The 144,179-nt window shown below is 40.9% G+C and overlaps 1 protein-coding gene across 5 annotated transcripts; it reads left to right on the top strand.

The window, feature by feature from the left end:
• The first annotated feature begins 45,531 nt into the window (after nt 1–45,531).
• YWHAZ (tyrosine 3-monooxygenase/tryptophan 5-monooxygenase activation protein zeta) lies at nt 45,532–80,509 on the top strand. Of its 5 annotated transcripts, none has more exons than XM_074316923.2 (6): nt 45,532–45,666; nt 49,605–49,909; nt 73,959–74,082; nt 74,601–74,764; nt 74,845–74,940; nt 78,499–80,509. In XM_074316923.2, the coding sequence occupies exons 2-6, from the start codon at nt 49,616–49,618 to the stop codon at nt 78,556–78,558; spliced, it is 738 nt and encodes a 245-aa protein (XP_074173024.1). In that variant the 5' UTR covers nt 45,532–45,666; nt 49,605–49,615; the 3' UTR covers nt 78,559–80,509. The 5 variants fall into 5 exon arrangements, with proteins under 5 accessions (XP_074173024.1, XP_074173023.1, XP_074173027.1 ...); XM_074316922.2 differs by lacking the exon at nt 45,532–45,666 and adding an exon at nt 46,408–46,547; XM_074316926.2 differs by lacking the exon at nt 45,532–45,666 and adding an exon at nt 46,655–46,790.
• Nucleotides 80,510–144,179: the final 63,670 nt, after the last annotated feature.

The raw sequence follows: 144,179 nt of genomic DNA on the forward strand, positions 1-144,179 counted from the left end.
CTGCCAAGCAGTGCTTCCCACAGCTCTGATTGAATCTAAATACTAAAAATCATTTGAGATATACTACTCCTGGGACGTACAGCAAAATATAATAAGTTTCTCAAAATGTGACCTAATTATAACTGTCCTTTTAAGTTTTATTTCCCACTGGGACTCAATGTCTGCAGTTAAAAATAATTCTTGAAATAGGTCCATGTTGCCAGAAAACTTTTCAGAGTCACTTAAATGTTATCCGTATTCCCAATTTATTTTTCTCCTCTGTTCTTGTGTGATAAAAGCCAGACAGCCAAGACAGGCAGGAGGCCAGGCCACACTTTAGGCAGTGGACATGCTGGGCCAGACTTCTCACAGATGAACCTTCCTGTGTGTCTGGACGAGGGGTCGTGTTACCACTGGTTCACTGACACCTCTTGCGTCAGTGACCCCATATCATTCCTGCTGTAGGCCCCCAGGTAAGCTTTGAATGTCCAACAGTCAGAACTCCCTCCCTTCTCTTCCCATGCTCCCGTGAATATCAGGTCATATGGTTTAAGCTTCATTCTCATTTGCTGCCCCAAATGATCTTTGAGACGCTCAGGCCTCAATCCTCCTGCATCTCCATTGTCCACAGTGTTCACTCTCTCCTTTTAGTTTCCATTTCCGTAAATCTCCTTTTAGAGGCAATCCTGTCTTTCTGAACAGAAAAAGCCCACTCTCTGGCTGGCCAGCATCCCTTGCTTTATTTGCACTGACTTGGATAGACCTGGCTCTTAATAGTGGGGTTGTCTAAGGATACTTTCAGAAGCTGTTGCTTTTTCAGCTTCTCCATTTAACTCTCTCTGAAAAGGAACAAAAGAGGAAGGTTCTTCAGATCTAAGGCCACATATCCTGAAGATTCAGCCCACATGTTCTAAAGTCAAACAGACCTGGTCTTGCATCCTAGCTCCACCACCTGTGTGGCTCAAGACACATGCTTGAACTCCCCAAGTCTCAGTTTCCTCATCTGTGAAATGGGGGTGATAAAGAAGTGACTTTATAAGGTTGTTGTGAGAATTAAAATGGATAAAGAACGCCAAGCAGTTAGCACGGGCCCTAGCGTGTGGTAAGCACTCAGTAGATATGAGCTATTATTATTAGAGCATTTGAGAAAATCACTTCTTCCAGCTAAGATAATGCCATTAGCACAGATAGAGAATGTTATTTCTGCTTGTCAGAGGGTGCCAGAAGGATTGAAGCCAAAGATGGCTAGAAATGAAATTACCTTAGTCATCTGGATGCTCTTCTCTCCTGATTGCAGCTCATATGAGAAGTAAACAGCTAAGAAAAGAGAGGCCACAGCCGGGATCGTACCCAGGAGGCCCTGGTAAGAACCCACAAGCAAAGACATGCCATTTCTAGGACGTTCCCTAACCTGAAAAGGAGAAGCTGAGCTTTAAAATGAGCAGATCCATTTTAATTTTTAATTTCAGATATGCACATTTATTCCATGCTAAATGGTCCCCTTGAGTCCTCACTGGGGTGAAGGTGACCAGTTAACCAGTGTTTGAAGCTGGATGTGAAATGCCACATCTGATGTTGAGAGCTTTATAAAACAATACAGAGAGTCAGTGAGAGCTCCCCACCCAGTTTTGGCAAAAAGCACTACAGGCTTCTACCCAGAGAGACTAGAAGAAATGAAACAAGAAAAGAACATTGCTGGCTGGGAGCAACAAAGAACAGACAGGCAAAAAATGAGAGCTGTGAGAAGCACTGCTTGGCAATGGTGGTGATGAGGACCAGGAGGCAGGAAGAGCGATCAGGAAAGGGAGTGAGAAACTGAACAGCACGCGTTACTGCTCACCTGCTGTTTCCACGCCATGCTAGGTGCTGTGAGGTCAGTCATAGCAGGGCCGGCACAAAGCGTCTGGCAGCATTTTTAGCTTATATACTACACGGAAAGGGATGATTTAATGCATGACTATAGAGCTCACATGTAAGACAAATGCAATGGGAGCATGAGGAGTTTCCATTAAATATGAATAAACAGGAGTTACTCTCAACCTGTGAGGAGTGGGCAAGTGGATACCCACGGCTTTCACCCTTTCTTTACTCTCCCAGAAGGTCCTCCAGGACAGAAATGCAGACCTTTACATCCCCTTGATGGCTTGCCTTGCTTCTCTGTCTGCTTCTTCACTCCCTCACCTAGGATCTCCTGCTGTATTCATTTCCTAGGCTGCCATAACAAATTACGGCTAATGTGTAGCTGAAAACGACAGAAATTTATTTCTCCCAGTTCTAGAGAACAGAATCCCACAATCAAGGTGGTGGCAGGATTGTGCTCACTGAAGATTCTAGGGGAGAATCCTCTCTTGCCTCTTCCAGTTTCTGGGGGCTCCAGGTGTTCTTTGGCTTGTGCTACACCACTCTGATCTCTTCCTCCATCTCCACATGGCTGTCTCCTCCTCTGTATCCATATTTTCTCCTCTCTGTCTCTTCTAAGGGCATTTGTCATTGGACTTAGGACTTACTTGGGAATGATTTCACATCATGAGATATTTAACTTAATCACATCTGCAAAGACTCTTTCCAAATTATGTCCCATTCACAAGTTGTGAGCGTTAGGACATGAACATACCTTTCTGAGGGCTGCTATTCAACCCACTACACCTGCCAAAAAAACAACTTACACTCATGTCGGCCTTTGCTTTTGGTAGAACCCAAACAAAGTGAGCAGCAAAAGAAATACAGGTCATCTAGTCCATGCCTCTACCCCCAGGCAGGTCTCAAAGAAAATGCACCAAATAGCCCATAAAGCTCATCAACCCTCAGTGCTTGTTGGACATTAAACCCCAGGGTTTAGCACACAGTGCCTGGCACATAGTAGAACTCAAAAAATATTTGCTGAATGAATAAGTTCTCACCATTAGAGTCTCAGGTAGAGAAATGAACTTTGAGGTTTTTTCTTAACTTTTTTTCAACAGCTTTATTGAGGCATAATTTACATACAACAAAATCTACCCACTGTAAGTGTACAATGTGCTTATTCGTAGCAAATGTATAGACTGGTGCAGTCATCACCGCAAATCAGTTTTAGAACATTTCCATCATCCCAAAAAGATCCCCCATCCTGGTTTGCAGTCAATCCTCTCCTTTATCCCCAGCCTTAGGCAACCACTGATTTGCTTTCTGTATATAGATTTTCCTTTTCTGGATGGTTCACATAAATGAAATTACTTTTGCTTCTAGCTTCTTTCATGTAGCCTCATGTGTTTGAGGTTGATCCACATTTTAGCATATATCAGTGGTTCATTCCTTATTGCTGAGTTGTATTCCATAGCATGGGTATGCTACATTTTGTTTATCCATTAACAATTGATGGACATTGAGTTGGTTCCAGTTTGGAACTATTTTGAATAATGTTGCTATAAACATTAATATACAAGTCTATGTGTAGTCATACATCTTCCTTTCTCTTGAGTAAATATCTAAGAGTAGTATCCAACTTTTTATTTTAAAAATGTTTAAATCTATAAGAAAGGTGAAGAATGGTACATTAACACATCCTTTACCTCAACTCTCAATTGGTAATATGCCATATTTGTTTATCTCTCTGTCTCTATAAAATGTTTTCTACGTACCATTTCATATAAATTTACAGATATCATAACAATTACCCCAAAATACTTCACCTCCTAATAACGCCTTTGTCCTACATAAGCACAATGCCATTATTACAACTAATACTTTTTTCCAACTTTATTTTGAATTTTTCAAAACTACAGAAAAGTTGAAAGAATAATAAAATGACAAGAACCTTGACTTTGCTACCATTTCCCATATTGTTGCTTTGACCCTTCTTTCTCAAATCTTCTCACTGTCACTGCTCCGAAAATATCTGTGTGAGGCCATTTTTGGCGCCCAGCCATGAAATATTCCTGACTTATCACACTCCTACTCCTCTATTGTTTCTTCCTGGAGTTTTCAGAGCTGGTTTCACAAGACTGCAAGGTACCTCTAGTATCTTGTCCTGAGGGATATTGCAAAAGTCTCAAACTTCCCTCACCTCCTTAAAGGCTTGGCTCAGATATCAACTTTTCAATGACACCTACCCTCTCCCACACTATTAAAAATTTCAACCCTTCTCCCCCCTCACCAGTACTCCCTAACCTCACTTACTCTGCTGTATTTTCCCCAAAGCACGTATCTCCTTCTAACCTAATGTACTCGTATAATTTATGTGTTTGTTATATTTATCAATTGCTTCCCCCACTAGAACATAAGCTCTATGAGGGCAGAGATGATTGTCTTTTTTGTTCACTGCTCAATTCCCAGGCCCTATTTTAGTGCTTGGCACACTGAGTGCTCGGTAAATACTCCTAGAAATATTGAATGGATGATGCATGTACAGCTGTGTGGGGGTGTGCTTCCTGCAGCCCATCAGGAAAAGCAGGAACGGCCTGACCCTGAGCCAATCATCCCCCCACAGGCAGCAGGTGTGGAAGAGGATCCTGCAGAGAACCACCAACCCTTTTAAAACTGCAAAATGAACACCCCCTCCCCCATCTTCTGTAGAATAGACCGGAACTTTCCAAATAGGAAGTCTCCCCACACTTTTCTGAAGAAAGATATTTTTTGCCTCAGAGAGCAGCCAGGAGCAAGTAACTCTCCAAGGACCACAAAGGCCTGGAACTCAGCCAGCTCTGGATTTCCTGCAGGAGACAAATGCCATGCCCACCACATCCTTAAAAGGCCCCCACACAACATGGCACCTGCCCCTGGCAGCCATATTGGACCACTCAGTCCATCGTCCATTCTTCCCCCAGTAACACACCTGACCTGAGGGGGAAAAAAAGCTGGATGATGTGCTCTGACAAACAAGCAAAGCCAGTTAGATTGTCCCTGTTGAGAGCCTGAAGCAGAAACTAGAGGGGGTCCTTCCAGCAGGGGGAGAGACACTGACAGGAAGCTGACACAGAGGTTTTGAGTCAGAGGTGGTGCCGGAAGGGCTGTGAGTGAGCAGAAGTAATGAGGAAGCACAGGTTAGCAGAAACTATGAGACACAGGAAAGTGCTTCAAAGAATAGCAAGAGGGTAAAGAATTCCAGAAACCCCTGCCTCGAAGGTCCCTCGAGCTGCCCTGGATTCAAGATGATATCTTCTTCCAGTCTCTGTGAGGCCGGGCTTGTCCTGTTTTCCAGAAGTCTCCATCACCCTCACTGCTTTGCAATTTTTTCACCACAAACCTCATCACTAAAATTACGTTGAGTGACATTTTATTTCTTGCAACCCAAAGAATCTAAGTAAAAATAGAAATACATGAGTGTTTACTGTGCAGCAGAGACTGTAGGGAAAGACAGAATTCCCGGAGATAGTGCCTCCACTCAAGGAGCTTTGTTATTTTCACCTATGCTTTTCTCCACAGCAGCACATCTTGTCATGCTCTACAGCCTTGCTACTCAAAGTGCAGCCCAAAACACACTTGCACAGACATTGCATGGGAGATTGGTTACAAAAGCAGAATCTGGGGACCCAACCCAGACCTACTCAACCCCAGGCAAACTGTAAGACCATTAAAGTTTGAGGAACACTGCTTCTCTCCAGCTAAGAGTCCCAACCCCATTGTCCCAATCACCTTTTCATTCCTGGGCTCCCATCTGCCACTGATTTGATAGCCAACATCAATAATTCTATGGATATTAAAGCTATTAGTAGAAGTCTCTGCCTGTAAAATGCAGGCTTCTTAACGTTGTTCCTTTGCCTGTATCCATCAGATGTCTTTTATTAGATTTGGTTTGCAATGGTATTATAAATGCTGATCTTTTTTTTTTTTCAGAAGTTCACCCTGTTTTGGTAAAATCCTGTTGAGTAAATCCAAGGACTGAGGGAATCTGTTCCTCGAACCTGTTCTTAACTGTAGATGATCCCTAATGAGCATTTTAACTACATTCTTTCAACATGCCATCATCCTTGAGAAGTATCTATAGTTTCAGGTTACAGCTTGTTTTCATCTCAAAACACGAGAGAAAGAAAAAACCTCACCAAGAGATGAAACACCAAGAAATAAAATGAGACCGTTTTTCTAGGAGAGATTCGCAATTCAGGTTTCTGAACCTCACGTCCTCAAGTGTCCACGGCCTGGGTCAGTTGCTGGGCTGGGGTGCCACGCCTTCAGGATCAGCTCTGCCCACCTACATTTGCAAGCCTGCCAGCAGCAGGTCCTCAGAAAGTGGATCTGGAACTGGACAAAGCTTTGTGTGCACCAACTTCCAATTCTTCCTTCCTATTCTCTTTCCAGCCCTCTGTTTTCTTTTGTGCCCTTTATTCAACTTTCCTTTCTACCAGTAAGATGTATTGAGGGCTAACAATGGGACACATACTGTGATGGGTACTGGAGATGCAGTAAAGAAGACAGATAGACACAGGCCCACCTTATGGAGTTTTCTAGCAGGGAGGCCTGCGAAACCAGTCATCAATTAAATCACTTCGATTATGAGTGCTACTGTATGTAAGAGAATTTCCGGGTGATGGGAGAGCGTATAAGAGGGGGCTTGACCCTGTCTGGGGCTGCCTTCAGAAAGTGATGTCTGAGCCAAGGCCCAAAGGATGAGTAGTGGTGAGCCAGGCAAAGAAAGAAGAGGGGTCTCCTTGTCTCCTGCTCGGCCTCGTTACCTGTCCCACCAGCCAACGGAGGACTCCTGCTCCCACTTGGCATCTCTGGCTGTTGACTCCATGCTGACCTTGCCCAATGCCTGGCATTGCTGGCAGCTCCAGGCTTGGACACTCCGTTCTTGTCTGTGTCTGACCTTGGCCTGGACCATTTTCCACTCCACTTCCCCCACATTGGTTCTGACAGCTCACAGGATCTCCACCCAGCTGGGGAGCAAGATATGTGATGGCATCACTTTCCTCCCAGTTTATTAGAAAGCACTTCTTTCCAAACAGTTAGTTTTTACTCTAAGGACAATAACGCAGGCTCAATGCAGGGTTTATGTTTGTTGTGTGGTCAGTGGCCGTGTAGGAAACCATTTGTAACACAGCTGCATCTTCTCAGTGCCAAGCACCCTGCTAGGTCTTGTTGGTGTGGTGAGCAGGAGAATCGTGCTTGCTGGGTCAAGTCACATTGCTTCTTGCTGAGGCGTTCATTCAGGCTGATCGCGAGTGGAGTGAGTGATGGTTCCCACATGCTTCTCTCCAGGTTATACAAGCAGCTGCTGGATTCCTCTGTCACTCTGAATACATGCATTTGTTTTGCTAAATGGACTACAGCTCCTTTTTACAGAATGTCACAGGCATATTTGGGGGTTTCTGTGGATAGGTGCTGCAGGAAGCACGATGCATTTGTTTATTAGGATATTATCCTGTTTTGAAAAACAGTTTGAAAGGGGAAAATGGCCTATGCAATGCGTTTTGCTTTTCTCATCAGGCCCTAAACTGTGAATATCTCCATTACCTTTAGTTTACAGAATCCCCATCTGGTTAGGTACTTTGATTTACGTTGGCTGTAATCCAGAAAGGCTGATTTGGTTTATTTTAAGGAGTTTTATTTTAAGAAACTTTTGACATTTAAGAATTTAATTAGAACAATCTGTACCCAGAAATTTTTTAATGCAGTCTAGGATTAGAAGGTGTTCTTCAGAGTGCTTAGGGTTTAAGAAGAAAGCAGGGCCTTCTACACCTGGCTAGTCGTCTTCGTCTTTCAGGAGTTCGTGCAAGATGTGGTGGCAGAATCCTCAGTTTGGGACTTCCATTAGTGATGAGAGTGGACAAAATTGCTACTTCTGAAAAAGACTATTCTGACCCTCAAACCCATCCCTTAAGCTCAACTCACCGAGCTCTGCTGAAGTGCACTGTCTACCATTGGCCAGTGACAGGGAGATGAAGGGCTTGTGGTCTCACCATTCAGCCCACTCTCATCAGGTAGTCAGGCCCTGGGATGGATTCAGGAAATTTGCTTCATTCCCTTGAAAAAAGTCAGGTTTTCCTGGTTCTGAGAGACAGAAAGAGACCAGGTTGGTTCAAAGTTCCTCCACCTCGAGAACTGAAGTCACAACTGAAAGTTCAAGTGCCTGGCAGGGTTTGACGCTCACAAGAAGTGTCCCAGCTTCCAGAGACTGGCCTGAATCTTTATGGATATTATGCACAGTCCCCAGAATTATTAGTATTTTGGTGAGCTACAGCAGACCCGCGACCCCCAATTGCTGCTCATTGAAGCAAAGTGCTTCCCAGCCTCCAAGAGGGTAACGAGAGAGGAAGAAACGAGGGTCCTTCATGTCCAGTGGATCCCATGAAATGGAAGAGGCTTACTCGTATGTTCACCAAGCCCTGCGTGCAAACCATACCTCTCTCTAGCCCCTGCTTCTCTCCCAAATTCCACCTTTGCTGACAGGCATTGACACTTGTGTGCACAATCAACGCTCGGACTCCGCAGGTTTCCCTAATTCTCCCACTTCCCTGCTTCTGCACATGGCGCCTCCATTCCCCATTCTCCTAGTCACCATCTTAGAATCAGTATTCGCCTCACTTTACTGCCATAAGACTCAATAATTAATTGTGTGTTCTTGATTTCTTAATCTCTCTGATCCTCAGTCTCGTCATCTACTTAAAAATACACATAATACATACACCTACCTCATAGGGTTTTTGTAAAGAGGCTTAGATGTCAAGAGTTTGAACTTTATTTGGGAAAACAAAGGGGGAGAAAAAAGTGTTAACATTTTTTGAGCACCTACTAAGTGTCAGGCTCTACTATATATTTCATGTTGAAACTTTAGGCTTAATCCTTCCCTTAGCTTTCACTTACAACTCCTGTTGTTCTCCTACTTATATCTTACTCCAGGCAAACTAGACTACTTATTCTTTTTTACTTGAACAAGCTTGAATGCTCTCATATTCGTTGTCTTCAATCATACTCTTCTTTCTACCTGGCATATCCCACCTGTCCAGGGTGAAATCCTACCATCTCTTAGGGTCCATCAGGGGTGTGCTGGTAACTATTAAACAACCAGCTCTGCAGACAGAAAGAGTCCTGATTTGTAGTGTTTGCCAATTTTTACAGTATAAATACTCCCACTATTGCCAATTTTAAGCTACCAACCTGCCATCAGCTGGCTCACAGAATTTCCAAAAATTTAGCTCTCAGTTCTCAGAGACCAGAGGGGGCTGACTCTTGCACACCACTGAGCCTACAGTGTCACCTTTCTTGATACCCCAATCTACAGTATGCCTTCCCTCCTCTGACCTCTGTTAGCAATTTGTACTCTCTCACGTGAAGTCTAGTGTATTATATTATGGTCATAATGAACCCCTGTTATCATGATCATTAATTTTTCAAGGACATGAACTGTGTCTTACTTACTTACTTACAATCATGTATTCACAGGGATGCCTGGAACACTAGTGATGTTTAATAAATATGTGCTGCATGGTGGAGATTTTCACTAGGGCTTGACACACAGTTGTGTGGGGGGATAACAGCGACATCATGTATGCAAAGCGCTTACAGAGTGCTTGGCCCAGAGACTGTTCAATTAGTGATAGCTAATGTGACTATCAACTGACTTCTGGAATGAAGGGAGCACGAATTTTAAGTTCTAACCGTTGTTCTCAGCAACTCCCCCCACCCCAAAATATTCACACATTTTAATCACTGGGGGAACTTTTACAAACCCTAATGCCTGGGGCAACTAATTGGACATCAGTATCATTTAATTTCCCCCAGTGATTCTGTTGTGCAGCAAGTATGAGAATCACTAGCCTATGTGCTTCCAATTCTCTCACTAGCTGATGAGTCAGGAGTGTCAAAAAGGAAATAGTACCAGCTATTCCTTTAAAAAAATCCTCCTGTTCACTAAACAATTCCAGTAAATAGGAGGAAAACTCACTTGCAGGGCTGCCTTATTTGGTCATCATGTGGGGTGGAGTCACCTGGGAGTGGAAAGGCCCGGAGTGAGTAATGCAGCCTTCTGTAGGGACAGGCGAGAAATACCTCTTCGTCAGCAAACTTCTGTAAGTGAAGTTTTTCAAGCTGGAGAATTTTCTAGGCATCTCATTTAAACTAGATTTGGCCCTTGTGATAATTCCTTGTGATAATTTAGTGCAGAGTAAACATAAGAAAATTTTATTTCAATGATCATGTATATAAGTGTGTTTATTCCAATTCTTTTTTTTTTAATTGGGTAACAGTGCGCTCCAAGTCAAGTCGTTGTCCTTCAATCTAATTGTGGAGGGCGCAGCTTAACTCCAAATCCAGTTGCCATTTTCAATCTAGTTACAGAGGGCGCAGCCCACCATCCCATGCAGGAATTGAACCGGCAACCTTGTTGTTAAGAGTTTGTGTTCTAACCAACTGAGCCATCTGGCCGCCCACTGGTAGCTCAGCAGCAGCGCATTGTCTTCAATCTAGTTGTGGAGGACGCAGCTCACTGGCCCATGTAGGAATCGAACCGGCAAACCCCTTGCCAAGAGCATACGCTCTAACCATCTGAGTTATCCGGCTGCCCCATCAATTCTTTTATCCTACTAGAATTTTGTTGTATTAAAATAACTGAGCTATTAAGGTTCAGAATTATTTTTATTCTCATATTTATGGTAATGAGGATGGACTTCAAGTAAAGACAATAATGCATTTTTATCTTTGAGAAGAAGGTATTGCTTTCCCCTTGAATTGGTGAAACTGAAACAGTGTGGAAACTAATTGGTCCAAAGTGACACAGGGGTATGTCAAATAAGAAGTAAAAGATTCCTGTCCTAACCACTTGACATACCTCATCTTTTATGGATAATTAGTTACTGTGGTTTTCTCATCTATCTGTCATGCAGGATGGCATGCGGGGTCTCAGCTCCCGCTCCCCACATAAGAACGCAGGACATGGTGAGGCCAAAAAGGAACATCCATGGAGCCATAGATAGGGGAGTCACACCACTATAGTCTCACTGGTGGCTGGGTTGGAGACACAGGAAGCAGGAGCCACACTATACACAATCCGCACTCCGCCCTGCTAACTGCAATCCGCACTTGCTAGCCCCCATTTTTCTTGCTAGCCCCCATTTTCTGCTAGTACAGCCACAGCAGTTATATTAGTGGCCAATGGTTACGGCTGGCGGCCAATTAGCTGCAGCTGATGGCCATCCAATCACAGTTGATGGCCATTTACTACCCGAGCCAGCACCTTTCCACGTGAGGCCGATAGCCTGGAAATTGCACTCCTGGCTCTGTCCCCACATTCACTTTAAAGAAGGGGGTTGAGGAGGAGAAAAGAGTGGTGTGTGTGTGTGTGTGTGTGTGACAAAGTCAAATTTTAGAGGTCTAATATGCTAACCTTCTTTGATGCCTCACTATGAATGAGTCTTTAAAAATGATTTTTAAATATATTTTTGAGGCATTAAAGAAAATGGATCCGGAAGTGTAAGGTAGCTAAAAGAAATGCTTCTAGTAACACTATTAGCTCTGTTGGACCACACCAAATGCTTCTGCAAAAATAATATTTATTCTACTCAGTCTAATTTAGAACTTTCTTATAGAAACTCGAGATTGTCCTTGAAATCAACATTTTTAGCTATGCTAGTCAGAAGATTATAATTATTTTTCTACTATGATATATGTATATGCATAGCAGATTGTTAAAGTATGTGTATTTGTGGGGACAGAGCCAGGAGTGCAATTTCCAGGCTCTCAGCCTCACGTGGAAAGGTGCTGGCTCGGGTAGTAAATGGCCATCAACTGTGATTGGATGGCCATCAGCTGTGGCTAGTTGGCCATCAGGTGTAACCAATGAGCCATTGGCCACTAACATAACTGCTGTGGCTGCGCTAAGAGAAAATGGGGGGCTAGCAAGAAGGCGGTGGCTGGTAAGCGCGGATTGCAGTTAGGACGGTAGGTTGCAGACAGTGTGACTCCTGCTTCCTGTGTCTCCAAACCAGCTGCCAGCAAGACTATAACGGCATGACACCTCACATGACAGTATTTTTATTTTACTCTAAAGTAAAATGAACTTTTAAAAGAAATCTTGACAGAAACTTTGACTTTTAGATCAAGGCTCTGTAATGCCACAACTGCTTCAAATTTACATCATCATCAGGACTCTGGCTGCTACGTGAATCACAACCTCAAAACCATGACTTGCTTTCTAGTACATTTTCTCTGTTATAAATGTATGGACATGTATGTGTGATACCAACTTACAGTGTATCAAATTTATTCCAAAATACCACCAACAGGGACCACTGAATGAATACCCCTATAGGTAGCTCTAAACTACTAATCAAGAAGTCTGCTGCAATCCTAAATCTCATAGTGATTTTGAGTCACCAGATAAAGTTACAGGTCTGGCTACAGAATCAAACTGACCAGAATATCTAGCAGATTGTACTTGTTACAAATCTAAAATGAGACAGTAGCAGTAGAAATGGAAAAGTTCCATTTTCAGGTCTTACACTTCATTCTTTGTTCTTTGCGCAGGATCCTACGACAATCTTTCAGCCAGACTGATTGTATGACTATGTAGAGAACATCTCAGACTGCCTTTTTCTTGAGAAAGGGAACTTGTACAAGTTCCCTGAGTTCTCTGAAATTTGGACCCTGCCCAGAATCACAGTCACCTAAAGCCTCATTGTGTTTCAGTAAGTAGTAAAAAGGATGATAAACCAATGTCCAGTTTGGTTGCAAGGATGAACTGAGACTAGGAGAAGAGGGAGGGGCTATTGTTACTGCTAAATTTGTCGTTAGGGGAGAGGGCTGTAGATGTGCCCAATTTTCTGAGTGCCTAAGTCAGGACTCTTTGGAAGTCTCATGAATTGTGGCTAAGGAAGGAAGTATTTAATATACCAAAAGAGCAATTTGCTTGCAAATATGCCCCATTTTAACACAAGGAATAACTAGATAGAAACTAGCCCAACATTTTTGGGTGTTCACCTATTATGGAAGATGTTAAGATGCAGAAGCTCAAGCATCCTTACAGCAAATAAAGGTGGGACACCCAATGTCCACAGGTAAGAGAAATAAGCTGCTTATCCATTAAGATTGGCTTCAACTGCGTAAAACAAACAACATTTGCTTAAGTAAGACAGAAATTTATTTGTTTGTTTGTTTTCTCATCCTGTAAAAGAACCACTGTAGGGCTGGTATGGTAATTGTAAGGTTTCAGGGACCCAGGCTCTGCCACCCTCTGCACATGGTTTCCACCTCACAGTTCAAGATGGCTGCTTGAGATCCACCCAACAGGAAGGAGGGAAGGAAGGAGGAGGGGGTAGAGGAGTTAAAAGCAAATATCAGCTGTTTTTTTGGCAAGTTTCCCCGAAACTGCCTCCTATTCGTATTACTGGGATATAACTGAATCAGTTGGCCATATATAACTGCAAGGGAGCTTGGGAAATGTGGTGTTTATAGCAGGTGGTCATGGCCCTGGTAAGAACTGTCAGTTCTGTTACAAGCAAGAAGAGAACAGATGTTGAGGTAGGAACCCAGCAGAGTCTACCACAACCTGAACAATGTCAGTTCTGATATTCAGGTTGAGAGGTTGCCATAGTTAGGTGGAAAGCCTAGAATTCACGAAGCCTGGATCCTGTTCTGACTTTAAATGACCTTAGTAATTTCATCTGTAAAATAGGTATGTCATGGCTAAAAATTAGATGTTGTAACACATGAGCATAAAGGATAACCACTTGTTTAAAGTATCTGCTGAATTAATCACCTGATTTAAAGCACATAACTTATGAAATTCAAACACGCCCATGGAAGAAAATAGAATGATAAAATCTTTAAGTTGAAAGGGATGTTCAACGACGCCTAGCTCAATCTCCCTTCCAATGTAGGAACTCTGTCACAGTAATCCTGACAGATGGTCCCCTGTCTTGCACTTAAACATGCCTAGAGTCGTTATTTTGCAGTTTCATTGATGGACAACTCTGATTGTCAGATAATTTATCTGGATGGTGATCTAACACCATCCTCCCTTGAACCCCTGTCTCCTGAAACAACAGAAAACAAAGCCATTCTCTACTCTTCATGATGGGGCTTCAATTATTGAAAGACAGCTCTTATGTCATCCCTTAGTCTTCTCCCCTTCAAGCTAAACATTCCTGATGGTTGCAACTGCTTCTTGAGTAGCTAGGTGTCCATCTCTCTCACCATCTGTGTATCTTTCTCTACATTCGTGTTTCTTTAACTCTGTTGACTATAACCCACAGAAACAAATCCATTTTCTATGTCATCAGTACATATACACATGTGTAACTGAAACAGAAGTTTCATAAAACAATATATAGCCTTATTAGCTGCCACAAACTCATGTATTTTCTAATTCTACTCTATTCTGTTGAACTCTATTGTGTTCTATCTTATTTTTTTAAGTTTGGTTGCTATCCATTAAATGGATTTCATACTCACTAATGAGTGGCAACCCATAGTTTGAAAATCACTACTCCAGATGCATTATGGCCTATAAATATTCTTAGAAAGTGGTGCGTTGGTAGGCAGATCTGAGTGAGCAAAAGGGACTTCTACTTCCTGAGTGCAGAACTCGTTGTCTTTATTTTAAGGTAATCTAAATGCACTAAAATTTAGAGTAACACCATCATACCATTGACTGAACATTTGAGTCAGTTAAAACTGACTTTCTCCATACGAACAGCTTCAAAACCTGCTTTCCCCCAACCTATGCTTGTGCAATTTATTTTTAAAAACCTAAATGCTGAGTTTTAATTTAATCACGTTCAATTCATCTTTTTTAGTTTCAACTTTTTTCAGTGGTTCAAAGCATGTTTTATAAGTGAACTTTCCATAGAATAATAAGATTTTTTTTAATGATAGTTTAGCTCTCAAAAGATGACTATTTACCAAAAGTCTCTGCCTCTGTTACAGCCATTCATGAACAAACAGTTGAAAAAGAAGCACAAGAGACCTATGGTGCTTGACAAGGTTGGATTTGAGATTGTTATTTTTCATATAGGTTTTCTACCTAAACTCAATTTAGATAATGTTTACCCATCACATGGCAAGAGAATGCCAGCATCCTTCAACTTCATGGACGTTCACTTTATGAAGAGCAAACATATATGGACTATACTGCAACAGCCTGGGAAAGTTCCCCCTGGAGAGAGGGACCCATGATACCAAGTCTTCTGACTAGGAAGTGAGGTAGGGCAAGTGTACAAGATTTTCATTCATTTATTTATTCACCTATTTACTCTACAGTTATTCGTTGTGCCCAACACTGAGGAACAAAAACAGAAAGTCCTAAATTAGGCTGTTGAGAGTATGGGGGGGGGGGGGCAGAGGAAATGCAAAGCAGGGAGGTCAAAGGCATAGCCTCCTCCTTAGGGAGGAGGCAGCCTAAACTAATCAGTCACTAAGCCTCACTGAGCTCAAGAAATGAGGCCTTAAGGGTTGGTAAGAGTTAACCAAATAGAGAGCCCCAGGCCGGAGGGATCAGAGGTGAGAAAAACATGAGTACTTAATGGATAACAAAGGACGAGAAACTCCTAGAGTTCTTCAAGAAGGACATAGTTTGGAACACATTGATTAAAAGGTATTTACTTGCCACATATCCGCTAAAACTGATGAGGAAACCAGAAGAGGTAGGCTCAGTCCGTGAAGGACACTCATTTGTCTCCTGAGGATCCCGCAGAGTTTAGGGGCAGCCTGAGAACATAGTGCAATTTCTACCTGTGGATTCTAAGTTCTTATTGGATCAATAGAAGCTAAAAGCTGTTAGCAAGAGGGAAAGAAGGAATGCAGAAGAGATGGAGTTAGCAAGAAAGGGAATGATTTTCTTTTGATCTTCACTCCAAATTTCAGACTCAGGCCAACAGGAAGAATTTTTTTTTTCCTTTATTTTTCTCCCCTTTTCTTTTTTTAAACTGGCAAGTTTGTTTCTTTGTTTGTGTAATTGGTAATTGCATTCTTCACAATCCAAACACTCAAAAGTTTCAAAAAAGATTGGTGGTCAAGTTTCCTTTCCTCCTCACCATTTGCCACCCAATTTCTCTCCCCAGAGACAACCAATGTTACCAGGTCATTTTTATATTTCCAGATATAGTCTATGCCTGTATAAGCAAAATGTATGCATATACCCCTGCATCTTGCTTTCTATTAGTCAAATGACAGCACGATATGCACACAGACAACAAATAATATTTTGTTTTTTCCTTTCACAGAACTGACCAAACCAAAAGGGGAAAAACATTTTTAAGTGGAAGAGAGGAAACTAGTTAGTCTTCAAAGAATAAGAAACCTAGTGAATATCAAGAACACAGCCAAAAAAATTAACAATTTATGTGTGTCTATTTTTTTCCTCAGTTTTATAATTTATATCTCAACTTCTCGGTAAGAAACAAGAATCTGTAGGGAAAAAAAGTTTAAAGGGCGATATTGTTGGGTCTTCCTTAAGATATTTACCAAAGTCCTTGAATTATAAAAAAGCTTGCAATCTTTTGCTGTCAAATATAAGAAGCACAATAAAAGAACACTGAGAAGAGTTATACTTTGTACTTAAAATATTATGCAAGCTTGAGAATTCAGAAGGCAACACATGACTCTTTATGCAACCTTCAGAAATATTAACAATCTGTACTGACAAACAGGGCCATCTAATTTTCTCTCTTATGCCATCAGATTGATGTGAAAACTAGGGAAAGAACGTTCAGGCTGAAATGAATAAAAAGAACATTATAAGTGAGTAACAAGATAATTAAAGCACGAAGCTTTCTACATCTTGAGATAATGGTAATGCTATGTGTAGTTTTAGCTAATTAATTGCTTAAGAACAATTTGCCTCAGTGACTATCCTACATTTGAATATGAAATACTTTCTGTTTTTGCTAGAAACTGAGAATAGAATTATCATGAAGCTTGTAAAACAAATAGCTTTTGGCCACCAAAAGTGTAATTACAAGTCAGAGGACCTAATGGGAATTAGTCCTACAGAGCCAATTTTCCTCTCCACACTATAGAATTCCTTGGGAGTCATAGAAAGAAGGCAAATCTCTCTTCCACTGAAACATTCCTCTTCAAAACCTTTCTCCTGCATGAGAAATTTCATTATATTTTGGACTCAACATGTTCTTAACCAAAAACAATACTGCCCAGCTTGAGGGATAATGCACCTTATTCATAAGACCTGACCCCTGATAACTTTTGGCAGTTTCTAAATTTCAAACCCACCCTCAAAGTGAAAGAATTTGTCAATCTGATAATGTTCAAAGAAAATGCCATAGAGTCAGAAATTAATTCCACAGGAGGAATTCCAGAAATATTGTGAGCTAAGTCATTAGTGTTAAAACTAATGTGTAGTGTGATATGATGTCACTCTCTCCCAACTTACCCTGAAGGGGATTTGCTCATTTAGATAGTTAAGTTCTGAGCGTCAAACCTTTACAGACTTATTGCAAAGGAAATCCAGTCTTCCAGGCTTAAAGAATGACAAGAAGCAAATCCAGCAACTATCTTGCAACTTGAAATTGATTTTGAAATTAGTTAATCTTCCAATTGAATTGTTGTATGTATAAAAATAATGCATAAGAACAAAAATGGAAGGAAATTTACCAGAACTTTAAAATGGATCAGGTTGTAGGAATCTTATCCGGTATGCCTTTAAAGTAGATTTCCTGCATTTTCCACAATGATTATGTAATGCGTTGGTCATCAAGATCAAAGAGAAAAGGTTTAAATTGAAAAAAATTCTTTTTCTATCTGTATATGTATTCCTTTCCCCCTGTGTGATGGGGCACCATCCTAAACATTTTGAGCTTGTTCAAGTTCCATTTTATCGTCCTGAATAGCAATTTCCCAGGTAGACTAGAAAACAAAATGAGAAATAAAAACTAAAATACAAATCACCTTTTTGTAGTATAGATTTCCCTCCCCCTTTACTGCAAAGCAATCTTAGTTCACTTTTACTCTCAACCTTTTTAAGGGCAAAGCGAAACCAGGCTTCTCTTTTGTGTCTTCCCTAAGGGGGAAATGGTAGATGGGGCGCCATTATCCCTTCAGTAACCTCCCCTCCCCCGCCCCTCTTCCCACAGGTAATTAAGCCTCCTTGTTTCATATACTGGGTATTTAGAGCTCTAAATGGTCCCATGCCTTTTACCCAGGGAAATCATTTCTGCACTTTTTAACCAGTCCTGCCAGCCAGGCAGGATAAACAGCCTTTTTTAGAAGTGGGCCTCAGGTTCTTTCCTCCAGTCCCCTAGCCCTCTCTCTGGGGCTTCAGAGAACTCCCTGGAGGAATTTTCTAGGCTGTAGGGACTGCTACTCCAGCCAGTCCTTCTGGGTCCAGACACTTGAAGAAAAGGACTCCTCTGCCAGGTAGAAAGGCATCTGTGTTTACATCAAGATGTATCCCGACCTTCTCCCGAGGTCTCTGTTAGGGAAGAGGTTCTCCAGATTCCTTCCTGCTTCTCCAACTCCAGTAGACCCAGTGCTGGAATGTGACTTTGAGAAGTTTCTGTTCCGGTTCCTGGAGAGGGAGTAGAACTGGATGGTCCCCAAATGCCTCCAAAGGGCTGTGATTCCAATTCCGGTTTATCCCAATATACTTCAGCGTATATGAGGACATGTGGGAGAACCTGCTCTCTGGCCTCATTAGTAAGGAGAGTTGTCCTTTTCCGGGGCTGCTTTGGTTTTTATCTGGAAAATGTGAATCTTGTAACAGTTTACTCATCTTGCTGGAAGACTTAGCCCCAAATTTGTAGCCGCCCTGTAGCAAATACCCAGGGCTTTATGGCATGTATTTTGTACATTAATCTCGCTCAACATACTTTACTACCTTTATTTTCCTTTTTGTCATTTTTATTACTTGTTTTTTGTAGTATTGTTCTTACTAGTTTTATCTTGCTATATTGTGTCTGTTTAAAACTTCTTCACATCTTTTTTGGAACAAAGTAGGATATAGATCAAGTCAAATCAATTTTTGAAATATATACGGGGTTGTGCATTTTCCTGTTTATTTCTGTCTTCTTATCACAGTTTCCCCCTAAATCCAAAAGTGGATACCAACTCCACCACTCTGATTATGCAAATATCTTCAACTACAAAAATGTGGTATAATTAAATCAAAAAGTGCCAGCGAGCAGGGATCCGTCCGGTAAGGCATAGGTTAGCAGCAGCAGGGGGCCTGGGCTGGGAGCCCCATTCCCAGCTCTGCTGCATACTAGGTGTTTGACCTTGGGCAGGGCCTTCTCTCAGATCTCAATTTCCTTGTTTACAAAATGAAGAGGTTGGACCAGGTCACCTTTAAAATCCCTTCCAGCTCTGAAATTCATTGACTCTCTGACCCATTGTGGGCACTTAATAAATAACAAACACACGTCCAGAGAACCTCAAAAATGACTTATGTTTGGACACTTTGATCAACAAATATTTACTTGGCATTCACCCAGAATGTACCTCCCATGAGGGGACAAATCAGAGCTGGCCCCCGGTGGATCCTGCGGAGGCAACAAGGAGAGACTTAGACACTTGTCTGTCCCCACCTCCTGCGGGTTCCAAGTTTTTACAAGATCACTAGAAGCTGAAACCCCTTGCCAGAATAAAGAACCAAAGGCACAGGGGGAAAAGGCGGCATTCGTGAGAAAGGGAGTTCATCTATTTTTAGAGAAATAAAAATTGTGTAGTCCTTTAGAGTACAGGGGGATAGAGAATTTTCCTTTTAATTCATTGAGGTTTAATTTTGATACTCTACAAGTCAAAAGTAACATATTTAAGAATATAAAAGATATTATCTGTAGTTTAGTTTTGCCACGAAATTATTGTGTTTGGTATTTTTTCCCTATAAAATTAATCATTGTTAATTATATATGTGCCGATTGATTTTTGTTCTAAATTGTTTGCATTTTTTAACACAGAGTTCTGAGCAGCTGATCGCATTTTTTAGGGTTTGCCAGTTTATGAGGAATGGAGCCAACTTGAGAATAAACACTACCAACACTATGAAAAAGCTTGTGTGTCCATTAAGTGTCCATAAATAAAAGTACCCACTCATTTTCAGAAAAAGTCTGAGAAAGGAAGAAAAAGCCTCGCCAAATATAATTTTGCCACACATAAACAACTTTCTCTTATCCCTCGTTTTCCTGAACTATTCCAGGAAGAGTCCTTATACCCATCGCTTCATTTTAATCATCAAAGAGGATCTGAGGATTTCTCTTGGGACACAGGTCTTTACTTTTCTAAAGGCCAAATCGTTGTGTCCTTTCGCATAAGTATCAACAGACAGGGACAGATTCCTGCTCATATTTTAGAGGGTAGACATGGGAGGCGTCAGAGCTGGAACTGGGCAAGGACCTGCTACCACTTGGAGGGAGGAACGTGGCTCACAGAATCCTAGACCAAACATCTGGCTAAAACCTGAAAAGTCTTTGCGTCCGGCAAAGTTTAAAACTGTATCTCCAACATCAATGGCCAAGTGTGCTTTGTAATTCCAACAAATTCAGGAACATTGTAATTTGTGCTCCTGCCTTCTAATTCAAGAGCTTTGCAGCACTCTGACAACTTCCTGTGTCTTAACTTAACAAGCATTTTGATTTGCTTCCTTCCATCCTTCCAAGTGGAAATGAAGTCTTTTTTAAAACTTGTGTTTATCAAGGTCATTGCTTGAGGGATAGCTGGCAAGGGGCCACTTGGCTTTAGAGGAGGCATCTGAGAGGTTAAAAAAGGCTGGAGTCACTTCCATTCTTTGAAGTTCCAGGTCTAATATTCTTTTAATGGAAACAATTCAAAATACGGTTAAAAAAAAAAAAAAAAAAAAAAAATGTGGCATTTTTTTTTCAATCCTTAGTTCTAACAAGTTGAAACTGTTAATGTGCACACACAAAAAATACAATGCAATAACTAATAATAGTATAATAAATAAAAAGTGCAACAAAATAAGGCTAGATAATTGCAGAATTTATTAAAATAATAATACATAATTCTTGGTGTGCCTTGTTATGAGACTCAAGTCAAAGTTGTATGAAGGTAAAAAAAAAAAAAAAAAGTTGTATGAAGGTCATTTTACTTTAATCCCATCAGGCATTTCTGTGACTGTGTGTTTAACTTCGTCTGAAGTAAAGGTGAAGCTCTTAAACGTAAACTTGAGGCCCTCGCCCAGGCCTACCCTGTCCCCTTAACTTTGGCTTGTGGCATGGACCTGGCTTTGAAGTCATGAAGTCCACTTGCAGACAACATCCTCATCAGGTACAATGATCCTTAAAACTAAGGAAATAAAAAGGGGTCACTCATGTGTGTTTTCTTAAATAGCCTCTTTATTTTTTAGAAAACCCTAAGGATAGGACCGATCACACCTTGTCTATCAATTTTCTAGGGTTGTAAACGACATTATTTTATCCGACACATTCTTTTCTTTCGAAGACAGCAGCTTGGATTTCCTGTAGCTCAGGAGAGCACCAACCTGATGATGTCACGAGGAAGCAAGTCGGGGCCATGGAAGAGCATCGCATCGCCATAATCTGCAACTCCTTCTCCTTTTTCTCTCCCCTGCTGTGTCCTTGTTTCCTGCAGAGTCAGCAAGCCCGAGTCACCTCTCCCTGTCTTTTGTGGGTCTTCCCACATTGAGAGCTAATATCTGCATTCCTCCCATTGTCTTCAACTCTCCATGAAACAAGCTAACCAAAAATTCATTGGGGTGTTGGTATCATGTAAGCCATGACCCCTCTATCCATTTGCTGTAAAATTTTGAAAGATAATGCTTGACTGATTGCTACTTAAACAATTCCCTTCCCTAGTTATATTCTCAGAACCTGTCTGCAGGGCAAACACTATACTGATCTTAATAATTAAAGCACTTCCTGCCAGGATGCATTTTCTGTGGTAGATTGTAAGTGTTCCAGAAAATATAGATTGGTCTAGTCATTACCCTTCCCCCACCCCCTGGATCAGTGATGAAGCCAGGAACGTTTTTCATTTGACAACTTCAAATATTTGATTTCTTGAGGCTAATGATTAGATGCTCCTTGCAATAATGCTTTAATAAAACAAAGGCAAAGAAGCGGCAGTAGGAGGTCTAGATCAAATACAAATGGAAGAGGTAAATAGACAGATGTAGGATACTATTCACTGTAAGTATTTTTAAATCACATATTAAATTGTTCTTTGGTTGAAGATACAGTTGGAAAGCTTTGTGACTCTCATCTTAAATTGTATTTATTATTTTTAAAATATGCCAACCCCAAATATCTCCCTTTTTTAATGTGGGGAGGAGGTCTTCAGAAAAAAATGTGGCAGACAACCATAGATGCCTCTCGGTCATATCCTCAGGTCTTCAGCCTCTGCAATGGCCCTCAAGTGAATACCACCAAGCAGCCAGATTTAATGAGAAGAGTACAAACAAAAAGTCAGAGGTTCAAATTCTGACTCCCACAATTATTAGCAGTGAGATCCAGAGTAACTTACTTCCACTTTGTGACTCTAATTACTCCTAGAGCTTTTGTGAGTATGAAAAGAAAATGCCTAGAATCCAGTTATAGCAGACAATGCTAATCCCTGTCCCACTGAGATGGTGAACGTTCTAGAGAAAGTGAGGAGCTTCTTTAAGTGTCTCAGGTTGATGTAACATCTTCAGGAGAGGCTATAGTAGTCCTGCCATGAGGAGGAGCCCCTGGCATTTGGTGATGTGCAGTAAGGAGCATTGTCAACTGTGCCCACCTATCCTCAGCTTCAGGTCCCTCAACCTGGCTGCCAACTGCCACTTACTTGCAGCCACCAGAGTTACAGTCATTGGACATCTCTCTGCCTCTCCTTTCCTCAGGATGGTGACGGGTCAAAAAGCAGAAATGATTGGTGTCACCATCTAGAAACAGACAAGAACCGTCACCCTGTCAGAGAGATACTAGATACATTCAAATGCTCATGAAGTGGTCTTTAAGGAGACCTCACCCTTTCTTTTGACTATTTTTGAGGAGTATTTTTATGTGAAATGAGCAAAGCTTTCCATATTGACCTAGCAAAATTTCACATTTGCCTATTTGTTTTCCACTGCTAACTTTCATGAGAGAGGGCCTGTTTTGACTGTATTCAGAAGCCACTATAACGTGCTCACATTCACTGTGCATCCTGACCCAGCTGTCGCATGAAAGGCTTGTTGATGAGGTATTCCTTTCCAAAGTTCATCTTTCTGATGTTTAGGACTGGGAAGACTACTTAGGATAGTTGTACTAGTGGGAGGAGACATAAGCTCTTAATAAACTTTCAGGGACAGTAACAATCAGTCAAAAATAGAAATAAATTGAGATTCTCTGTGTTAGGGTCAATACTGGATGCAATGCTTACCCTTCTTCCTGCTCCACAGTCTTCCTTCCAGTTTGCTGAACCTCATCCGAATTAGGGTTTATGGGTTTCTCCTATCATGGCTTTGGCTTTTTCCACCAATCATTCTCCTTTACATTCTTCTCTTGTTGTTTCTGCCTTGTTTCCTTTCATTGCTTTTTCTTGTCTCTTTTTCTAACACTGGCATTTCTTCTTGCCTTCTCATTTCTCATTTCTCATCTCTTCCAAAAAAGGAATAAGTTTCATCGCTGCTGACCAAGTCTGTCTATTTTTTGTTCTCTGCGGGCTCATGCTGAAGCTCTGTTCAAAACTGCCAGTGTACACTGGGTCCTGATAAAACCATAAAAAGTGGAGAACCCACCCCAAAAATAAACAGTCACTTCCTTCTTGGAAGGGCCATTAGTAGTACAACCGACACTTCTTTTTCAAAAGCTGTGAAAGGCAAACTACTTCCATACAAAATGAGTTCCATGAAACTGGCCTCCTGTGTTCCATCAACAAATATTTCTCGAGCCTCACAGGGCCGGGCAGTATGAAAGGTGATGAGTTTAAGACACCAAGACTGGCTTGGTGTCTATCCTTGAGAGGCACATAAGTAAACAAATAATAAAAAGACCCATCACTAACACCCTTTCTTCCACCAGTCCTATCCTCTTCCCTGCATTCTTTTTCTCCATATTATTTACCACCCTTTCATATGCCCTATATCTTCCCATTTTATCCTCAGTTTTCCCCCAAGTAAAATAAATGCAAGCTCCATGAGGAAGGGATTTCTGTGTTGAGTCACAGCTGAATCCCTAGTACCTGAACATTGCCAGGCATATGGAGGCTCAAACATATGCTCTGAATGAATGAAACACAAGATGATGTGGGCAAAATTAGAAATGTGGATGAAATGCTGATGAATTACAGGGATCCACAAGAAGCCAGGGTGTGTGTGTGTGTGTGTGTGTGTGTAAATCGAATTCAAAGAGAAATTTGATGGTTTTGGAGTGATGCAAGTAAAATATCAGAGGGTTCAGAAGAAGCTTGGTCATGTGGTATTAGGGTGGAGATGTGAAAGGAGGGAGAAATGTGATATTTTCCACCCTTCATGCTTATTAAAGTGCCCCATTGAGTTGTCTTAGAAATGCTTACATTTTATTTGGAGGGAGAGGAAATGGGGAGCGTTCTCAGTGCTTCCTTAGAACATAAAAGGAACCTAGGTCACAGCAAGTCAGAGGCAAGCAGGAGGGGCTTAAGAATTCATATGTGGGTAGACTGAGATTCTTTCCTGTTTCTGCTGTGTGACCTTGAGCATGTTACCTTACCTCTCTGAGCCCCACTTTCTCAGAATATAAGAATACAGACATTGTAGAGGCGTCTTGAGGATGAAATGAGAAAGTGAATGTAGACTGTTGAACAGCACCTGCCTGTTACGCCCACCATGAGAAAGGTAGCTAGTTACTCTTATAGCAAGGTTACAACAGCAAAAGACAGCTTATGCCCTAGTTCCTCCACATTGCTGAGGACTGGGAACACCACATTGCTAAGGGTACACATGTAGTTTTAGGTACATTCTAAACTAAAATCCCCAGGCCTTTATTCCTGTACAAAGTGGCACTGAACACAACATACATTTGGTGCCAATAAATACTAATATCCCCTCCCATTCCCAACATTTTCCAAACCTAGCAGGAAACTGAGGAGAGAGAGATCATGCTTCTCTCCTTTTTCTCCTGCCATGGAGGAGCCGTGATAATTTTCTTCCACTCAGAATATGGTTACCTGGGTGACTAAGTCATTATCCTGTTCCTCCCTCCTCTTCACACACACACACACACACACACACACACACACACACACACACACGCCTTCCTTACCCCCCATTACTTTTGCTGAAAAGCTTTTAGCAGAAAAAGTTAACAATTTTAAAAGCTGCTATAGCCATCTATTTAAGACATGTTTTCTTTCCTGAATGCATGCAAATATTTTTTAATATATCGAAGCAAACATCTTTTCTCTGCAGCAGAGGAAGGGAATAAGAAAGCACACATGAAAGAGAAAGAAGGAAGATGCTAGGAAGCAAGAAAGTCAGTGGGATCCACTAGGCTTAGCTGGACTTGCTGGGGGTTGAGTGGATTTGTAAGTGTGGGAATCAACCTCTGAAAGAAATGGGCTTCCATGGACAGACTTCCCTAGTTTCCCTGCTTGGCCAATGTGAGCACTAGGTGAAACTTTCGACCCATAAGATAAACCTGAAGACTCTAACTAGGTTCCTTTGCCTGTTTCACTTGAGTCCTTACTGTTACCACTTATAAAATTGAACCTGGTTATTGCTGTTTTTAATAAGAATTGTGTATGGAGTCTGACAATTAAGTTCACAAACTTGTTGCAACGATGTTGCTATCCTTTTTTTGATATGAGACAGATTATTCATTATGAATTTGTACCAACTGGACAAACAGTTAACCAAGTTTACTACTTGGAAGTGCTGAAAAGGCTGCATGAAAAAGTTAGATGATGTGACCTTTTCTCCAACAATTCATGGCTCTTGTATCATGACGATGCACCAGCTCACAGAGCACTGTCTCTGAGGGAGTTTTTAGCCAGTCAACAAATAACTGTATTGGAACACCCTCCCTTCTCACCTGATCTGCCCCCAGTGACTTCTTTCTTTACCCGAAGATAAAGGAAATGTTGAAAGGAAGACATTTTGATGACATTCAGGACATCAAGGGTAATATGACAATAGCTCTGATGGTCATTCCAGAAAAAGAGTTCCAAAATTGCTTTGAAGGGTGGGCTAGGCACTGGCGTCGGTGCATAGTTTCCCAAGGGGAGTACTTCAAAGGTAACCATAGTGATATTCAGCAATGAGGTACGTAGCACTTTTTCTAGATGAGTTCATGAACTTAATTGTCCAAACTCGTATGTGCCTTGCTACTTGGGTTTGGAGATTTTTACACATGGACACATCTGTAATCAACCATATCAAGACAGAGAACATTTTCAATTTTTCTGAAAGTATCTTATGCCCTTCCCAAGTGAAAACACTCCACCTCACACCAGGAAACCATTATTCTGACTTCTATCACCATCAATTAGTTTTCCTTATCCTTGAACTTCATGTAAATCGAATCACATAGTAGGTACGTTGGAGTCTGTCTTCCTTCACTCAGAAAAATGCCGATGAGATATCTGCAAGTTGGTGCATGTAACAGTAGTCTGTTCTTTTTTCATTACTATGTAGTATTCCATTGTGTGAATATATCACAATTATCTTTTCTTAGTTATTGGCATTTGTATTGTTTCCAATTTGGGACTATTATGAATAAAGATGCTTTGAACATTCATCTACATGTCTTTGATTGGACTTTTGCCCTCATTCTCTTGGGTATTGGCAGTGGACTTCATGGGTCATGAAGGAGACACACATTCGGTTGTTAGTAGATACTGCTGACAAGTTTTCAGAGTGTTTGTCCCGTTTCATACTCGCATCACTACTCTATATTCCTCCTTCGTTAAATGGATAAGGCATGACTTTTAGTTACGCAACAAAACGTTTCTTTTGTTACTCTGAAGTCTCAGTCCTCATGTCCAAATCAAATTTCCACCAGTTACCGTTAATAATAGTTTATACTTATTGATCCCTCTGCTTGAAACACTGCATTCCCATGGCCAGTTCCTTCTCGTCATTCAGATCCCAGCCCAGAGGAGGTCCCCTCCCCGCCCCAGTGAGGCCTTCCCTCACCACCCCACCTGATGAGCCCCTCTGCCTTCCCCGCTGGTCACACATTATTGCATCAGCCTGTTTTATTTCCGTTCTGGCGTTTACCCTGTTCATTCATCACTTTAGTTATTGTCTATCTCCTCTCACTAGTAGTGACGGCTGGGTATTATCTGTCATAAAGTTCACTACAGTATCCCCCATACCCAGAGCATGGTGCAGGACACAGCAGGGCCTTGTGCTAGCCCGCTCCCAAGATGACCTTCAGTGGTCTCCACCTTCTGGTCTGCCATCCCCTCACACACTGAAAAGAACTGACCTGTAAAACCAATAAATATTGCAGTGACCTTGTGTGATATTCAAGATTAGGGGAATACAAACATGTGGCTTCTGCCTTCCTCTCTCTCAGATTACCTGCCGTATGGGAAGCCATGTTGTGAGCACATTCAAGCAGCCTATGGAAAGGTCCATGTGGCAAGAAACTGAAGTCTTTGGCCAACAGCCTGCATCAACTTACCAGCCATGTGAGAGGCACCTTGGAAACAGCAACTCCAGCCCCAGTCAAGCCTTCTGATGACTACGTCTTGGCTGACATCTGGACTGCAACCTCAAGAGAAATCTTGAGCCAGAGACACTCAGCTAAACCCTTCCAAATTCCTGAGCCATAGAAACTGTGAAAACATTCACACTTGTTGTGGTTTTAAGCTGCTATGTTTTGACGAAATTTGTACACAGCACTATTTGACAAGTACCAGCACTCAGTAAATATTTGTTGAATAAATGAGTGAGTGAATTAGATTAAAAGCAACATAAAACATGGCCTCATACTATCTGCCTTAACCTGGTCGGTATATATGTGCCACAGGCCTCTCCTCTCTCCTGTAACTTTTAGCTGAAGATCCTAGAGCAGGGTTTCTCAACTTCGGCACTATTGTTATTTGGAGCCAGATAATTTCTTTGTTTTGGGGGTAGTCCTGTTCATTGCTGTAAGATGTTTAGCAGAATCCCTAGTCTCTATCCACTAGATGCCAGTAGCAACTCCTCCCTCCAATCTATTGTCACAACTTAAAATGCCCCCCCCCCCACATTGCCAAATGTGCCCTGGGGAGAAAAATGACCCCACTTAAGAACCTAAAGTTACTCTAAAATATTCACTGAAGAACACTTAGAAATACAACAGTGGTTGGGTTTAGAGCTGGTACAAAAATTTGATAATGTTTATAAAATACCTGATTTACAAAAATCCAATCAACGCATAACTTATTTTTTTAAAAAAACACTTAGTAAACCAAGTACACATAAACATAAAACTATCCTTTCTTATAAGTAAATGGCCCAATTAATACATATTCCTGCTAGATGTGAAAAAACAAACAAACCACACACAATACCATAACTAACTCAAGTCCAACCTCTGGATTTAAATACAATATTGAGGAGCTGATTTCTCCCATGAGTCTCCCTTTCCAAGAGGAACAGCAGTTAAATCACAGTAGATCAGTCCAAGAAATAAGTTTTCCTAGAATACATCTTTGCATTTCCTGTTCCCTCTAGCCCTTAAGCATTTTCAAGAGAGCTGTGTGCCTTGCTTGCTTACTTTGTTCAGGTATCTGCTTAAATATCTCATCAGAAAAGCCTTCCAAAACCAACCTCTAAAAATAACACCCTCCTCAATCTGGCATTCCTTATCCTGAATAGCACTTATCACCATCAGATATACTGTGCATTCCATTTTTCCTTGTTGTCTGCCTCTGCACCAAGAAAATGTCAGTTATAGAGGGCAGGGATTTTGTATTATTCTGTGCTGTATCCTTGTACCTGTCAGTGGTGCCCCGAACTAGGTGGGTGCTCAATAAATATTTGTTGAATGAGCAAATGAATGGAAGTGCCGTGCGGGTGGTGGGGGGTGGGCAAGGAGGGGTCAAGTGCCCGGGACAGGATGGGAGGGGGACTTTTCACTGCAATTTGTTTTTTTTTGAGTTTTGAATCGTGGGGAAATAATAGCTACTTAAAACAATTAAAAAGTAAAAGAAAAACATGGTCAGTTCCCTCCTTTTACTCAAGGGGGCAAATAATACCTGCTCCTCCATCTCAACATTACTTCATATGCATGTCATACTCAAAAGATTCCCCCCCATGTCTCATTTACCCTCAGTGTACAACTGGCTTATGTCGTTGTTATTGTTTGCACAAGATAAAAATGACAGATTGTTTGGATCCTCATTCCTCATTTTAAGTGCCTCTTGGCCTCTTTTAAATCATGCTTCAGTGTTTCTTCAGTTTTTTCAAGTATTTTCAGCCATATATGAGAAAAAAAAAAAGCTATCATTATGATGTGTCATCTACAATTATGAAGAACAACTATTTCAAGCACATTATATTTACGTAACTTGATTGCTACTTTCTGAGAAAAGAGAAGTGTAAATTCAAAACTTGTAAATCAAAGAATTTAATGTATCATGAAGACATTCTAAGATGATCCTCTGGTGAATATTTTTATTGTAAAAAATGAGTCTTTCAGGTATTCTTTTTATCCCTCAGATACTGTGATTTATAATAAGAAATACCGCGTTTCCCCGAAAATAAGAACCGGTCTTACTTTACTATAGTATAAGACCGGGTCTTTAATATAATATAATATAATATAATATAATATAATATAATATAATATAATACAATGTAATACCGGGTCTTATATTAATTTTTGCTCCAAAAGACGCATTAGAGCTGATTGTCTGGCTAGGTCTTATTTTCGGGGAAACACAGTACATATTTGGTCTTCATGGGTTTCTAGCAGAGCTCCTAAAACCATTGGAATTTCCTAAGTGATGAGAGTGACCAAGGTGACTTTTGTTATGTTAATGAGGTGACTTTTAGAAAGCACCTAAGGATGGGGGCTGGTTATCGGGAGAACCAACCTTGTAATTTGAGAGGTGGAATTGTTTTAATCCCATCCCCTTCACCTTCGGGGAGTGGAGAGGGGTAGGAAGTTGAATCAATGGCTAATGGCCAATGATTTAAGCAATCATGCTTATGTAATGAAGCCTCCATAAAAACCCAAAACGTTGGGATTTGGAGAGCTTCCGGGTTGGTGAACACATGAAGATTTGAGGAGAGTGGCACATCGGGAGAGGGCATGGAAGCTCTGCACCTTTTTCCCATTCCTTGCCCTCTGCATCTCTTTCCTCTAGCTGTTCCTGAGCTATATACTTTTATAATAGACTGGTGATCTAGTAAGTAAAATGTTTCTTGATCTGTAGTCAGAATCACAGGTGACAACCTGGCTTGCAACTGGAGTCAGAAGTGTATGTTGGTTGGAGGGGAGAGGGGGCAGTCTTGCAGGACTGAGCCCTTAACCTGTGGAATCTGATGCTATCTCTGGGTGTATATTGTCAGAATTGAGTTCAATTGTAGCATACTCAGCTCGTGTCAAGAGCATTGTTTGGTAGTGTGGGGAGAAAAAATCCACACCTCGGAATTGGGTGGAGAATGGTAATCCCTTATTCTATTCTGATCTATCCTTGTCCTATCCAAGCTGCACACAAGCATCACATCTGGCTTCTTGAGTGACTTGATTAAAAGTACAAAGGGTGGGGTTGCAGGTTAGTTCAGTTGGTTAGAGCATGGTGCTAATAACACTAAGCTTGCCAGTTCAATCCCTGCATGGGCCACTGTGAGCTGTGACCTCCTTAAAAATAAATAAGTAAATAAATAAGTAAGTAAGTAAGTAAATAAGTAAATAAATAAATAAATAAATAAATAATAAAATAAAATAAAAGTACAAAGGGCAGGGCAGAATCACACAGATCCTAAAATCCATCTGTCCACTCACTGCATTTGCAATGGCAGACAGGGTGGAAAATGGATAAAGAAAGCAGGAAATGAATGAAAGAACAGATAGCAGAACTGCTTTGTGGCAAAGCAAAAGTAGAAATTCACTGTACAGGTTACTCCATCTTTCTGGAGCAAAGGAGCAAAATGATGTAGAAAAATATGCAGAAAATAATCACTTTAAGCAACTTTGGATAGCCTGATAGCTTTTAGGAATGTCATAAAAGTGCAGCAGTCAGACCAGCCTGACATTCAAAATTAAGAGATGTGACAGCTTGAGCTGTGGGAAAAATAACCATGGAGGAGGCAAGCTGGGTATGTTCAGTGTTTACCAAAGTTGCCCAAACCAAGAGCTAAGGACAGTTAGTAGAGGTTCAGGGTCAATTCTTATCTTTTCACCCACTTTTACAAAGAAGAAATAACCAACCATCAGCATTGTCATTTTGAAATTCAAAGGACAGACTCTTTAAGAAATTGACATTCCTAGATCACCTGTGATGGCTGGATTTACTGCAAGGATATTGGGTAGCAAAGGACTTGTCGCCTCTCCAGGCAACAATGAGGTTTCTAGGTCCCAGTGCTCTCTGGACAGCGCAGTGCAGCCGGAGAGGAGAACAGTAGCTCGGTGTCCTTTAGGGCACAGTCTAAGCATATGCTATAACCTCTCCTAAATATTGAATGTTTGAGTCTTCCAAATTGCGTGTATTGAGTTGGTTTGTCCCCATTCAAAATGGGACAGTGTCACATCAGGCCACAGACAGCCTGTGTATGGCTGTCTTGGGCTATGGATCAATCCCCTGGCTGGTCCTGTCAGTTGCAGCTAAAGAGCATGGTTGGTCACTAAAGGAGAGGAAACAAGCGATGGCAACTTTTGCAGAAAATAGGCTACTTTCAGTAAAAGGTAGCTGTGGATTTGGAAGGAACCAAATTATGTCTATTGATGGCTTTGCCATCCTAGTTATGAGGGTTTTCTGTAACCTCTCTTCCGTATACCTGACCAATTACCAAGAGTTGTCAAGACTTCTCTAAAATGTCTGTCAGATTCTTCCATCTCTCCCCTCTCTGGGCAGATATGTGTTGCTCAGAAAGCCCTCTTCAAAAAATGACTCTGCCTAACTGCAGGGAGTCTGCCCAACAGCCTCCAGCTAGCAGCTCCTTCAGGATCTGCTCAGTTTTTCACGTCAAAGTCACACTTTTCTTAGGGGATCCCCAGCCAAAGGCTGAACAAACCGTGGTGCAAAGGCCTAGCCATTTCCCCTCAAGGCAAGACTCCTGCAACAGGCACTCTCTGTGACAGAGCTCCTCATGGGGCTGGCAGACTTTGTCAAGTCTGATCACTTCTGACTGCTATGCCTGCCCAATTCTGCTTCCTCCCTTTTCCTTTATAGCCCTTACCTCCCAATAAACCTTTTATACTTCCAACTCTTCCTCAGCATCTACTTTCTGGAGAACCTAATTTGCAACACTGAGTCTCTTCCCTTAACGCTGAGGGTATGTCAGATTGCAGTGCTAGACAATTCCACTGCCAGACAGTTGTGTAGTTTGAAAAACTCTCTCAGATCCTGCACTCATCCCAGTGATTCTGCTATTTCCCCTCTGGGAACAGTGGGAAATACCATTGAATTTCTACCTAGACAGGAGAGGTATAAAGGAACACACGAATGATGTGCTCAAAACTTGAATAGCCAGCCATCATGTGAAAAAAGAAAAAAAAAAAAAGAAAAGAAAAATAGGTACAAATCACCAGGTTTGGGTTCAATATTGGAATTTTATCCTTTTTTTTTTCTTTCTTCTGGTCTTTCTTTTATTCTTTCTCTCTCTCTTTTTTAACAATTGGAAATATTCAACAATAGAATTAGCTGCTGCCTGAGTTAGAAAACTCCTGTCACTGGGGCTATTCAAAAGCTGGATTCATTGAATGAGCAATTGGGCCAGATGAATTCTAAAGTCCAAGTTCTGCGATTCTAATGAGATCACAACATTCTTTACTTGCTGCAGGTGATACAAAGAAAACAACTGTCTTTGTCTATAAGAGTTCACAATCTAATTAGCAACCCCGTCTCAAACAGACCTTATTTAGTTGTTCTGTGTAAGTAAAACTGTTTACAATATTATCTATTCAATACCAAGTACTCTCCCAATGTGAAGTCCTAAAAGCATACTTAAAAATTAGAACTGAGCTCTACACACACACACACACACACACACACACACACACACACACACTTAAGCGGTGGTGGGGAGGCTCTTTACTACAAGTTTAGAATTCTTTGATGTTTAGATCATGGGAGAAAGAATTATCTACTTCCTTGAGCTTTTACCCAGGTAAAACCAGATTAAAAGGAAAAAGTGGAACCATTAAGAGGTGGTATCATGGGTAATTTTAATTTTTGAAACAGTAATCAAAATTATAGTTAGAAAATGAAAATTTAAAAGAGTTCAAAGGTGAAAAAGAAAAAATAAAAGGTTACAAGGATAATATTCAAACTTGTTCATTTCTTTTCAATATGTTCATTAAAAATCAGAGCTATGTTAACAAATACCAATATTCATTCTCTACACTAATCCATGGGAATTTTTAAATACTTTTTAATTGAATGGAACAACCAATAGGAACAAGTCAACTTCTAGATCTCAGACTCTACAGGTAAGAAAACCTAGATATGCTAAACAGATTGCATATTGTTCAAATTTGTATGTGTTACAATTCCAATAATTTAGATGAATAATATCTGCAATGATACCAGCAGATGTAGCTGAGGGTAGATTTAAAGCTTATCTAAGCTTTTAGATAAGGTAAAGCTTAGAATGCAAATAAAAATGAAGAGGGGAGACAGGAGACTATAGTGGTTAAAATATTAGTGTCAGAATCTGTCTTTGGTTTGAATTCAAGCTCTGCCTCTTACTAACTGAAGAATTTTGAACGAGTTCTTTCACCTTTGAGTGTCTCTGTTTCCTGCGAAATAAGCGTAAAGAAACCTACTTGTATTTATATGAGTTTTGTGAGAATTCATATGTAAAGCACTTAGCACACAGGTTGGCATATAGTAAGTGTCCAATTAATGAAAATCATTTACAACAAAATGTAACCTTAAAATAAAAACCTTACCACAATGATCACTTCTAATTTTTAAGTGGTTAATTTAAATTGTAAACTAGGAAGACTGAAATATGAGAATAATTGTTATTATTTATTGAATCTTTACTATGAGCCAACCATAGTGGCAGACACTTTATTTACATATCACTAATTTTCACATTATATCTGGTATTACAATCTTTATTCTATAAACGAAAAAACAGGATCAGAAGGTCAGAGAGGTTGCAAGTGACTCACTCTTTAACCCAATCTCTACTCACTGTGCAGTACAGCCTGTAAGAATTGTGATGTAATCAAATTAATCTGCAAATAAATTTAATATATTTTAAACATTGTAACCAATTGCTGACTTCCATATCATTCTTGTCAGATATCACTTTTGTTGGAATATTTCCAGTGACAGGAAGCTTATTTTTTTTGAGGCAGCGCATTTCACTGATGAACAGCTTGATGCTTACAGAATTCTCCTTTATTTTAGTGAAATTTGCATTAATAGTTGATTTACAGGTGAAAGTAAAAGAGCTGCCCTCCATTTCAGTATTTTAACACCTTTCACATTGTGATAAATCTGTAACCTTGGGTTGGCATCATAGGTCTTGAATGCCTGGGAGACCCTGGTCTCAAATCTACTACTGGTCATCAATTACTGGATTGAAGCGAAAAGGAAGATGGAAGATTCCACTGCCCTCCATCCCTCCTAATGTCACTATACTTCTGGATTTGGACATAATGCCATTCCTAGAAGAGGCATGCCACAGATATATATTTTGCAACACAGAGAGGCTTTTTAAAGTTAGAGGAAGGAATGACTTTTAGGAGGGGTCAGAAAATTACTAAGAAGAGTTATTCCCTAAAATGATAACACGCTGTCTTGAAGAATTTAAGTCCTTCACATTCCACTAGCAATATAACCACCAAAATATCATATTCACTTTAATTCACCAAAGGATAAGCAATAAGCACTATCGTTTTTTAGTTATCCTCTTGCATATCCTTCTATAAACAACTTAGTACTGTACAGGTAAATCCAAATATATACATCAAATAAATTAGAAAGTGGTTCTTACTTTTTTTTTTTTTTTAATGAGAAATGACTTTTGTTTTCTTCCATTTTTAGTACATGAGTTGCTGAAGCGAGCATGACTTGTTTTCTTAAAGACCCAAGATCCTTTGAAGCTGGGAAGAACCACTTCAGGATTTTTTTGAAGGTAAGCTCCCTCAAAATACTTATTTGGTGTTTTTTAAACACACAACTAATAAGACAAAAAAAAGTTGAAAATTAGGAAAAGATAGGAAGATATACAAACAGCAAGTAAGCACATGAAAAAATGTTCAACAAAGGGAAATACATTTTAAACCCGTAATGAGCTAGAAGAAACACCCACTAGAGTGGCTATATCAAAGAGACTGATAATATTAACTGTTGATAAGGACAGAGAACAACTGGAACTCTCATACATTGTTTGTGGGAATGCAAAGTAATACAGCTACTTTAGAAAACAGTTGGCAGTTTCTTATAAAATTAAACATATACATATAATCCTTCAATCCCACTCCTAGATATTTATCCAAAAGAAACAAAAGCATATGGCCACACAAAAACTGATATGTGAGTATTCATAGCAGCTTTATTCATAACAGCCAAAAGCAAAAACCAACCAAAAATCCAACAACGGGTAAATGGAAAAAGACATTGTGATACGTTCATATAATGGAATACTGTTCAGTCATAAAGAAGAATGGACTAAATAAACCCACACAAATATGCCCAACTGAATTTTGGCAAAAGTGCAAAAACAATTCAATGGAGGAAGGATAGTCTTTCCAAAAAATGGTACTAGAGCAATTGGACATCTATAAGAACAAAAAAAGAACCTCAACTTAGCGTCCTAGAATCCATGATAAGTATATAAAATAGGCAACAATTTTAACGCTACTTATACCACTGTTGGTTAGGGTTAGATTTGAGTGCAAATGACAAAAACCCAAAATTAGCAGGGGCTTAATTACTTAAAGTTGTAGTCATTAACAACAATGCAGTTCAGAGCTGGGCCTGCAGTTCCCAGGAGCTGTGAGAACCCCAGGCTCCTACCGCTTCACAGCTCCACTTTCCTTGGTATTCCACCTCATTCCAGGTTGGCTGTCCATGCCCTCACGATATCCACAGTCCTATCTGGCCAGCAGGAAAGGAAAGGGACAAAGCAGTGGGCATCCTTTCCCTTTATGGACACATGTTTCCATGAAACATGTCCTTAGATGTCTTGGCCATCACTTATTTACAAGGCCCACTTTACTGGGTGAGGAGTAAAAAATATGGTCTTTATTCCAGGTACCAGGTACCAGCAGACTATTGGAAATTCTATTAATATTACTAAGAAGAAAGAAAGAAGGTTTGTTGGAGAAAACTTGCAGGCTCTCCCACAGGCAACCTTCACATTTTCTTCTTCAAAGGTTCTCAAGCCTCTATCTTCTTGAAAAGTCTCAACAAGAAATATGAATTTTCTATAAAAATCTAAAATATACTATACTCACTAACTGATTTATCATTCATTCAATAAACATAAATGCTTTCTTTTTGAAGAAACTGCTAGGTGCTAAATTATTAGACTAAAGATACTTTAGGGAAAAAAGCCTTTATTATTAGTAGCAATAAAAAAACTTTATTATTGATCAGCAGTTTTTTTAAGTATACCTGGTTTTAAAAAAAAGTTCTGTAAAAATTAAATAAGTAAGAAAGAATTAAATTTTAGCTTTTAAAAAATATTAGGCTTTGTTTTTATATACAGTATATAATCCTTTGTTTATTCGGATTTTTTCATAAATAGATTTGAAGGTGATATTTGAATTTTAATAGCTCCTTTAAAAATCTGTCTTGAATCTGTCCCTTGAATCAAGGCAATATTTCAAAAATGACAATGTCCCATTTATTTTCAGTATTTATACATAATTGGGTTATCCAGGTCTTTTTTCTCTTCTTTCACTCCCTATCTCATTTCATCATTCACCAAATCTATATTAGTCTTTTGCAGAGATCTGAACATGAAGAAAATATACTTAGTTTTTCTTAGTAAAAAATATTTCCTAGTATTTCTGACCTTAAATAAATACTGAGAATGTGTTTATCAGTGAATTTCATTTATGCATGTTATTATTCATATATAGCAGTATTAATAATCCCGAAAATGGTATTCTCTTCTTTAAAAAAAATCCATTTATTTATTTATTATTCTTCCATCAACCAATCTTTACCAATTACCTACAAATATGTGGCTAATACATTTTTCTTTCCCCCCAGAATTTTACTCTATTGTGGTCCAGAAGTGTCTTTTTTGTTTCCATCTTTCCACTTTCCACACTTGTTACGTCTTGTATATAAGCAGCTAGTCAATAGACTAGTCAGGAATGAATGAAAGAATAAATGTGATCTTTCCAGTACCCAGACCCATTGATGGTGTCCTGTTTTCCTAAAGACAATTAAAACAATTCACGGTGATGTTAAGTGTTGCACTGACATCCCTGAATCCTCTGGTTCTGGCATTATTTATTTTCCCTTCTAGAAAGGCCCTTGAGATGTTTCAGCAAAGGAGAACAGTAGGTTATCATAACCAAAGCCTCGTCATAGAATGTGCTCTCCATTCTACGTCTCTATGCAGCAGACGTTAGTTACTTTCCCTGCGTTTAGCATTCTCTTCATTCTAGGTCAAGTACAACACCCACTTCACTGTGACCTCTGACTCTCAACATACTCTAATAAAACAATCAAGCCTTCTTTGACCATAATTCAGGGTTAATTGTTCTTTCTAAAGATTGACCTTCGTACTATTTATAATCCCTATGCTCTCATATCTACAGATGCTGTGTAGCAGATATATTTTAACTTATTTATGCTGCTTGCCTGCGTAAGCTATTGCTAGCTGCACTGGTGTGATAGGAAAGTCACAAAAGGAAGGTGACCTCATCTTATAAATTGCTTAGAAAGATCTTTTGACAAACTGTGGTTTAGAGAAACAGTTCAATATATGTGTCCTCTCCTTCTATTGGTCACTTAGCAATTGAAAATGTTCCTACAGTTTTTATTTATTCATTTTTTAATTGTCCAAGCTTGAAGCCTGCTGACTGTATTAGCCTGACTGAAAAATCAATGTTTAACAAAGAAGTGAGGCATTAACTGTATGAAAGTTAATCATGTCAAAAACACACATCTGACTTACCCAGAATAACCATCTCGTCCTATGGAGTGGGTTTGGTTTAAATTTCCTATCAGGTTGCTGAAATATTGAAATATTTCAGGGATTCCTGAGGATTTCACGGCTAAAAAAGTGCTTAGCCTAAACTCCTAAAAGTAATTTCAAGTTTAGGGCAATTGCCCCTGAGGTAGGACCAGAAAAACTAGAATACAGAAATTCTGCTCTTAGGTCCAGGAAACTTTTTATATCAGATCCCAGGAAAACTGCCAGAAATTCACACTGCCCTTGATTCCTTTTCCAGATGCCTGTTTTGCTAGAGGGGGAATTTTTTTTTCATGTCTTCTGATATATATGCATTCTTACTGTATTTTCAACCGTTAATGAATTCCAAATGTTCCTTTTGCTTATTCTTGGGTACTCAGGACTGAAACACAGGCCAGAAAGGGACAAATTTTTCTGACCTTTCCACTCCACGACTGTACTGATCACTTTTGAATTGTAAATGATGTACTTTTGAAACTGTGAGTTCCCAGCTGCCTTTACTTGCCTTAAGCATTGTCACGTGTCAGCAAACTACATAGGATGAATAGACATGATAGTACCTGCTCTTTTCTCATTTTTCTTTGTATATATGATTATCTCTTGTACGAAATGATTGCTGAATTCAGACAAAATTTCTGGTGTTATAAACCAGCACCTTCATTTCTGTGCCACTTCAACAAATAGACAGCGGATATTTCTCAAGCAAAATAGGTTATTTGGGAACAACAAAGAATTGCAGTTCAGAACATGCGGTCTAATGGTGAACCATGCGCAAACCTAAAGAAAAAAAACTAAACACGTTCTCTATGGACTTAGGAGGAGATGTTGTAAATGAAGAGTCCATTGGTGGAAACTGAAAGTTTGAAGTATATTAAGTTTTCATTGGCTGAGTTATGGAATTCTCCCATTGGCTGAACTGGTATTGGGCAAGGAAGAATTTTTTTCTTCCTCCTGCAGAGGTAATAAAGTAGTATTACTTCCTGTGAGAGATGCAAGCTGTATCTCTTCCTATTGGAGTCAGTAGTGTATGTTGAGTGACATGTGCATGAGATTTCTCTCTTCTAGCCTCCCGACTCCATTTTAAATGAGGTTTCTGTTTATAATTTTCACTCTTCCAAAAGTTATCCTAATGCTTAACACCAAATTAAAGTCTTTAGTTTTGTTTACAAAATGTAAAAATGTCGATTAAAAAATAAAATTGATCAAGAGAATGAAAAGACAAGCCACAGACTGGGAGACATTTGCAAAAGACGTATCTTACAAAAGACTGTTATCTAATAATATATGAAGAACTCTTAAAACTCAACAATGAGAAAATAAGCAAATTATAAAGTAGGACAACGACCTTAATAGACACTTCATCAAAGAAAATATGCAAATGGCAATAAGCACATGAAAAGATACTCCACATCATATGTCATCAGGGAAATGCAAATTTAAACAATGAGATACCACTACACACCTATTAGAATGGCCCAAATCCAGAACACTGACAATACCAAATGCTGGTGAGGGTGTGGAGCAATAGGAATTCTCATACATTGCTGGTGGGAATGTAAAATGGTCACTGTGGAAGACAGTATGGTGGTTTCTGACCAAACTAAACATACTCTTACCATACGATCCAGCAATGGCACTCCTTGGTATTTACCCAAAGGAGTTGAAAACATATATCTACAAAAACTTGTATGTGGATGTTTATAGCAGCTTTATTCATAATTTCCAAAACCTGGAAGCAGCCAAGACGTCTTTCAGTAGGTAAATGGATAAACTGTGACACATCTAGACAATGAAATGTTATTCAACACTAAAAAGAAATGAAACACCATGGAGGAAAACCATCAAAAAAAAAAGTGGAGGAACCTTAAACGCATATTGCTAGGTGAAAGAAGTCAATGTGAAAAGGTTACATACTGAATGATTTCAACTATACGGCTTTCTGGAAAAGGCTAAATTATGGAGACAGTAAAAAGATCAGTGGTTGTCACAAGTTAATGAGGAGAGATGAATAGTGGAGCAGAGGATTTTTAGGGCGATAAAACTATTCTGTATGATATTCTTTAATGGTCAAAAATGTCATTATACATTTGTCCAAACCCATAGAATGTACAACACCGACAGTGAACCCTAATGTAAACTTCGGACTTTGGGTGATAGTGATTTGTGAATGTATTTTTAACAAAATATACCACTCAACTTTAACAAATCAATTTTATCAGTTTTAATATATATACCACTCTGGTAGTAAATGTTGAAAATAGGGAAGGCCATACATAAGTGGGAGCAGGAGGTATATGGAAATCACTGTATCTTCCTCTCAATTTTGCTGTGAACCTCAAACTACTCTAAAAATAATAATAATATATATATACATATATGTATGTATACACACACCGGGGATGTCAAAAAAATGTTTACAAGTGGACACTTGAGTCAATGTTGCTCAAGCAGTAGTTAGCCATAATCAGAAGTGTCTAGACACTGATGGTAATCTCTTTGAGCACCTCTTGTAATTGCAGAAGTGAAATGTGACTTGTATTCATCTTTTGTTATTGGTTTATATTGAGTACTACAATTTCAACAGTTTTTTTTCCTTTCTTAAAATGTGTATACATTTTTGGGGGCACCCTCTGTATATAATATAATAATACATAATATATATAATTGACTGGGAACTTAAGGGTTAAGATGTTCAAATGACGCCAAGCTAAGATTTTTGCTGTAACCTTCCCTATCTTCCCATTCAAATATCATGGACGAAGTTTTGAAAACTAAGAGTCAACCATTTGCAAGAGTAATTTTCACTAACTGAAGTGCAGAGGACGCTAAACCAAGTAGCTTTCCCATGAATACTTTATACAAAGTTGGTAGGAAGAAGTTGAGCCTTCCAACTGTAATTCAATCAGATTTACAAATCCCAGGAGAGGGCACAACGGGAGTACAGTGGGCCAGGGAGGTTTGTGTGGCTCGTTACAAAACATGATGGATAGACTCCTGGAATAAGATAAAGCAGCAGGCGGAAGCATGCTGACAGCCCACAGTATTCAAGTTTGTAGTTTTTCCATTTATCACAACTGACTAAAGAAACACAGATAGCCTCTGATTCTTGACAACATAAATTCTTCTCATTGCAGACAACTGGACAATGAGTCAGGGGAAGATCCTGTCATGGCGGCTGCTCAACAGGTGATAAATGTAAACATCTGCTGGGCCTCAGAATTTGGGCAAGGGAGCGTGTACTTGCATGCTCCTACAACTTTAGACCTGTCAGTTTTCAGATGACAGAGAAACAGAGGAAATTTCATCCGTCAGTTGGCCAACTCTGAGTTTGGAAGGAACTTCTCTCATTGACGAGTAGTAGGAAAATAATCACCACAACATAAGAGCTACCAAAAATTCTATAGTACAAGGAAACAACACTATCTGAAGACTCCAAGGAAGAGCATATATCTGAAGATGGTTTACTATAGGAAAAGAAAACTTTAGAAAATGTGTGCTGTGTCCTTAATAGGATTCGCGGGTACGTTGTATCTATCAAACCATGACCTGTAAGTTAAGAATGTAAAGAAACTAAAAATTTCACCATGGAATAAATGCCATCAGAGGCAAGGAAGCAAAGTTGACTCGTTGATAATCAAATCAGTAATTTACAGGATGAAATGAGTTTTTTCAGGGAAACTTCCCCACTTCTCCTAGGACAGTTAGTGCTCATAGCTCAGATTTTGCAAAACAATTTGCTCACCTTTATTAGCTCTTACTTCACTGTGCTGCACCATAATTGCATTTGGTGTCTGTCTTTGTCCCTAGACTGGGATCCTCCAGGGAGGGGACCATGATCTATGAATTTTTATCCTCACAAGCAGCATAAGCTGACCAGTGGGCCCTCATTAAGCGCTTGATGAATGTATGAAATGAGAATTTAGTCAGTTTGGCTTCCTTGTTGGTTTACATTTTTGTTTTAATCAGCATGCAAAAAACGCAGTCTGTGACCAAAGTATCATAGAACATAGACTAGAGTCTGGAATGTGGGAATAGAGTTAAAAGGTATGGACTGAAAAGAATTTTTCTTTTTAGAAAAATAAGGCTAAAGTAGTAGACAAAGGAAATGAAGATGGGATCAAGTAAAATAGTAAACTTAAATTTTAGAATTAAGTGAGGACAAAGCTACTTTCCGTTCTAGAAGTCAACAGATTAGTTGAGATACTTCGACTTTTATCAGATCAGGTTCCCTGTTCTTCTCTCACTTCATTTCTTACCACCCCTCCCCATTTTTCTTTTCCATTTACTTTTTAAAAAAACACCTTTCCCGTGCTTTGGACTTGCCAGTGACATCTAAGGACCTTACAGTGCTAGGTGTCATAGCAGAAAAACCCTAAGTCGCAGTGGCTTAAAAATGGAAGTTATCCTTCAGTAAAGTCTAAAATGATTGAGGCCGGCTTTCACAGGCTTTCAGGGGCCCAGGCTCCTTTCATTTTATGGTCCCATCCTCCTGTAAAGCTTTGGAATGCTCTCCATTTAGCTGGTAGAAGAGGTCCATTCAGGGACCTTGTTTGAACCACAAGGTTCAAACAAGGAGGTTTCATGGACCCGGGCCACAAGTGGAGCACATCACTTTATTCATATCCCAGTAGTTAGCACTCAGTCACACGACCACTCCTGATTGCAAGGGAGACTGGGCAATGGAGTCCAGCTGTGGCTCTGATAAAAAATGGTTTTGATGAATAACTAGCCTGCCTCTGCCACTAACTCCAAGTAATGCCAACAATAGGTCATCATGATCTAGAGTACTATGTGTAGCCCAGTTAATCCTTGCAATAATCTGATGGAGTTGGGTGTTAGTACAGTATGTCCAATTTAGTAACCTAAATTGCTCAGAATGATTTGTACCCCATTTTGACTCTAAAAGCCCAAGGCATGATGCTATATTTCTTCAAGTAAATCATAATGTTGAAGAGCGATTATAACCTGAATTGTGATTAAAGTCAAAATATCATGTTAACTGCCACATCATCAATACAGTCCGTCCTTTGTGATGTTTTTCTAATTGGAATGATGGACTTATGCCAATTTACCTGAACTCTTTCCTGTTTTAATGTATAGCATTGATCTGCGTGATCGTTGCAGTCCCCAGTATAGGAATGGAGTGATATGCAGTCTCACTGCTTATGTCTCAGACTAACACAAATTTGCATTTCCAGAATGATCCTCTTTATACCTCACACTTCTAAAAGACATTTTAAATATAGTTTCATTTTATCTTCACAACCCTTTCAAAAGTAGAGACATCCAATATATCCATTTAAAAATGAATAATAGCTGAGCTACTTTGTGCAAAGAATGGTATTAAGCCTTGTATGTTGTATATTAATATATAGATATAATAAATATATTACTTCACTTAATCCTCAACACCACTTAATGTTTTATTACCAGTATTTTATTTTATTTATTTATTTTTAAAAAGATTTTTACTGGGGAAGGGAGACAGGACTTTATTGGGGAACAGTGTGTACTTAGAGGATTTTTTCCAAGTCAAGTTTTCCTTTCAATTGTCATTGTGGAGAGCGCAGCTCAGCTCCAGGTCCAGTTGCCATTGCCATTGTTAGTTGCAGGGGGCGCAGCCCACCATACCTTGCGGGAGTCAAGGAGTCAAACAGCACCCTTGTAGTTGAGAGCGCACTGGCCCACGTGGGAATCGAACCGGCACCTTTCAGTGTTAGGAGCACAGAGCTCCAACAGCCTGAGCCACGGGGGCATCCCCTATTACCAGTATTTTATTGATGTGAAAATCAAGGCACAGAAGGTTAAGCAACTTGACTGAGGCACCAGAGATGAGTGGTGAATAAAACAGGTCAGGCTACTAGTGAAAGTCTTGTAATTTTCCCAGAGTTCAACTTCATAGGTTCTGCTTATTCTTTGTTTTGCCTTTATCCTTGTCACATATTATTCCTATTCCTCAAAATACATATTACTTCATGGGGCTTTCATGACATTCTCTATTTTTATTTCATGACATTCTCTATTTTGCAACCTCATTCATTACACCATTAATCCATAAACATGTTGATTTGAGTATATAAAACCTAACAGCTCCTATAGTTTCACTAAACAATGCCTTGTTATTTAAAGCATGAAGCAAAAACCTAATTTAGCTGTTTCCTAAAGTAAACCCACTGCTTATGAAGAGAAATTCCTTAACGTCCTCTAAAATAAAAAGTATATATTCTATCTATACATATATTTGAGATATTAAAGAAACATCAATTCCCATTTTAAGAAAGTTTTAACTGAATATCTTCTATCAAATTTCTGGTGCCTAGCACAAAACCGAAGACTTAAAAAAAAAAAGAGAGAGAGCTTTAAAAATATTAGTCATTTTAAGTGAGTCACTCCCAAAAAGAAATTACTTGGGAGTCAAAGAAAGTTGAGTTTACTATCTCAGAAATTAAACCCCAACTTGTGTCAGTTCAGCTTACTATGAATCTGTGCTGATGTGGAAACTTGGGGGAAAATAAAAACCACTGAAATTTAACTGGTCACTGGAAACATCCTTCCTGGTTTGTACTTTATTATCTAAATGCTAACTGGAACTTCAGGCAAAAATGTAATTTGTAGAACAGTTTTGTGGCACAGACATTGTATCCATCAAACAGAACAAGGTGCTCAAAGATTGAGGACTCTGACAAATTCAAACCTCTGCAGAACTTGAGGCTGAAATCTTTTGCGAGGCTCCCTTGTGAGTTGGGCTTAAAGCAGGTCCCTAGTAGGTGCTCAATAAAGATATGTTGGAAAAAAATCAATGAGACCAAGATTGAATTTACACAAGAGTAGTGGAAGAGTTGAGTTTCTCACTGCTGACTCTCGATGACTTTTGCAATTGGTTTTGTAGGTCATCCAAGCACTAATCTTTTCTTAAGCTGTATCACAATTAGAGGGAGAAGGGGCAGAGCCATTTTACATTGTGACTGTATCTCTCTTAACTTCCTGAAGTTGACTGGGTGGAGGCCCTACAGTTGAAGGTTGGCAGGTTTGTGCGGCACCGGCACCCGGTCCTTCCGTCCTTCTCTTTCCCTCTTCCTGGCTCCTGATATGTCCTTGCCCTGCCAGCGGCCCACTCTCACTGACAGCTGGGTCATCCCAGGCCCTGGGAGCTACCACGTGCTTCAAACCTTACTTGGGGAGAAAAAAAAAGGATCTTTATGTTTTAAATCACTGCAGCATGAAATCTTCAAGTGAAAGCTTTATTTGGGTATTAAAATCTAACCTCCGAGGAACGAGTCAGTGTCTAAGGCCTTCATGATCACCCCAAACCCTACGGTCTTTTACTCTTGGGAGTTACAGGCTTTCTAAACGCGGCGGTAGCGCCTCCTTCAAAGCCTCACCTCCCTCTAGCTCCGAGCGCCCAACCCACCACACCCCCACTTCGCGCCCATCCATTGTCCCCTCGCAGCTGTCATTGCACGCCGATCCAGAGCTCCGGATTGGAAAGCCTTCCCGTCACTCAGCCCAGACTCTGGGGCCGGACGCCACACTCCCTATTCTGAGCCTTAAAAGGTCTAAGGCCACGTTCCGGGAGCAAACAGCAGGTAAAGCCGCAGCGGCGGAAGGGAGAGGCCCTTCTCGCCCAGGTCGGGCCGGCCAGGGGGTGGAGGGGGGGTGGGGGAGCGGCGGACCGGGGATAGCGCGCCTCTCCGCCCCTCCCTTACTGTCTGACCGCGTCCTGTCCTCCCCCCCCCCCGTCCCCCAGCCTCAAGTCCCGATTATAAAGCCCAAACCGCGGAGCCACTCTCGTAATCCCGCCCCCGGACCGCCTAGTGGGCAGTTACCACCGCGTAGCACGGCGGGCGGGGCGGGCCAGGCCGCAGGGAGGGGGTAGGGAGGAATGTGAAAGGTCCCGGATGTTGCTGAACCGGAGCCCCTTCGGGAATGACCGGCGCAGGCGCAGAAAGACCTCACGAAAAGCTAAGGTGGGGGTGGGGAAAATTTTCATTCTCGCACGTTTAGAAGAGTGAGCTGGCGGAGGTGGCAGGGAGTCAGAGGGGAAGGCGAAGTACGGGGGTAGTGGTGGGGAGGGAAAAAAAGGTGATTCCTGCCCAGGCGCCCTCGAGGCTAAAGTAGAGAAGTTGGAAGGTAAGCAGACTGGGGAACAGGGTTGGTAGCGGGAGCGAACGCGCGCTCCTCCGTTCGCCCTCTAGCGCGGGCGGGCAGGACGCGCGCGTTAGGGAGCGGCGGTTGCGCTGGGCCCCCAGAGCTGTGGGCACCAATCAACGGTTGCTATAGCAGCGTTTGACGTCATCGTGCGTCTGGTGCCCCTGCTGCCGGGGCTGGTGATTGGAGGAAACCCCGTGTCTGCGGAGCGGCTGTAGCCTGTGAGCAGCGAGATTCAGGGACAGAGTCTCAGCCTCGCCGCCGCCGCCCAGAGACTGCTGAGCCCCCGTCGGTCCGCCGCCACCCACTCCGGACACAGGTAAGGGATTCGGCCGCCGCCGCCTCGCCCCAGTCCTTCCTGTCCCAGACCAGTCTTCCGAAAGCGCGGGGGATGTCCCCGCTCCACATCCTTTCAGCCCTTTTCGCCCCGCGGTAGCGGCGCTGGGCTGAGGCGGAGTCTCTTCAGGCAAAGACGGGCGGCGGCTTCTCTTCCGCTGGACTCGGGCTGCTCGCGTCTGCCGCGGGCTACTTGCTTCCGGATCGACGCCTCGGCCGGGATAAGGTCCCGTTGCCGATCTCCGTACCCGGGGGTGGAAGGGGCGCCCACAAGCGAGATCCCTGGGGACCTGCCCGGTCGCCGGCCCTCTGGGGTGGTCGAGGCACCCCTGGCCGCGATCCGTTCCTATCGTCACCCCTGTCCCAAAGCCCCTTCCCCCTCGCCGTCCCGCTCCTTGCTTCCGCACTAGATAATGACTCGGCGGCTGGGGGCATTGCAGTGGCGCAGGTGAGGCCGCCCCCTCCCCGCGGTCCTCCCCTCCCCCGCCCTCGGCGCAGCCTCCGCGCCCCGCGCTGCGGCGGCGGCACCCAGCCCTCCCCCACCCGAACGGGAGGGCTGGGCCTGGGGCTCGGGCCGCGCGATTCGAGGCCGGCCCGGAGGCTCCCGCCAGGTAGACTAGGGAGAGGCCACGCTTCGCGCGCGGGTGAGCCGGCTCCGGGTGGGGCTCGCCTGAGACGAATTTCCTGGGTTCCGCGGGGTGGAGAGCTTGAATTTTCCGGGGTGTGGTGGGGGATGGGGTTGGCCTTTTCTTGTGGTGAGAGAGGGCTCCCACCGAGCCCAGGTAGGGGTAGAGAAGAGGATGGGCGAGACAGTGGGCCGGTGTCTCGCTCGCCTATCAAGCGGGCTAGAACCGGAGGGTCCCTGCGCTCGGTTTTGAGGCTCGCACCCTGCTCTGCGAGGCGGGGAAGCCAGCGCGTAACAGCCGGCGGTGGCTCGGCTCGCCTGGGTGTGGCTCTTGTCCCCCTCCCCCTCCTGCTGCAGCTGTCGGGCCGGTATAGACTAAATGAGTACCAGCGGTGTCCGGTGGCGGACTGGACGCCGGTGGGAGAGTGGGGTGTGTCCGCGTCCCGGCTGGTCGTGGTTCTGCTTCTGTGGGCAGCGCTGTCGTCTCTGCCCCCGGGGCGGGCAGTCCCTCGGCTCCCCTCGGCTCGGGAGGGGGCGCGCTGCTCCTCCCTCCTGCTCTGGTGGGGGGAATTAATACTCGGCAGTCGGTTGGGCTCCTTGACACAGATCCGCCATGACAAAGAGGGAGAGTCGGGGACTTGTGCGGAGGCACAAGCTTGGGCGGAGCCAGGAGGGAGTTAACAGCGCGGACGGAAGGATTTGCGCTCTAAAGTCACGGTCGGCGGGTTTACGATTCGCCCAACTCGACGTCTTACGTCGGTTAAGGGTTAAATGGGTGCGGCGAGCCTTCTCTGCAATATAGAGGCGAGGCCTTGGAACACTAGTTATTTATTCTATGAAAAACCGACTCCACTTGTAGTACCCGAGGGTTTGGGGAGAGAAACCTTTGTACCGGTTTTAGATAATTTTTCGTTAGAAGCAGCTTTAACCTGAGAGCGTTTTTGAGTATCTAGGGGAAAAATTAGTAATTTCGAGAACGGGCGGGTGGGGGGTTTAAAATTTGTAATTACAAATTTTAGTTTTCGAATTGAAATACTACACCTCACATCTAAGCTAGCTGATTACTAGTTTGAATACCGGGGACCTGTTAGAATTGTGTGTGTGTGTGTGTGTGTGTGTGTGTGTGTGTGTGAGAGAGAGAGAGAGAGAGAGATTTTCCTGGGAAGGAAATAAATATGATATTGGGGAGTCAGTTCCCATAGTGAATAACAGTGGCTCTTCCCTTCACCGTTTAATTGGGCACTTCAGGCTGTACATTTTCCTTTAAAATCGTTTCTTCTGTGGGATTATTGTATGTTTTAGTATCTTTCTTTGCTGTTTTAGCACCTTTCAAAAGGACATCTTTCAGGAACAGTATAACAGGAATAAGTTGAAAAATCTAGGCAGCTTTAAAATGAGAGAAAGAATAAGGCCAAAAGTCATGGTAAGGGCAGCTTGAGTGATAATATATTCAGTTAATTTTGACTACTAGAAACAGAATGAAGTAATTCTACATTTAAACTGGAATAATGACATCAGAAACACTGGTCACACTCGTATATACATTTTAGTTCTCACAGTAAGAGTTGAAGTTCCGGGACTCTACACTTGAAACCTATATAATTTAACTAACCAATGTCACCCCAGTAAATTTAATTTAAAAAAGAGTTGAAGTTGTAGGACTCACGGGCATATTTTTCAAGCATGTGTGCGTATAACAAGGTACAGATAAATGAGGCCTTAGGGTCAGTTCAGTTAGATACTGATCTTTGGTGGTTGTTTTATATTCAAAATATCCTAAAACAAACAATTTGGTCATTTCTCCCAGAAAATTGTCACTATGCTGTCAGCTGGCAAATGTTGCAGAGATCAGTGCATTTGGGGTTGGGGGCTAATACCAACTAAACTCCTAAAAAGAATAGGTATTAAGGAAGTAAAAAAGACACAAATTACACATTAAACTGACATGAATCATGATTCGGGAAGTATGAAAAGAATTGTAATGTTTTTCCTAAGTAGTGTTTTCACTAAAGAAAAGCTGTTTAGTATTTTATTATTTAGTGATATTGGAAACTGGAGTTGAAATTTTGGCCAAATAAGATAAGGGTTGGTTTTTAAGGTGGCTTCTTGACCACACTTTCTTTGACCTTATGTGAAATTAGGATCTTCTGAACAAAGATAAGGTAATGCAATTTTAATTTTGCTAAACTGACGTTAATGGCTTTAAATTTACCCTCTGAATGCTGAGAATGCCATTTTTTTCCTTTTCTGATCATCCTTTTATGAGGCTGCATTACATTCCTCATGTGGAAAATCTTCCATGGGCAATTAGGTTTGAGGTGTTAATATAGCTTTTTTACAAACAGTATAATTTTGAGTCTGTTTTGATGGAAAAAATATCTAAATGCTCCCTCCCCCCCTTTTTTTTTCCTGCAGAACATCCAGTCATGGATAAAAACGAGCTGGTTCAGAAGGCCAAACTGGCCGAGCAGGCTGAGCGATATGATGACATGGCAGCCTGCATGAAGTCTGTAACTGAGCAAGGAGCTGAATTATCCAATGAGGAGAGGAATCTTCTCTCAGTTGCTTATAAAAATGTTGTAGGGGCCCGTAGGTCATCTTGGAGGGTCGTCTCAAGTATTGAGCAAAAGACGGAAGGCGCTGAGAAAAAACAGCAGATGGCTCGAGAATACAGAGAGAAAATTGAGACTGAGCTAAGAGATATCTGCAATGATGTACTGGTGAGAATCAAACATTCAGTCTATCTTCATTATGATATAGGGTTCCTATAATGAATATCAATTATGTTACTCAATTTCTTCCTTGGTTTTTCTTTCCCTTTTAAAAATTGAGTGTTCTAAATTTTGAAGTCTTCAGGGTGTCATTGCTAAAAAATGTTAAAACAATTGTAGTTAAGTTTGTATAAAATAAATGCAATAATTTCAGTTAGTCTAAATAGACTAAAAATAGACTCTGGGAGTGTTTTTTGTATTACTTGAAAAGATTAATAGTATTACTGTTTCAATTATGGTTGGAATATTTGTAGTATTTCTAGAGCTCATTTTTTAAAAACATGCATATGTGGATACAGGAACCTTACATATCTTGTTTTTATGTAAGAGATGTAATAGGAAACTCATTATAGACATAGTACCTGTCCTTCCTTGGATTAGCCACTATAATGTTAATATAACGTGTCAGCCATGCAGGAAACACTGCCTTTACAGTTGCTTTTGCCTTTTCCTGCATTCAAGTGTTGAAGTTAATTTTGAACATTGACAACCAGAAAAAAAAGTTACGAATAACTCAAGCTTGATTTTCCAGGTTCAGTCAATAAATATATATACATATATATATATATATACATATATATATATACATATATATATATATATATATATATGTATATATATATATATATGTATATATATATATTATTTTTTTTTTAAGATTTTTTTTTATTGGGGGAGGGGTACAGGACTTTATTGAGGAACAGTGTGTACTTCCAGGACTTTTTCCCAAGTCAAGTTGTTGTCCTTTCAGTCTTAGTTGTGGAGGGCGCAGCTCAGCTCCAGGTCCAGTTGCCATTGCTAGTTGCAGGGGGCGCAGCCAACCATCCCTGGGAGTCGAACCGGCAACCTTGTGGTTGAGAGGACACATTCCAACCAACTGAGCCATCCGGGAGCTCAGCGGCAGTTCAGCTCAGCTCAAGGTGCCGTGTTCAATCTTAGTTGCCGGGGGCGCTGCCCACCATCCCTTGCGGGACTCGAGGAATTGAACTGGCAACCTTGTGGTTGAGAGCCTGTGTTCCAACCAACTGAGCCATTGGGGAGGCAGCTCAGCTCAAGGTGCCGTGTTCAATTTTAGTTGCCGGGGGCAGAGCCCACCATCCCTTGGGCTCGAGGAATTGAACTGGCAGCCTTGTGGTTGAGAGCCCACTGGCCCATGTGGGAATCGAACCGGCAGCCTTTGGAGTTAGGAGCATGGAGCTCTAACCTCCTAAGCCACCGGGCCAGCCCAAGAAATATTTTAAGTATTCAGTATCTACTGTGTTGAAACACTGCTTCTTTAAAAAGCTTTAAAGAATTAAACAGTACATTTTGGCCATTATTATTTTTTTAACAAATGATGGCTTTCTGATTCAGAAAAATTTGTGTCTGAGTATAAATTGGTAGAATATCCAACCATTTATCATATAGCATCCTATATATATTAATACTTTACCTTTTTAAGAAACCAGTGTTTGGAATAATATTTAAAGTGATTTTATTAGGTTGGTGCAGAAGTAATTGCGGTTTAACAGGTTAAAAATAATTGCAAAAACCGCAAATACTTTTGTACCAACCTAATACTAAATGATTACCCTTATATAGCAGGACTTTAGATTACACATTGGGTGTCGGTATGGTAGGGCTCTGGTATATAGGGAGATGCAGTATCTCAATTTCTCTGGACAGGTTACTGAATCTGGAACTCAGTATGGAAATCCAGGTGCACTACTTATTTGAATCTTGTTCATGGAAGAACTATAATGAGCAATATAGGCTTTTGTTAAAGTTTGGTGGTATGATTGTTTTTATGCTAGTTTTTAATTACTTATGGAATAGGTTCAATTCCTCAATTATGAGTATTTTTCTTAAATGATATTTTTTTCAGGCTGTCTCATTAAAGAACAATTTTTTTGAGCACTCAAGATTTACTTATTGTCTTCATTCCCTCACTTCTCCCCATATTTCACCATTCATTTTACAAATACAACTATTTAAAGATTTTTTTAAATTAGTTTGAGTTGTACAAAACAACATAATAGTTAGACATTTATACCCCTCACAGTGATAACCCCCCCATATACTCTGACATCGTATATAGCTGTTATAATACCATTGACTCTATTTCCTATGTTGTACTTTACATCCCGTGATATATATATGTGTATGTATATATATATATATATAGTGTGTGTGTGTGTATGTGTGTGTGTATATATAATTAACATGGAACATTATTCTTCAGCTCTTCAGGTGTATAGTGCAAAGTGGTCAGGCATCTACACAGTCTATGACGTGATCCCCCTGATAAGTCCAGGACCCATCTGGCACCTTATATGATCTTTACAACATTTTGATTGTATTCCCCATACTGTATTTCACATCCTCGTGACTATATTTTTCATTAACATGGGCTCACAAAGTCGTCTTGTGGTATTTGTCTTGAGTGCATTTTTATTGGTTTTATTTGAAATCTTTACATTGATAGCTGTTATTTCTAAGATGTGAAAGGAATACCATGATGAGGTTAAATGACAATGCTTTCCTTGTGATTTGCTTCTCTAATTGCGAAGGTGGGTAAGATATTTAAAATTCGAAAATAATCATGCTTTTTCACAGTAAGAAATGTGTTGGTTTCTTCCCCCTCCCCCTTTGATACTAATTAGTACCTATGTACCTGTTACTGAATTTTGTTGACTCTGGTGTTTTCCCCTCAATTATTATACCTGATAGAACAAATAATTTTTATTTTAGTTTCAAGGGGTTACAATTTATTATTTCCCTTAAGACAAAAGTCAACTTTAGGAATAAAGGGGTACGTGGTAACATTGACCCTCTACTAATCAGCTTATTTGTGATTCCAGGTAGGTATTGCATGTTTCCACACTGAAAGTATAAAAGCTTGGTGTGAAGATTTTCCCAGGAAAAGACTAGCAGTTTTTTTAAACTTTGTTTCTGTTATCAAGAAAAGTGTGTTGCATAGGATCAGTGGATGAGAATAAGTGATCTCTAAATAGCTTCTCTTTGTTGATATGATTATTAAGAGTGTTTGAATACTGGTCGTCCATGCTCTTCTTCAGAACAGCACTGGCTTCTTACCAAGTGTAACTGAAATTTCCACTTTGAAAGTTTTAATTCCTCTTCCATACAAAAGGCTCAGAATTCGAAACAAGCTTTTCCTTCCAGTCTTGGTCTTTTGAAGAGTAAAACTCTGTTAGTGATCTTTGCATGGCCTCTGCCTCCTAACATATAGTAGATACTCAAGTACTTGTTAAATAAATGAGCAAAAGGGCTTCTTTTGGAAAAGAGGATAATAGAACGAGGTCAGCAGCACTGCTAATTTTTCAGGGCTGTTTTTGTTTCTACTTGGGAAAATTTGATATTTACTGATACTATGGTTCTTTTACAAGCAGGCTTCTTGTCCTTATCATCTTTTCAAACAGGTTATGTTGACTCTGGAAACATCTTGCATAAAATCCTTTCCGCCCTTTCTACTAAATTGGAAGAATAAAATGTAGCAGAACTGATATTTCTCCTAGAGAAAAGCATCTTTGAACTTGATGATTTGTGAAAGTGTTTTAATTATATTTTAAGATCTTACGTGACAAAAATATAATCAATTATAACTTTGATTACTTATTTCTTCTGAACTTTGATTTTTTTTTTTTTTTGAGGAAAATAAACAGGTAATTATATTTCGGAATTAATATTCTTGGCTGGTGGCATCAGTGATGAATTAGAGTTAATTGTACTATTGAGCATCTGGCCAAGAAAGTATCCACTTCCCATAAAAAGGACCTAATCTGCAGAGTTCTAAGTTTTTCTGAAGAGCTCTTTATTCTGTTATTAAATGATTACTACTATTCTGGTTATGTGCATTTGTCACCTGTTTATACCATTTACTAAGCAGAGAAATAGGGGGACCATGTTACTTTGTACAAGAGTGACAGAGCATTCATTACTATGGGAAGTGGTTACTGGCATTTTCTTCACAATATGGACCTTGCTTTATGCAAAAGAACTTGGGGTTCTTCTCTTGTACTGTTAATTTGAAATTGCATTATGTGAACTAATGCAGTCTACTTTTCCTGCCAGATCGTAGACCAGAAAGCTCTCTTGGTAAAGTAGGGGAGGCGCTTAACACTAGTGATCCCTGACACCTCATCTGTGTAAACTCACAAGAAGAAGCCAAAAATTGGGTAGGTGTGTCTTGAACATGATGAAATGAAAAACAAAATGAGGAAATACAGACTAGAAAACCTAGTTCAAATTCAGTGGTGTAAAAAGCCCCAGGTTTTGAGTCATACCAACTTTTTACTATTTAATAGCTGCTTGGCCCAAAGAAATTACTCAATCCTCTGAGAAAACTGAACTCAATTAAATGGGAATAATATCCACCCCATAGGATTGTTGTGGACAATGAAAATCAAGGAACGCTCTTGACTACCTTCTGCGCCCTGTTTGGGGGTTCTGTTTAGAAGCAGTGACAAGAGTACAAGCCTGCCTGCAGGGATCTCGCAACTTGAGTCCAAGAATGGGATTTAAAAGATCCAAGAAGCCTTAAAAACTATTTTTTTGTGGAGTAGAGAGTCCATACTGGCCAACAGACTTTGAAAGTTTTATCTAAAAAAATTGAAAGCCACTACCACTAGTATAAGGGAACGAATGGCTTCTTCTACTTATAGGAGATGAAACAGTAAAATTGTGAGTCTAACTTTTGTAACAGTTGGCAACAGTAGTTCAGTAATAATGATTCCAGTAACCTGACTGAGTTCCATCTTAGCTTCTCTGCATTTTTATTTTAAGGTGTGGTTGCTGGGCTTTGGTTTTTATCTCTAGCCCATAGAACTGCCATTAAATAGGAGCAAGCTAGGAAACCAGGCAGCTTTTGGGTCCTTCCTAGTCTGGATATGTATATATATTTTTTAAAGTTTATTGGGGTGACAGTTGTTAGTAAGGTTACATAGGTTTCAGGTGTACAATTCTGTAATGCATCATCTATATATCACATTGTTCACCACCCAGTCAGTTCTCTTTCCACCATCATTTTCTTAATTCTTTTTTTTTTAAACTTTTATTTAAGTGTGTTTTTCCAGGACCCATCAGCTCCAGTCAAGTAGTTTCAATCTAGTTGTGGAGGGCGCAGTTCACAGTGGTCCATGTGGGGATCGAACTGGCAACCTTGTTAAGAGCACCACGCTCTAACCAACTGAGCTAACCGGCTGCCCTAGTCTGGGTATATTAATATGTGTTTGGACTTTAAAAATTGCTGTATAGAGTGGTAAGTTGGAAAATCACTAGGCAGCTCATTTATTAGAGTAACGGCTTCTCAAAAGAACTGCAGTATTACACTCATCTTCATGATAAAGAGTTTTCACAATAAATATTACGTATTCTACCTGATGAGGTATTTTGTACAGTTTGGAAGTCTGAGGTAAATGAAGTGGAAATGAAAGAAAATAAAGGAATGATAATGGAAAGTTAGGTGTTTGCTATGGGTGGGAAGTGGAAGAATAACCACTACCTTCATCAAAGAGCAACAGGTTACCTATTCTTTATGCAGTAGGAAGAATCCTAGTAAGATACAGATGACCTGGAGATGTTTGGTGATTCGATGAGCTGTGAAGAAGGTAGTTAAAAGTAGAAAGGTAAAAGGATTCAGAAAAAAAGAGGAAAGGATTAAAGGATTTGAAATTGAAATTAGAGTGAAAAACTTGATTTTCAGAAGTATAGGAGGAGCTTGCAAATTAATGAAATAATGACCCAAATTTCTTTAACTAAGAAAGAGGAAGAAATTGTATTCAGTCTTAGCAGAAGAATTCATGTTAGGAAGCGGGAATGTAAGCTATCGTAGAGTTGTAAAAGCTTACCAAGAATAATTTTTCTTTTCCTTTTTTTTTTTTTTGAGAGCACAGTTTTTGTTTTTCACGAGGACACTGCTCACAGTGAGTGGCCCATGTGAGGATCGAACCTGCAACCTTGGTGTTATTAGCACCACACTCTAACCAACTGAGCTAACCGACCACCCCAAGAACACAATTTTATTAGTAAAGAAATCCTATTGGCAACACCTCAGTAGTGGGCCTGCAGGACATTTGGTCCATGCCAAAAGATCCGTGATATGTGGTCCTATCAAAAACGTTCATGCTTAGAAAATGTCCCTGACATTTATTCAGAATTTTGGTTTGTAAGATTAATACATAAAGATACTATCATGTTTTATTGGTACAATAATTGTGTTGTGGCTGTATTGCCAATAATAACCCTTCTTGCCTCGGTAGCCTAGCTGGCTGGCACATGGGATTTGGTAGATGGGTCTTAGTGGATCAAGTATCTCCATGGATATTTGGACAGGACCAAATAAATGTCCACTAATCCAGTAGTGGTAGAGTAGAAGCATCCTAGTTAGTTGGTTAATTGGAAAGTAGTTCAAATATGTGATCATATTTGTTTTAAAGATTTATATTAAAACAGATGTGTATGTTACCCATTTCTAAAGACCTTTTTTTTGAATACGTACAGAACCACAGTTTAGAAATAATTTGCTAACCACCCCTACAAGTGCATCTTTTATAAAATGCAGTTTGAGTTTACATAGTAGAACTTAAACGTTGTCAGTTCAGAATCCTTCTAGAAATGTGTAGTTTATTCTGATCTTTTAGTTTGTCTAATCTTTAGTCTTTTTGTGTGTGTGACTCTCTTTTAAAAACTAGTTGTTCCAAAGCATTCAGCTTAGTTTTCATAGGAACATCTTTTCCTACTTGTATTTTACAACATCTAAGTTACATAGCATTTTAAGTAATTATAGCAAGTGTAACGGCATAATTGTGGAAACAAATTGACTCTTAATAAGAATATAATTGCTGATAGAAGCTGAAGGGGATTAGAAAAACCTATTCTCAAGCATTTAGCCCAAGTCATGCATCATCAGCATTTACCTAGGAATGAAGAACCTAGTGTAAGCCAGGCTCTCAATTAAGTGGAATTTGGTTAATCCGGCAAATTAAGTGAAGGTTATGTAAAAGAGTTGTTGCATTCTGGATCATGCTATCAGAACATTAGATGGGTGGAAGGAACTGCTTCATTTAAAAGCTTTTCCAATAATTTTGCAAGAAACACTACCATGTTTCCCCGAAAATAAGACCTAGCCGGATGATCAGCTCTAATGCGTCTTCTGGAGCAAAAATTAATATAAGACCCGGTCTTGTTTTACTGTAAGACCCGGTCTTATATAACTATAATATAAGACCGGGTCTTATATTAATTTTTGCTCCAGAAGACGCATTAGAGTTGATGGACTGGCTAGGTCTTATTTTCAGGGAACCGGTAGAGAGATGGGTACTGGTTAAATCACAAAGGGCCTACTATAATGTTATAAACTGAGTAATGGGCAATTTTAATGGCCATGAAAAACTTAAGGAAATGACAAAAGGTTTTGCCTCTTAAAAGGTGAGTTGGTAGACATGCAAAAGTAGTTGTTTTCATAAAGAAAATAAGACCTTTTATGATTTGACAATATTTTTTTAAAATTTAATCTCTGATAATCTGGTTCAGTTCTTCGGATGAATTTTCTCCTTTTATAATAATATATTTCTCAGTGTCCTTATAATGTGTTAGTCATCGTTTGTATATTAGTCTTGTTTTTTTGGAATTGGGGCTTTCATCTATGAAAGACTTAGGGTCTTTTACCCCATGAATATAATACGTATTTTCAAATCTGGTAAGTGGTTCTAGCCCATAGAGGGTGCCCAGTGTAGGAGATAGTTCTGCTTTTATAATAAGGAATTACATGCTATTGGACTACTGAGATTAATTTGACCGCAAATTTTTGATTCTGAAATAGGTTATCTTTGGCACATTTATATTGGGGGGTGAAGGGGAGACAGATAAGGTTTTTTTAAAGTCAGAATTATGCGTTTTCTGATGCCAGCAAGTTAAAAAAAACTTAAAACACGGTGGTTCACTGAAATTCTAATATGCCTTAGAATTTTTTTTTCTAGAATTCCTGAGATCCCTATTGTGCTTGCATCGTGGTTCCCATAGTTCTTGCTTTATTATGTTGGTTTAACATTGAGAATAAACATTGCTCTTTATTTTAGAATTGCTGTCAGTTTCAATATGCTGAAAGCCAGAGTTCATCTTCCTTTTGAAAATACCTGTTCTTTCCAACTACCTAATTTTAGGACGTTTTCTGAGCTTAATTAAAATGACATCTTGGTTTCATTTTGTTGTTGTTTTAAAAATGTTTTTAAGATTTTTTTTTAGAAGTTTTAGGTTTACAAGAAAATTTAAAGGAAGGTACAGAGGTTTCCCATATTATATTCCCCTGCCCTGACAAATACATGGCTTTCCCATTATCAACATTACTCACCTGAAGGGTCTTTTTTTTTTTTTTTTTTTTTTTTTTAACCAAATGAATCTACACTGGCAAATTATAATCACCCAAAGTCCGTCGTTTACCTTAGGGTTCACCCTTAGTGATGTACTTTCTATGGGTTTGGACAAATCTACTTCGCCATCTTGACCGGAAGTCTTGACCTTATTTTCTGATTGCAAGTTAATATTACTGCATTGAGTAGATCATTGGTTCTCAGCATTTTACATTCACGTTGGTACTCATCTGTATGATATATTCCCATGGGTAGTACCCAGATTATTTGCCATTCCCATTGTACTAGTTGTAGTACTACCCCTTACTCTGCCCCTCAGAAGCGTATTGGCAAGAAAGTGATATTATAAGGATAAACAATCTAATTTAATGGACAAAAGGTACAGTATCAACCTTTTACTGCTTCTGGTCATTCACTCCGATTTGCTACCTTCATTTTCTATTCCCAGTTCTATGCTGCAGACAGCTGTTATTTCTATGAAGTAACTGCTTCCCTTCTGTCTGCTCGAGTTTTGTCAAAATCCCCTACACACCCATCTTTATCTCTAGTTTGGTGTTCTCACTGTCCCTGATACAAGTGAGCCATTGCTTATTCCCATATTTATGGCCTGAGGATTTCTGCTTTATTACTCTGATTTAGAATTTATTTTAATCTCGATGTCTAAGTTGTTTTCAACTTTAGAGGATTGACTTCATTCCTTCATTCTTGAGAATAGGACCATTGACTTTTGTGATACTTAATTTGTGAAGTACACTGAAGGAATAAGATATGCTTTGTATTTTTTAGGTGGTGCAAATTTGAATTAGGCTTGAGAGGAATAGTGTACAAAGCTACCGTATGTCAGCAGTTCCCATTATATGAGGTACATTTCTGTGCAACAGTCGTTCTTCCTGTGTTCTCTAGTGAGTAATTCCTGAAATGAAAAACGAGTATCTTTGTGAAAATGCTACAAAGTAGCACTTGTCATTTGTCATTGATTTTGTTTTGCATTTTCTGTTAAGGTATAATGTCACAAAAGTAATAACATGGTATAGAATAGTCTTATATCTTGGCAGATTTCACTAATTTTCTGTTGACATCTTTTGCTACAGTGTGAATCTTGGGGCAGCAAAGCATGCACGAATATAGCTGATTTGTTATCAGTATGATCCTTCGTATGGCATGGGCAATATTTGTTTACATTGGAATGGATTACTAAAAGGTTTCAGCATATAAGCATTTGTGAATTTCTTTTGACAGAATTTGTTGTGAGCCTTCTTCCCTTCTCCCCCAAAGAAAAATATGCTGACAGTAGTATTAGTTATAGGTGGGATGGCAAAGTAAGAACATAAGGACAGTCAAATGATAATCTATAGATTTTAATGTATTAGACCAAATGTTATTTAATCTACAAGACCAAATGTTAATTAATCTATTAGACTAAAATAGGACTTTGTTCGATTGGTTGGCCTGTATGCATGTTTGTTCTTTTAAAATCTAGGAGAGGTCCTGTTGCATTTAATTTGCAGGATGTGCTCAATTTTTGTTGTATTTGAATTTCATTTACTTGAACTGTTTAATGACTTAGACGTCATTAGAGAAGTTAGAAACGTTTTTTAGTGAAGATTGATTCCCATCTTGTAAACAAGGTTTGGGATTTAGGAGTTACTGTAAATTAGCAATATTACCGAGTAACCCAGTGGTGAATTGAATGTTTCTCCTCTCAGTGATTACAAGTGCTTTTCTGAGAAAGACTTACTTCTCTTGTTGATTCAAGACTCAGGAACTGTCAGCTCATAATTTTTTGCCCAGGGTTTAGAAAGGACTTATTTGGACCACAATCATCCCAGGGGCACTTGATGAAAATCCTGCCCAAAACAGCATTACATTCATTCATTCATTCATCCTTATTTATTTATTTACAAAAGGTTTTTTATGGTGGGTTTTTTTTGTTTTTGTATATTGACATCTACAAATAATACTAAATCCTACATGAAAACAACTATGTTAGTTATACTATGGCTATTCTTTCTCATTCCCAAAACACATTACATTTAAAATGTAATTCTGTGGACTTGACAGTTGAGAACAGTATTGTAAGGCAGACTGTAGTATTCTTAGAGCAAGCATGTTCTCAGTTCATCAAATCTGATGAGTACTTTGCTATCATGTTTGGAAAATGTTTGGAAATAAGACATCCCAAAGTGAGCGTGCTCTCTTTGTTAAGAGGAATGATTTTTCCGTCCAGTTTCACCTTTGGTTGTTTTCATCTGATAGAAGGGGATTATCACAAGATTTTAATTTAATTGTGTGACAAGGATAAGACTTGAAGAATGATCTTACATAATATTTCTAAAAACAAGGGAAACTAAAGTGTATATAGTACTTTTAAAGGGGTGATACAACCTAGCAGAGGCTATGCATACATTTTGGGTTCGAGATTTTTATTCATTTTATGACTTTGGGCAAAGTATAACATCTTTCCACGTCTTCAAAATGGGAATGATCTAGAATGTCTTGAGAATTACTGAGTTAACACACCCCATGGTGCTATTAAACAGTAAACATACTGCTTTTACCTTTTGTACTTCTGTGATACCACTTTAGTGTGGCTTGATATATTAATTTTGAGATTTAATTTATTTGAGAATTTTAGTAAACCGTATAGACTCTATTACCTGCTATTTTATAAGCCCTATGCTATAAAAAGTAAATATAATAAAGATAACCTGCTGCTCTTAAAAAAATCTCGACAACCTAGAGAGGAAAATAGACATCTATGCAAATAATACAACAGAATGAAAGGGAAAGTACTGCCTGTTGGTCAAATATGGAAGAGCTGGTCTTCAACTTTTTTTGAAAAGTGGCTGATAACATCTAGTCCCAGTAGGGAGTTTATGCATAATACACAATGTGCATGTGCAAGCTACAAAACACTACCCAAAAGTGAGGTGTTTTAAACCAAAAAAAAAAAAAAAAAAATGCTCTGTGGTGGAAATATTGAGAAATGGGGCCTTGACTGGTGAGAAACCCATGAGTTTGATGCCAACTGTAAAGGGGACTCTAAAGGAGGAGAGAAGAAGGAAAAACCCCCGAGTGTCCGAACAATGTTAACAGTTGTCACCTAATGCTCAGTATATTCTTTTTGGTACTTTTTGCCATTTTACTTTTAATCTTTAGGAGCTACATTTTGAGTATGAGGTAAAACACTTGATTTTCCTGGCATTATTTTTGCTAACATGAAGGATCCAGAGGCAGGCAATTCTCTGAGCCTGATTTAATTTAGCAGTTTTTAGTTCCACTTATAGTTAGCCCTTTCACCCAATTGATTTTTCAAGAACAAATCCAGGCTTTCTGTCAGCATGAAGTTTTGTGCAGATCTATCATTTAGGGGCAAAAATCAGGGAGCAATTATTCTAGCTTTTAACAGGAATTACAATGAAATTTTAGGCTGGTATTAACAGTCTTTAAACACCAAGGATAATATATCTTGGTTTTATCAAACTCCTTGTTGATTTTTTAAACAGTTAAATGGTGAAGATTTGCCATCTGTTATTAATAGGAAATGTCATTCAATAAGTGGTCAAAATCTTCTGATTCCATCCTTAAAGCGATGATGTGCCTTCATATCTATATAACCTTATCAATCATAGAATACTTAAAATTTTACTGTTAGGCCAACATTACACAAAAAGGTGAGTTTAAAGTCAAAGTGTTGGCAGGTACGCTAAATTAGTTCTTTATATCACCTGACTTTTAGCAATTTTGGTGTAACAGTTTTCTAATTGGTTGGTTGGAAGCAAAGGATGAAATTGTACTTGAAAGAAAGGAAGCCATTCCAGCCACAAGGGGGAGTAAGAGACTAATTTCCAAATAGGTGGGTCCCTATTGCAACAAAAAAGCCTACATTTGTTTTAGAATTTTTAGAAATCTAGGAATGATAAAAGGTTGTGGCTCTACAGAATAAAGTGAAAATTCTGGGAAATTTCTCTTTGTGCACAAGCGAATGTGCAAGACTAGAAATTTGAACTTTTCTACATTGTGCTGTAGAATTGGAATTAAATTTCCTGTTGAGGGTGATACTTGAATTTACATTCATGTGATAGTTTGAGTTTCTTAGTTAAATAGTAAAATAAATTGAGAGTTGAACTTCATAGAATCATTGAATTTTAGGTTTGAACGGGCATCTAGAATAGCCTTTTCATTTTCACAGATCAAGGAACTCTGAAGCTCAGGTTCAGTGACATCTATTAGGTCATGTCATACACGTTAATAATTTCTGTCCTTTGCGGTAGAATCCCTTTCATTAATAGATTGAAACATGTTATTTACTCTGCTATAAGATGTGTGGATTTTACGAGGGATAGAGGCTTGTCAGAATAACTATGTTTAATTTCATTGAAAGTGATGATAGTTTTAGACTATATTTTAGGGTTCTTTACTTAAATGAAAATAATAGGAATCACATTTGAGCCCCCTTGTGCCTCAGTTTCTTGCCGTCTCCCTTTTAACCACCAGCATTTTTTGTGCATGATATATATGAGAACGAAATGAATGTTTCTTAACCTCTCTTCATCTGTTGTGTTCATGGAAGAGGGCCATGATAGTACGATTTAAAACAGGAATGGGTTATGGAGGCTTTGGTCTTTTCCACTCACATATTTGGTGAGGTCAAATTCAAGGAGACTTAACCCCAGCTCTATTTTCAAATTACAGTCCATAAATGTCTCATTAGAGGTTGATTTTTTGCTTTGATATTCTGGGGGTATTTACCATTTGCTAATGATATTTTGTGTATATTTATATTTGTGGAAATTACATTTACTATGTTGACCAATTGGTGCAACAGTCTCTAAGACAAAGTAGGAACCTTCTCTCCATCCCTCATTTTTATTTACAAATTCATGCCTTGTTTTAGTGCTTTTTATCTCCTACGTACAAATTTTACCAATTTGTAAACTTGGTAAGGAAGTTTGAAAAACAGATGAGCACAAAAAAGAGTACAAATTTTACCAATTTGTAAACTTCCAGTAAAGAAGTTTGAAAAACAGATGAGCACAAAAAAGATACAAGGATGGAGAATAGAACTCACTGGTAATGCTATCTTCCAGCAAATAGTCACTATTAAAAAGGACTTTTCTTTAAAACTTTTTGTATAATACTTGTAATATTAAATAACCAGAAAGGAAAATAACCTTTTCTACATATTAAATTATCTTTCTAACCAGTTATATTTTAATTTTTCATTTTGAAATTTCAAATTCAGGAAAAAATGGAAAAATAGGAAGAATTTTCTATACATCCTTTACCTGATTCTCCAAGTGTTAACATGTTATAGAACCATAGTATAATTTATCAAAATCAATAAATTAATAAAGTAATTGACAAAATAAACTATGTAACCTATAGAATTTATTCATAAATTATACCACTTTAATCTCCTAATTCTGGTCCAGAATTTTCAATCCAGGATCATACTTTACGTTTCACTGTGTTATCTCTTTTGTTTTGGATCAGTTTTTCAGTCTTTGCCTTTCATGATTTTGATACTTTCTAAGAGTACTGGCCAGTCTATAATTTGTCTGGTGATTTCCTCCTGATTAAATTCAGATTGTGCATTTTTGGGGATGAATTCCTGGATCTGATTCTGTGCCCTCCTTGGTGCATCATATTAGGAGACACATGATATTGTCTTGTTACTTAACCAGTTAGACAGGACATGAGATATCCCAGCTCTGTAACTTGTAACTTTCATTTAAACATGTTTTTCATTAGTTGGCTTTGGGTAGTCTAATTGGCAAGCCCAAATCACAGCACACTGCCCAGTGATTTAGTTTGAGTGTTTAGTGGCAAGGGGCATGGCTATTCTTTAGGGCCGAAATAAATATATAGACAGTCCCCGACTTAACAATGGCTCCACTCAAGATTTTTCAACTTTACAGTGGTGTAAGAGTGATATGCATTCAGTAGAAACCATACTTTGAATTTTGATCTTTCCCCAGGCTGATGACAATGCAGCACAGTCCTCTGTCATCACGTGATGCTGGGCAGCAGCAGCAAGCCACAGCTCCCAGCCAGGCATGCGATCGGGGGTAGAACAGCCAGTGCAGTGCAAAGGGTATGGTGTTGCCAGCATTTTTGGGGTATCGTGTTCTGAGAATGTTTAAGGTAGGCTAGGCTAGGCTGTGATGTTCAGCAGGTGAGGTGTATTAAATTCACTTAGGTGTATAAAAGGTGCGTTTTCAACTTCGCTGTATTTTCAACTTGAGATGGGTTTATCCAGTTGTGTCGAGTATCTGGATAAATACTTTATAATGAGTACTTGCTAATTTTTTGAGTTTAAGGACCCTTAGTCAACAAATTCTTGTTCCCATTTAAGAGAGCAAAAGTGACCTTGAATTCAAAGAAAATCTAAGGAATAGTGGTGGGGTGGATGGTTCAGTGTATTAGAAGCTTTCCTGGGATAAAATTGGGAGGGAGATTTTGAAATTAATGCTAGAGTAAAACAATAGAAAATTGAATGAGGGGTGGGTCATGCTTTTGAATTTGAAACTATCATTCTTGGTGGCAGTTAGTACCAAAATCCAGGCTTCCTGACTTCCAAACAAATTCACTCTGCCTTGCTATACCACAAACTAGCCTCCCACCCTGTCTCTGGTGGATTTTTTTGTATCCCTTGCGCCTCTTTCAAAGGGGTTATTACATAAAAACCTGGAGCTTATCCAAGGATTCTGGAAGCATTATTAGGATGTACCTAGCCTGCTCCTTGGCTGCTGTTTCTGAATATATGTGCTTAGTACAACATACGTAATTTTTGAGCAATTTCTTAAGACTTCAGAGAAGCAGAACATTGAGTGTTTTTCATTATCTAACATACAGTAAGTGTCAACTTCAGTATTTTGTATCATGTTTTATCTTCGCTATTTAGAAGTTTGGTAAAATGGTGACCTCTTGATAGTCTTCAGCTTGCTGAGCCTTTTCTTCACTCTCTGAAGACAGTTCTAAGTTTTCTTCAGTTATATTTAAATGAAGCTGTCAAATTATGCACATTTTATAATTCAACATGAGAATTTAATATTTGAATGCCTAATATGTGCAAAAGGTGTCTTTAAGGAGCCTGTAAGTAGATTAAGAATACATGTGTATGTAAAAAGTTAAAGGTGGTGCAAAATTCTTTTAAAATATACTTGCTCTGAATAATAATTTAGACATTATAGAGCATAGGACATAAAGGAAAAAGGAAACTTCTGACATCCCACCTCCTCTGGGGTAACCTCTGTTAGGCATTTTTGTATCCTGCAAATTTGCATTCTGTCCTTGAAGAATACACATGAGTAAGATCATATACAAACTGTTCTGTGCATTGTGCCTGCGCGCACACACTTTGATGTATATTTTAGGCTTCATTCCTTGTTGGCATACACCTCATGCTTTTTAATCTCTGTATACTGTTATAAGGTCTGTATACTGTTACAAGGGTGTGACATTTATTAGCTAATGTGCTATTGACCGAAATTAGAGTATTTCCTTTTGTTTCTCCTTCAGTTAAAAACCCTTCATTAGATACTAGAGGTACAGCAAATGTGGGCTAAACTGAATGGTTCTGAGAATTAGTTTTAGGGAGAACATAGAATTAGAGCTAGGTATGAAAAGGTGTAAGGACAGAGTACTTTAAATCAGCAATTCTTAAAAGTGATCTGGGGAGCCCTGGCAGTCCTTTCAGGGGGTCTGTGAGTTGACAACTATGTTCATGACAATACTAAGTCATGGTTGGCTCCTTTCTATGTGAACATTAGCATGACGCAAAAGCAGTGGTGGCTAAAACTGCTGGTTCCTTAACACTAATAAAAGGCAGTGGCACCATCTGTATTATACGGTCTTCAACATGCACTCAGTTAAATAAAAAATAAAAAAAAAGACAACTGGCTTCACTTAATGTGCTTGAAGCTGTAAAATTCTTTTTATTAGTAGCCTTTATGTAAACATCTTTTTAATACTCTGTGAAGCAAAATGGGAAGTACAGCAGTATTTCCAGAAAAAGAATTTAATTGAATAGTAAACTGAAGTAGCTGCTTTTTTTTTTTCATGGAACACTCTTCAAAGAATGACAGGCAAGCTATGGTTATTGAGACTTGTGTATTTAGCAAACATCTTGAAAATGAAGTGAGCATGTCACTTTAAGTGAAACATGATATTTGTGACTAATAATAAAAATTCAAGTTTTGAAGCAAAAATGAGAATTTCAGATAACTTGTACTCATTACCTTGATCTTGACAACTTTCCAGAATTTTATGAGTATAAAGTGGTATTGAGACCAAAAAATTTTAAACCATAAATGTGGAGCATTCATTGTTACTGCTTAGCTTTTTTTCTAGAAAGCATACCTGAGAAATAATAAGTACTAAGGTTAGAATGAGTAAGTTAGCATTTTTTAAATATAAGGAAATTAGTTCATATAAGAGGAAAGTTCAGAACTAAGATGGGTTTCTGGGAGGGTGGTGGGTTGGTTGGTTAAGGTGTCATTTTAAAGCTACTATACTATAGTAATTTACTTATTTAGTGTAGACAGTGCTTGAAGGAAAGAAAATAATTGGTTAGGGAATGTGGTACCAGCTTGCCAAGGGGTGACCATAGAGGAGATGGGCCTGAAGAAAGGCGGAAAGTGTGCTCAGATGTGGAGGGCAAGCGGCAGCAGCGGCCAGGGAACCCAAAGGAATTAGGCCACAATGAAGGCCAGCTCAGTCTCTTGGAACAGTCTGAGCAGAAGACTGCAGATGCAGTGAGTGATAAAGACCAAGTCTCAGGGACAGAAGAGGCAGGCCGCAGCAGAGAGATGCTGAGTTCTCTTGCACATCTCGATTTAAATGAGTCTCCCATCAAGTCTTTTGTTTCCATTTCAGAAGCTTTAGTGAACTTTAAAAAGCAGTTTACTGTCTGGCTGCCTGGCCAAAGCAGGCAGAGGAAGAAAGAAAAATTCTGAATTTCTAGGGTCTGAAGGTCAACAAAACCATTAGCAACCAGTGGGCCATGTTCATTAAGCTTTAGTCGTCCCCAGTTTCTTGTTGAGAAAGTTTGGCCCTACAGTTTCCTTGACCAGCACCTACTCAGCGTTCTGGTTTTTATGGTTTCTATGATGTATACAAACAACCATGTACAGTATTCTGTTTTATAACAGCCTGTTTGAATTCACTTATAGTTAAAATAAAATTTAAATTTATCTATGTTTGTTTGAAATCCTGTTTCAGTACGATGGAGAGCTTCCTTTTTTCCTGTGTGACAGGGTTTCGGGTGGGGATTTTAATTGTGGGTTTTAATTGTGGAGCTACTTCTTAGACTCATAAGTTACATGTTTCGGGGGCGGGGGAAGTATACTGTTTTACCCTCAAATGATAATACTTATTCTGTTCTAAATGGTTTCTATATATGTACTCACTTAATCTTCACAACAATCGTGTGTATTATATTTACTACTATCTCCCTTTTACAGATGAGAAACCTAGGTCCTGGGAGATCCCAGAACTTTGTTAGGGTGACATACCTAATAAGCAGTGAACTGGCGTTTGAATTTAGACAGTAGGTGGTTTGTCTCCGTAGTTTGTGCCCTTTACAAGTATGCTACAAAAAAGAATAAGACTAAGTATCTTTTCTCCTTTGATGTGACTTAATTCTGTGTTTTCAAATGAAAGTTTTTTGCGCATGATTTTACCGCCTTTACTAGCTACAGGAATTGTAGATTACTTAATCCAAAGTGAAGTACTAAAATAGAGAGTACAAAAACATTAAAGCAGATTTTTGAATGTCCAGGATCCCATACCTTATATGAGTAGAACACCTACTCTCATTTATAACTCTTAGCAGCCTTTGAAGTAGATTTTCATTTTAATCATTTTATAGATGAGAAAGTTAAGGCTCTGAGATCTCAAAATTAATGATGAGAGTGGAATTCAAAGTCGGCCTGATTTTAGAGTTTATTTCTGTTACACCAAGCTATTGCTCTAAGAAGTGCCATCAGCTCAGGCAGCAGTTTTGGTGTTTTCTAGTCTAATTATCTAAAGATTTGATGTTTTACTCTTCCTATTTATTAATTTCAGGCTATAACCAATCATACTAAAGGACCAGTGAAAGGAGATAGATATATCACTAGAATAAAGATGGATTTTCAGTTTATAAACCTTGCCTTAGAAATATTTGGCCACAGTCAGTATTTGATGTTTATTTAAATTCCTATTATGGGGGCAGGTAGAGCCTACCCTAGGAAAGGCAGTCAGAACTAGATAATGTCAGTTTATTTGGTTCCTTAATTTTTATACACTCTAAAGTCAAAGTATTGATGTTATGTAGACCTCTTTGGATCAAGGCATGTGTTATAAAAACTATTGTTAATATATTCTGCCATGGGTAAATTGACAGGTTTGGGGGGGATTCATTACTTGAACCTATAGATCTTGGGTGTTTTTCACAACCTAAGAGTTTAATTGTTGTACCAATGTTGTAGAAAGAAATCTTATCTTGAATATATCAAACTCCACATAATTTACTTGTTGATTACATTAAGGCTTAATGCCCTCTCTTCAGAATCATATGTATTTAGCTCTGGTGAGGTATTGGATATGGGCTTTTACTGGCATCTTGCTTCCTATCCCACTTATTAGAATGATTACTGTATAAAGTCAGAATATGTATGAACTCTAATTCAGCAAATTAATCTTACATGTTTGAAAATGTTGGCCACGATATCTTTAAAACACAGTGGCTGTCTTCAAAAACAGATTTTTTAAATTGCTTGAGGAAATACTGTGAATTTCTACATCAGATTATATTTCAGCAAGAACCATACGGATTAACATTGTAGCCTTAATTTGGTGCTGTGTAAAATGTTTGTAAATTTCCTGTTTGACCTGAAAATCCTTTTCCATTATAAATTACATGTAGATTAGAAAATTAATGTGCTATGTTACATGAAGAATTTTACAAGTGGAAGGGACATCAGTAGTCGGCCTAACCTTTGTTGAAGTTGTGACGTTCCTCACCTACTACTCATATAATGCTATCTCCTTTTTAAATGTCCCAGAGTCTTCATTGCTTTTATTGTACTACTGTAGATGAATAAAATTTAGGAGATTGCATTGTCTGTTTAGCAGCGTACTCTCTCAAGTTTTTGTACATTTTGAAAATAGCTGTCCTTTCTCCCTTCTGTTTCCCATTTTGCTTGCTTCCAATTTTTTCCCTGTCACTGCTGCTTTCTGATAAGTGCTGCTTCCTTTTTTCCCCTTTGTTCTTATTTCCATGTTGGTCTTCTCCCTGTGTTTTCCTCTTTCCTCTGGCTTCCAGATCTGGAAAATTGAGCTTTTATTTTCCTTCGGTCAATTTGACAAATTAACATATTTAATCACCTATTTAGTGTTATAATTACAGTAATTCAATTAGAGTTTAATGGGGCCACATCTGAGTTACGAATCTTCTCTACAAAAGACCCAAGTGATCCTCTCATTTCTCCTTAAAATCTGTCAGAGAGGAACTCAGTATCTGATGGGGTGGCCCATTCCAAGTTTGGACTACTCAGACAATTTTTCTCACATTGAGCAGAAATCTGCCTCTTCCTAAACTTAACTAGTCTTGTCTTCTGGAGCCATTCATGTCATATTCTTTCAACCTTGGTAACAGTTTGTAATTTCCTCATCATTCTTGCTTGCTTTCCTGGATAGAGTTTGCTTTCCAGTTTAAAAATGCCTATCTTGATACATTTTTAAAGGAACAATATACTCTAGATTTGGTCTCATTAGCACAATGTAGAACTGAATTATTTTCCTTAATTCCTAGTTTTATTAATATCTTGAAATCATGTTATCTTTTTTAGTAGGTATATCACCCTATTGAGGCAGAGAAGATGTAGCATAATGTTAGTACAGGTGGGATTGTCTAGTTGGAATTGCATCTTTGTAATTTAACTGGTTTTAAACACACTACATTACATTGCTGGGCCCCATTGTCTTTATAAGATGGGGATAATTGTAGTTTCTGACTCAGATAAAGTTATGGAAGGATCAAATTAAAATCCATATAAAGTGCTTAATTTGTCAAATATCATGTTTGTTATTTAAATAATGTTATGATTATTTTTCTCAGTTGTCGATTGCATAACAAACCAAACTTCATGACTTTACAATCATGATTTATTCTTTCTTGGGATTTTGTGGCTTGTCTGGACTCCATTGGGCAGATCTTCACATAGTATTGGCTGGGGTCACGTGTTGCTCTGTGTTCAGCTGGGTCTGAACTATCCAAATGGCTTTACTTCACATGTCCCATGACTGGGGCTGACTTGGCCTTGCTTTCCCCCAGGGTAGTTTGACCTTTTACACGCTGATTTAGGGCTCCAAGAGCAGAAGGTGAAGTTGCCAGTCCTCTTAAAGGTTAGGCCCAGAACTGGAACAGCAGTCATTTCCACTACATTGTGTTGGTCAAAACAAGTCAACAAAGTCGGGGGAAAGGAAATAAATTCTACCTCTTGACAGGGGAGAAGCAGTGGCATATATGACCAGGGTTGGCAGGGGAGTTTGTGGAGGCCATCTCTGGAGACAGTCTACCACAATTCTGTTCTTTCATAGCTTTCTGAGCCAAAATGTCAGCCCCTTTAAATGTAATCTTTATCCAGTCTTTCTTGCCTTTTTTTTTTTTTTAATGTTAATGGTTCTTAGCTTTATGTCACTGGAAGGTAGATAAAAGTATACCATTTACCATTACTTAACTTTTGTTTTTTAACAGCTTTATTGAGGTATAATTGACAAAGAACTGCTCATATTTAATGTGTACAATTTGATGAGTTTGCTTTATCAACTTAATCTAGTCAGCATTTCACCAGAAACATTTGCATGGTTGATACTTGGCCCTTTTGGTCCATCATTAGGCCAATAAGCAACCTGACTACTGTTATCTCACCTTCCTGTTACTTGTAGGTTCTGGTTGAGAGAAAGTAGGTTCTGGTTAAAGTATTTTTGTTGTTCTTAATGTTTTAATCAGACTTAATAGCTGATTCAGTATTCACGTTAGGGGACGAGGTGCTTAACTGCTATTTAAAAAATTGTGTGAATTAACCTCTGTAAAATGATACAGATTACTACTCATAAAAGATGGAGTACTAATTCTCGTAACATTTTTGACAGCTTGTCTAAATAACTTCTACAAGTTTTCTGATGTATACATTAAAGTTTTGTCTTTAGTGATTCACCCTGAACTAACTTGACATGTTTATGGCCTTCGTCTTTACATATAGGGAGTAGGTTACATAAAGTCATTGCAGAATAAGGTCATTGCAGCGTGAAGTGCTTGACTAGGCAGTGTCATTCTCAGTCTCCATTGTTCTCCCTACTAGGCCTCTTGTCCACAAACTTAGAGACTGTCTTGCTCACTATTATATTCTCAGTGTCTAGCACAGTGGCATTTAAGTATTGGAGACTAAGTGACTGTAAAAATATGTTGAAGCTGTAAAATGTGAAATGATTTCCTGGCTGGGCTTATCTGAAAATATTCTTAGTATAGTCTTACGTGTGTGCAAGTGAGCTAGGTCACAGTGTAATTGTATACGAAGCCTTCTTTAAATTTAAAAATTTCCTCCCATTATTTAATTTGAAGTTATTTGTGAATTCTGGTTCATCATACTACACTATTTCTTTCCTTAGACTTTATAGTTTAATCTTTAGCCTAGCCAATCAGAAATAGAAATTAACCCTTAAAAATGTGGAGTTGCCACAGTTTAAACCTAGACCAACTTCAGAGCTACTGTGTAATACCATCTTCCATAATGGAATGAATAATGCTTTTTGTATTAAGATGTAAAACCTGAAAAGACCTGGTCATTTGTTTCTTAAGTGAAAAAACATGCACTTAACTATACCATGTTTCCCCGAAAATAAGACCTATCCGGACAATCAGCTCTAATGTGTCTTTTGGAGCAAAAATTAATATAAGACCCAGTCTTATTTTACAATAATATAGGACCGGGTCTAAGACCCGGTCCTATATTAATTTTTGCTCCAAAAGACACATTAGAGCTGATTGTCCGGCTAGGTCTTATTTTCGGGGAAACTGTATTAAATGGAACTATCTTGTACCATATGAGGCAGATCCCCAAAGAGCACTTGGTTCAAATGTCCAAACACTTTTGCAGCTGAGATCTCTTTGAGTATGAAGCTGTGGGTGTGGTGTAGGAAAGATTTTGTTACCCTAATCAAAGTGCTCTTCTGATGTCAGGCCAGTAGTTTTAAATATTGGTTAATAATCACAGGAGACATCATTTTAGGTTGACTCTGTCACCTCCAATCCCTTTCTATAATATATTGCAACTTAGCCCTACTGCCATCTTGGCCACTCCCTACTTCATCTGGGTGTCTAGCTTATCATATACAAAGGAGGGAGAAGCTGTATTAAAGCTTACTCATCCACCCACCATTGCACCATAACAATGGGGGTAAACATACAGAGAGCTACTTAAAAGCATTTTACAAATTATTTTACATGTAAGTAGGTGCTACATAAACTCCAGACCTACTGGATGACTGCCAGAAGAATAGAAACCAAGTATTAGATACCCTTTTTCCTTGTTAAAAATGACTTGTTTGGGGCTAAGCCCATTTGAAAATTCACTTTCGCCTTGATTCCTAGATTATATTTAGTAAGAGGAAGTAGGGGTGGTGAGAGTTGTTTGAAAAAACAGAAACCAAAAAAAAAACCACACAAAACCATTTTCCTAATTCTACTACTGGAAGAATCTTTCTTCCCCTTAAAAGGGAAAGGGAAAAAAAAAATCACTAGTTTATTGTTCTCCCTGCCCCCCAATTTGATAACATTTTTTTGCTTTAAATCACTTGTAAGATATAATTATTAGCATGTTAGGATTTAAATCAGTTTAGATTGCTATAGTTTTAAACAAAATTATGTAAGATGAAGTTTTTATCTGTTGTCTTGAGTGATCTGTAAAACATGTAACTTGTTAGCTAAAAATCATTTTAATGAAATTAAAGGTTTACTCTTCAGATCTGTAATTCTCATAATTCTACTACTGTATTAATTTAGTTAGGAAAAATAAAACTTTTACTTTGAAAAGCTTTTTATGTGTTGTGAGGTATTACTTGAAGTTAATTTTGTTCTGTTTTCCTGTCAGGGACTCTGGTAGTGTGTTACATTGTTGGTTTCTGCTTAAGTCCTATTTTTTTCCAGAGTCCCAAAAGGTTCATCTCATAGGTTCTTTCCGTTCTAATATGACTATCTTGAAAATGGAAAATTTGCCAATTTGTTAGAAAATGTTAGGAGCTCTCGGTGCTTTCACATTCATTGAAACATTGGAAACACGCAGTTTTGTTGCCATTTAAATAGATAGCACTGTAGTGGAGGGGATGGATACTCAAGTGTGTAAACCTTTAAAAAATTAAGTAATTAACTGAGCACTAACTTCAAATTTTAAGTATTGTGGTTTAAAAGCATTCTGCTTTTAAACCACAAATTCATGAGCCTACTGCATTCAACAATTGCATTATTGGCAATGATAGGGTATTAAAATTTTATAACGTTGGCTACAGTATGATCTTAAGAAATGCAGATACTTTCAGTTTTGTAAATATTTTATTCTTATTATGACTTTTTTTTTCTTCCCTAGTCTCTCTTGGAAAAATTCTTGATCCCCAATGCTTCACAAGCAGAGAGCAAAGTCTTCTATTTGAAAATGAAAGGAGACTACTACCGTTACTTGGCTGAGGTTGCTGCTGGTGATGACAAGAAAGGTAAGCTGTGTTTTTCAATCCGTTTGTTGAACTTGTATAAAATTACATAGTATGGAAATGGTCTCTTTCTGAAGAGTAAAGCAGTTTTTCTGTTGTTTTGAATTGCTTAGAAAGCACTAAAGGAAGAGCACTAATGCACATTTTCCTCCTTTTTTTTAGTCCTGAGAATGTATATCTACTACCTAATATTGGTATTCTAAAATGTATGCTAGCTGAAAAGCCAGTTTTGTGTATAGGAATGTTTCCTCATAATTCGAAGAAATAGTAATCACAGCATAACTGTAGAGCAGTGCAAACTAATAAAATATAATACTGAGATGATTATAGTCATTTTTGTCTTGACATTGACCAATAACTAGTGTGGTATTCCAGGAGAAGCCTGCTTTTTAAAATTTAAGAACCTCGTTCAATTAAGATTTCTACAGTGTAATATTTTAGAGGATATTAATGGTTTGGCCTGAGGGTTGAAGATGAAGTGTAGATTTTACCAGTACATCTTGGTGTGTTTTATTATCCAGGGATTGTGGATCAGTCACAACAAGCATACCAGGAAGCTTTTGAAATCAGCAAAAAGGAAATGCAACCAACACATCCTATCAGATTGGGTCTGGCCCTTAACTTCTCTGTGTTCTATTACGAGATTCTGAACTCCCCGGAGAAAGCCTGCTCTCTTGCAAAGACAGTATGTATTTTACCTGTTACATGGAAATACAGTTATCTTTATTATTTGAGCACTGAAACGTAACTTTTTTTTAATCATAGGCTTTTGATGAAGCTATTGCTGAACTTGATACATTAAGTGAAGAGTCATACAAAGACAGCACGCTAATAATGCAATTACTGAGAGACAACTTGACAGTAAGTACATAATAGTGTCAATGGTTCAAGTAGTTGACTAGATTATGTTTTATAGATTACTACAAGGAATATTTTTGGTCTTTTTTAAAAATCAAATATGAGATCTAATCTGTTAAAATTGAAGAAAACCGCCTTACACAAACTGAAATACTAGACCAAAGACTAAAAATGTACAGTTTTCATTAGTTACAGATCTGTTGTTAAAATTTTAGTTTTAAAAATAATTTTGTAATCCATGGTTTTTGACTTTTAATCACGAAAGCCTGTTTTATTTTCCATTTCAATCTGGGTGATTCCATTTTTTTTCCATTTTAGTCACAGAAGAGTTTAGTTTTTAGTATTAAAATACTGAAGGGTGGCCCCGGATGGCTCAGTTGGTTAGAGCATGAGCTCTGAACAACAGGGTTGCCGGTTTGATTCTCACATGAGCCAGTGAGCTGTACCCTCCACAACTACATTGAAGACAGCGAGCTACCGCTGAGCTGCTGGAGGGGTGGCCTGATGGCTCAGTTGGTTAGAGCGCAAGCTCTCAGCAACAAGGTTGCCAGTTCAATTCCCACCTGGGATGGTGGGCTGCACCCCCTGCAACTAAAGATTAAAAGTGGCTACTGGACTTGGGGCTGAGCTGCGCTCTCCACAACTAGATTGAAGGACAATGACTTGGAGCTGATGGGCCCTGGAGAAACACACTGTTCCCCAATATTCCATAATAATAATAATAATAATAATAATAATAAAGTATACTGAAGTTTTCCTTATATTTAAATTTCATTAATTTTTTTTCCACCATAAAGTTGCCTTCATATTTATACAGTTATGGTAGGGTGTTAATAACTTCAGTTACAAAATTTCAGATAATTGACAGAATCCAAATAGAAATCTAAGAAAAAAAGTGATTTATTATGGAGGGTCATGATTGTTCTTGGTATACTCCAGACTTTAAAAAACAAAAACAAAAATCACATTGCCAGTATAACACCAAAGATATTAACTTAGTAATGTTAAATATCTCAGTGTTCAAATTCCAGTTGTCTTTTAAGTTTTTCCTTTTTTAACAGTTTCATATTTGAATTATCAAATAAAGTCTACACATTGGAATTTATTGTACTGTGTTTCCCCGAAAATAAGACCAGCCGGACAATCAGCTCTAATGTGTCTTTTGGTGCAAAAATTAATATAAGACCCGGTCTTATTTTACTATAATATAAGACCGGGTCTTATGTAATATGGTATAATATAATATAATATAATATAATATAATATAATATAATATAATATAATACTAGGTCTATTATATTATAATACCGGGTCTTATATTAATTTTTGCTCCAAAAGACGCATTAGAGCTGATTGTCCGGCTGGATCTTAATTTTCAGAGAAACACGGTATGTCTCTTTGGTCCCATAGGTTTTCCCATACATCTCCTTCAGATAAATGTTAAATTTGAAGTTTTGAGGCTTGGGCGAAAAAATTATCAGGTATCTGCTGTGTGCCAGGTAAAGAGCTAGGAATGAGGATTAGAGTTTGATGTGCTAATGGTTTTTGTTAGCTTTAGGGCCTTTACTCTTGGGGACTATATCATTTTATACATTTCACTTTTTGCAGTTTTATTCTAGTCCACTGCCAATTTCCTGAATCAGTTCTACATTCTAGTATTGAATATTGTCACTAAAGAGTTTTTTGAACAGTATTGTGTACTAGTGTATTATTACTAGACACTTCAAATTATTTTAGAAAGTGTAATTAGGGGGCTGCCTAAAAGCCTGTGAAATTTTTTATTAAATGTGTAATATTTTCATGATGAATTGCCAACAAAATTACTTATGTAAATATTTATCATTTAAACATGATGTCCTAAAAGGAGTCCTAGATCAGGAGTCTTAAAACCTGCTCAGCCAATTAGCTATATCATCCAAGACAAATTGTGTCACTGTTCTGCGTGTTTTCTTTTTCTTTTTCGATTACTATTGACCTACAATATCATACTAGTTTCAGGTGTACAGCATAGTGATTAGACATTTATATAACTTACGAAGTAATCACCCCGATAAGTCTAGTACCCATCTGACATCTTACATTGTGAGATTTTTATTTTAATCAGGAGAATAAGCCATAGTTTTGTTTTTTAAAATTTTTTTTTTACTGGGGAGTATTGGACAACGGTGTGTTTTTCCAGGACCCATCAGCTCCAAGTCATCCTTTAGTCTAGTTGTGGAGGGCACAGCTAACTGGCCCACGTGGGAATCAAACTAGCAACATTGATATTACGAGCACTGCACTCTAACCAACTGAACCAACCAGCCACCCCGCCATAGTTTCTTAAAGAATGAATCTTTTTATCTGTATCAAATGAAAGACGCACTTCAGTTTGATAGCTAATTTTAATCTAAAGAACTTTTTGTATTTTCCCTGGGTTGAACTAATGAGATGGTTGTCATTCTAAAAGGTTTCTACAAGAAAGAATATCTTGTATTAAATTTTTTATGTTTATATGGAAAGTTCAAGAATCCTTGAAGGTTAGAATTGGAAAGAGATGTTACTAGAAGATAATCTCATCTTCTCTTATAAAAACTCCCTGTTTAACAGGAGCACACAGACTTCCAGAAGTCATTTAGCTAACTGTATGACCTTGGAAGAAGTCGCCTTTCCAGGCCAGAGATACATTTGGTTCATAAATAAATAAAACTAATGGGTGATTTAGGAGCTAGGTATTGAGATTTTTTCCATCTAATTTTTCAGTGTATATGAGCAATATAAAATGTAAGGTTGTCTTGACTCAATTCTTTTATAATTACCTCTAAAATTATTATAGATTGGTAAGACTTGTAAAAACTTAATATTTGAGGCAGCTGAAATGATTGTGAAATTTTTTTCACCTGAAAAACTGTTAACAATGAAAAAAAGTAATAGACTCCATAGTTGTACCACTATGGAACAATTCATTTTTTACCTCTTACAAGATTTGGTTCTGACCATAATGCATTGTGTTCATCTATTTTGAATTAGACAAATTCACAAAGCCATGTTTTTAAGCTGAAAACATTCGAAAAGCTAAGTTGGTATTTTAGTTCAGTATTCTGGCTCTTGAATTTCATGGGATTCTTTTTGGAGTGGAAATGTAAGTTTTACCAGGGGAAAGTAGTCAACCTGAGCTCCTTGAGCATAGATCAGATTAGTGATTCTGGTTTATTCACACCAAACTTGCACATCCATCTCTTGTTGGGGCTATTCAGGACAATCTAATAGCTATTGATACTTAGCACTTCTATGATTTCTTCCACTTGCTCTTTATCTTCTATGAATAACCATGAGTTTCCTGTGTCTGACTTTGTTATTTGAAGACATCTGTGCTGTGTACTTACAGTGCTTAGAAAATTGTTAGAAAATAAATGTGTTTTATTGACGTGTATTGTATCTTGAAATTAAGATCTTCAGTGCTGCTATTTTTTTTAAGAAAGCCTTTTAACAAAAACCATGGTTGCATTCTGGTACCTTCGTATATTTATTAATACTTTTTTCAAACTGAAACATGCTGAAAATTTTTCCTTCTTTTACCAGTTGTGGACATCGGATACCCAAGGAGATGAAGCTGAAGCAGGAGAAGGAGGAGAAAATTAACCTGCCTTCCAACTTTTGTCTGCCTCATTCTAAAATTTACACAGTAGACCATTTGTCATCCATGCTGTCCCACAAATAGTTTTTTGTTTACGATTTATGACAGGTTTATGTTACTTCTATTGAATTTCTATATTTCCCATGTGGTTTTTATGTTTAATATTAGGGGAGTAGAGCCAGTTAACATTTAGGGAGTTATCTGTTTTCATCCTGAGGTGGCCAATATGGGGATGTGGAATTTTTATACAAGTTATAAATGTTTGGCATAGTACTTTTGGTACATTGTGGCTTCACAAAGGCCAGTGTTAAAACTGCTTCCATGTCTAAGCAAAGAAAACTGCCTACATATTGGTTTGTCCTGGTGTGGAATAAAAGGGATAATTGGTTCCAGTCACAGGTGTAGTTATTGTGGGTACTTTAAAGTTTGGAGCACTTACAAGGCTGTAGTAGAAATGGATATCCCATGGATGGCACACATTGAAGCATGTGTGTGTCTGTGGAACACTCAGTCCAGTGTGCACACCTTTGACTACAGCTGCAGAAGTGTCCTTTAGTCGTGACCCAATTTACTCTGGAGAAGGGCAGAAACGGTTCACATTCCATTATTTGTAAAGTTACCTGCTGTTTGCTTTCATTATTTTTGCTACACTCATTTTATTTGTATTTAAATGTTTTAGGCAACCTAAGAACAAATGTACAAGTAAAGATGCAGTAAAATGAATTGCTTGATATCCATTACTTCATGTATATCAAGCACAGCAGTAAAACAAAAAACCCATGTATTTAACTTTTTTTAGGTTTTTTTTTTTTGCTTTTGTGATTTTTTTTTTTTTTTTTTTTTTTTTTTGATACTTGCCTAACATGCATGTGCTGTAAAAATAGTTAACAGGGAAATAACTTGAGATGATGGCTAGCTTTGTTTAATGTCTTATGAAATTTTCATGAGCAATCTAAGTATAATTGTTAAGAACACGTGTATTAAGTTCATGTAAGTGGAATAAAAGTTTTATGAATGGACTTTTCAACTACTTTCTCTATAGCTTTTCATGTAAATTAATCTTTTGGTTCTGAAACTTCTCTAAAGGAAATTGTACATTTTTGGAAATTTATTCCTTATTCCCTCTTGGCAGCTAATGGGCTTTTACCAAGTTTAAATACAAAGTTTATCATAAAATACTACTAATATAACTACTACTGTTCCCAACCATGTCCCATAATTCCCACCTCCCCAAACCCTGAAAAAGTATTTTCCTTTCTTTCAGAGGTGGGGGGATCGATTGGAAAAAAGTAATATGTTCCATTTAAAATTTTAGTAATAGCATTTTCTAACTTCAGAAGCCACAATGTTCTTAGCCCTTCATGGCATTAGGTAGCAGTAACTTAAGTTTTGTGCTTCCAAATCACTTTTGTTTTTAAGAATTTCTTGATACTCTTATAGCTTGCCTTCAACTTTGATCCTTTACTCTATTTGTCAGGTGTACAGGATTACCTTTTTTAGCCTTCTGTCTTGTCACCAGGCATTTGTACTTGGTGACCATGTACTTGCAAAAAAAAGGCCGCATGATCTTTCTGGCTCCACTCAATGTCTAAGGATATCCTGCTTCCTTTGCCTGCATCCCACAAACTATTTTCCTTCATCCTATTTACTGCAGCAAATCTCCTTAGTTGATGAGATTGTTATCTCCTTTAAACCCTACCCATCTTGACTGGTCTGTCATTGTTTGCCTTTAAAATCCTTTCTCTTCTTTAAGTAATGATGGGGCTAAGTTATACCCAAAGCTCACCCTATAGACTATTTCCTCAGTACCTTGCAGAAAACACCAAACAAAAATACCATTTTAAAAGAGGTGTATTTTTTTCTTTTAGAATGTAAGCTCCTCAAGAGCAGGGACAATGTTGTATGTTCTATTGTGCCTAGTACACTGTAAATGCTCAATAAATATTGATGATGGGAGGCAGTGAGTCTTGATGATAAGGGTGAGACACCGAAGTCCCAAATACTGTTTTGTTGCTTGTTTTATTATGACCTCAGATTAATTGGGAATTATATAGGGACAATTATCCCAAATATTACATTCAAATAAAAGAGCAATGGAGGCCTTGGGGTCTTTCTTTCAAGGAGAAAAGATCTCATGCATTTGGGACATCATAATGCGTTTCACTCACAGCTCTTTTATTATTATTATTTCTCCTGACCCCCAGGCCAAGAACATAAAATAATCATTTTATAGCTAAGGAGAATTAGCTAGACTGAGGAGATGGATCTCATTCAAGTAAATGTAAGTAAAATCTAAAGTAAAATCTAAAGTCACATTTGCTTATTTATGTGCATCAGTCATCTGAACTACTTTGATTCTGAAATAAATTGCTACAGTACTTCATTAATATTAGCTATTAATGTTTCTACATAGTAGTGCCCAATAAATGAAGATTCCAACCTGAGATTTTTTTTTTTTTGCCTTGGGATTTGAATAATAAAAAATGTTTGTAATTTATTTCTTTAATTGTCCCAAATCCAGGCTTCATATCTGTTTTTGTCAGTATAACATGTAGTTCTAGGAATATGGAGAATTCAACAATGTATTTTGTGTGTATGTGATTGGAATTAATACGTATATCCACTTTAGACTTGTCCTTTGAGAGTAGAGTAGCAGTGTGATCAGTTAAAAGTGTGGACTTTGCTGCAACTCTGGCTTATGGTCCTGGCTTTTTTTTTTCTTTCTAGTAGCTCTGTTCGAGCTATATCATGGAAATGGTGTGGGGGGCTGCTCATAAGAGGATTAAAAGAATGTACGTCGAGTGGCTTAGCTACAGGCGCTCAATTTTTTTTCCTTTATGTCTTCCCTACAAAATAGTCATCAATCCTGCCATTCCCCAAAAGCATGTGGTAAAACTAGTCAAGGCCAATTTGGAATCTGCAGTCTTAGATTATTTGTGGTCAGACCTCAACTTGAGAATGAAACCTTGATTGAACTATCAAATGGTGAAATGTTTAAAAATCTTCCATAGACTGAATGCAGGTCCAAGAATTTTGGAGACTTCCTAGCATCATTTAAATGGTTTGTATCAATCTCCATGAGGGGAGAATGATACTGTATTTGGATGCAAGTATATTACCAGTCATTGCATGAGAGCCTACAATGTTAGGAACTTTTTAACTGGTGCTATGTGTTCACAGATAGTCTTATATAATCCTGTAGGGAACGGTTAAATTTTATTATGTTTTGTCATAAACCACATAGGAAATTACAGTGGTAGAATTGAAATGTCTGCCCTCAAGGCGGTGGCTAAGACTGGGCACTTGGAAAATAGCTAGACTTGGATTCTTTTTTAAATGTGAAATTACATCAGTGAAATACTTGTTATCTTTAGTGTGACCTGCAACAGTCACAATCTGATTGGCTCTCCTTTTAAAAGACTAAGGTCTAAAAAGATAGCTGGGTCTAGGGAGATTTTTTTTTTTTTTTTAAACCTCAACAACAGGCTTCTAAGGAAGCCAGGAGTGTTCTTGGATGATAAAATGATACTCAAGAACCCATCACAGCTCTCCTTTAAAAACCCGAAAACTGACCTTAAAAATGTCACTTGTGTATATCCAAATCTGAATGCTGCTCCTGGATGCTGTGAAGTACTTTATGTGACTGTCAGTCCCATGTATTTCAGAACTTGAAAGTTACTGCAATAGCAAAACCCTTGATAATCAGCCAGCTATTTGAAAGATACGCACCTGCCCTGTACTAATACCATAATTACCTAACTTTTATAAGAATGTCTGACTGCCATGCTGGACAAGCAAGTCTGTTGGAGCAGAGACCAAGTTAAGGGAACGCTTAAATAGCACAGCTAATACTGCCCCTAGGTGATGCCATTGACTTGGATAGTTGATTATTTTTTTTGTACTTGAGTCCATTCCATGAAATTTCTGAAAGCCCACACCTCACTACTCTAATGTTAATCAAAGATGTCAGTATTAAATCTATTTCCAATTCCAGAACTTTAAAACCTATCAAAATTTTCAGTAGGTGCTTACATGCTTTGTTATTGGATGTTACTGTTTTAAGCCAGCCACTGTTCTGTTTAAGAAGGGTTTCTCAGATTTATGTTTGAGTCAAGACTTGCAGAATGAATGGGATCCAGATGGTTACAGCATGTACAAAGGCATCAAGATACAAGAACTTAAAAGACAACTTCTGTGCACTTACAAGTGAGGGTCTCGGTGTAGGAAAAAGTAGGTTATGTTCTGCTTTCTAAGTAACAGGCTTATGGCTTCCACTTCTAATGTTTTTGATTCCCTGAGGGGCACTTGTTTAAAATGCCTATTTCCAGCACCCAATCTCAAGGATACTAATTTCTTAGGTTGGAGCCCAAGACTAAACATTTTTTGCAAAACTCCCGTGGGTTGTAAGATTCAGTGTCCACAATACTGAAGTCTGTAGGGGCAGTGGAACACACAATACTTGGGAAAACAAGGGTGTGTAAAACCATTTCAAGCCAAAAAAGCTATTTCTAAACTACAATCTGTAAAACGAAGTTCATGATCTGCTCAGCAGATTGTTTCCCAAGCAAGAAGTAGAGATAAAGTTTACCTATTAAAACAGTCTTTTCACATTAATGATCCTGGTTTAGTTTGGGAGCAGGTACCATATAGAACTTTTTACTGTGTTGAGGAGAAAGTAACACACTTAACGATTTTGTGGAGTTTTAAAAAATGAATGCCTTTATTTATTTTGCTTAACTCATGCCATACACAAAAATCCAGAGGAATGAAGGAGTTAAACTTCAGAATGTTCATAAGATGTGGATGAATAATTTGCTGACCCTGAAGTTGGTAAGGAAGGATCTCTTAAAATGGACACTGCATAGCTAGAAAAATTAAATTCAGAAGCTTAATGTATGAACCTTAATATAAACTCAACTACATAAACATTTAAATAATCTGGCAGTGAAAAGCAACAAGACAATATATAACTGACAAAATCACAAGAAAAGGAGAAAAGCAAAGATTTTGAGGAGGTATTTTCATAGAGCAGGAAGTATGTGACCCATGAATACCGTGTTTCCCCGAAAATAAGACCTAGCCAGACAATGAGCTCTAATGCATATTTTGGAGCAAAAGTTAATATAAGACCCGGTCTTTGAGTAAAATACAGTAAAATAAGACCGGGTCTTACATTAATAGTAAAATAAGACTGGGTCTTATATTAAATTTTGTTCCAAAAGACACATTAGAGCTGATTATCTGGCTAGGTCTTATTTTTAGGGAAACAGTATACGAAGAGAAGCTTAACTGGGGGAATGTAAACTAAGACCACAATTCGATAGCACAGTTTTACCCCATTGATGAGTATGAATGAAAGTTGCCATACCAAATGCCGGAGATGACATGGATTAAGACCTTGCACATTGCTGATGAGAGTTTAGTATACACCTTTGGAAAACAATGTGGTATCTTGTAAAGTCGAACATTTGCATCCCTACCAATGAGCAATTCTCTCCTGGGTGTATCTCCTAGAACACCTGCACATGTGCACCAGGAAATCATAAAAGCATTCACAGCTGCACTGTTTGAATTAGCAAAAAGCAAGATAATGTCCATTGAAAGGAAAAACAGGTAGACTTATTTACCCAATGACGATCTTCCGTGAAAGTTACAGCCCAATTTGTAACGGGTGAATTTTAATAACAATATTAAGGGAAAAAACAGCCCCAGTGGACTACATAATGCAGTATATTTTTACAAAGTTTAAAAGTGAACAAATCTTTTGCTTAGGCTAACGTGATACAACTTCTCTAACAAGGATAATAATGACAAGTCAAATTAGTTAGAATAGAGGTTTTCCATGGAGAAAAAGCAGGGGGACAGGCTAGGGCAGGAGGACATAAATGTAAGTTACTAACATCTAGTAGTATCTTTGGATTCACAAATGCTCATTGGAGATCCATTTAAGAAGAATGAAACAAGGATTATGATTAACCCAATCCTGCACATTAGAGTTCACAGAAAGTAAATGAAAACTACAGTGGGCCAGTAAATTCATTAGTGAAAGGCTTGCTTGAATGGGAATAATAAGGTTGACAAAAAAATATGAAAAATAGTCACCACGTTTGTTTAATTGAATAGCATGCAAAACTGGCAATAGAGACTTAAAAATTGCTGTCCTGTTCATTACACCCCAAAAATTGTCCCACTGCCCTTTCCATTTAACTGAAGGAGCAGGGAGCAAGAACTGAGGATTTGGTCAGGAAGGAATGAGCTGAAAACGCTGTGTTACGAAACAGAAACAAGTGAAAAGTAAAGCTCTCTAAAATGAAGGAACGGGAAAGTGTTTAAGAACTTTTGTAGCACTTAGAGGTAGCACGTCCTTATAGGTCCTGAAGAATTTTATGTCATACCAGCCAAGCCACTTCAGTGAATTCAGCCTGTTCCTCACTTCTTAACCTTTAGAGGAAATGTACTGTACTCAGTCCTAATCACTGAGGCATCGCCTGTCACACACCATGTATAGCCAACTCTTAAGATTTTCAATATTTTTCTCATGTTCCTCTGGGTGTCTTCAAGAGTTCTATATTTAACTTAATTGGTTTCTGTAGAAAGTCTACTGACTTGACGAGAACCTACTTATGTATGATCCTTTAACAATACTAGATCAAATGTACATATGGTTGTTGGTCCTTTATTTTTTTTTAGGATTTGCAAGAGAGGTATCCAGAAAGTCATTTTTGGAGATCTTAGTCCAAAATGGAGGGACTTATAATAAAGGGTCAAAATTGAAGAGAAAACAAATTTGGAGATGAGAGAAATTCTTTGGAGAAAACTTTAGCGTGGTCCGCATTTCTCCCCACCATCACGATCTACCTGCTCAGTGGAGGAGAGAAGGGGTGCTCCAGTGGGACCAAGTCACAAACTGATCTGGAATCTAATTTGTGTGGCACAGAGTTACGCTAGGCTCACTGGCAATTCTCAAATCAAGACATGCGTCTGGGTGGCTATGCTGATGGTAGAGTGGGGAAAAGTAATTGCACTAGAAATAGCCTACTTTCAAGGTTTGTGGAGGCAAAGAATGTGGACATGTTTGCAGTAAGCCAGGATCAAGAACAGGAACTTGTCTGAACAGGACTGCCTGGGTGGGATCCCCACAGCAGTCAAGGAGCAGCTGGCGGAAGGTGTTCTAGAAGTGATCAGTGACTGGTCTCCAAAGAATCGAGGAGAGACTGAGTGTTGACTTTTGACATCTGTCATGGGCAGAGGAGAAAAATGCCCAGTTTCTTTCAGTTCTAGCCCCAACCCAATGCAATCCTCGTGCAGCCAGTACAGCCAGCAGCTGACACTGGTGGGTTAGGTGAGGACATAAAGAGTGAAGCTGACCACAAGCCCCTCCAGCCACTGGACCACAAAGGAAAGGAGAGAAGCTTTAATAGGAAGTGCAGTTAGATTTTCATCCCCACTAACGGAACAGCCTCAGTTCACAGTGAAAAATGACAAGGGCCAGTCTGCAAACTGAGGGATTAGTGCACCAAGACTTCTGGTGGAAGAACCATCTGAAATCAACTATAAAACGTGTTTAATATGATTAAGAAGCTGAAAGAAATTAAAAAAGGACATTAAAAAAATGAAGTGATGCTAGGTAATTGAATAACCTGACAAGTAATCTAATTTAGACCTGTAACCCAGCTCACTAAAATTAAGAAAACATTTTCCTGCTCTCTACTTGATTTTTTTTTCTTTAAGGGATTTGAAAGCAAAATACCAGCCATGAGAAGTTTTACTTTTCCCAGGAGCTAAAATCTTTTCTGCCTAATGACAAAACAATAATGACTTTTTTCCCTGAGAATGAAGTCTTGTAATTACTCTTATTAAGAAAACAAATTACTAATAATTATATTAGTCAAATCACTAATAATAAAAGCTGTGTATCTTATTTTAAATACCTTGATTATATCAGCAAATCATTGTAAGTGTCTTCTTATCAAAAGAAATGTGCTCAACACTGCATTTTTAGGTGATTTGGACTTAAAGGTCCTTTTTGGTTGCATATTTTTATAGTAGCAAATACTAAATTTTATTTTTGTATTTTTAAAAATTTTAGTTAACAGAAAAGTTGCAAAAATAGTACAAAGTATTTTCATACACCTTTCACTGCGATTTTCCACACGTCAACATATTCTTTTTTCTGTATTTTTTTCTGAATCATTTAAAAGTTGCAGATACGATGCCTCTTGACCTCTTTATACTTCAGTGTTTATTTCTTACAAAGGTAGTTTCATATAAAGCTATATAATTATCAAAACCAGAATTTTTACATTGATGTGATACTATTATAGTATCTAATCTACAGACCTTATTCAAACCTGCCAGCTGTCCTACTATTCTTTGTTGCAGCAGAAAGAAAGATCCAACCCACAATCTTTAGTTGCATGTAGTTGTTACATCTCTAGTCTCCTTTAATCTGGAAAAATTTCTGAGTTTTGTTTTTCATGACATTTTTGAAGATTATGAGCCAATTAATTTGTAGAATGTCCCTCTTTTTCTCTTTTTTTCAAGATGTTTTCTCATTAGTTTCAGGTTATGCACTTTTCTCAGAAATCCTAGAGATGTTGGGTCCATAGCGCATTGTAGTAGGAGGCACATGATGTCTTTTTGTTTTATTACTGATTCTATTAAAAAAGTAACTTTTCAAATGAAGTAAAGGACATGTTATGGAGTCAACATTTTTGTTTTAAAGTTATACAGGTAAACTGCCAAACTACCACACTCCCCTTGTTAAGGGTACTATTTCTATTATACCAGCAGCAATTATCCAGACCTTCTGCAGGACTCTTGGATGACAAAACACTGTTCTCAGCTGGAACCTGCACATACAAGAGGAATCCAGGAGGAACCATAGCCTACCTCCTCGGGGCCAGCATTCTGGAGCGCTCCAGCCGAGTGCCGTACCCACTAGAGACTGTGATTTAAGCTTCTAGAAGGCTGCCACTATGTCCTGTTGATCAGTTCTCAGCACTCAGCATTGGACCTGGCACAGAACAGATACTTAGCAAACATTTGTGAAGAAACCTTAAAGCCCCTTCTGGCATCTGTGCTAACAAAAAGATAACCTTTTTTTGCTTTGCAAACAACATAGTGACTTACTCAGAATAGGTGCTCAAAAAATGTTGGAGAGAATGAGTCTCATTGGTGGTAATTTGCTCCCAAGACCGTATTTCTAGAATACAGTTTGCTTTGTATTTAACAGCTGCTTGTTTTTTAATATTTAAAAAAAAAGTCTCAAAGGATATTGATAAGAGTAGGGTCGCTTTGAGTTATTGCTTAATTTGGAAGGCACTTTAAAGATAAATGTACCTGACTTCTAGTGTTCTAGCCCAAGGTCAGTTTTATTGTAGACGTTTGTCCTGAGGGTCGAGGGGCCTGCTCTTGTTCACCTGTTTCAGCACTGGTTGTGGCTTCTCTTCCCTGAACTCCATGAGGAGCTCCTGAAAAATAACAACATCCAACACTGATAAAGAGGATCAAGAAAGAAAAGCTCCAGAACAGTGGTTGCTAAACTTGACTGCCTGTCAGAATCACCTGGAGAATCTTTAGAACTCCCGATGCTCCTGCAGCACTTACGCCTCCTACACATCAATATCTGGGGTAGGACACAGGCATTCTTTCAGGGTCCCCTGAGGGTTCCAATGTACAGTTAAGTTTGAGAACCAGAGCCTGACATGTCAAAGATTCGGAACTATAGGACCGTACGGTCCAATACAATAGCCACCAGCTACGGGTGGCTATTGAGCTCTTGAAATGGGGCTAGTCTGAATTGAAATGGTGCGTGAATAAAATAAATGCATGCTGACTTACGAAGACCTAGTTTAAGAAAATGAGTGTAAAATATCTCATTGACAATTTTTATACTGATTGCATGTTGAAATGCTAGTGTTTTGGGTATGTTGGGTTAAATAAAGTGTATTATCAAAATTAATTTTACCTGTTTATTTTTGCCTTTTTTAATGGAAATTTTAAATAAGATATGTAGCTTACATTGTATTTCTATTTGCCAGTGCTGCTCCAGAAAATCAAATTATCAGTCACTATACCACTCCTGCTGCAAGAGACCCTCTTCCTTCATTAGGTTTATAGTCAACTTCATATAACAAAAACCCAACTGCAGTGGTTTAACCAAGTAGGAATTAGTTTTTCTCCTACTACAAGAGTCTGGAAGTAGGGAGTTCAGGCTCGAGTGATGGATCCTTGGGCCTCCAGGGACCCAATAGCTTCCTGTCATCCTCCAGGTGCCTCATTGCAGGAACGTGATTGTTTAACCTCTAGCTTCTGGGAAATTCCTGGACCCGCCACCACTGTTCTCACAGCACAGGTTTGGATGGAGCCCAGGAGACTCAAATGAGTAACCAAGTGATTCCGGTGGAAGAGTTGTATGGACCACAGTTTGAGAAAAAGGGCCCCGGGTGGTGACTGGAACATAAGGCAGCAAAATGCAATGGTTAAGAGTGCTGACTCAGGAGCAGCCTGTCTGCGATGGAATCCTGGCTCTGTCACTTATGTGTCATCTTGGACAAGTTTCTTAGCCATTTAGTGCTTTACTTTTCTCAATTTTGAAACAGGGATAGTAGCACCTACTTCATAGGGCTGTTGCAAGAATTAAATGAATTAATACCTTGTAAAGTGCTTGGACCAGTGCCTGGCTCATAGGAAGTGTGATACAAAGATTTGTTAATAAATGAGAAAAAATATAAAATAACTTCAGAGTATCAAGCTCACACTTAAAACACAAGGCAGAGTCTTTGACCAGTAGATAGAGCGGATCCCTTTTCGATTCAGACAGTTTATTACTTACATAGCACAAGGAAGAATAAGCTTCCCCTTTCCCAAAAAGACAACACCCAAACCAAAGGGGCCAGATGACTGCAACATAAGCTGTGTGGTGCCCTGTGGCTCAGGAGCCACTTGTAGACAGCAAGGTGGTTTCATATCCTGCAGCTCTATTCTGAGCAGGGCTGAAAGCGCCCTCACCTCGTCAGAACCTGAGAGGCCAGGAGAAGCTGCCTCCTAACAGCCTCCCAGGGGTGATGGGGAGGACACGTCGCAGCTCCTTAGAGGCCTCCCTGCTTCTCATGTTTGAGGAGAATCATGGGGTCTTCCAGGAGACTGGGATAAGCTGAGGGTTAATCCTTTGCCCACGTGGGTACGTGCAAGGGTGCCAGAGCAGAGCTGGTCCCTACATGGAGCCATGTAGTCTCAGTCAAGAAGGGATGTGGTTAAAAAAGGAATAAATCATAGCCTAAAGTATAATGGCCATTTGGATAAAATTATAATGTACTTATAAAAAGGATTTGTTTTTGCTTTTCCAAGAAGTTTCTATTAGTTGCGGAAGAGTGACAACTGGTTCGAAACTAGCTGTGAAGCCATAATAGATACAAAATTGGACAAGTCTAGTCAGGCCTAAAGTGCAGGTTTAAGAGTAGAAAGGCATTGGCAAAGATCAAAAAGTTTGAAAGCACTGTGCTTTCAAAGGTGAGGAGAAAGCACCCTTGGGCATTGCTGGTGGGGCATCACGTGGTAAAAGCACCTTGCAGGACAATGTGGCAGTATCTGTTCAATTTCAAAAGCACATGCCCCTGCGGCCCAGAAATCCTTCTAGCGGTATCTGCATATACACTCAGATATGCAAGTGTCGCTTTGTTAAATAGTATAGGGCTGGAAACCACCTATATCTCCCATCGATATATTGAATACTACACAGCCATAAAAAGAAAGAGGAAGCTCTTTATATTCTCTCGTGAAAAAACCTACAAAATATAAGTAAAAGAAGCCAAATGAGGAACAGTGAGTATACCAACCATGTAGAAAACAAAAGGCAGGAGAAATGTATTTGCTTGTATATAAATAAAATGTCTCTGAAAAAATAGACAAGAAACGGATACATTTGGTTGCCTCTTGGAAGAACTGGTGATTGGGGGATAGAGGTGGGAGGGAGATCCTTTTGAAAAATTTGAATTTTGACCTCTGTTTATAAATTATAAATACAAGTAGATGAAACCGTCTGAGAAGAATCTCCTCTGGTGGTGAGCATTCCTCAAGGGCTCGGTCTCACCTTCCACTGATTGCTTGTGAGTTTCCTCAAGTGACTTGCCTCTGAGTTCAGTTTCCTCATCTGTTAAAAGGATTCTAATAATGGGCTTTGGAATCAGACAAGAGGAAGGTGATTTGCAAGGAGCTGGGATTGCAGAGAGAGAGCTGGAGGGCTCAGGCAAGGAAGGGCTTTTGCTACTGCTTTTTTGAGCCTCTGCTGTTCATCAGGCGTACAGATTGAAGACGACTAAAAACAAAGAGCAAAGTTGTTACTTTTTCATGTCATCTTTCTAGAACCTCAGAATCGAATGTCTTTCTTTTTAAAGACTCAGCCTGGAAGGAAGAAAAAACGTCTATTGAGGATTTATCCACTGAAGTCCTGAGGGACTATTATTGGATTTTCATGATAAAAACAGAACAGGGGAAAAGTACTGAAGACTATTCCCTCCCTCCCCACACTGAACACATCTGCCTCATGAGAAAGGGATGTAACCCCCACTTACGCACAGTTAGCTAGCAATCCCACAAATCGAATTCCTTCTGAAATACCAGGATGACAGACTTAAAAATCCAAGTTTACCCTATGTGCCTTGTTTGCTGGTTCTCTAGAGCATTACGATTGTCATCTCTCACATTTGTGTAGCACTTTGAAATTTTAATCCATTTTCATAATCAGGAAGTTCTCACAACCACTTTGTAAAGTTAATAGTGCTGGTATTAGTCTCCCCTGTTTGGCACTGAAGAAACTATTTGGACAAGTTAACTGGCCAAATCAGACATCCAGGTTGGCTAAGCAGAGCTGGACACTGGATTTGAAGGGGACAAGCAGGCCAGGTGAAGGGAAGGGCATGAACAGAAGGTCAGAGAGTGGAATGTGAAAGGCATGTCTGGAGAAACCCAAGGTTTGTGCATTGGAAGAGGAGGCCAATGGGTGTGGAGAGGCAGGCAAGAAGATGGTCCCTCCCCTTACAGGGCATTGGATGTTTCAACAGGGAGTGACAGATGTCCTCAAGCTCCAGGGAGGGAACGGCCCAGTGTTCTGCAGCATTAGGGGAGGTAGACAGCAGAGTTTATTTCAGACACCTCTTGCTGTGGTTCTATCCTACAGGACCCTGAGGTGTGAGCTGCCTCCATTGCCATCTGCTTCCATACGCAAACTAAGAAGACTGAGGATGCCCCTTCTCCCATTTTATGCACAGGCAGACCTCAAAGATATTGCAAGTTCAGTTCCAGATCACTCCATAAAGCAGGTTTCTCAATAAACCAGTTGTAATCCTTTTGCTGGTGGAGGGTCTTGCCTTCAATTTGTAAAAAATGCAACATCTGTGAAGCACAATAAAGTGAGGTATGCCTGTACTGTAATAAAGAACTATAATTAGTCAATCCTTCAAATCACAAAGGAATTTTTAATGCACACCACATGGTGGGATTTCAAGCAGCAGTGCAGGAGAATTTTTGTGCCCTCCCTAGCATCTCACAAATCATGCCACTTGGTGGTTCTCTATTGCCCTCATGTATAAGCTACCATGGTGTAGTTTGATGTGACAAATGGAACTGGCCTGAATGGAAAAGTTTCCATGTGACAGAAGATCTCTGCCCCACTCCTCCCCTACTCCTTTTTCTGTCAGGAGAAGGATCCAGTAAGTGTCGCTGACCAGGAGGAGAGGAAGCCTGCTTCAGGAGTTCCTGGCCATTCTGCTCTGAAAATGTCAGGAGAAAGGACTATCACCTACGAGGCACTGGCGAATGGAGTGATTCTTTTTTTTTTTTTTTTTGGCTTTTTTTTTTTTATTAGTTTCAGGTACACAAGACAAAGTAATACTTAGACGTTTATCATTTATATCCCTCACACTGTGTGAACCCTCCTTCCCCCATCCACTATCCCTCTGACATCGCACACAGCCATTACATTTCCACTGTCTCTATTCCTAATGCTGTGCTCTGCTTCTTGTAAGTATATACATACATATATATACATATATATATAAAATTATAGTTGGCATTCATTATTTTTCAGCTTCAGGTGTACAGTGCAGTGATCAGGCATCTACATCATCCCTGAGGTGGTCTCCCTAATGAGACACGTGTCCATCGGATACCCTACAAAATCGTTACAACATTATTGATTACATTCCCCAAATTAATTTTCAAAACCCCGTGGCCGTCTTGTGGTTACGGACTGTTTTCTAATCCCCTCACCTTCCCCCTTATCCCCACCCCTCCCCCCCGCCCCTCTAGCAACCCTCAGTTTTTCCTCTATGTCTCCAAAACTGTTTCTGATTTGTTCATTCACTTATTCTTTTCTTTAGATTCCACATATAAGTGAGATCATATGGTATTTGTCTTTCTCAGTCTGACTTATTTCACTTAACATCATGTTCTCTAGGTCCATCCATGTTGTTGCAAATGGTAAGATTTCTTTCTTCTTTATGGCTGCGTAATACTCCATTGTATAAATGTACCACAGTTTCTTAATCCAGCCATCTACCAATGGCCTTTATTATGTTGAGATATGATCCCTCTAGTCCCACTTTCTTAAGGGTTTTTATCATAAATGGCTGCTGGATTTTATCAAATGCTTTTTCTGCATCTATTGATATGATCATGTGATTTTTATTTTTCATTTTGTTAATGTGTTGTATAACATTAATTGATTTGCGGATGTTGAACCACCCTTGCATACCAGGGATGAATCCCACTTGATCATGGTGTATGATCTTTTTAATGTATTGCTGAATTCTGTTTGCTAGTATTTTGAGAGATTGTTGATTACTGACTCAATTTCCCTGGTGGTAATCAGTCTATTCAGGTTTTCTGTTTCTTATTGAGTAAGCCTTGGAAGGTTGTACGCCTCTAGAAAATTGTCCATTTCTTCCAGATTATCAAATTTGTTGGCATACTGTTGCTCATAGCAATTTCTTAAAATTTTTTCTATTTCTGTGGTGTCTGTTGTCAGTTCTCCTCTTTCATTTCTGATTGTATTAATTTGGGTCCTCTCTCTCTTTTTTTTTAGTGAGTCTGGCTAAAGGTTTGTCAATTTTGTTTATCTTCTCTAAGAACCAACTCTTGGATTCATTGATCTTTTATATTGTTTTTCTGGTTTCTATTTCATTTATTTCCGCTCTGACCTTTATTATCTCCTTCTTTGTGCTCCCTTTGAGCTTATTTTGCTGTTCTTTTTCCAGATCCCTTAAGTGTGAAGATAAACTGTTGATTAGTGATTTTTCTTGTTTCTTTAGGTAGGGAGGGGTAGGCCTGAAATGCTATGAATTTCCCTCTAGAACTGCTTTCGGAGCATCCCATAGATTTTGGGTCATCGTGTTTTCATTTTCATTTGTCTCGAGATACTTTTGATTTCTTCCTTGATCTCCTGGTTGACCCATTCATTATTTAGTAACATGTTATTCAGCCTCCATGAATTGGTGTGTCTTCCAGTTTTTTTCCTGTAGTTCATTTCTAATTTCATAGCACTGTGGTCAGAGAAGACAATTGGTAAGATTTCAATTTTCTTAAATTTATCAAGACTTGTTTTGTGGCCTAACATATCTATCTTGGAAAATGTTCCATGTGCGCTTGAGAAGAACATGTATTCTGCAGCTTTGGGGTGAAATCCTCTGAAAATATCGATTAAATCCAAGTGGTCCAATGTGTCATTTAAGGCTGTTGTTTCCATATTGATTTTCTGTCTGGAAGACCTGTCCCTTGTTGTCAGAGGTGTGTTGAAGTCCCCTCCTATGATAGTGTTACTGTTGATCTCTGTCTTTATGTCAGTTAATATCTGTTTTATATATTAAGGTGCTCCTATGTTGGGTGCATAGATGTTTACTAGGGTTATGTCCTCCTGTTGGATCGATCCCTTTATTATTATATAGTGCCCATCTTTGTCTTTTAATATGTTCTTCATTTTAAAGTCTATTTTGTCAGATATAAGCATTGCAACTCCAGCTTTTTTCTCATTGCCATTTGCATGAAATATCTTACTCCAATCCTTCACTTTCAGCCTGTGTGTGTCTTTTGATCTGAGGTGAGTCTCTTGTATACAGCATATACAAGGGTCTTGCTTTCTTATCCACTCAGCCACCCTATGTCTCTTGATTGGAGCATTTAATCCGTTAACATTTAAAGTGATTATTGATAGGTACATAGTTATTGCCATTTTTAAATTTGTAGTTAAATTGTTTTCATCTTTCTTCTATTTACAGATGTCCTTTTAGTATTTCTTGCAATGCTGGCTTGGTGGTAATAAATTCCTTTAGCTTATTCTTTTCTGGGAAGCTCTTTATCTCTCCATCAACTTTAAATGATAGCCTTGCTGGAAAAAGCAATCTAGGTTGTAGGCCTTTGTTTTCCATCACTTTGAGTGCCTCCTGCCACTCCCTCCTGGCCTTCAATGTTTCTGTATCAAAGTCATTTGATAGTCTTATGGGAGTTCCCTTGTATGTAACCCTCTGTCTTTCTCTTGCTGCTTTTAGGATTCTCTCTTTGTCTTTAACCTTTGCCATTTTAACTATAATGTGTCTTGGTGTGGACCTGTTTGGGTTTATCCTGGTTGGAACTCTCTGCATTTCCTGGGCTTGTATGTTGGTTTCCTTCATCAGGTTAGGGAAGTTTTCGGACATTATTACTTCAAATATGTTCTCAATCCCTTGCTTCCTCTCTTCACCTTCTGGTATTCCTATGAGGTGCATGTTGTTGCGCTTGATGTTATCCCATAGGTCTCTTAAACCATCTTCATTGTTTTTTATTCTTTTTTCTTTCTGTTGTTCTCTTTGGGTGATCTCTGCTAACTTGTCTTCTAAGTCTCTGATTGGATCCTCTGCTTCATCTAACCTGCTGTTAATTCCTTCAAGTGAGTTCTTTATTTCGGTAATTGTGTTCTTTACTTCTAACTGGTGTTCGCTATGATTTCTACATCCTTCTTTATGTCGTCTCTAAGCTCCTGAAACATTCTTATCATCAGTATTCTGAACTCTGTCTCTGATAGGTTGGTTACCTCTGTTTCATTTGGTTCCATTTCTGGAGGTTTCTTCTGTTCTTTTATTTGGGACATGTTTCATTGTTTCCCCATTCTGGCTGACTCTCTGTGTTTGCTTTGATGTATTAGGTAGATCCCCTAGAGTTCTTAGTTCTTGCCGGGTTATCTTATGTAGGATGTGTCCTTTATATTTGACTTGGACTACTTCATTCTTCTCCTCTGCGTGTGCTCCAAAGGTGACTCTTGTGTTGTGTATATTGTCCTGTTAAAGAAGATCTTTAATTGCTTTTCGCTTGTGAGTAGGTGGGGTTAACTCCTAGGCTGACTAGTTGTGAGACTTGGCTCTGCCCACTGCAGGGTGTTCTGCTGAGTGAGGGTTGACCGCTTAAATGTGGTTTGGCCTCTATGGGCTCTTGTTGTGCCTGTAGAGAATGTCCTCTGGGTGTGTCACTTGTAGGTCAAACCGGGTAGTACTCTGGTTTGGTCTGGAGTTGGCCTCTGGGTGTGTTGAATCTTGTGCCTCTTAAGCTGGGCCCCGGTAGAGCAATTTCAGAACAAAGCAAATCACCACGCACAACAACAACAACAACAAAGAAAAAATAAAAAACATTCACATGTCAAAACAACCGACAACCCCCACTCAACAAAGGCAAAGATATCAAAGATATAAAGACAAAACAGAACAGAACAAAAAGCAGCGCCAGTCTTGGCTTAAGCCCACCAAGTAATCTCCAGGTTGTCCTCTGCTGTACCAAACAGTCCTCTGCGTATTGTGCAGGCAGAGCAGGTCACCTGGTGTCCAGAGTGACGTTGGGACTGCAGATTTAGATGCATGGGGCTGAGGGGTCTGGACGGTAGTTTTTACAAAGCCAGTGCAGTTTCTGCCCTTGCCTGCACATATGCACACTGAGAGTAGCACCACCAGCCCTGTGTCCAGTTCTCCTGAATCTTAGGGCACTTCTTCCGTGTGTGTGTGTGTGTGTGTGTGTGTGTGTGTGTGTGTGTGTGGTGGTGGGCGGGAGATTTCTGAGCTGCTGAAAGCTGGGAGCTGCGTCTGCCACCTACTGCTGATCCCTGGGAGTGCCTCCGCAGTTGCAGTTGTAATTGCCCTGCCCTAGGCAGACCAGAAAGGGTGGGGGCTGGGGATGGAGGGGTCTTCTCTCTCCCAGCCCAGCCATGTCACACTCTTCCCGCAGGCCAGAAAAGGTGGTGGCTGGGGGCGGAGGAGTCTCTTCTCTCCTAGCCCAGCAAAAATCACACTCTTCCCAGCCTGTGCCCTGGGTCAGAGCCTCCCGCCAGTCTTCCCAGAGCCTGAGCACTAAGGCTCCTCTGCAATCTGACACTACTCCTCAGTTCAGGGGCCAGTTTAAGACTCTGGAAGGGCGGGGGTAAGATTGGAAGAGTGGGGGGGGGGGACGGGGCCCAGGTATGGAGTTTGTGTCCTTTGTCCTGCCTAGGGCCCAACTGGAGGTCTCAGCTGAGGTTATTGCCTCAAATGCTGGATATGCTGCCCCCTCGGTGGGAGAGATCAGCTTTGGGATGCAGGGGAAGAGCCCACTTCCTGGCTTTTGTGTTCTCTGTTCCGTCGTGGGATCTCCTGTGTCTCTGCCACTGCAGATGCCGACTGCATTTCCACTGCCGCAGGTGTGGGCTGGGTCTCCACAGCCGAAGGTGTGGGCATTGTCTCCACTCCGCTCCCTTCCCTCTTCCCCTGCTCGCTCAGTTTGCCCACCTTCAAGTAATCCTTGCACGAGTCTCCTAGCTGTTCTGCGTGATGAGCAGAGCATCCTTTGATGGGTTATAGATGTCCCGTTTGTGATAAGATCTAGAGGAGAACTCAAAAAGTGCGCCCCCCCCCCCCCGCCCCGCCGCCATTCCTATGACCTGGAGTGATTCTTCTTTCCATTACTAGTTCATTGAACTGTCCAGTCTCAGAGTTGGACAAATGATCTAGTCCAATTACCCATCTGATGTAAAAATTACATAGTCATTCATTCATCCATTGATTAACTCTTTGATTCATTCATTCATTCCTTCAACATCTAAGGGGCTGCTCTGGGCCAGAGAATGTGCTAATCACTGGGGAACCTGAAGTAAAAGGCACAGTATTCAAGCACAGCTAGTATTAAACAATATACTTGTAGTAAGATAATTTAAATGGGATCACAGAGGATGGATTTTAAGCCTTTAGGTGTAACATTTCTTCCAGGTGGTCATTTGGCCTCTGCCTAAACCTCCAGGGGCCTGTGTCTGTCTGTCTTTGGAGGGTGCCCATTGATTTACAGGAAGTTCCACCCTAAGATGGTTCCTTCCCTTACAGACAGAAACTGACTTCCCTGTAGCTTCTGTCCCACAGGTCCTGGTTCTGGGCACCAGAAAGCAGGGTATATCCTGTTATGTAGTTGCTGGGCTCCCAAGGACATGGATTGGAGGAAGGCATATCCAGTTTGGTTTCCCCTCATTGATTGCTTTAAAAGGAATATCCGCAGCCTAATTCTTAGTCTTAATCTAAGGCACCAGTGATTTTACCTACAGAAATCAAGACGTAGTTACAGCTCCTTAAGTAAGCAATCAGTGTGCAGTTTCTCTTTCTCCTTTGTTACACCCTGGCTCCTAACTTCCTTCACAATCTCTTGGGGATCTTCAGAAAGGAATAGACTTTTCTGTCTTCTGTTGCTCAAGATTAACTATGGAACTCCATGAAGCCAGATGTTCTCCCTACTGCCCAAGTACACTTTTAGGCCAAACAAGAAGAATAATGGACTTGAATCCTACCTGTCTTAACTCTTGTCTCCTTACCTGCCAAAGGTAACAGCCTCTTCCTGGTTGGGAAGGCAGCTCCATATCTGTTTCCTTATTGTAGAGGTGGGAAGAACAGGAAGAAGACTTTCAGACCCACCTGAAAGCTGCCAAGAGTGGGGGCTGCCTTCCCCAGAGGATACTGCCCAAGCAATAGTTCAGAGAGTAATGGCACATCAATGACAGAAAGGACCTCAAAAATCTTCAAGTTCAACCCCTTCATTTTACAAAGGAGGAAATTGAGAACCCAAGAATGGAGGTGATTTGCTTAAGGTCATGCAGCTATTAGATGGAGAGGAAGGAAATGTCCAAAGGTGAGATGAGGATTTCCTGAGCGCTGCAATATACTCACAGGTAGACCCTCACTCCCCCCAGATCTATGACTGTCTCTGTAGAGACAACTGCCTGGCAGCTCACACATGAACCCTAGATGTCTTGAGCTACCTTTATTTGTTGGTTATATTTTTTTACTTCTAAAGATAGAGTCAAAAAAACCTGCACTGTCCAATATGGGACCCACTTGCCATGTGTGACTATTAAGAACTTGAAACGTGGCTGGTCCAAACCGAGATGTGCTAGATTTCCAAAGCTTAATATAAAAATAGTGTAAAATATCTCATTGATAAAGTTTTTATCTTGATTACGTGTAGAAATAATAATATTGGGAGCATATATAGTTAAAAAACAGACATTTAAAAAAATTAATTTTACTTCAAAATTACACATGTGGCTGACATTCTATTTCTATTAGAATTAGACAGTGCTGGTCTAAAACGTAAAAATCACAACTCTCAGATAAATATAAAAAGAACATGTAAGAAGGATTTTTAAAAACTCATTAATTAACGAGGGAACCATTAAAATGTTATGGCTAGTACAAAGAACATGTGAGAAGCCAAGCTATTTATAGGTAATTTAACAAAAAAATGTTAGCTACATTTGCTGGGTTAGATAAAAAAAAAACAGTTAATGTTCAGGACAAAGATCTTAGGGGTTTTCTGTTCAACTGAACAAAAATTATCTGCATCTCTACTGGATAAAAATCTACAAATTAACAAGGGAGTTCTCTAAGTCTAGGACTTTTAATCAATAGGAAATAATAAGACATACTAAAATAAGTACATTTCAGGGGACCAGCACTGTCCAACAGAAATATAATGCAACCACATATGTAATTTTAAATTTTTAAAAAGGTGCTTTAAAAAACAGATTAATTTAATTTAATAATATACATATTTAACCCAATATATCCAAAATATTATCACTTCAAAATGTAATCAACATGAAAATTATTAGTAAGATACGTTACATTTTTTCCATATTTATCTTACAAATCCGGTGTAGACTGTCTACTTACAGCACATCTCATTTCAGACTGACCATATTTCAGGAGCTTAATGGCCACTTGTGGCTAGTGGCTATTGTATTGGACAGCACAATTGTAGATCCCGGGTGGCCTAAAATTGGCCTGCCGTGATAGTGAAAGAATATGCTGTCCGCCTTATCCGCCTTATTCCAAGTGTTGGATGTTTTTTCTCTCACAGTACCCAGAGCTTTGTATAAAATAGGTAGGATCTGGGGATGTTTAAAATGAAAAATTCATGCAGTGGATCTGAGTGTGGGCCCAAATCTTCACAAGATATTCGGGATGATTAAACAAGATGATATACTTGGCAGCTAACACTGTCAGGCACAAAGGAAATGCTTCATAAGTATCAGTTCCCTTCCCCACCCTCCCTTCACACTACTGTAGTTAGGCTGACTCCTCCCAATGAAGAGTCACTTCGGTGAGTCATGTGTACACACGGAGTGGCGGTGACTTGCCCCAGCCAGGGCTTAAGAACTGCCAGCTGAGAAACCCTTTTTAGAAACTTCCCACGAGTTTAGTGCTTACTCATCCAGAAATCTCTGCAGCCTCCAGCAGGGCCCAAACGCTCTGCCTCCTCCTTCTCCTTCTTCCCAGAAAGGCTGGGAAAGGGGAGAGTACCTTCTAAACTCCCTCAGGTCAATCAAGTCCCCTAAGACTCAAGCAGCTGCCAGAAGGGACAACTGTAGCTATCTACTGCACAGGTGACCTGGAGGTGAAACCCAACCCTGGACAAGCCCCACACAGCCAACACTTCCTCCCAGTCTTAGAACACTTCTTCTGGTAAAGGAGGAAGTGACATCATGGAAGGCTGATAAGAGAGGGCCCCACCCTTCAGTAAAATTGCACAGACACAGGAACATTTATAATAGATAAAGGCAGACCTACATTCAGGCATTTCTGTCATTCCAGCTAGTCAAGGCTGTTGCTTGTTCTGATGGGCTGGTGCTCATGCCATACCAGTTAATATGCTGTCACTTAAATCGTACCTCTGGATGAAGGCGTCCCTTACTGAACCTCTCAGGGTGCCATGATCTTTCACATTTCTAGGCCACTTTCTTGCCAGACAGGCCTTGATCCCTTTTCATTTCTCTTCTCCACCAGATTAAAAAACAATAAAAAATACAAGCAAACCAATAACTACCCCCTGTCCGACAGCTCTTGGCCTACAGCTCTTGGAAGAGGGACCCCCAAATACTCTATCACTCTGCTGACCTGACCAGAGGTGGTCCTCACCTGAGCTCCAAACAGCTAACCATTAGCTGGCTCTTGACTTGAGTGTCCTGGATTGAAGACCTGAGCGGTTCGATCAGACTGCTGTTTCTTTCCAGCATTTGAATTAATTCTATAAATTGTGGTCAGGTAATGATAAAACAAACAAAAACAAAGCAAAACAAAGATAAAAACAGTACTAGTAGTTTATCTAGATTCTAGGTTTGGGGTCTATGGCAGCCACTTTGGGGTCATTTACAAGCTGATAAGCAGAAGAAGCTGATCTACAGGGGAAAAAGGAAGAGACCCACAGGGAATGAGGAATGAGGGAGAGAGAGAGAGAGAGAGAGAGAGAGAGAGAGAGAGAGAGAGAGAGAGAGAGAGAGAGAGAGAGAGAGAGAGAGAAAGGAAGGGAAGGGAAAGACCGGGAGTTATTGTGGCTCCTCTAGTCTTTCCAGTGTCCTGTCCAGTTCGATGACCCTGGGCTACATACCCATTTCCTGGGCTTGGCTTCCATGAGATCCCTTCATTCCTACAGTAAAAGCTTCTGTTTCACTTTAACTCGTTTGAAGAGATTTCTATTACTTGAAGTCAAAAAAGCCTTGCCTAGAATATTATTCTTTGAGACTTGGACAGTCCGAGTCGGACTTAACGCACCTTCTTTTGAGAAGAACACCCCCTGCCCCACCCTGCTCTGCCCTTGGGCCCCCTTAGCACATGTACAACCTGAGCTGCAGCCCTCAGCTGTCACTGCACTTGGCTGTCTCCCTCTCTTGGTTCTAAGCTCCTCCAAGGCAGGGACTTGTCCTATGTTTCTTTGTATTCTAAGCACCCAGCCCAGAGCTCACTAAAAATTTGTTGCTCCATATAAGAATACGATTGTCGATTGAAAGAATTAGATGGGATTTTCAATCTTCAGTAAAAATTCTTTACCTTTTCATGGCTTTTATAGTTTATAAAACATGCTCATCCCAGGCTTCCAACTTATAGATGACCTGATCAATCTATGTGGTGTGATAAAAAAAAAATACAGTGACTGTTTAAATTTAAAAAAATGTATTACAGTAAAAGACACATTGCCATTAATCCCCCTCAAAATACTCCCCCTTGCTTCCAATGTGCTTATCCCATGTTCTTGCCACTTTCTGAAGCACTTCTGGAAGTCCTCTTTCCTGAGTGTCTTAGTTGTGCTGTTTTGGCTGCCTTGATGTCCTGAATTGATTAAAAATGTTTACCTTTCATGGTCATTTTGACTTTGGAGAAGAGCCAGAAGGTGCATGGTGCCAGATCCGGTGAATAAGGTGGATGAGGACACACTGTGATATTTTTATTTGACAGAAATTGCTGTACCAGAAGCGATGTGTGACACGGAACCGTTGTGATGAAAAAAATTACGGTGAACACTGTAGCCGAGTGCCATCCAATGGAAAGGCAGGGATCTTCAATACAGGAAGCAGCACAAGGAACCTTAGTAACAGTGTGTGACAAGTTTCTATTTGTTCAGTGCAGTCAGTCGGGTTTGAGCTACAGTTGAGAGAAGGTGTGTTTTAAAGTGTGCCGTAAATCATCCTCCATCATGACAACGCTCTGTGTCACATATGGCTTCTAGTATATGGCAATTTCTGACAGATAAAAACATTATACAGGTGTCCTCATGCACCTTATTCACCGGATCTGGCACCGTGTATCTTCCGGCTCTTCCCCAAAGTCAAAATGATTCAGGACATGGAGGCAGCTATGAGGGGGCAACTAAAGACACTCACGAAAGAGGACTTCCAGAACTGCTTCAGAAAGTGGCAAGAATGATGGGATAAGCGTGTTCCTAGTGAGGGGGAGTATTTTGAAGGAGATTAATGGTAATGTGTCTTTTACTGTAATACAATTTTTAAAATTTAAACATTCACCGTATTGTTTGGTCACACCTCCTAACTCTATGTTTGTATTCTTGTTAGAATGATATAGATTTAGAACTGGCAGCTGGGAAGGGCTCCTGGGGCTGTCCCTTACTTGACAGAAATGGGCGATAGAGAAGTTCAGTGACTTGCCTGGTGTCGCACAGACGGTGACGTGACAGGGACTGTAAGTCCGGTCCCCTGACCCTGAATTGGGGTATTTCCTGTTCTCATAATCTGAATCTTGTATTTGTCTCCCTTTTTAGGGACTGGGTTGTGATGATGTCCCCAAATGGAAGACAGTTCTTGAAGAAGGCTTTTAGTCACACGTCTGAGAGCCCTCACTTTGTTCCAGGGATTGATCAGTGAGTCTAGGGCAAGTCTTAAAGGACATCAGCCCTCTGAAAGTAGGGGGGCAGCACCGCCCCCTCAAAGCTTTGCACTAGCACTTGGCTCCCAGGTTGCTGTTCCAGGCTGTAACCCCACACAAAAGCATAATGGTCGGGACTCTGTGTGCCACATTGTCCCCATTCCCAGAATTCCTCTTCAACTCACCCATCCCCTTGCCAAAGCATTCCCAGTGATTCCCACCCAAGTCTCCGTTCTTAGCATACCGAGGATGCTCCAGGAAACACGCACGCTCCAGGCGCAACCTTCCTTTCCTCCCTGCTCCTATTAGCCACTTTTCCCCCAAAGCATTAACGTGTGCGATGTCTGTTCCTCAAATGTTACCCTTTAATCCATGCTCCAAGTAAGAGAACAATTATCTGCAGAACTTGAAGTGGAATCCCAAAATTTAAGTGCCTACATTAGTGTGTTTTTCCCCCTACATGTAAAATATTTAGACTAATATATATTAGGTCTGATAATTAATTTTGCGAACTTGTTGCAACGATCTTGCTAACCTTTTTTGATATCAGAGGGATTGTTCATTATGAATTTGTACCAACTGGACAGACAGTTAACCAAATTTACTATTCATAAGTGCTGAAAATGCTGTGTGAAAAAGTTAGACGACCTTAACTTTTCACCAACAATTCATGGCTCTTGCATCACGACAATGCACCAGCTCACACAGCACTGTCTGTGAGGGAGTTTTTAGCCATTAAACAAATAACTGTATTGGAACATCCTCCCTACTCACCTGATCTGGCCCCCAATGACTTCTTTCTTTACCCGAAGATAAAGGAAATATTGAGAAAAAGACATTTTGATGACTTTCAGGACATCAGATGTAATACGATGACGGCTCTGATGGCCATTACAGAAAGAGTTCCAAAATTGCGTTGAAGGGTGGATTGGTGCTGGTGTTAGTGCATAGCTTCCCAAGGGGAGTACTTCGAAGGTTACTGTAGTGATATTCAGCTATGTAGCACTTTTACTAGGATGAGTTTGTGAACTTAATTGTCCAACCTCGTGTGTGTGCGTGTGTGTGCATATATATATATAGTCAATATTTTGGGTACATCCCAATAGTCATTATGATGAAAATCATTTTAGCATTTTGGTAAAACCCAGAAAGCTATCGTATTTATCAAAGAAAATGGCTCATTCTCTTATTCTGCTCTCAGTCCTTTGTGACGGGCCAGCATGTGTCATTTTTGACAAATGCAAAATGTTCGTTCAAGCCCCATATGAGGGAGAAAATAATCCCCACATGATTATAAATACTTTTTATGCTTCACAAAAGCAACTACCTTTATTTATTTTTTTTATTGAGGGGAGACTTACATAACATAAAGTTAATCATTTTAAAGTGAACAATCCAGTGGCATGTAGTGCATTCACTAAGTTGCGCAACCATCACCTTTATCTCATTCCAAAGCTTTTTCATCACCCTAAAAGGAAATCCCACCATACCCATTAAACAGTCACTCCCCACTTTCCCCTCCCTCTACATCCTGGCAACCACCATTTGCTCTTGTCTCTGTGGACTTACCTATTCTGCACAATTCTCATACATGGGATCATAGAATATGTGACCTTTTGTGTCTGGCTTTTTTCACTTAGCATTGTTTTTTTAAGGTTCATCCAGGATGTAGCATGTATCACTTTATTCCTTTTTATAGCTCCATAACATTCCATCATGTGGCCATATAGAGCCTGTCTAAACTCAACGGGAGGGGACACAGACCCCACCTATCTGTGTCAAAGAATCTGTGGTTATCCTGAAATCACCACAATAGGAAATGAAATCCTGTTTTACTCCTACAGGTTTTTTTTGGGGGGGTGGGGTGGGGGGGTTGCTGAATATAGCTAGTTGAATTTGCACAACTTCAGTGTGACTGAGTCTCCACTGTCAGCTACTCATGGTTTCTATGTATTGAGGGACTCTGGTAAGTCAGGCACCTGTAATTATTTCTCATAATTACAACACCTTGAAGTAGAGTCTATTATGCCCATTTCACAGGAGAGATTGGGAGAGACGGAGGAACTTGTCCAATCGCCAAGCTCTTGTCCTCCACCTTAACCATTCTGCGTTCTCTTCTTGGCCCCAATCTTAGTCCATTAGGGTTGTTATAACAAAATGCCAGAGACCGAGTAGTTTATAAACAACAGAAATTTATTCCTCACGGTTCTGAAGGTCCAAGATCAGGGTGCCAGCATGGTTGGGTGAAGGCCTTCTTCTGGGTCGCACACTTCTCCTTGCATCTATCTACACATGGCGGAAGGGGATAGGGAGCTCTGTGGAGGCTCTAATCCCATTCATGAGGGATCCATCCTCATGCTCTAAGCACCTCCTAATACCATTCTATTAGGCCTTAAGATTCAAAATAAGGATTTGGTGGGTGGTGGGGGACACAAATATTCAGACCTTAGCAACTCCTTCTCTTCCTGGTTGTGTAATCTCTGGTAGTGCCCCATCTAGATGACAAATCTCAGTGTCTCTTTCCTATATACTCCTTCATCACCTTAAGTAGTAGGCAGAACCTCTCCTGCTCCTTCCCACCCTGAGCTGTGCAACACAGCAGTACTTCACTGCTTCTGGTCGGTAGGAGATTCAGAGCCCTATCAAGTACCCTGCGCCTTTGCACATGCTTTTCCCTTTGACCGGAAGGCCCGCCTTGTTTCTCTGTTTGACAAATACCTATTTATCCTTCAAGTCTTAGCTGTCTGGGAAGGTATCCTGCTGCGCCCATGCAGACTTAAGAACTCGTTCCTGTGGCTTTAGAGCACCCATGGAGCCTCTGTTACAGCCTTTGCTGGGGGCAGGGCCCTCCCTTCATTTTTGCACCTCTAGTACTTAGCACCACATCTGGCCTTTAGACTGCAAACCTTCTACCTGCATGAAACTGCGCCATCTTCCCCCATCTCCGCGGCCATCCCTGGACAGTTATCAAAATAAGCAGGGAGGTCATGGAGCCCAGGGCCAGATGAAGCAACTCTGAAAGGCAAACAGTGTCAGGGGGCAGCTGTGCAAGGGCTTAACAGAGTGGGAAGGTTATAGTTTTCCAGTCCTCTTTTGCTGAGATGACAGTTGTACAGTTTTCTCCTTTTTCTGGTAAGGGAAAAAAAGAAAAATCTCTCAAGAACTCTGTTAATCATTCCTTTCCCTTTGCCTCTATCTTGTATTTATTTCATCTTCTCATTTTCCTGCCCCTGGGCAGGGAAGGGGAACCGTGTTTGGAGGTTTGGAGGGAGACAACAAGGAGAAGTTGTAAAAAAATCTTACATTTTTTTACCCCAAGAAATTTTTTGTTCTCTTGGATTCCCCCCACTCTCAAACAAGCACACTGAAGCCATCACCTCAGTGCTTTACTCAGGGCCTTCCCCTACCCGGGGAAAATTTTCTAGGGTGGGGCAATGATTAAATGCTAGACTTTCATATGGTTTAGCCACTGAGTCAACAGCAAAGAGAGAGTAGGTGTGTCCACATGAGAATAAGTGAGCAGTAGCTGGGAAAAGAATATCTGAGAAATTTCATGACAAAGTTTGTTACAGAAATGTGTTCCAGAAACAGTCTCATTACCAGGGTCCCTGCTTGCCATAGCTGCTCAAATCTAGTTGGGGAGTCAATAAAATTATAAGAAATCTTATTTCCTCAAGATTGACTCAGATCAGGTAAAAAGATGAGAACTTATAAAAATGTTGCATTTCTGCAACATTCATTAATTTATCGAACCTCCTGTCTTTTTGACAAATATCATTTGAGCACCTTTTATACCCAGGCAGTGTGCTAAACCCCAAGTTTTTACAAATGAACAACAGAGACTTTATCTGTGTAACTTCTTATGTAAGTTCCAGGAAAAATAGATATCACACTATAACACACATGTTTCCTGCCTGATTTCTGCCTGCCCATCTTGAATCATAGAGCTGAAGAGCTTAGAAATACAGTGGTAACTCAGTTTTCGAACGTATTGTTCCGGAAGACTGTTTGAGTTCTGAAACGTTCGAAAACCGAGGCACAGTTTCCCATAGAAAGTAATGCAAAGTGGATTAATCCATTCCAGACCTTTAAAATCAACCCCTAAAACAGCAATTTAGCATGAATTTTACTATCTAATGATACCATAGATCCATAAAATGATACACAATGAAAGCAATAAACACAATATACTGTACTGTAAAAGCGATAATAAATAAACACAATACAAAAACAGTACTATAGATGATAAAAATGAAAATGTAATTTTTTCTTACCTGCAATGATCATAGTCATGGTTTGGATGGGGGGTTCCCCTTCAATAATCACCGTAGGCGAGTGTTGTTCAGGTGTTCAGTCGCCCTCTTCCATAATCTCTGTAGGTGACTCCTCTCCTGCCATTCCTTCCCTTGATTTTTTTACACCACTGACACCTGGTTTAGACTCACTGGATCTTTTCCTCACTAAAAATTTTTCAATTAACATTTGTTTTTTCCGATGTTTTAAAATTTGTCTAAAGTGAGACATAGCATCATCATTGAAAGTGTTAGCGGCATGACTTACAGCAGCTTTATCAGGGTGATATTTTTCAACAAAAATTTGCACTTCAACCCGTTTTGCACACATTTCTTTGATCAGTGCAGTAGAAACACTTGCTCTTCCCTCCTCCTCCGAAGACAATTCCTCAGTTGCGCCTGTTGCTGCTCCGTCAGAATGTTCTGAAGTTCTAATGTGGTGAGTTCAGTCCTGTGGTCCTGCACTAACTCCTCCACATCATCACTGCTCACTTCCAAGCACGTGGACTTTCCCAGAGACACAATATCCTCAACAATAGGAGCATCCTCTTCAACATCCTCAAATACACGTTCAGGGTCAGCTTCTGGCCACAATTCTTCCATGCTGACTTCTTCGTTCTGTGAGACACATCCCTCCATGCTTTGTCTATGAGATGCAAGCAATGTAGGATATTGAAATGATTCTTCCAGAACTCTCTAAGAGTTAGCTCTGTCCGAGGTCACCTCCAAGCACCTTTGACACAGTGCTTTGGTGTAAAGCTTCTCAAAATTAGATATGACCTGCTGGTCCATGGGCTGGATGTGAAGAGTCGTGTTGGGGGCCAACAACTTTACATTGATAAAACTGAACTCTTCCATCAACTTGTCCTCTAAGCCTTGGGGGTGAGCTGGAGCATTATCCATAACAAGCAGGCACTTCATTGGAAGATTTTTGTCTTGGAGGTATTTCTTTGCACTTGGCCCAAACACTTCATGAATCCACTCAATAAAAAACTGCCTGGTTACCCAAGCTTTGCTGTTTGCCCTCCACATCACATGCAATTTGCTTTTTATGACATTGTTTTTCTTAAATACCCTGGGATTCTCAGAATGGTAGACTAGCAAAGGTTTCAACTTAAAATCCCCACTTGCATTTCCACAAAATAGACGGTTAGCCTGTCTTTCATGGGCTTGTGTCCTGGCAGTGATTTCTCCTCCTTTGTTATGTAGGTCCTCTTTGGCATTTTCTTCCAAAAGAGGCCTGTCTTATCACAGTTGAAAAGTTGGTGGGGAAGGAAACCCTCTGCCTCTACATAATCTTTAAATTCCAAACAAATCGGTCTTCTTTGTTGGCACTGGCAGCTTCCCCATGTGTCACCACATTGTGTTTGCCACTTCTCCTCTTAAACTTTTCAAACCACCCTCTACTTGCCTTGAAAATATCACTCTCAGCACTTGTTCCAGGGGTGTTTTTGATGAGGTCAGCATGCAAATGTAAGGCTTTTTCACAAATTATGCTCTCAGAAATGCTGTCACTGGCCAACTGTTTTTCATTTATCCATATGAAAAGCAATTTTTCCACTTCTTCAATTGTCTTTGTTCTTTGTCTTGTGTTTTAACATCTCTTGCAATATTGGCTCCATTAGTGACTTCTTTATTTTTAAGATGGTACAAATTGTAGATTTGGCAATACCAAACTGCGTTGCCAGATCACATACATGGATGCCACTTTCATGTTTAGAAATAATTTCCATCTGCATCTCTATTGTTGTTCTGCTAATGATTCTCTTGGCTTTGCAGCTTTTATCCATTTCTCACTGCAAGGGGTGATTGGCAGAGGGCTCCTGAGAGGACATGAACATGGAATGATTGCACATGGTCACGAAAACAAATTCATTGCAAGAGTGCTCCTGAGATGAGATGAGCACAGATTGATTGCACACAGTCACCAAATAAGCCCAAATATCACCTCCATGTTGCGCGGGTGCTCAGGACTCAACAGCCGACAGCTAAGCCTCAAGGATCTTGCCCTCAGTGGAAGCCATGTGACATGTTCGACTTCCAAGACATGTTCAAAAACTGAAGCACTTACTTCCGGGTTTATGGCATTCGTAAACCGAAATGTTCGTCAACGGAGACGTTCGAAAACCGAGGTTCTACTGTACCTGGCTTAACATGTGTGCATTGTAGATGAGGGAGGAAAGTTCCATGTTATTATGCTAAGGGGTATATTGCCTTCCCCATTTGTAGGTGTGAGTTGACTTCTGAGACTATATATGTTGAGAAGAGCATAGACCTCTAATTAAGTAAATAAATTTAGCTCCTCGAAAATTAGATTTCAATAAGACAATTCATACCACACAAACACACATACAAAGTTCCAGAGAGATTAAATGGTTTGCTCAAAGCCACTCAGATGGTAAGTGGAACCTGGGACTGGTACACTGGTCCTTTGAGGGCAAGTTCTGTGCTCTCAAGTGGTGACCTCAGAGGCTGAGAAAATCCAGTTCTTTCCTCAGCCTTTGACATAATAAGAACATTGTAGCAGATATGCTGCCATGGTGTTAATTATCACCCTTAAAGACCCTCTGTGTGGTTTAGCAGTTTGGCTGGGCTGGTTCCTGCACACACTAGGTGAGCAGATGTGGTCTGGGCCCTCTACAAGCTGATGACACTGATGACAGTGACACAGGGTGCCATATTGTTCAAAGGTCCTAGGCCTTCAGGCTCAAGGGTGCCAACCTGAACATGTACTGTGGAGCCAGAGCTGGGCACAGGTAAGGCAAGGAGCTCTGGGAGTGAGCCAGTATGCCCCAGAGGTCGGGCCCAAGAGACAGGCAGAATGCAGTTTTCTGTACTGATGGGGCCCATGAGCCAGTGCAGGGAAAAGAAAGCCAGGTCCAGTATAAAAGGCTCTGTAACAGGTTGACTTGTGTTCCCCCAAAATATGCTGAAATCCTAAGGCCTAGTACCTATGAATGTGACCTTATTTAGTAATCGGGTCTTTTTTTTCCTGTCCCACCCCCCAGCTTTATTGAGATATAACTGACGCTGTGTAAGTTTAAGGTGTACAATGTACTGATTTGATACAAAATGAAGTAATAGGGTCTTTGGACACTCATTTGGAGAACGGTTTGAAAATAAGATCATCAAATAGACAATCAAGTTAAGGCAAATCCTTTAGGGTGGGTCTTAATTTGATATGATTGTGTCCTTATAAAAAGGGAAAATTTGGACAGAGAAAGACCTGAACACAGGGAGAATGCCATATGGGGATAAAGGCATAAGTTTGGATAATACATCCACCAGCTGAGGAACACCAAAGATTGCCAACAATCCACTAGCAGCAAAGCGAGAGCATAGAACAGAGCCTCCCTCATACCCTTGAAGGAACCAAACCTTCTGACACCTTGATCTTGGACTTCTGGCCTCCAGAACTGTGACACTCTATGGTGAATGCCACTGACAGACTGGTTTGAGGGCACATATTGGCTCCTAGAAGTAACTGGGAGAATTGGACAGGGTGAGGATGGTGGCACGGTCTATGGGAATGCAATTAATGGGCTAGAGCAGGGTGTCCAAACTGCGGCCCGTGGGCCAAATGTGGCCCACAATCCATTTTTTATTAGCCCGCAGCAAATTCCAAATATATTTAGTTTACTTAAATAAACCAGGTGAGGCAATACGTACTTCACCTCGAGTGAGTGGCCCGGCTGTTTGTGTATTTTACCGAATATGGCCCTTGGTGAAAAACGTTAAAAATGTTTGGACACCCCTGGGCTAGAGGCTCAGAGATACTGTATTTTGTATATTCTTTTTTAAAGATTTTATTGGGGAAGGGGAACAGGACTTTATTGGGGAACAGTATGTACTTCCAGGGCTTTTTCCAAGTCAAGTTGTTGTCCTTTCAATCTTAGTTGTGGAGGGTGCCATTCAGCTTCAAGTTGTCCTTTCAGTCTTAGTTGTGGAGGATGCAGCTCAGCTCCAAGTCCAGTTGCCATTGCTAGTTGCAAGGGGCGCAGCCCACTATCCCTTGTGGGAGTCGAACCCACAACCTTGTGGTTGAGAGGATGCACTCCAGCCAACTGAGCCATCTGGGAGCTCAGTGGCAGCTCAGCTCAAGGTGCCGTGTTCAATCTTAGTTGCAGGGGTTGGAGCCCACCATTCCTTGCAGGAGTCGAGGAGTTGAATCGGCAACCTTGTGGTTGAGAGTCCACTGGCCCATGTGGGAATCGAACCAGCAGCCTTTGGTGTTAGGAGCACGGAGCTCCAACCGCGTGAGCCACCAGGCTGGCCCCAAGGTACTGTATTTTGGACATTGATGTTAATTGTATCTCTTAGGAACTCATAGCCTATGGAAGCCTGCAACATACAACTAATATCCTACACACAGGGTGATTAATAAAATAATTGTTGTTAACTTTCAAGTATTTATTATTCAGTGTTCTGGTGATCTATAGCTAGGAAACAAAATGCCCCAATACTTCATGGCTTAAAATAAAAATTTATTTTGCTCATGATTTCGTGGGTCAGGTATTTGGGGAGGGCTTGGCTGAATGGTTTATCTCTGTTCCACATGATGCCATCTGGGGCAGCTGGAAGACACACTTCCAACAGGGCTTTTAACTCACATGTCAGACCCACTCAGTGCTTTTTGGTTTCTCTCTCTCCCCAGGTAGTGTCTCATCCTCCAGGGCCTATGCATGCAGCTTGACATTTTTACAGCATGGTGTTTTCAGGATAGCTGCATTTCTTACATGACAGCTGGCTTCCAAGAGGCAGGATGTAGAAGATGCCAGGCCAATTGAGGGCTACAAGAAGAACTGGCAATGGGTCCTTTCCACCATAGGATATTGATCAAAGCAGACATGGAGTCCTTCCAGGCCAAAGGAGTGGAGAAACAGACTCCATCACTTGATGGAGGAATGGCAAGTTCACATTGCAGAAGAGCATGTAGAATGATATGGCCATCTTTGGAAAATTCAACCTGCCACACTCAATAACTATGTTATGTGTGAACATGTAGTTAAAACTACTTTGTAAAGAAGTGTTCTTGTGTCTATAATCTCATAAGTGCTCAAAATGCTCACGTTGTGTTACACGGCACATATTAATCTGACAGTCTTCTCCATCCCAGACTCCTTGGAGCATATCACCATCAGTGGTGCAAATGACATTCATGATGCATCCCTTCTTTTTCTTAAGGCTGTGAGGAAAAGTGTCATAAACATGAAGGTCATGGTGTATCATCACTGGAACAGGTTACTAAATAATAACTTGTGGAAAGTTTGCAATTCTTATTGAATTTCCTTGTATAGTATTTGTGTTGAATCAATGAAAAGGTAAAGTTATACACAATGTATTTTCCAGTTCCTAAAATAATGAATTGACTTTAGAGGCAACACAGGGTATGGTTAGGAGTTTAGGCTTTGGAGTCAGATGAAACTGGGTTCTCATCCTGGCTGTGCCACTTATTAACTGTGTAATCTTAGGGGAAGATTCTTAACCTCTCCCAATCTCAATAGTATTTAGAGTTTAAGATTGGTATCAGGCATGGCCAATAATCATTGCTGTGCAACAATCACCCAAAAGCAGTGACTAAGAACAGCAATTTTATGTCTTATAATTCTGTAGGTCAGGAATTGAGGAAAGTCTCAGCTGGGTGGTTCTTTGCTTCACGTGGCATCAGCTGGGGCCACTCTCATGGCTGCCTTTAGCTTGCCATATGGCTCAGTTGGAAGGTGCAAGAGAGCTTCACTCACATGTAGAGTGCCTTAGTGCTCTTCCCAGTGGCCTTTCTCTCCACATGGTCTCTCATTATTCAGTAATCCGACCTGAGCCTTTTTACTGTGTGGTTCCTGGCTTTCTCAGAGTGAAGTTGGAAGCTGTCAGGACTCCTAAGGCTTAGACCCAGAACTGACACTGTCACTTCCACCTTAGTCTATCAGTCAAAGCAAGTCACATGACCAGGGGAGGGGAAATGGACTCCACCCTGTGGTGGGAGGAGTGGCATGTGCACAGGAGGAAGAGAGGACTTGATGGCAACCATCTTTGGGACTATCTACCACACCAGGGTCAAATGAGATAACTTATGCAAAATGCATAGCACAGCATCTGGCATTCAATAAATATTTGCTAATAATTTTTAAATATGTAATGAAGATTCCATTTTCTCAAAATATTTGACTTCCCTCTTAAGAAAATCATCACAGAATTGGTTGTTTTGTATCTCAAAAAATAAAGCAAACATGACATTATTGGAAGTGAAGTGATTCAATTAAATGAATCTTTATTAAGCATCTGCTGTGTACATAGCACTGTGAGACAGTCTCTGCCCTTGAGGATCTTATCCTAGTAAGATGGAATTTTAGCAGGAGTTGGCATTTTAGTTTTAAAATAGAAAAAAAAAAAAAAAGAGAGAGATAAAAGGCATAAGTTATGGGAGGATGTTGGGACAGAGTCTCAGAGAGAAGTTTCCAGGCTCTCTGCCTCACGTGGAAAAGTACTGGCTTGGTTGTGTAACCCGCACATGCAAGCACTTATGTAACTTGTTGGCCATCAGCTGTACCCCGTTGGCTATCAGTTGTAACAAGTTAGGCGTCAGCCACTATTCTGTATGCTGTATACCTGCTGTGGCTATGTTAGCAGCATGGGTGTTGCAGATCTTGAGGATCCTACTTCCTGTGTCTTGACCAGCTGCCATCGAGACTGGTGCAGGAAGACCCCTTGTTGGAGTATTGGTGGATATTTGCTTCTTGTGTCTCGACCAGTCGCCCTTGAGAATATAGTGGTATGAACCCCCCTATCCTTGGCTCAGTTGTTGTTTCTTTTACACCCTCACTGTATCGTGCGCTCACCTGCTGGGAGCTGAGCCCCTGCATTACAAAGGGAGACATCAAAATCCTTAAAGATTTTTGAATATTAAAATTTCATCATCACAAATTCTATAGTTTCCTTATCTCTAAGTTTGGGTAATAATATTTACTTGTCTCAGACAGTATAGACTATTTTATGCTGCAGTAAAAAAGACCCTAAAATCTCAGTTGCTTTAATACCACTAAAATTTATTTCTCATGAAGAAAGGCCACTGTGGGTCCAGTCAAGTTCTCCAGTGCAGCTGTTCTCATGGTTTGGTTCCTCTTTCTAAAATACTTTGGTCTTAAGTCATCTCTATATTAATACGTGCTCTCAAGATAACTGTAGGAAGACAAGGCAGAACTTACATGCTTCCATGCAAAAGTGAGATGTGTCATTTCCACTCACATTTCATTGACCAAAGCAAGTTAAATGGAATTGTGCTGGAAGCCTAATTCCAAGGGGGCAAGCAAGCAAGCACAACCACCCTGCCAGAAAACAGGAGAACCTGGCATACTGCTGATGTCACTTCACTACTCCAGGGGGTAGATGTGATGATTGAATAAAACCCAGTCATAGTTGAGAACCACACAGCCACATTCAGAAGGGACTTCGAGGAGGCTAGTTAGCCCCACTTAACACTAAATGATTAACTCAGGGGCACAACTTTAACTGGTGAGTCATTAGTTACTGCAGGTTTTGGAACTTTCATGTGGTCTTAGTACATTCAGGTTGCCATAACAAAATACCATAGACTTGGTGGCTTATAAACAACAAATTTATTTCTCACAGTTCCAAAGGCTATGAAGTCTAAGATCAAGGTGCTAGCAGATTCAGTGTCTGGTGAGAGCCTGTTCCCTCACAGATGTCTGGCTATCTTCTCACTGCAAACTCACTTGGCTGAAGGGGCAAGCATCTCTTGGGGTGTCTTTCAAAAGGGCACTAATCCCCTTCACGCAGGACCCACCCTCATGAGCTAATCAACTCCCAAAGGCTCCACCTCCTACTCCCATCACCTTGGGGGTTATGATTTCAACATGTACATTTTGCAGGGACATAAACATTCAGAGGACCTGTTCATTCTTAAAGAATTAAGACTCATAAGTATTAAATTTGAGAATACAAAAATTCTGTTTGTGTGAAATGAATAGACATAATGACTTCAAACAACTCACAGAGTTTATTAAAATGACATTTTTGCTGCTTATATTTTCACCCGTCCCAACTACAACCTTGTGGGGACAGAGCCAGGAGAGCAGTTTCCAGGCTCTTGACCTCACATGGAAAGGTGCTGGCTCAGGTAGTAGATGGCCATCAGCGGTGACTAGTTGGCCATCAGCTGCTACCAGGTAACCATTAGCCACTGATATAACTACCGTGGCTACGCTAGGGGGTAGGTTGGTTGACAGAGAAGCGCAGTGGATTGCGGCTGGCAAGTGTGGTTAGCAAGCGGATTGTGGATTGCAGATCGCTTTGATCCTATTTCCTGTGTCTTGCCCGGCCACCAGTGAGACTGGGGTGCAGGAAGACCCCTTGTTTGAGTACTGGTGGATGTTTCTTTTTGTGTTGCGGCTAGCTGCCATCGAGAATATAGTGGTATGACTCCTCTATCTATGGCTCCGTTGTTGTTCCTTTTTGCTCTCACCATATCCTGCATCCTTATGCAGGGAGCGGGAGCAGAGTCCCTGCATGACAAACCTCCAAGGCAAACAATAACCCCAAACAAAGCACTGTTCTCTAATTCAATGTAAGGCCATAGGCACTCATAAAAAGCCCTGTCCTTGTGTTTAGGGTCTCTGCAGTAGCGGTCCAGCTAGCTTCAATTTTTCCCAGGAAGGATGTAGGTTGGGATGAAGGCACATTCCAACCACATTAAAATCTTAGGGCATGTGGGGACAGAGTCCCAGAGAGCAGTTTCCAGGTTCTCGGCCTCACGTGGAAAGGTGCTGACTTGTGTAGTAGATGGCCATCAGCTGTGGCTAGTTGGCCGTCAGCTGTAACCAGTTATCAATTAGCCCCTGATATAACTGCCTTGGCTGCGTTGGTAGTCGGTCAGTTGGCAGGCAGAGAAGCGGACAGAGGGATGCGGGTTGTGTGGCTCCAGCCTCAGGTGAGACCACAGTGGTATGACTCCCCTACCTATGGCTCCGTGGGTGTTCCTTTTTGGCCTCACCATGTCTGGCATTCTTATGTGGGGAGCAGGAGCAGAGACCCCGCAGGCCACCCCGCACGACAAATGGTGGAGCAAGCAGGGTCTCCCGCATGACAAATGGCGCAGAGAGCAGCGTATGGGGCCGGCCCAGGCCTACCAAAGCATGGTGGAGCAGTTTGTGTGTGTAAAACTTCAGCTTCAAGAGGCCCATGAGGAACGACGCCGGGAACGGGAGGAGCGGTCTGCCTGGGAGACTCAAGCCTCCAGCTGGCACACCACCCTCCTGGCCATGGAGGGTGTTGTCTTCCTTTTGTTGATCTGCTTCTGCTGTAAGCTCCAAGGATTATGGACATTATACACCGAGGCCACCACCCACGCAGACACCTGGCACGGTGAGCAAGATTCCGACCAGGTAGGAATGGCGTCTGACTCTGGGCAGGAGGACGTGTGGCCCCCACACAGTGTGTGGTGCCCGGTGGCCACCGTTCTCAGGAGTTGGACCCCCAAGGAGGGGTGAGAGGACATGGACAGCTCTCCGGCCAGTGTGGAGAGGGCCCTGCACGCTCTGGCTGAGCGGTTGCCGGAGGAGGAGAAGGCTACAGCCGGCCGCAGGGCCTGGATGTTCCTCACGGCCTTGAGTCTCAACACGGAAAATGCGCCTCATGAAATAGCCCAGGTGCCAGATCAGGTGTCCCGATGGAGGCGCTGGAAGCCCGGGTCCGCCTGTTAGAAGAAGGGCCACAAGGTGGAGACTCTGAGGCAGAGACGGAGGAAGCGAGTGGAGACAATGTAGCTCCCAATCCCCAAGCCGGGCCAATCTTGAAGCGAAAGGTAAAGCATGAACAACAGTTGGGCCCGAGGGTCACTGCTCTTGGCAACTCAGCTGTGACTGAGTTCACAACCTACAGCCCTTATACTCCCACTGAGTTGCAGGAGCTGGGGAGGCGGTACCGACAGTGCCCTGGAGAGCCAGTCTCGGCTTGGCTACTACGTTTATGGGATGAGGGAGTAGACAGCATTCTCTGCTCCCCAGGAGAGATGGAAAAGCTAGCCTTCGTGACAGTGCGTCCGTCGCTGCGACAAAGGTCACAGAACTGCCATAGGTTGGCCCAAAACCAGGGCAACCACTCTCTAATGGAGTGGCTCACTGCTGCGGTACACACAGTATGGGGACAGGCTGGCGAGCTGCCAGACACTGTGAGTCAATGGCAGTCATATACGGAACTTAACTCAAATCATCCATGAAATGGGTATGAGACATGCTATTTTCAACCCTAATATGCAGGGGCCAGATGATGAGCTTTTTACAGCCAGCATGAGAGATCTGGTTTGGGATACTGCACCTGTGAGTGCTTTTGGGTCCTTGGTTGCCATTCTTTCTTACACCCTATGTGGGGCGGCGGATTCATGAAGTTACAACTGCCATGGCCACCCTAGGGGATGTTGAAAGCCGGAGGCAAAGGAAATTAAGACAGGAGGTCCGAACAGTTGAGACCTGGAAGCCCAAATCAAAAGTAAAGGGGCGAGGTCGCGGGCCTCAGAGAGTAACATGCACACAGATGTGCCGTGATCTCGTGGGAGCAGGGGTCGATCGGGGGGAAAAAATATACCGACAACCCAATGCACTCTTGTTGGAATGTTGGAAATAGTTGAGTCCAGAACAGCAATTCCAGAGAAGCCTAAAGGAGAAGTCTGGGAAAGCACGACCCATGACCCTCCAGGACTTCATGTGGCCACTTGAGGCCAACTCCTTTCAGCTTAATTAGGGGTGGGGCCAAGGTACCTGGTCAGAGGGGATGAGCAGGGACCAGAGGCCCCACGTGGAACTGTCCATACATTGGTCCCCTTCTAATGTGTAGAGGGTTTTGGCCCTAGTTGACACCAATGCTGACTGCAGTCTTGTTTATGGGAACCCAGAACTGTTCCCCGGACCAGCAATCTGCATTGATGGCTACGGGGAAAAAACTGTGACTGTGAAAGCCATTTCCTTACCACTGGGTATAGGAAGGCTTCCTCCTCGTACCTACAAGGTTTATGTCTCCCCCGTTCCAGAGTATATTCTAGGGGTGGATGTGTTACATGGCCTCAGCTTACAGATGTCGGTAGGAGAGTTCCGTCTCCGGATCTGGGGGGTGAAAGCGGTGACATGCGGGCATGCTCACCACCCTCCTCAAGTGTTGCCACAGCCCTGGCGCGTGGTTACAGTGCGACAGTACCGCCTGTCAGGAGGGCAGGAGGAGATTGGTCGTACAATATTGGAATTGGAGAAGGCACGTATTGTGAGGCCAACGCACAGTCCCTTTAACTCCCCAGTATGGCCTGTCAAGAAACCAGATGGGACCTGGTGCATGACTGTGGACTATAGGGAGTTAATAAGGTGATGCCACCTTTGCACGCGGCAGTACCTTCAATTCATGATTTAATGGGTCATCTGACTGTCCACCTGGGAACGTATCATTATGCAGTGGACTTGGCCAATGCTTTTTTCTCCATTGACATTGCACCCGAGTGTCAAGAGCAGTTTGCTTTTACTTGGGATGGGCGGCAGTGGACTTTTCAAATCCTTCCGCAAGGATACTTGCACAGCCCCACTATCTGCCATGGGCTCGTGGCCCTGGATTTGGCACAGTGGGATCACCCATCCTCTGTGTCCTTGTTTCATTATATCGATGATATTTTATTAACATCAGATTCTCTTTCTGATTTAGAGCAAGCAGCTCCCTCTCTTCTCCGCCACCTGAAGTCATGCTGCTGGGCGGTAAATGAGGAAAAGGTCCAAGGCCCCGGCTTATCTGTCAAGTTTTTGGGTGTTGTGTGGTCGGGTAAGACAAAGATTATACCTGGGACAATTATTGACAAAATACAAGCCTTTCCCCAGCTGACCAAGGTCTCCCAATAAGCAGACTTATTTGGGTCTGCTAGGATATTGGCGGACGTTTGTACCCCATTTAGCACAAATGGCAAGGCCCTTGTATAACATGATAAAAAATGGGGCCTCATGGGATTGGACAGAGGCTATAGAGCAAGACTTCATTGCCACAAAACAGGTAGTACAGCAGGCACAGGCTCTGCAAGTAGTGGACCCTGGCCGCCCATTTGAACTTGATGTTCAAATGGCCGCCCATTTGAACTTGATGTTCAGTACGGTTGGGGCCTCTGGTAATGGCAGGAGCATCTCTGGTTGCCAGTGGGATTTTGGTCCCAATTGTGGAAAGGAGCGGAGGTCCGCTACTCTCTAATAGAGAAACAGCTGGCTGCTGTGTACACAGCCCTAGTGGCCACAGAAGCCATCACAGGAACGGCACGGGTGTTGGTTTGAACAACCTATCCCGTCCAGGGGTGGGTCCGAACGTGGACCAAGGGACCCAAAATGGGGGTGGCACAGACCACCACCCTCGCCAAGTGGGGTGCTTACTTGGAGCAACGTAGCACCCTTAGTTCAAGCCCTTTGAGCACAGAGCTACAACAGGTCCAAGGGCCTGTGGAGCTTATAGCCCAGGCTGAGCCAAGTGCTCTGCCTAGAGGGGAGGATTTAAAGCCCCCGCCCTACAAAGAAAGACAGTCCCCAGTACCTGAGGATGCCTGGTTTACTGATGGTTCTAGCCGAGGGGCTGCAGCTGTTTGGACGGCTATTGGTGTGCGGCCCAAAACAGACACCATTTGGTTTGATACCGGGACAGCCAGAGTAGCCAGTGGGCTGAATTACGGGCTGCGTGGTGGATGATAATCAGCCACGAGCCTGGGCCCCAAGTTATTTGTACTGACAGCTGGGTGGTGTTCTGGGGCCTAACATTATGGCTCCCTATGTGGAAACACCAATACTGGTTGTTAGGACGCCGTCCACTGTGGGGTCAAGCCATGTGGCAGGACCTCTGGGACCTAGGGCAGGGAAAGGAGGTGACCTTAATGCGTGTCACAGGTCACTCTCCCTTAGTGTCCCCAGGTAATGATGAAGCAGATTCCCTAGCATAGGTCCGATGGTTAGAACGGGCTCCTGCCACTGATGTGGCCCATTGGCTGCATTGGAAATTATAGCACGCTGGAAGCCGAACCATGTGGCAGGTGAGCAGACGCTGGGGTCTGCCTTTGAAATGGCAGGAGATAGCAGATGCCTGCTATGACTGTGCCATCTGTGCCCAGGACAGCCCCCAAAGGCGGAGGCTCCTCTGGGAGACATAGCAGATTACGTGAGGGAGGGTGCCACTCACTCGTTGGCAAGTGGATTACATTGGACCCCTGCCTACGGCCCGCAATGCTATGTATGTGTTCACAGCAGTGGACACTGTTACGGGGTTGATGTTTGCTTGGCCATGTCCGGCTGTGGATCAGCAGCCTACAGTGGTCGCTCTTACATGGCTGTGCACCCTCTATGGGCACCCCCAAGTCATTGAAAGTGACAGGGGTACCCATTTTACAGGGCAAGAAGTGCAGCGCTGGGCTGCCAGGATGGACGTGCAATGGTTGTTTCATGCTCCATATAACCCACAAGCAGCTGGCATGATTGAACGCTACAACAGCCTTTTGAAGCAAGGCCTCCAGGTATCAAAACACCCTCCCACAATGTGCTACTGGGCCTCACGTCTATGGGACGTGTCGTGCGGGAGACCCTGCTCACTGCGCCATTTGTCGTGTGGGACGGCCTGCGGGGTCTCTGCTCCTGCTCCCCACATAAGAACGCAGGATATGGTGAGGCCAAAAAGGAACACCCTCAGAGCCGTAGGTAGGGGAGTCATACCACTATGGTCTCACTGGAGGCTGGGCCCACCAGATGCGTGACCTGCTGTCCGCCTTTCCACCAACCGACCGACCGACGACTCTCCTCCACTCGCCTCGACTCTGTTCCTCTTCTCTCTTCCGCTCTCCTCGGCTCTCCTCTTCCGCTCTCCTCGGCTCTGCTCGGCTCCTCGGCAATCCTCCGCAGTCCTCGGCAGTCCTCGGCTCTCCTCCGTAGCCGCAGCAGTTATACCAGCAGCCAATCGGCCAATCAGCCACAGCCGAGCCAGCACCTTTCCACGTGAGGCCAAGAGCCTGTAAACTACTCTCTGGGGCTCTGTCCCCACAGACATCTTGAGAGTCCTGAATGAGAGACCACAGAAGGGGGGGCCCGCACCAGTAGAAGCTCTGCTACATCGAACGGCCGCTACCATTCAATTACAAGTTACCACAAGTGAAACTCTGTTAAAGCCAGGCTATGGCAGAAATGGAAACATTTTGCTGCCAGCACCCACATGCTTGAAAATAGGGGAACAACAGCAATGGACTTGGCCCTGGCAGGTCAAAAGCCCCCACTGTCCGTGGTTGGGCCTGATAGCCCCATGGGGGGCCAGTTTGACGCATGATTTGCAAGTGACGCCAGGGTTGGTGGCTGAGTGGCCACTGCAAGTGACTGTAGTATACAGAGGTCCCGATACCGGGATGATTTTGTGGGGAATGTATGTGCTCTCGCTATGGCCTATTATGGGGTCTCCTTTTCTGTTACATGTTGAAACTATGCAAGGAACCCCAAGCACTACCATAAAGGTCTGGTACCACAAACCAGAAAAGGTGCCAATGGCAGCGACCCTCCTTTCCCAGGACAAAAAGCTAGCACGTGTCCTCCCAGATGGAAGGGATTTGCTATTGTTGGTTCCTAACACTACTATTTCTTTCCGTCCATAGGTGTCAATAAGCTAATATGACACAGGGACCCACGTGGAAGGTGCTTATCACGTAAATTGTGAGGCGAGACCCTGTAGGGGTGGAGTGTGGGGACAGAGCCCCAGAGAGTAGTTTACAGGCTCTCGGTCTCACGTTGGGGGGTGCTGGCTCGGGTGGTGGATGGCCGTCAGCTGTGGCTAGTTGGCCATCAGCTGTTACCAGTTAGCCATTAGCCACTGATATAACTGCCTCGGCTGCATTGGTAGGGGAGTCAGTCGGTTGGCAGGCAGAGAAACGGACAGAGGGTTGCGGGTTGTGTGGCTCCAGCCTCCAGTGAGACTATAGTGGTATGACTCCCCTACCTATGGCTCCGTGGGTGTTCCTTTTTGGCCTCACCGTGTCCTGTGTTATGTGGGGAGCGGGAGCAGAGACCCCGCAGGCTGCCCTGCACGACAAATGGCAGAGCGAGCAGGGTCTCCCGCATGACAGGGCATAAGAGAGATTGTTTTGGTTTAAATCATACATTTTCCACTCATGCTTCCCTTGGAAAGATTTAAAACCACTCACTTTTTTTTCAGGTCTGCATGACCTAATGGGGAGGTAGCTGTGTACAATTTTAAAATGTCTTCAGTGTTCTTGGAAAAGGCTACTTAATAATTAGTCAACTACTTATTTTCCATTTAATCTCTGTAATTACCTTTTTGTAACAGAGGCTGGAGGAGGGCTGGTAGCCAAACAGACTTAACAGGTGAAAGTAATATTAAGAAGAGAAGGGAAAATTAGCCAATCAGTGAGGGGGGTGGAGGCAGACACAGGGAGCTAAAGGGCTCTCAAGGGAGGGGCTGATGGAGGCAGTCAGAGAGCAGGATGTTCCCAGTAATTGGCTTTTCTGGGTAAATGAGATTTTAAAAGGATGTCGTGTAGGAGACCCTGCTCCCTGCACCATTTGTCATGCGGGGCCTCTGGTCCCGCTCCCCACATAAGGATGCAGGATGTGGCTAGGCCAAAAAGGAACACCCACAGAGGCATAGGTAGGGGAGTCACACCACTATATTCTCTCTGGCAGCCAGGTGAGACACATGCAGTAGTAGCCATATGATCCACAGTCTGCCATTCACTTCTCTGCCTGCCAACCAACCAACAAACAAACACAGCCCCTCAGTTACATCAGTAGCCAATTGGCTAACTGGTTACAGCTGATGGCCAACAAATCACAGTTGATGGTCATTCACTACCCGAGCCAGTACCTCCCCATGTGAGGCTGAGAGACTGGAAACTGCTTTCTGGGACTCTGTCCCCACACTCCACCCTCCAGGTCTTGTCTCACAATCTACGTGACAAGCATAGAAAAAAGCATTGGCCAAGTCCACTACGTAGTGATATGTTCCCAGGCGGACAGTCAGACGATCCATCAAATCGTGAATTGAAGGTACTGCCATGTGCAAAGGTGGCCTCACCTTATTTAACTGCCTATAGTCCACAGTCATTCGCCAGGTCCCATCGGGCTTCTTGACATGCCATACTGGGGAGTTAAAGGGACTGTGCGTTGGCCTCACAATACGTGCCTTCTCCAATTCCAATATTGTACGACCAATCTCCTCCTGCCCTCCTGACAGGCGGTACTGTCGCACTGTAACCACGCGCCAGGGCTGTGGCAACACTTGAGGAGGGTGGTGAGCATGCCCGCGTGTCACCGCTTTCACCACCCGGATCCGGAGATGGAACTCTCCAACCAACGTCTGTAAGCTGAGGCCATGTAGCACGACCACCCCTAGAATATACTCCGGAACGGGGGAGACATAAACCTTGTAGGTATGAGGGGGAAGACTTCCTATACCCAGTGGTAAGGAAACAGCTTTCACAGTCACAGTCTTTCCCCCGTAGCCATCAATACAGATTGCTGGTCCAGGGAACAGTTCTGGGTTCTCATAAACAAGACTGCAGTCTGCACCAGTGTCAACTAGGGCCAAAACCCTCTACACATTAGAAGGGGACCAATGTATGGACAGTTCCACGTGGGGCCTCTGGTCCCTGCTCGTCCCCTCTGGCCAGGTACTTTGGCCCCACCCCTAATCAAGCTGAAAGGAGGCGGCCGCATGAAGTCCTGGAGGGACACGGGTTGCGCTTTTCCAGACTTCTCCTTTAGGCTTCTCTGGAATTGCTGTTCCAGACACAACTGTTTCCAAAGTTCCAACAAGAGTGCATTAGGTTGTCTGTCTATTTTTTCCCGATCGACCCCTGCTACCACGAGATCACACCACATCTGTGCGCGTGTCACTCTCTGAGGCCCGCGACCTCGCCCCTTTACCTTTGATTTGGGCTTCCAGGTCTCAACTGTGAGGACCTCCTGTCTTAACTTCCTTCGCCTCCGGCTTTCAACATCCCCTAGGGTGGCCATGGCAGTTGTAACATCATGAATCTGCCGCCCCACATAGGGTGTAAGAAAGAATGGCAACCATTCTGGCCGGAGAGCCATCCATGTCCTCCCACCCCTCCTTGGGGGTCCAACTCCTGAGAACAGTGGCCACTGGACACCATACACTGTGTGGGGGCCACACGTCCTCCTGCCCAGAGTCAGACTCCATTCCTACCTGGTCGGAATCTTGCTCGCCGTGCCAGGTGTCTGAGTGGGTGGTGGCCTCGGTGTATAATGTCCGTAATCCTTGGAGCCTACAGCAGCAGCAGATCAACAAAAGGAAGACAACGCCCTCCATGGCCAGGAGGGAGGTGTGCCAGCTGGAGGCTCGAGTCTCCCAGGCAGACCACACCTCCCATTCCCCGCGCAACTCCTCTCGGGCCTTCTGAAACTGAACTTTTACACACACAAACTGTTCCACCATGCTTTGGTAGGTTTTCGCCGGCACCATACTCTGTTCGCTGTGCCATTTGTTGTGCAGGAGACCATGCTCGCTGCGCCATTTGTCATGCGGGGTGGCCTGAGGGGCCTCTGGTCCAGCTCCCCACATAAGAACACAGGATATGGTGAGGCCAAAAAGGAACAACAATGGAGCCATAGATAGGGGAGTCACACCACTATATTCTCGATGGCGGCTGGTCAAGACACAAAAGCAAACATGTGCTGATACCCCAGTGAGGGATCTTCCTGTACCCCAGTCTCGCTGGTGGCCAGGTGTGACACAGTAAGTAGGATCAACACAATTCACAATGTAATCCACTTGCTAACCGCACTTGCTAGCCGCAATCCACCGTCTGCTTCTCTATCAACCAATCAACTCCCTAGCGTAGCCAGGGCAGTTATATTAGTGGGTAATAGCTAACTGGTAACAGCTGATGGCCATCTAATAACCGAGCCAGCACCTTTCCACGTGAGGTTGAGAGTCTGGAAACTGGTCTCTGGGACTCTGTCCCCACACCATCATAATTACTGATTCAAGTTAGAAAACTGTTTTGGATAAAGCTCTGATCTGAGTTTGCATTGCATTTGCTCTTTTCAAAGAATTTAGGCCAGCTTTACATTTCAGCTATGTTTCTGGTTAATTGAGGTTTTATTGGTGACCATTGGTACAAAGGTGATACATATAACCCAATCTGTAGAAAAGTGATGCTCTTAATTATGGCTTTATTATATTTATGAGGCTTAATGAGAGTTCTTTTTATTTATTTATTTATTTAATTAATTAATTTCAGGTGCACAAGACAAAGTACTACTTAGATGTTTATCATTTATATCCCTCACACTGTGTGAACCCCCTCCCTCCAACCACTATCCCTCTGACATCGCACAGAGCCATTACATTTCCACGGCCTCTATTCCTAATGCTGTACTCCGCTTCTTGTAAGTATACACACACACACACACACACACACACACACATATATATATGTAAAATTATAGTTGATATTCATTATTGTTCAGCTTCAGCTTCAGGTGTACAGTGCAGTGATCAGGCATCTATATCATCCCTGAGGTCGTCTCCTTAATGAGACAAGTGTCCATCGGATACCCTACAAAATCTTTATAACATTATTGATTACATTCCCCAAATTAATTTTCAAAACCCCATTGCCATCTTGTGGTTACTGACTGTTTTCTAATCCCCTCTGTCGTGCGCGGAGGCCTTCTCGCCGTGCCATCTTTCAGGCGGGGCGGCCTGCGGGGTCTCTGCTCCCGCTCCCCACACAAGAACGCAGGATATGGTGAGGCCGAAAAGGAACACCCACGGAGCCATAGGTAGGGGAGCCATACCACTATGGTCTCACTGGAGGCTGGGCGCACCGGACGCATGACCTGCCGTCCGCCTTTCCGCCAACCGACCGACCGACAACTCTCCTCCACTCTCTCGACTCTGTTCCTCTCTCTCGGCCCTCCTCTTCCGCTCTCTTCGGCTCTGCTCGGCTCCTCGGCAATCCTCGGCAATCCTTCGTAGCCACAGCAGTTATACCAGCGGCCAATCGGCTAACCGGCCGCAGCCGACGGCCAATCAGCCACAGCCGACGGCCATTCACCACCCGAGCCAGCACCCTTCCACGTGAGGCCGAGAGCCTGTAAACTACTTTCTGGGGCTCTGTCCCCACACCCTCACTTTCCCCCTTATCCCCAGCCCTCCTCCCATCTAGCAACCTTCAGTTTTTCCTGTGTCTCCAAAACTGTTTCTGATTAGTCCATTCACTTATTCTTTTCTTTAGATTTCGCATATAAGTGAGATCATATGGTATTTGTCTTCCTCTGTCTGACTTATTTCACTTAACATAACGTTCTCTAGGTCCATCCATGTTGTTGCAAATGGTAAGATTTCTTTCTTCTTTATGGCTGCGTAATACTCCATTGTGTAAATGTACCACAGTTTCTTAATCCAGTCATCTACTGATGGGCATTTCGGTTGTTTCCATGTCTTGACTGTTGTGTATAGTGCTGCAATACACATAGGAGTGCATAAAGATTTTTGAATTAGAGTTTTGGATTTCTCAGGATAGATACCTAGGAGTGGAATTGCTGCATCATAAGGTAGTTCCATTTTCAGATTTTTGAGATACCTCCATACTGTTTTCCATAGTGGCTGCACCAATCTGCAATCCCACTAACAGTGCACAAGCATTCCCTTTTCTCCACATCTGCGCCAGCACTTGTTGTTTGTTGATTTATTGATGATAGCCATTTTGACTGGGGTGAGGTGGTATCTCATTGTGGTTTTTATTTGCATTTCTCTGATGGTTAGTGAGGTTGAGCATTTCCTCCTATGTCTGTTTGCCATCTGTATGTCCTTTTTAGAAAAATGTCTCTTCATGTCCTCTGCCCATTTTTTAATTGGGTTGTTTGTTTTTTTGGAGTTGAGTTGAGTGAGTTTTTTATAAATTTGTGATATTAACCCCTTATCAGATATATCATTGGCAAATATCTTTCCCCATTCAGTAGGATCGCTTTTTGTTTTATTGATGGTTTCCTTTGCTGTGAAAAAACTTTTTAGTTTGATGTAATCCCACCTGTTTATTTTTTCTCTTACTTCCCTCGCACGAGGGGATATATCAGTAAAAATCTTACTCCGGGTAATGTCTGTGAAGTTTCTTCCTATATTTTCTTCTAGGAAATTTATGGTTTCATATCTTACATTTCAGTCTTTAAGCTATTTTGAATTTATTTTTGTATATGGTGTAAGGAGATAGTCCAGCTTCATTTATTGCATGTGTCTGTCCAGGTTTCCCAGCACCATTTATTGAATAGACTGTCTTTACCCCACCGTACATTCTTGCTTCCATTGTCGTAGATTAAATGGCCATATAGGCATGGATTTATTTCTGGACTTTCTATTCTGTTCCATTGATCTATGTGTCTGTTTTTATGCCAGTACCATGCTGTTTTGATTACTGTAGCTTGTAGTATAATTTGATGTCAGGTATCGTTATACCTCCCACTTTGTTCTTATTTCTCAAGATTGCTGAGGCTATCTGGGGTCTTTTATGGTCCCATATAAATTTTAGGATTATATGTTCTATTTCTGTGAAAAATGTCATTGGTAGTTTGATAGGAATTGCGTTGAATATGTATATTGCCTTAGGCAGTATGGACATTTTAACTATATTAATTCTTCCTATCCATGAACATGGTATGTGTTTCCATCTATTTGTATCTTCTTTCATTTCTTTCTTCAGTGTCTTATAATTTTCTGAGTACAGATCTTTTACTTCTTTGGTTAAATTTATTCCCAGGTATTTTATAGTCTTTGGAGCAATTGTAAATGGAATTGCTTTTTAAATTTCTCCTTCTGATGTTTTATTATTGGTATATACAAATGCAACTGATTTCTGAATATTAATTTTGTATCCTGCTACTTTACTAAATTCATCTATCAGCTCTAATAGTTTCTTGGTGGAGTCTTTAGGGTTCTCTATATATAGTATCATGTCATCTGCATATAATGACAATTTTACTTCCTCCTTACCGATTTGGATGCCTTTTATTTCTTTTGCTTGTCTGATTGCTATGGCTAGAACTTCCAGCACTATGTTGAATAAAAGTGGAGAAAGTGGGCAACCTTGCCTTGTTCCTGATCTTAAGGGGAATGGTTTTAGCTTTTCCCCATTGAGTATGATGTTAGCTGTGGGTTTATCATATATGGCCTTTATTATGTTGAGATATGATCCCTCTATTCCCACTTTCTTAAGGGTTTTTATCATAAATGGCTGCTGGATTTTATCAAATGCTTTTTCTGCATCTATTGATATGATCATGTGATTTTTAATTTTCATTTTGTTAATGTGATGTATCACATTAATTGATTTGCGGATGTGGAACCACTCTTGCATACCAGGGATGAATCCCACTTGATCATGGTGTATGATCTTTTTAATGTATTGCTGAATTCTGTTCACTAGTATTTTGTTGAGGATTTTTGCATCTATGTTCATTAGAGATATCTGCCTGCAGTTTTCTTTTTTTGTGGTGTCTGGTGTCTTTGTCTGATTTTGGATCAGGGTGATAGTGGCTTCATAAAAAGTGTTAGGGAGACTTCCCTCCTTCTGGATTTTCTGGAAGAGCTTGAGGAGAATAGGTGATGATTCTTTTTTGAACGTTTTGTAAAATTCACCTGTAAAGCCATCTGGTCCAGGGCTTTTGTTTGTTGGGAGATTGTTGATTACTGATTCAATTTCCCTGGTGGTAATCAGTCTGTTCAGGTTTTCTGTTTCTTCTTGAGTTAGCCTTGGAAGGTTGTATACGTCTAGAAAATTGTCCATTTCTTCCAGATTGTCAAATTTTTTGGCATATAGTTGCTCAAGTAATTTCTTAAAGTTTTTTGTATTTCTGCGGTATTTGTTGTCACTTCTCCTCTTTCATTTCTGATTTTATTAATTTGGGTCCTCTCTCTCTTTTTTTTAATGAGTCTGGCTAAAGGTTTGTCGATTTTGTTTATCTTCTCTAAGAACCAACTCTTGGATTCATTGATCTTTTGTATTGTTTTTCTGGTTTTTATTTCATTTATTTCCGCTCTGATCTTTATTATCTCCTTCCTTGTGCTCCCTTTGGGCTTATTTTGCTGTTATTTTTCCAAATCCCTTAAGTGTGAAGATAAACTGTTGATTAGTGATTTTTCTTGTTCTTTAGGTAGGCCTGCAATGCTATGATTTCCCTCTTAGGACTGCTCTCGCGGCATCCCATAGATTTTGGTTCATCGTGTTTTCATTTTCGTTTGTCTCAAGATATCTTTTGATTTCTTCCTTGATCTCCTGGTTGACCCATTCATTATTTAGTACCATGTTATTCAGCTTCCATGAATTGGTGTGTCTTCCAGTTTTTTTCCTGTAGTTCATATCTAATTTCATAGCACAGCAGTCAGAGAAGACCACCAATTGGTAAGATTTCAATTTTCTTAAATTTATCAAGACTTGTTTTGTGGCCTAACATGGTCTATCTTGGAAAATGTTCCATGTGCACTTGAGAAGAACGTGTATTCTGCAGCTTTGGGGTGAAATCCTCTGAAAATATCGATTAAATCCAAGTGGTCCAATGTGTCATTTAAGGCCGTTGTTTCCAGATTGATTTTCTGTCTGGAAGACCTGTCCCTTGTTGTCAGAGGTGTATTGAAGTCCCCTCCTATAATAGTGTTACAGCTGATCTCTGTCTTTATGTCAGTCAATATCTGTTTTATATATTTAGGTGCTCCTATGTTGGGTGCATAGATGTTTACTAGGGTTATGTCCTCTTGTCGGATCAATCCCTTTATTATTATATAGTGCCCATCTTTGTCTTTTAATATGTTCTTCATTTTAAAGTCTATTTTGTCAGCTATAAGTATTGCAACTCCAGCTTTTTTCTCATTGCCATTTGCATGAAATATCTTACTCAAACCCTTCACTTTCAGCCTGTGTGTGTCTTTTGATCTGAGGTGAGTCTCTTGTATACAGCATATGCAAAGGTCTTGCTTTCTTATCCACTCAGTCACCCTATGTCTCTTGATTGGAGTATTTAATCCGTTTACATTTAAAGTGATTATTGATAGGTACATAGTTATTGCCATTTTTAAATTTGTAGTTAGATTGTTTTCATCTTTCTTCTATTTACAGACGTCCTTTTAGTATTTCTTGCAATGCTGGCTTGGTGGTAATAAATTCCTTTAGCTTATTCTTTCCTGGGAAGCTCTTTATCTCTCCATCAACTTTAAATGATAGCCTTGCTGGATAAAGCAATCTAGGTTGTAGGCCTTTGTTTTCCATCACTTTGAGTATCTCCTGCCACTACCTCCTGGCCTCCAATGTTTCTGTAGAAAAGTCATTTGATAGTCTTATGGGAGTTCCCTTGTATGTAACCCTCTGTCTTTCTCTTGCTGCTTTTAGGATTCTTTCTTTGTCTTTAACCTTTGCCATTTTAACTATAATGTGTCTTGGTGTGGACCTATTTGGGTTTATCCTGGTTGGAACTCTCTGCACTTCCTGGGCTTGTATGTTGGTTTCCTTCATCAGGTTAGGGAAGTTTTCAGACATTTTTACTTCAAATATGTTCTCAATCCCTTGCTTCCTCTCTTCACCTTCTGGTATTCCTATGATGCGCATGTTGTTGCTCTTGATGTTATCCCATAGGTCTCTTAAACCATCTTCATTGTTCTTTATTCTTTTTTCTTTCCGTTGTTCTGTTTGGGTGATCTCTGCTAACTTGTCTTCTAAGTCGCTGATTCGATCCTCTGCTTCATCTAACCTGCTGTTAATTCCTTCAAATGAGTTCGTTATTTCAGTAATTGTGTTCTTTAGTTCTAACTGGTTGTTCGTTATGATTTCTACATCCTTCTTGATGTCGTCTCTAAGCTCTTTAAACCTTATCATCAGTGTTCTGAACTCTGTCTATGATAGGTTGGTTACCTCTGTTTCATTTGGTTCCATTTCTGGAGGTTTCTTCTGTTCTTTTATTTGGGACATGTTTCTTTGTCTCCCCGTTCTGGCTGACTCTCTGTGTTTGCTTCGATGTATTAGGTAGATCCCCTAGAGTTCTTAGTTCTTGCTGGGTTATCTTATGTAGTATGTGTCCTTTATATTTGACTTGCACGACTTCGTTCTTCTCCTCTGTGTGTGCTCCAAAGGTGACTCTTGTGTTGTGTATATTGTCCTGTTAAAGAAGATCGTTAATTGCTTTTCGCTTGTGAGTAGGTGGGGTTAACTCCCAGGCTGACTAGTTGTGACACTTGGCTCTGCCCACAGCAGGGTGTTCTGCTGCGTGAGGGTTGACCACTTAAATGTGGTTTGGCCTCTATGGGCTCTTGTTGTGCCTGTAGAGAATGTCCTCTGGGTGTGTCACTTGTAGGTCAAACCCGGTAGTACTCTGATTTGGTCTGGAGTTGGCCTCTGGGTGTGTTGAATCTTGTGCCTCTTAAGCTGGGCCCTGGTAGGGCAATTTCAGAACAAAACAAATCACCAAGCACCACCACAACAACAACAACAAAGAAAAAATAAAATACCTTCACATGTAAAAACAACCTCCAACTCCCACTCAACAAAGGCAAAGATATCAAAGACATAAAGACAAAACAAAACAAAACAAAACAAAAAGCAGCGCCAGTCTTGGCTTAAGCCCACCAAGTAATCTCCAGGTTGTCTTCTGTTGTACCAAGGAGTCCCCTGCGTATTGTGCAAGCAGAGCCGGTCATCTGATGCCCAGAGTGACGTTGGGACTGCAGATTTAGATGCATGGGGCTGAGGGGTCTGGATGGTAGTTTCTACAAAGTCAGTGCAGTTTCTGCCCTTGCCTGCACATATGCACACTGAGAGTAGCACCACCAGCCCTGTGTCCAGTTCTCCAGAGTCTTAGGGCACTTCTGTGTGTGTGTGTGTGTGTGTGTGTGTGTGTATGTGTGTGGCGGGTGGGAGATTTCTGAGCTGCTGAAAACCCAGAGCTGCATCTGCCGCTTACTGCTGATCCCTAGGAGTGCCTCTGCAGTTGTAATTGCCCTGACCTAGGCAGGCCAGAAAGGGTGGGGGCTTGGGATGGAGGGGTCTTCTCTCTCCCAGCCCAGCCGTGTCACACTCTTCCTGCAGGCCAGAAAAGGTGGTGACTGGGGGTGAAGGAGTCTCTTCTCTCCCAGCCCAGCAAAAATCACACTCTTCCCAGCCTCTTCCCTGGGTCGGAGCTGCACACCAGTCTTCCCAGAGCCTGAGCACTAAGGCTCCTCTGTAATCTGACACTACTCCTCAGTTCAGGGGCCACTTTAAGTCTCTGGAAGGGCGGAGGTAGGATTGGAAGAGCGCGGGGGAGGGGCCCAGGTATGGAGTTTGTGTCCTTTGTCCTGCCTAGGGCCCAACTGGAGGTATCAGCTGAGGTTATTGCCTCAAATGCTGGATATGCTGCCCCCTCGGTGGGAGAGATCAGCTGTGGGACACAGGGAAAGAGCCCACCTCCTAGCTTTTGTGTTCTCTGTTCCATCCTTGGATCCCCTGTGTCTCTGCAGCTGCGGATGCCAGAGCGTTTCCACCGTCGCAGGTGTGGGCTGGGTCTCCACAGCCGAAGGTGCGGGCATTGTCTCCACTCCGCTCCCTTCCCTCTTCCCCTGCTCGCCCAATTTGCCCATCTTCAAGTAATCCTTGCACGAGTCTCTTAGCTGTTCTGCACGATGAGCAGAGAGTCCTTTGATGGGTTATAGATGTCCCGTTTGTGATAAGATCCGGAGGAGAACTCAAAAAGTGTGCCCCGCTGCCACTATTCCTATGATGCCACCGCTCAATGAGAATTCTTATGACCTTTCCATTGAAGTTCTTTTCTGGCTACAAGAAATGCTCACAAAAAATGCTCACAGAAATCCACCACCACCAATTTTTAATTTTTAATTTTATTAATTTTATTTTTTTAATTAATTTTTTTATTAGGGAATATTAGGGAACAGTGTGTTTTTCTAGGGCCCATCAGTCGTCCTTCAATTTAGTTGTGGAGGGCACTGCTCAGCTCAAGTCTAGTCACCATTTTCAATCTTAGTTGCAGGTGGCGCAGCCCACCATCCCATGCGGGAATTGAACTACCAACCTTGTTGTTAAGAGCTTGCATCGTAACCAACTAAGCCATCTGGCGGCCGTTCTTGCAGCTTAGTGGCGGCCATTGTCTTCAATGTAGTTGTGGAGGGCGCAGCTCACTGGCCCATGTGGGAATTGAACTGGCAACCCTGCTGTTAAGAGCTCACACTCTAACCAACTGAGACTTCCAGCCGCCCCTCCCACCAACTTTTAAACACTCAATTATGGTTCTTTCTCTTTTCCTCTTATGATGTTTTTACACTATGTCACGTGGCTAAGCTGGAATTAGATTTGTTACAATCGCCTTACCTATATGGTTCCAGTTTTGATCTTATCAAAGATAAATTTGCATGAGATTTGGAAGGCAGAAGGAACAGTGACCAATATTCTCTGCATGTTGTGGTATTTTACATGCAGGGAAAGATGATGCAGAGGTGCTGGCAGATTCCAGCTCTGTAACTAGTTATTTTTCCTGATTGTTGGCCCTGCTGACCAATGGCAACTGCAGACTCACCCCACACACAGAGACAATAACCTCCCGTGGAATTCTCTACCAGCCTCCTGTGGTCCCTCCAGCTGGGTGAGCCTGGCTTCTCAGGTTCCCTGCTCCAACTTGTCCTTCTGTGCTAGTGCTTTGGCCGATCTTCCAGCCCCTCCTTTTGAACCCATGTTCCTCAGTTTCTCCCACAATTGTGTAAGGTCTTGCTCATTTAACAACCTTATTGTGTACCATGAATAGTGCCTCTGTTTCCCTAATCAAACTCTCTTAGGGTTATTGTAACGTCTCTGTGAAGCTCCCACTCCCCACTCCACATTGAATCCGGCTGGCCCTGAGGCTCTCAGGAATTAACAGGATCAAGTCGAAGTAACACAGGCCTCTTCTGGTCCTAAGACTCAAGAAATTCTGATGACTTCTGCTTTGGTATGTTTAGGAGCCCTGGGCCACCACGTAAGAAGCCCAGCTACCCTGCTTGAGATGTTATGTGGAAAAGCCTGGAGAGGGAGAAGCCCTGAGACTATATGAGAGAGACGCCCTGCTTACCCAGTGTCCCTCTGAGTCTAGCCTCCCAATCACCCTCACCGAAGGAGATGAGAGGAGATGCAGATGGAGCCATCTTGGACATTCCTGCCCCAGCCAACCTCTGACTGTTGTTGTGCGGGGACCCTTGTCATATGGGGCGGCCTGCAGGGTCTCTGGTCCCGCACCCCATATAAGAACGCAGGATGTGGTGAGGCCAAAAAGGAACACCCCCAGAGACATAGATGAGGGAGTCATATCACTATATTCTCGCTGGTGACATCCGCCTCTCTGCAATCCGCTCTTGCTAGCTCAGCCACCATCTTCTTGCTAGACCCTATTTTTCTGCTAGCGTAGCCACAGCAGTTATATTAGTGGCCAATGGCTCACTGGTTACAGCTGATGGCCAACTAGTCACAGCTGATGGCCATCCAATCACAGCTGATGGCCATCCAATCACAGCTGATGGCCATTTGCTACCTGAGCCAGCACCTTTGCACGTGAGGCCGAGAGCCTGGAAACTGCACTCCTGGCTCTGTCCCCACAGTAGCTCTTACATCCTTTCATTTGCTCCCATCATTCTTTGAGCGCGTCAGTACTTCTTTGGCCCAAGATGTTCCAGGCTTATCTTGTACTGTCCCTGTCCCAGCCTGGAAATCAGCCATTTTCTTAAGGACCCCTGTTTTGTTAGTGGGAAAAGGTATTTGGAAAGCAAGATCTGGGTGCTAGCTATGCTCATAGCTACCGGGGTATCAGTGCTTTTGGCCTTCTTAGTAAATAGACATAGGAAATATGTGTATGTATATACATGCACTTTATCTATTTTATATCTCTCTATATTAAAAACTGTTAGTTCAGACCATACGTTTGTAATGCAGGGTCTCAGCTCCCGCTCCCCACACAAGAACGCAGGATACGATGAGGCCAAAAAGGAACAACAACGGAGCCATAGGTAGGGGAGTCATACCACTATATTCTCGATGGCGGCCAGGCGGGACACAGGAAGCAGGATCAACACAATCTGCAATCCACAATCCGCTTGGTAACCGCACTTGCTAGCCGCAATCCACCGTCCACTTCTCTGCCAACCAACCAACTCCCTTGCCAGTGTAGCCATGGCAGTTATATTAGTGGCTAATCGCTAACCGGTAACAGCGGATGGCCAACGAGCCACAGCAGATGGCCATCTGATTACAGATGATGGCCCTCTAATAACCAAGCCAGCACCTTTCCATGTGAGGCCAAGAGCCCGAAAACTGCTCTCCTGGCTCTGTCCCCACAAATTCGTACTGATACCTCTAATTCCAATCCAACATCATAGGGCTTCATTCTAACTCTTTCCCTTTCCATATTTGCAACAGTGAAAAACCTGGCTCCTATTATCCATGATATATTGTTTTATTCTCTTAATCCTAGAATATACAGAAAGTAGTTTCAAAATGGTTAACCCATACCCTTTGCAGGAAAAGAAGCAAAACAAAACTGCTGATTTGAGTTCAATGCTTACAGACAATTTTTGTCTCTGTCCTCAAGGTAAATGGCCAAAATACTTTGTTCAAAAGTTACTCAAGATAGTTATGGTTGCTGGTTTTTCTTTTTGTTTGTTTTTTTAAATTGCGGAACAGTGTGTTTTTCCAGGACCCATCAATCGTTGTCCTTCAACCTAGTTGTGGAGGTTGCAGCTCAGCTCCAAGTTCAGTCGCTGTTTTCAATCTTAGTTACAGGGGGCACAGCCCACCATCCCATGCGGAAATTGAACTGGCAACCTTGTTGTTAAGAGAGCTCGCGCTCTAACCAACTGAGCCATCCGGTCACCCCACTGGGCAGCTCAGTGGCAGCTTGTTGTCTTCAATCTAGTAGTTGTGGAGGCACAGCTCACTGGCCCATGTGGGAATCGAATCAGCAACCCTGTTAAGAGCTCCTGCTCTAACCAGCTGAGCCATCCAGTTGCCCAATGGTTGCTGTTTAAAGCAACTAAATTTTGGAGTGGTTTGTTCTGCAAGGGATTGTAGAATGACTTTGCAAATTAGCACGTAATCACAGGTCCAACGCGAAGAAGAAATCGGGCAGGTCCTAAATGACATCAAGCTGAGGGGAGAGAAGTTTCAGTTGACCCGTGCAGAAATAGGCATTCATTAACAGGCATCTCTTGGGTGAGTCTGGGAAGAGTAGCCCTGGTCTTGGGCCTACTTACAAGTCAAGTGAGTTTTGTTTAGACATCCTGTCCTCTCCTTTCTCCCTCATCCCCATCTGATGGGAATGCCCCTCCCCAGATACTCACTGTCCTCTGACTACTCAGAACACCCTGCTATGGTTTCTCAGCTTTGCTTAGGTTCTCCTCTCAGTTTTCTATTGATCATCCCAGTCCCTCAGCTGTGAATGACGTGTGTGAGCCCTTGGGAGGATAGCTGTCTAGTTAAATTCACAGTGGAAAGTGAGACTATTAGCCAATAGTTAGGTGCCCCCCCCCTGGGGTACATGTGTACTTCTCTTGTTAAACTCAGGCTCTGGGGAAGAGTGGACGGGCTATGTCTTTGGACCAAGCCCCTCCTGGCCTGCTCCCTGCCTCCTGTCTACTTAATCTGGAGGCTAGAATTGTCCTGCTGGGAAGGGCTGGAGGAAGAGCATGCAGTGCATGTTGCTGGAAATCTATTACAGATCTTTATTTATCACTTGAATGGTTTAATGCATAAGTAAGTACATTGAGTTTATACACTTAGGTAATTGAACTAGTGAATTTCTGGGCACTTACATCTGTGCAGCTCCTGATTCAGTGAATGTCTTTTCTATCCACCACTTGAGCAATGCATGAAACAATGTGTTAGCTAGAAGTGGTCAACGGAAATGGTAACAAGCCCCCCCTTCACCACTGTGCCACCACCACAGGGTGGGATATCGGTGATTTTTCAACTTAAGGGGTTTGTAGACAACTCCTTATTGATCTGCAGACTCGCTCAGGTGCATGGAGCATTTCATGTCTTGACCAGCAGCTGCCCCAAAGGGTGGTGGGGTGGGCTTCAGAAGCAACTAGGATTGACCACAGACTATCTAACCATTTCTCAGGGTTTTCAGAAATTATTTAGGGGAGGAGAGCCTTGTAATAAGAATAGTTTCCATTATAGTCAAGATGAGGGTTTAGAGTCATTTGATTTGAATTTTCAAAAAGACATAACCTTATTCTGTACCCCAGGCTGGCAAGGCAGGGCGTAAGTCCTGATGTAATGCCATGTCAGGTGAGAAACGATGCCTGCCCACCCAAATTGGTCTCTGCACCTAATTTCACAAGTGTCTCAAGGGCAGAGCACGATAAGTAAGCATAATAAATTTCAATAATGTGCAGAGATTGCCAGGGAGTTACATTATAAATTAATAAGCTGAGACCGAATTTGGAGGGATGATTAAAGTACCTGACTAATCTATTGTCTGTGGCAGAGCTTCTTGACTTAGGGTTCGGGATGGGCTTCAGGGGATCCATACCTCCCCCAAATTATATGGGATTTTTACACAGAGTTGTGCTTGTCCATTTTTATGGTGAGAGAGGCAGCAGCTTTCTTTAGATTTTCGGTGGGGAGGGGCAGTCCTTGATCCCCCTGAAAGGTTAAGAATCTTGATCTAATTGAACATTTCGGAGACTATCTCTTGAGACAACCATTGCAGGTGGCTTCCACCTGAAGGATACTCTTCCAGGAATGTGTTCAGATTTTGACATCCCCCACCCAAATTCTGACAGCAAGTAGAACACACAGTGGCTCAAAAGTGCCATAACTCTCTGCTCCCTTAGAAAGAGTCATTATCCTTCTCAGAAAATAATATTTGAATGCATGTGAGAGTGAGTGAAAGAGCTAACTGCTCTAATTTGTTTTAAGGAGGAAATCAATCACAAATGAAATTATTTCCAACATTCTCACTTTGGGTTGAGACAGACTTGGGAATCAATTCTCAGTTGAACAGCGAGATGTACTCTGGAAGAACAGTGAAAAACAAGAGCTTGAATTATGCAATATTTGTGACTGGATGAGCTTGTGAGCTCTGGGGCAGACTTCCTGGGAGTAAATCTTGGCTCTACTGCATTCCAGGTGTATAATCTTGACAGGTTGCTTCACAGCTCTGGGCCTCAGTTTCCTCATCTGTAAAATGGGGATGATAATAATAATAACACTGACTTTGTAGGGTTGTTTGTGAGGGTTTAATGAGTTTATACTTTGTAAAGCTCCAGAACAGTGCTCGACATGCAGTAAGTAGTCAATAGATGGCAGTTGTTACTATCTTTGCCGTCAGTTTCATCCACTACATAATCAAATTCACTAGTTCAATGTCAGTTGATTGCTAGCACACATTCAAATTTTGAATTCACTTAGGAGTCAATTGCTATGGTAGGGAAGAGTTCCATTAAAAAATAAATAGGTTTGATTTATTATTTCAGGAGGCATTTATGGCAGGGAATGGATGGGCTTACTTCTTACGGAAACCCAGCTTCAATCCTGAGGCAATGGCTGCAACATTTCTGCCTGGCACAGAGCAAAGACCCAGTCCATTTGATGGAGAAAAACAATAATGATCCCAATGGCCGCTTACTGAGGGACTTCTATGTTGTAAGGCCTGTACAGATATTATCACACATATTCTTCACAACAATCCTATAGGATCAGCCAGATACACCATTTCACAGATGGGAAAATTCAGAATCAGAAAGGCTGAGTATTTTTCTCAGGGTTACACAGCTTACTGGTACACAAATTGAAGGACTCCAAAGCCCATGCTTTTAGACTCAGCTTCCTCCTGATTCCAAAATTACCGATTATAAAGATGAGAATAATTTTATGATCCTGCCCAATTCTTTCTTATTAGCAATACAAGACGGGAGGGATCTGTCAGTTTCTTCATCTGGTCAAATTCAGTGTGTGCTACACTAGCCTCAAGTTCCCACACACCATATTTTTTGTGTCTCCTCCCCAATTCTTCCTCTTTCTGTAGCCACCGTTCCACTTAGCAGCATCACTGTCTTCCTCGTCTAACTGACAGGAAACCAGGAAGCCTCTTGGATCCATCACCCTCAGCCCCCATTTTCAATCGGTCTCCAAATTTTATTGTTTCAACCCTTAAAATGCCTCTCCGTTCTCACAAACTTTGTCCTAGTTTGAGACTCATTGTTTCATTGCTTGGGTATTTCAATACTTTCCCAAGTGGTCTTCTAGCTTTTAGTCTTCCCCATTGTGATCTATTCTCCATGTTGTCTACAACATTTCTAAACACAAATTCCATCTTGTCATTCCTTTTAGTCCCTCCAGTTGCTTACGGGATAAGTCCAAACTCTTAATCATGGCTTACAAGGCTGTGGTTGAAAATTTCTGGGAATTCACCATGCATCACCGATACCCGTTTTTCTGGGAACTGTTCTCTCTTACATCCAGAGTTGGGCTACCAGGTACCATATTTGCAAAATGTTACTTCACTCTGTAGCCATAGTTGATTCGAGCAGGTCAATGACTGGAGTTGTACCAATCAGAGTTCTCTCCCCCAGAATTGAATTGGGACCACAGAATTATTTTTTTAATGTGTCTGAGTCTGTACCATGGAAACTTTAGAGCTATGAGCAGGACAGGTGTTCTGTCACATGTACTGGATTGTGCAGAATTCCTGTCTGCAGAGAGAAAGAAGGAAACAGATTCCTGTCTGCAGAGAAGTAGAGACAAAGATGGAGAGTGAACACCACCTGGGCTCACCCTGACTTTCTACTTCCAAGTTTTAGTCCTTCCCGGCACTCCAGTGTGGCCCTGCTTTTGGGTTCTGAGAGATTTCCTGTTTGTAGCAAAACCTTCTCTTTAGTTTAAGCCAACTTCAGTGGATTTTTACCTGCCATCAAAGCCCCAGCTAATCTGACCTCTGCTTTTCTTCCTCACATCTCTTACTAGCACGTCCACCTTCCCTCTGTTCTTTCTGTGCAGTCATTTTTCACATCAGCTATGAAACCATTCATCACTTCTTCACCATTTCTTACACTCTCATTCTCTATGCCTTAGGTCATGCTGTTCCTTCTAGCTAGAATCCCCTTCCCTACCTGGTTGGTCTGGGTGACTCTTACTTACCCTTTAAGGCTCTCTTCATGTATGACTTCCTTCCTGAAGCTGTTCAGTAGTCTTTCCTCTGTGGTCTCAGGCTTTGTTTATGTCTCATTCTAGAACGTATTCTCCTGACTGTTTATGTGTCTATCTCCCTCACTAGACCACAGGCTCCTTATGGGCAGGGTGTAGTCTTCCTCATTTCCTTAATCCCATTATCCATAGCCCACTTTGTAGAGTTTCTTATATGTGTTGGCAAATTGAAGGTTTGTGGCTCAAAATTCTTGGCTAGTCATCACAATTATGCGTTCTCTGCATAGACAGGTACATGAATAGGGTTGAAGATGCCTTCAGAAAAAGCCCCAAGGTGGAATTGTTGCAGAAAAAGAAAGGTAGAGGAATTTGAGGAATCAAACCTACACCCCTTCATTCTGGATTTCCCCAAAGCACCTCAGAGGCTCTGGCTTGACCTTGGTCTTCTTTCTGGCCAGCATTTAGATGTGGCCTCAGAATATTAGGGTCCTATGGCTGACCTCGGGCTCCCCTCATTCACTGTCAGTGAGTGGTGTTCGACAGTGCTGCTTCTTTTCCCTCTTTTTGGTATCTTCCCTCAGGCACCTGATAGGTCCACGTTGCCTCCTGGCTGCCTCTTCCTCTTCTTTCCATCCCCCTTAGTACCTCCCACCCTATTCTTGAAGTTGCTTATCCACTGGACATGCCACTCCATCAGAAGTCTCCTTTGGGACCCATATCCTTGACATTTCACATTCAAAATTAATGAGCACTTATTACACACTATGCCAGGCAATGAGCTGAATGCTCCCTAAGGGTTTGAGCCAACTAGAATAGTGAGACTATGGGCTAGGCTCTGGTGCCAGGCTCCCTGGGCTTGAATCCTGGCTGGGAATAGGAAAGATAATGGGAATAATAATGGTTCTACCTCATGGGATTATTGCAAGATTTAATGTATGTGAAGCACTTAGAACAGCACCAGGCACACAGTAGGTACTCAATAAGTTATTCGTATGTGAAGATAACATTCCTCCAACTTAAAGACACATGAGCATCCTAAGGAGACTAATGATTTGGTGCCTCTTCAAACCAATGTTATTAAATATCTGTTCAATCTTTGTTTATGGTGGTGGTTCTCAAACTTTGGCATGCACGAGCATCATCTGGAGGGCTTAAAACAGACAGCGGCAGAACCATATGACTTTACTGACATGTGGGATATAAAACTGAAAGCAACAAAGCAGCAAGACAGACAAATAAAGAAACAAAAACTTATAGACACAGACAATAGTTTACTGGTTACCAGAGGGTAAGCGGGGGAGGAGAATAAGTAGGAAAAAAATTAAAAAACAGAAGTTTCACTCCCAAAGTGTTTGATTCAGTAGATCTTGTACTGCCTAAAGATTTGCATTTCTTTTTTTTTTCAATTTTAAGTTATTTTATTCTGGTAAAAACATGTTACATGAGATGAGCTCTATCCTCTTAACAAAAATCTTAAGTGTACAATATAATACTGTTAATTATTGGCACAATGCTTTACAGCAGATAGCTAGAACTTATTCATTTTGTATAATGGAGACTTTATGCCCATTAACAACTCCCCATTTCCCCCTCTTCCCAACTCCTGGTAACAATTCTGCTCTTTACAATTTTAGATAAGTGGAATCACGCAGTATTTATCGTTCTGTGACTGGCTTATTTCACTTAGTATAAGGTCCTCAAGGTTTATCCATGTTGTTGCAAATGGCAGGATTTTCTTCTTCTTTTTTTTTTTTAAGGTTGAATATATTCCATTGCATATACCGGGGATGCCAAGAAAATGTACACCAGTGGACACTTTGCTCAATGTTATTCAAGCAGTAGTTCGTCATAATCAGAAGTGTGTGGACACTGATGGTAACCACTTTGAACACCTCTTGTAAATGCAGAAGTCAAACGTGACTTGTATTCATCTTTTGTTATCAATGTATATTGAGTATTACAATTTTAATACAATTTTCCTTTCTTAAAATGTGTATACATTTTTTGGCACCCTCTTTATATATATGCCATATATTCTTTATTCATTCATTCATCAATGGATATTTAGGTTGTTTCCACATCTTGGCTATTGTAAATAGTGCTGTGATGAACATTGGAGAGCTAATAATTCTTTGAGATCCTTATTTCAATTCTTTTGGATAAATACCCAGAAGTGGCATTGCTGGATCATATGGCAGTTCTAGTTTTATTTTTTTGAAGACTCTCAGTACTATTTTCCATAGTGGCTATATCGTTTTGTATTCCTACTAACAATGTACTCGTATGTACAAGAGTTCCAATGTCTCTATATCCTCATCACGACTTGTCTTTATATATATATGTCTCTATATATATATATATGTATATGTATATGTATATGTATATGTATATGTATATGTATATGTATATGTATATGTATATATGTATGCATATATAATATATATATATACACACATATATAATATAGTATATATGTATATTATAGCCACGCTAAAAGGTGTGAGGTGATATCTCATTGTGGTTTCATTTGCATTTTCGTGATTGTTTATTGACGAGATGATCATTTACCCATTGTGTATTCTTGGCACCGGTGTCAAAGATCAGTAGATTGTGTATGTGTAAATTGATTTCTGGGCTCTCTATTCTGTTCTATTGGTCTATTGTCTGTCTTTACGCCAGTCCATATTGTTTTGATTACTGTAGCTTTATAATATATTTTGAAATCAGGAAGTATGATGCCTCCAGCCGTGTTCTTCTTGCTCAATATTCTTTTGGTTATTCCAGGTTTTTTGTGGTTCCATATAAATTTTACTATCATTTTTTATTTTTGCAAACAATGCCATTGGGATTTGATAGGATTTGCAAGCGTTGAATCTGTAGATCACTTTGGACAATATGGACATTTTAACAATATTAAGTCTGCCAATCAACGAACACAGAATGTCTTTCTATTTATTTGTGTCTTCTTTAATTTCTTTCATCACTGTCTTATAACTTTCAGTGTACAAGTCTTTTACCTCTCTAGTTAAGTTTATTCCTAAGTATTTTATTCTTTTTAGTGCTATTTTATTAGTGTATAGAAACACAACTGATTTTTGTATGTTGATTTTGTATCCTGAAACTACTGAATTGTTTATTAATAATGCTAAGTGTGTGTGTGTGTGTGTGTGTGTGTGTGTGTGTCTGTGTAGCCTTTAGGGTTTTTTATATATAATATAATGTCATCTGTAAACAGAGACAATTTTCTTTCCTATTTAGATAACTTTTCTTGTTTTCTTGCTTAATTGTTCTGGCTAGGATTTCTAGTACTATTTTGAATAGAAATGGCGAGAGTGGGCATGCTTGCCTTGTTCCTGATATTACAGGAAAAGCTTTCGATTTTTCATCACTGAGTATGTGAACTCTGATGAATACAGATGCAAAAATCCTTAATAAAACACAGAATGAATTCAACAACACATTAAAAGGATCAT

The sequence above is a fragment of the Rhinolophus sinicus genome, chromosome 6, assembly GCF_057876585.1.
Source record: "Rhinolophus sinicus isolate RSI-liver-muscle chromosome 6, RSI-T2T, whole genome shotgun sequence".
In the NCBI taxonomy this organism is placed as follows: Eukaryota; Metazoa; Chordata; class Mammalia; order Chiroptera; family Rhinolophidae; genus Rhinolophus; species Rhinolophus sinicus.

Bases quoted from the DNA above. Each gene is read 5' to 3' on its own strand.
- YWHAZ (XM_074316923.2), top strand. From the start codon at position 49,616: ATGGATAAAAACGAGCTGGTTCAGAAGGCCAAACTGGCCGAGCAGGCT. The intron at 49,910-73,958 runs GTGAGAATCAAA...TTTCTTCCCTAG, and splicing joins ATATCTGCAATGATGTACTG to TCTCTCTTGGAAAAATTCTT. The intron at 74,941-78,498 runs GTAAGTACATAA...TTCTTTTACCAG, and splicing joins TACTGAGAGACAACTTGACA to TTGTGGACATCGGATACCCA.